We start from the raw sequence: 113063 nt of genomic DNA, 5'->3' as shown, positions 1-113063 counted from the left end.
CAGCCCATTATCTGCAAGAACAGCTGCCTTTAGCAGGAAATTGGTTTAACTAATAATAGACTGCTTATTGCAAATAAGCAACCTATGAGAAGTCATCAAGGTAGATTGTATAAAGAAATTTTTGTAATTTACATGTGAAGTATTCATTCTAGATGGTATAAGGCAACAGATCCAGAAGAACATGGTCATCCAATTAAAAATCACATTAAAGTGAGAATGGTAACATGTGAAAAGCACGAAAAGTTTTTAGTAATTATTAGCTCTGACATAATATTTAAAAATTGAAAGGCAACGGTTTACAGAAAGTGTAACACAAAATTGCACCTTGATCATAAATGTGGATAAAAAATGTAACAAGGTGTAGGTGAACAATGGCATACAAACAACTTGGTGGAAAAACAAAACTTCTTATAAACTGTACTTTTTTTTGTGGTTCCTTGAGTAAAAAATATCACAGTCACTAGGATTCCATTGTAGTGACTGTGATATTTTTTACTCAAGGAACCACAAAAAAAAAAGTACAGTTTATAAGAAGTTTTGTTTTTCCACCAAGTTGTTTGTATGCCATTGTTCACCTACACCTTGTTACATTTTTTATCCACATTTATGATCAAGGTGCAATTTTTTGTTACACTTTCTGTAAACCGTTGCCTTTCAATTTTTAAATATTATGTCAGAGCTAATAATTACTAAAAACTTTTCGTGCTTTTCACATGTTACCATTCTCACTTTAATGTGATTTTTAATTGGATGACCATGTTCTTCTGGATCTGTTGCCTTATACCAGCTAGAATGAATACTTCACATGTAAGTTACAAAAATTTCTTCATACAATCTACCTTGATGACTTCTCATAGGTTGCTTATTTGCAATAAGCAGTCTATTATTAGTTAAACCAATTTCCTTCTAAAGGCAGCTGTTCTTGCAGATAATGGACTGATGATGTTTTGTGAACACAAAACGAAACGTTCCTAAAATATATGGATTAGTAGAACAACGAGCTTTTCTTTCTCCTCTTCTTTGACTGACATCTTCAAGTTACACAGTGTAAAGGTTACCTTATCCTTTTCACTGTCCACTTCATTCTTATTCAGATTGACAGTCGTTTGCTCCTTATGGTATCTGGGAATATATATATATATATATATATATATATATATATATATATATATATATATATATAACCAGTTACGGAGATGTTGAAGAGGAAGTACGACAACAAAGCTTAAAAGCAAGTAAAGCGGCGGGATCTCTTAATGACACAATCTGGAAGAACAAACACCTAGACAAGACACAAAAGCAAGAATCTATAAAGCAGCAATTAGACCTATATTGACATACACGGCGGAGACAAGACCTGACAAATCTAAAACGAGACGACTACTAGAAACAACAGACATGAAAATACTCCGACGAATATCAGGGAAAAGTCTGTTAGATAGGGAGAGAAGCGAAAACATAAGAAGATCATGCAATGTAGAAGACATAAATGGATGGGTGACAAAACGGAAACAGGAGTGGAACGAACACATTAGTAGAATGGCAGAGGATAGGATAGTACGAATAGCACGAGATAAGTCACCAAATGGACGAAGAAGTATTGGCAGGCCAAGAAAAAGATGGTGCGATAACTTAAACAATTTAGGAGGCTAATATTGAAGAAGAAACAGTCTTTAAAGCCTACATACAAGAAGTCAGAAGAAGAAGAAGAAGAAGAAGAGTAAGGTATGAGACAAACGGCAGTACAAACCTACATTGGGTTTTAAAGCCAGAATGATATGGATGACAAATCGGAATAGTAAATCTATTTTTCATATGAACAAATTCTAGTTTTCTTTATTTGCACCAAGTTGTACAGCCATGTATACACACGCACATGTAATCGTTATTCGGATAAATCACTAACTAGTTGTTACATAATAGATTTAAATAAATCCAAAGAGCAACATTCTGTATTAAATGCAGAAACCTGCTGGTAAGCTCGGTAAGGTGTCATTTAACCTACTTATCAATTATCTGAGTTATAGTACAGTTTTTGAGTACAGACTGAAAATGTCAAATAAATATGACAAAATAAAACTCTTTAAAAATTTTTTTCTACAACCGTGTTAAAAATAAAATTTTTAGCAACTCCATACGAGCGTTAAAAATGCTACTTTAAGGCACTAGTGCTTTAAAATTTTTTTCTACGAGCGTGCAAAAATGTCTACTTTCGCGCACGCATTTTAGTTTAGAAAGTTTCACTTTTCCGCAAGCGTGTTACTTTTCCGCACGCGGTTTTTAGTGTTAATTTAGATATGTTAATGTGGCCTAAAGTAATTATAATACATGCAATAAACTAATATTTAGATATTATTTACTAATTTATTTCAAAGATATCTTATTGTGTTGCTGTTTTAATGAAATTAACGCGACAATTCGATGAAATAAAATTATTTTGACATAATATTCGAAAGTCAAATCGGTAGACAATAACAGTCGTTTTGAATCATCGTCATGGAAACCAAGATCGTCGTCATGCTAACTAATTATATTGAAAGTGTGGTTTTGACAACCTTGTCAAAGAATTAATTTGTGTATGTATTTTCATATTAATTAAATTAATTGGTTAAGATTTGGTAATTTTTTAAAGATTCTTAGAAAAAATATTGTTCCTAACTCTTGCAGAAAGTCTCTTTTCCGCACTCGACTGCTTGACGAACTCCCGCTTCGCGTCGTTCGGCAAACTGCAGTCGCGTGCGGAAAAGAATGACTTTCTGCACTTGTTAGGAAAATAACTATTATGGCACTGCAGTTCGTATCGACCGTATAGGAAATTTTGATGTAATGTCAAAAAAATATAATAATGGAATGTCAGTCAAGTTCAAGTAAAAGTTTTTGTAGATATTGTCCTGTAATTACGTTTGTAGAAAAAATATTGTATGATATGCGTGTTAAAAAGTACATTTTTAAGGCACTTACGTGAATTGCAGAACTCGCTTCGCTCATTCTGCAAACTTTCACATGCGTGCCTTGAACGTGTACTTTTAACACTTATATCATAAATAACTATTAAGATTAAGAACGATGTATTTTTTTTTGTAGACAGTGTGTAAAAAAGGTATCGTAACTTCTATCTATAGCCTATTTCGCCCATTGTTGAACGTATGCCTCCCCTTTTTCTCTCCAGGATTCTCTGTCCTGGACTATACACATCAGAATAGGCCATCCATTATGTGCTTAGGTATACGTACATCCGAGATGTTGAATCGGGTTTTAGTCTTACCGTAATGAAAAAAAAAAAGAAAAAAACCGAAACAAAAAAAAATAATAACAAAAAAGATACAAGAAAGGAAAAAAAATTGAATATACAAAATTTATAATATAATAATGAAAAATAGAAGTAAAATGTTAATGTATAATAATAATAATAATATGATAGTGTAATGTATTAATAGGGAAGGAAAATAAACATATAAATATGTGTAGTAATGAAACAAAGTTTCATTTCCGAAGTTAGCTTTCTATTAACATTTGTGCAACCAGACAATGTTCTAACTCTGGTGTTCTTTAATTGTAGCATTTAACTACTTGTAACGCCGACCTTAAGATGATCTGAATAATGTAGAAATCGAAACCGGTCGTCAAAGTATAATTAAATGATTGTGAGTAAGTCTTTGTTTCATTACTACATTTAATATGGACTCACATATGCAACCCATTCAATATTTCAATATATAAACATATATGTTTAAATAGAGTAGTTGAAATTTATGTAAAAATGAGCAAAATCGGTTAGATGGGCGAATGGACCCTAAAGTCCGCAGTCATATAAACCCAAGAAAAAAAAGGTATACGTATTTCGGGTTTAACCTTACTTCGGCTTCGGCAACCTACCATTTTGGGTTCATACATGCTGTTGGTACAAGAGAGGCTTTGTTTTCAATATAAGTCTTATTCCAGAGATGCCGATACGTCAATTGCGTCGTATAACTACACATGTCTGGTTGATTACGAGAAACTGTTTGATCGAGTACAGCACGCCAAGATGATGCAAATACTAAAAGAGGCAGGAATTAACAACCAAGATCTGAAAATAAATAGCAACCTTTATTAGCATCAGACTGCAAACCTCAGAATTGAAGGTGAACACACCGAATATGTGAAAATCATGCGTGGAGTGAGGCAAGGATGCAATTTGTCCCCTCTAATTTTCAATCTCTACTCTAAAATAATATTTATCTAAGCTTTGCACAAAACTGGAAAAGGTATCCTACTAAACGCGCACCGGCTAAATAACATCATGTATGCAGATGACACCATAGTATTTGCGGACAACCTAGAACACCTATAGCTACACATAGAAGTCCTCATGAACAAAATCACGTATTGCAGTCAACAATATGGACTCCATATAAACGTAAAGAAGACAAAGCTTATGATCATTAGCAAGAAAAAGATAACATAAGGTCAACTCTACATCAACCAAACCCCTGCAGAAAGAATAAGACACTAAAACTACCTCGGCATTATAATAAATGAAGAATGGACCAACAACCAAGAGACAAACGCACGCATCGGAAAAGCTAGACCCACCTTCAACCGTGTGGGGGATTTTTCCAAGAGCCACAACTTCCTCTTGGTATAAAAGTAAGAATTCTGCGATGCTACGTCTTCTCTGTCCATTTTTATGATGTTGAATCATGGACCATGAACGAAGATATGTGCCGAAAATTCTATTCATTTGAGATGTGGCTATATCGAAGAATCCCGTGGACTGACCAGGTCACAAATGAAGAAATCCTTAGAAGAATGGGGAAGGAACGAGAGGTACTAACCACTATCAAATCTCGAAAGTTGGAATACTTTGGACACATTATGCGAAATGAATAGTTCGAAATTGGACACATTTATTAGAAAAAGTTTGAATATTTATGAAATGATAAAAAAGGTAGTATGGATCTAGAAATAAAGAAGATAAAGGCAAAAAAGAAAACCTACTATTTTCCTAGAAATTTTGGTAGCAAAAAATTATATAAGTATAACAAAGTAAGCTTTTTGTCTTCACACCTACTGGAGCTCATGAGGCGACGATATGTAGAAGTTACAAAAATATATATATGATATAAATATGTTTATTGTATAAAAATATATGGAATATACAGTTTCATAACAATAATATATGATACGATACACTCTTTTAATATTTTTATTGTATTTCATTTTTTTACAAATTCATGGGTATAAAAGTTATAATATCTCGTCCGTTTGTAGCTGTACTAATTTTTCTGCCTTATCCCAAATACTCTGACACACCTTTTCATCAAACATCACTTTAGGCTTATGCAGAGGTTTTAAATCTGCAAAAAATTGTCCAGTAACTCCTTCAGCTTCTTTCGCACAAGCTAAATAGATTGCAGTTTGACATCCATCTTCAGCACTCTGAAAAATTAGTAAACATATTAGATCTAATTTTAATTCTAATTAGGTCTAATTTAAAATAACCAAATAACATAGTTCAAGTAAAAATAACTAAAGAACTCAAAGAGACGATGTCACTGGAAATTATTGGAAAATATGGTCATAATTAGAGAGCGGAATATATGCAAAGTGCATATAGATGCATATATTGCATATTTTCAGACAACAAACACAACATTGCATATTTAAGCTAAACACGATTTATTTTGCATATTTTAAAAATAAATTATATAAAAGTTTAAAATTTTCCTCTCTTAGTTGGAATTTTATAACTCCGATATGAACGAGCTCGTTATTTATCTATCTATCGCTCATCTGGACTTTCCCATTACTACCTGAATTTAACAATTATGGGTGTTCACACAAAAATAATATTTTATTAGCGTAGCAAGCGTACCTACCTGCTTTTAAGGGTCTAATAATTATTTTGTCAGTTTCCGGCCAACATTTGTTTAAAGTAAACGTTGTATCGTATTTAGTGTTTATGAAGTGATTGGTATATATTAAATTTAAATATGTCTACCATTCAAAAAAGTGCTTGGATAAAGTGTTTTCCCGAGTTAAAGCTAAGTGGAGACAAAGTATTTTGCAAGGCCTGTTCCAAAATCGTAAGTTACATTCATTTTCACATTACATTTTTTAATGAGGAACTGACAAACAAAAGCATCATGTCCCACGAAAGAAATTTTTCTGGAAAAAATGTTTTTATTCGCCAAATTCGCTTTTACTTCTATAAAGGCGGACATAGAGAGAAGCATCAAAATACAAAAATCCATCAAATTGTAGACAATTCCGCTTTTGTTCTTCAGCTTAAGTAACGTACTTTGTTCTTTAAGTAACGTACAAATTGCTAAAGAACTTATCTTCATAAAAGTTAATTTTAGTTTTTTACCAGATCTAATAAAGTCATTAGAACAAAGGAATTTACAATTAAGTGATTCGGTTAATCTTGTTAACACTTTTTCTGCTCATTGTCAAAAAATTCCCGGAAATACAGGGATTACAATTAGAAATAAATTAAAAAATGTTTTAGAAAAAAATGAGGGCTTCGATTGTTTGAGGACAGTTGCACGTATTTTTGAAGGCAACTTTTCTGAAGATCTTACGACTTAATATATTGTTTTATTTTTGAGTATTTTTAATATGCATTTGCATATTTAGACAAATTTAGAAAAAATACCTGCATATTTGTAGTAAAAGTAATGCATATATATGCGCATATTTTGGTAATGTTGTGTTGCATATATTCCGCTCTCTAGTCATACTATATTTTCCATACATGATATTATTCATTTGCTATCATTGGAGTGATAAAATAAATAGGGCGGCAAACGAAAATCAATAAATGTGTCATAAATGAATTCACATAAAAAAATATAATATGGTATAAATTCAAGAAAAAAATTGTTGAAACTAAATTCATTGAAAGTGAACAGCCCAGTTAATAGTTCGGATAATACTTTCCTAAGTAGAAGTCGAAACGTCAAATAAATTTAATTTAAAATTTAAATTGTGGCTTATTCTCAAATAAAATAGTAAATACTATATAACTTTGAACGGGAAGTAATAACTCCCTTGTGTAGTTGGTATAAAATTTAATTAGGAATTAAAAATTCTATAAAATCCAAAATAATTACATGGATTGTTCAGAACTAACGTTTTCGGACTTATCAGTCCATCTTCAGTGAACTACGTGTCCTTGCAAAATAGCCACAAAACCAAACACTGGTTGGATTAAATGTTCAATCTACATTATAGAAAAGTGAAAATAATACGACTTTAAGTCGATGACAATGGATTGCCTCCAGAAATGTGTGAGTACTCTACTTTCACATAATTATACGTTCACTTTGGACCACGTTCGTTTCCCACGGTAGGCTGGGGTTTAGTTATAAACCCCAAAACCCCCCGTGTACGCCACTGCTAAGGAGAAATTTCTGAACAGGAATCGACAAAGAGACCTAATTAGAAAAGTTTTCACACGGGAGCGGCCTCACAACATGGCAGTGGCGTAGCTAGCCCCACAAGGCCCCCTATCAAAGTTTGAAGCGGGGCTCTTTTCCACGACTAATATGAGTTAGTGCTAAAAAATGTTCAATAAAACAAGCAAAAACGCTTGTATAGAATAGACTAGGAATATGCTTCATCGTCACTGACAATTTTACAATTTTATGGATAAAGCTTACAAAGAGTCAAAAAAAAAATCAATAACAAATACAGTTTACTGAAATTATATAAATCGTCAATATTATTACTAAATAAAAGATAACCAAATAAAACAAAACAATCTATTGCAAAATTTAAATAAATTGCAAATTACATAATACAACCTTAGGAACTAATAAGTGCTGTGTATAACACCCAAGTATAGATAATAATGATAAATCTAGTACACTGTAATAAACCAAAGTCGAAAAATAGATTTTAATTTTTGAGACTTATTGTTTGACAACAGATTAAGTTTTTTCAATAAAAGGGTGAATGGACATTGAAAATGAGCTTATACAGAGAAGCTCTGTTCTTATGGTATAACGGCGAGCGGCCGGCAAATATATATACATAAAAACAATTAAAAGATAAAGAACATATTATACGAAAATATACCCAAACAATACACATTGTTTCAAAAAATCAAGGGTAAAGCGATTACAAAAATTGCAATTTGGCATTATACATTATACAATGTCTCACACACAGCCAACGGTGAATGGACAATGAAAGGTAGCTTGAAAACAAAAAAACTTATGTTGATAACCAAACAATATACATTGTTTCAAAGCGTTTTAATATTGAAATTATTGTAGAATATAATATTGTGTAAATGATGGATTCGACCGTTACTTGATGGAAGTTCATTTTATCTCACAATAAAACACTGAAAAACGTTTGTTTTTCTATACTTCCACAAAATTTATTACAACTATGTTATTACTACAGCTGTTTCGGCAAAGTGCCTTTCTCAAGTGATATATTTTACAATGTGTTTGCCTTTTTAAGTCTTTAACTGAAGAGGTTGAGGAGTGGGGAGCTGTTTATCTCGAGTTGGTCATTCAGAATAATATCTGTATTTTTCAATTTATTAATTTCCATTGATTCTAAAAGTGATAGCTGAAGGCCTTTATTTTGAATATGTAGAATTTGAAACTCTTCATTGAAAGAATGATTATGATCTAGAATCGCACTTCACCTTCTAGATCATAATCATTCTTTCAATGAAGAGTTTCAAATTCTACATATTCAAAATAAAGGCCTTAAGCTATCACTTTTAGAACCAATGGAAATTAATATATTGAAAAATACAGATATAATTCTGAATGACCAACTCGAGACAAACAGCTCCCCACCCCTCAACCTCTTCAGTTAAAGACTTAAAAAGGCAAACACATTGTAAAATATATCACTTGAGAAAGTCACTTTGCCGAAACAGCTGTAGTAATAACATAGTTGTAATAAATTTTGTGGAAGTATAGAAAAACAAACGTTTTTCAGTGTTTTATTGTGAGATAATATTGTGTAATTGTGTTCTGAATATGTGTTAATTTTTTTTAAATGGAATTTTGTTACATGCAAAGTTGAGGTCCCTGAATGTCGGGGGCTCCGTATAATTGATACAGCTGATACGGCGGTACCGACTACGCATCTGCAACATGGACTAAAAGAAAAAGTTGAAAAAATTGTGTTTATAAAAACTATTTAAATGAATATGTCTATCAGCTTAATAGGTCTGGATCCCGCGTATGAAAAAAAATTTGATTAATAGCAAGCTGAAAATTTGTTAATAGCTTAAGGGTGTCTAGTCGGACAAACATTGATATATGGGAACACTGGAACAGGGGAAGTTTTAATTGTGGAACAGGTTAAAAATTCCTAACGGTCAGACCACGAAAACGGCACATGTATTTTGTCCCACAGAACAGACTTAAACTCTCCGAACAGAGATTAAACTCTCATGCAAAAATCAGACCGCTATTTATCACCAAATGGGCGTTTTAATGAATGGAACATGTAGAATATGTCAAATGACAAGAATTATGACAGGTGATAGATATCAGTCTAATTTTTGCATTAGAGTTTAATCTCTGTTCGGGAGCGTTCAAGTATTACGTAACGCAGTTTGGGGGGAGGGGGTCTTGTAAAAAGTTACGGCGCAGTTACATGGGGAGATGGGGGTTCGAACAGAGCGTTACGTAACATTCTTTTTTAACTTAAATGAAAAAAAAACTACGGAATTTCTTTTATCGTTTACATAGACCCCTGAATTGTATTATGTTGCACCCTCACGCTCCGCTCATGTTCCGACAACAGGACAATAGTACCTATTCAAGTGAAAAAATCTTAAAATTTGTATCACAGATCAAGCACAGTAGCATGTGTTTGTAATAATTAAAGATGGACCTCTCTCCACAACAAAAGATTAAAAGATACATATGTTATTTAGAGGATGTACAGGGAACTACGTGTTCATAAATCATGTATGTTTTCTGAAATCGTTTTCTGCAGTAGGTATTCATTAATTTTTTAAATACGCAAATTTTCAAATTAATTAAAAATGTCTTTAAATAAAAAGCATAAAATACAAAACCCACTATATTGATACTTAGTTTAAAATTGATAGATATTAAAAAAAAATAATACCCTTATTTAAAGTGTGATTCCTGAATTATTAATTTCAAAGTTTTAAAATATGTTATTAATATCTTGACGAAAATTATACATAATTTCAAAATTTCACCTTGCATTATTCATAATAGACCCTACATAATACAAATTTTTTGAGATGAGGTTGTTAAGCAGCTTCTAAAAACAAAAATATACAGGGTGTTTAATTAAAATTAAAGATAATGGACTATGCTAGACTTGAGTGAATCACCCTGTATATTCAAATTTATGTTTAAATAGTCCATAGTTGAATTTAAAAGTTGACGTATCCTAGCGTTTTTATAATTTTCTAAAATAATGACACATGACAACAATTTTATTCCATAAGTGGTTTCCATACATTATAATTTTAAATGATCACCCTGTATTATTCATAAAGATCATGAAATCATATTGTTAAGCAGCTTTTAAAAATATAAAAATATACAGGGTGTTAAAAAATAAAGCTTATGGACTACGGTAGGCTTGCATGAATCACCCTGTACATTTAAATTTATGTTTAAAAAGCACACATTTTTATATATGAAAATCTACGGGTCTCAGCGTTTTTTAAAATTGATTAAAACAAGGACAGAAATAATTTTATTCCATAAGTGCCTTCATATATACAGGGTGTTACAGAAAAGGATAACACAATCTCTAGGATAGGTGAAAAATTGAAAAATAATTGGGGTTTGCTTACTAAATAATTTTTATAATGGCATGCGTTTTCTCGATACAGGGCGTTGAAGAACAAAAAGTTTTACACATTTTTTTCACTATTTTTCCGAAACTACTGGCAGCATCGTATATTATTTGTTATACAAAAATTTTTACTAAGCAAAATAAAATATTGAAATAATAAATATGTTATTTTATTTTAAGTTTTTATTAAAAAAGATAAAATAGAAGAATGCATGAGAAGAACAATAAAGGATGAAGTCAAAAATGTATGTAAGGATGGCGCCAAGAAGGGAAAATGTAAGGTAAATGTAAAATTAGTAATAAAGATTATTATTCTAAGTTTTGGACATATTTCATGTCATGGGACATGAAATTACGATTGGCAGGGATAACCAGACACTTGAACTAAAAAGAAAAATCGTTCTTGGGTGGGCAGCATTTGGAAAACTGAGAGAAACTTTTAAAAGTGAGTTGCCCACATGCCTAAAGACAAAGGTATTTGATCAGTGCGTCCTCCCAGTCTTGACGTACGGATCAGAAACACTTACCTTACCTAAAGCCTCGGCTACCAAACTAAGAGTAACGCAGAGAAGAATGGTGCGGTCAATGTTACGAATAACTCTGCGAGACAAAATCAAAAACGAAGAAATCAGGAGAAGAACAAAGGTGACTGACGTCATCAAAAGGATAGCCAGGTTGAAGTGGAGATGGGCAGGACACATAGCCAGAATGACAGATGGGCGATGGACAGAAAGGTTATGGAGGCCAAGAGAAGACAAGAGAAGCGTCGGTTGACCGCCTACAAGATGGACAGACGACGTAAGAAAGCTAAATAAAAACTGGATGAGAGCGGCGCAGGATAGGCGTGGTTGGAAACGAGGGGAGGAGGCCTATGTTCAGCAGTGGATTTTTGAGGTTGGATGATGATTGTAAGTTTTTATTATTACCTCAAATGCGATTAAAATAATAAAAAAAGTTCTTTTACCGGGTTTCCGGTACTTTTCGTAACCTACTTTCCCATTTACGTTCAAATGGTCACTTGGGTGTTACGTAACGTTTAGGTAGGGGGAGGGGGGTACATAAAAACGTTACGGTGCGTTACATGGGGGGGAGGGGGTGTCAAAAATCTTCAAAAATTGCGTTACGTAATATTTGAACGCTCCTTTCGGAGAGTTTAAGTCTGTTCTGTCGGACAAAATAAATGTGCCGTTTTCGTAGTCTGACCGTTCCAAATTTTTAACCTGTTCCACAATTAAATCTGCCCCTGTTCCGGTGTTCCAGTATATCAAAGTTTATCCGACTAGACACCCTTAAGCTATTAACAAATTTTCAGCTTGCTATTAATCAACTTTTTTTCATACGCGGGATCCAGACCTATAAAAAATTTAAATTAAATAAAACGGAACATACTAAAATAATAATTGCAAACAAGTTTATACAATACTTATAATTTATAAATTACATATTAAAATTACATACAAATTAATATTGGACATTGATGTCAATCAACCAGTGATATGGGAGAGAGTGATTATGTCCCTCCCACATCACTGATGTCAACAAACCTAATGGTACTTAAAGAGACATCTATCAGTGAAATATTGAAGGAATCTGTTGAAGAAATGACAATCTATTTTAGTGGCGCAGCAACTTCAAGATTTTTAAACTAGGTGACGCGACAGTCTATGAGAATAAAATCCACCAAATTTTAAATTTGAATAATATTCAAATGAATAATATCATGTACATAATATCATGTACCGGGTGTCCCAATAAGAATGGCGCTCGGCCATATCTCAGGAACCGTTTATACTGCAGCTTTGGGAAAAAAAATTTATAACAAAAGTTACCCCGAGAAAAGCCTGGAAATGATTTTCATAATTTTAAGTCCACCGCTAGAGGGCGTAATTGAATATAAAAAATTAAAAAATCGAAATTTTACAAAATTTGCCTAATGAAAGGGCACTGAAAATCCAATCATCGTATTCTTCATACAATTCTGTGCATATTTTATTTCACAAGTTTAAGCCTACCTGTGCAAATAAGAGGTGGGGGTGAGTGTGAACCTGGTTATGTAAAAATCGCTGTAAGTCCGGTTCTGCTTAATCGATTTTTACAAACTTGGTACTGTTGAAAACAGCTCTTTTTCGTCAATGTAATAGTTATACTTTGGAAACAGCCTAGTACGTAATATGCCGGCTAAAAGACGCTATTTATTTATTTTTTAGAAATCTAGTTTTCTTTGGAAAATATTAAATACAAGTATGTATTTTTTCCCTGTATTACAAAATTGGACCAAATTAGCAACAATATGCCGAAAACCGCATGTCGATACCTTTTTTCTATCTCGAGATATCTTAAGAAACGTGTAAATTTTAAACATAACTGTTGCTGTCATATAAGTGGAAATATATAGAAGCACGTAGTGTGCTATGGAAAAAAACCAAGGAACATTGTCCAAATGTCACCGTATATAATGAATCAAAACAACAATAAGACAAATAACACTAGAAAATATAACAAAAAAAGAGTGTGTGTACTTTGTACGCGAGTAAGAAATTATACTTCAATTATTATGATTTTACCGAAATAAATATATTTTAAACAGTTTAATTTTATTTTTATTTAAATATTACACTAATTTTAATACTTAAAATAATACCAAAAAATAGCGTTAATATGTAAATTTTTATGAATTTTTAATTTTTATTTCATTATATTTTAATATCAATTATCCTATTCCCAACTAAGATAAATACATAACTGTTATTGTCACCGGTAAACTAAGTTAAGGAAGTCCAAGTGGAAACAAGTAGTGTGCTATGGAAAAAATAGAACTATTAGAAGTATTAACTTCAAAAAGTCATCATTTGTCAAATTATGTGTCAAAATCAGTAAAATATAAAAAATTGTTCATTGATGGTTTGTTGCGGTTTGTTTTTATTAAATTTTATATAAAATTTATACATAGTGAAATTCAAGATGATTCTTACAAACTAAGAAGCATTTGACATGATAGCCACATTCTTTAAATGCATAAGAAATGCAACTGTTGCGGCTAGAATATATGCAATGAAATATCCCCAAAGACGTCACCCCAGTAGTAGAGTTTTCATATTTTGTTTTGAATTATTATATACGGTGACATCTGGAAAATGTTTCTTTGTTTTTTTCCATAGCACACTACTTGTTTCTATATATTTCCACTTATATGACAGCAACAGTTATGTTTAAAATTTACACGTTTCTTAAGATATCTCGAGATAGAAAAAAGGTATAGACATGCGGTTTTCGGTATTCTGTTGCTAATTTGGTCTAATTTTGTAATACAGGAAAAACATACATACTTATATTTCATATTTTCCAAAGAAAACTAGATTTCTAAAAAGAAAATAAATAGCGCCTCCTAGCCGGCATATTACGTTATAGGTTGTTTCTAAATCATAACTATTACATTCAAGAAAAAGAGCTGTTTTTAACAAGACCAAGTTTGCAAAAATCGATTAAGCAGAACCGGACTTACAGCGATTTTTTCATAACAAGGTTCCCACTCACCCCCACCTCTTATTTGCACAGGTAGACTTAATCTTGTGAAATAAAATATGCGCAGAATTTTATGATGAATACGATAATCGGATTTCCAGTGCCCTTTCATTGGGCAAATTTTGTAAAATTTCGATTTTTTAATTTTTGATATTCAATTTCGCCTTCTAGCGGTGGACTTACAATTATGAAAATAATTTCCAGGCTTTTCTCGAGGCAACTTTTGTTATAAAATTTTTGTTCCCAAAGCTGTACTATAAACGGTTCCTGAGATATGGCCGAGCGCCATTCTTATTGGGACACCCGGTACATAATATTTATATCCAGATTTAGCCATACGGCTTACACTACCTCTGAGGGGAAAATTCACTCATCCCAGACACTTTGGGTATCAAAACGATTGAGCTCTAGGACCTAGGTGACTTGATACGCCGCGCCTGAGTATCTCCCAAAATTTTTTGCACACATCTGGACGTCGAGAATAGCACAGCTTTCTGCATAGTCTTATAAATATGTTCATTTAGACTTTAGACCCAGCTTTTTGAAGTTTTCTATGAGGTTCTTAGGAATAACTCCAGTAAGTAGTAGAAAGAACTATAGGTGTTGTCTAGGTACTTTCGATTCTTCATTGTCTTCGTATTTGCTTTTCGAGATCTCTATACTTATCGATCTTTTCGTTGTGCTTCACAGGCAGATTATTATTCTTAGGTATCGCTACATCTATTAGTGTTGTTTGCATAGTAAGTTTATTATAGTTATTAAGCAGTGGCGACGCGTGATTTTTTCTAAAGTGTTGCCAAACCAGATGTAAAAAAATCTTATTTAAAAAAAAATTATTTTGAACCTCCCAAATATAAGTTTTTGTTTTCAATCCTGTGGGATAAAATTAAACAAATCACTATTCCCAAATTATATGTATGTAGTTATGTATGTGTAACAGGTATAACAATAAATAATAAACAAACTAAACATATTATTCTACCATAAAATTAACATAAAAAATGAACAAGTAGAAAAAAGAATAGATTTTGAAAACTATTTTTTATTCATATTTTAATTCTTCCACTTTCAATAATATCATTTTTTTCTTCAAAATTATATATAAAAAAAATATACAAGGAGAATAACTTTTCAAGTAGTTGATCAATTACGCAATATGTAGCAACACCTGGCAACACTCTTGCATGTTTAAATGCACGCACACTGTAATCTGTAATAGGTACTAAACTAATGTTACCAATCCTCAAAATGGTGACAATACTGATATACACAGCGTGCCCGCGCGCCGTCTCTCGTCGCTCGAACAGAGCCGTCGCTCCTTCAAAATTTTCAGAAACGAGCTAGTCCCGAGCGATAGCGAGGTTTCTCCTGCGTTACCACTGCCAGTATTGGTAACGGCATATAATAACGTGCAATGGATTCACATATCTCGCCAATATTTTCGTGCGTCTAGTTGGCTATTTACTGAATTAGGTACTATTTTGACAAATATTTCTGTTGGTAAAAAATGTAAATGGAATTATTTCATAACAGTAATAGTCCAGGGCGCATCTGTTTTGAGATGGACGTTGAGAGGTGACTCAAATTTTTTTGCAGAAATTGCTTGAAAATAACTCAAATAATAATATTTGAGTTATCCTCCCACTCAAAATGGTCCGGAACATTGTTTTAATAATCAAAATGTCAAAAGAATAAGGAATAATTCGATTTTTTTATTCTCTCTCTCTCTCCTGTCGTTTCCCCATTACTGAGGATCGTGATTTCTTCCAATATTCCTAACAATGTTTCTCCATTGGTCTCTATCTTCAGCTGCTCTAAGAACTTCGCAGAATGAGTTTCCAGCTGAATGCTTTATTTGGTCAGACCATCTAGTTGGTGATCATCGTCTTGATCTTCTACCCGGAACGTTTCCAGAAACAATTAATCTCTCCAAACTGTCGTCAATTAGTCAACAAATGTGTCAACAATTAGTTGCAGACATATTTTTTTATTGGTTTTTTGATTATAACTTTAAAACTATTCATTTTTGAGAAAAGTTGTACTGACATAAAAGTTGCGTAATTAAATTTCCTAAAATACAGAGTTGGTTAGATATTTAAAAATTAGTCACCCTTGTTGCAAAATAGCAATAATTGCGAGAAAAACCATACAAAAACAAGTATTCGCATTTTACATTTTTCAACCATTTACGTTACAGTTAGGACCTTCATATTTTACCCAGAAAAACTTTATGATATAGTAAAACAACACTGTAAATTTCATTAAGATCAGTTTAATAGATTTTGCAAAATAAATTTTGCAATCCAGCTTTCGCAAAAGAAATTCATTTTTTTTTAATATTGCAAAACTGAAAATAAAGCAGATTGCAAGTTGAATTTTTTTGCTTATAGAAGTGTAATGTACCTTTAATTTGCAATTTGCAAAATTAAAATCGATTAATAACCACGGCGTCAGGAAATTTTTTAAATAAACATTAATTTTTGGTGCTACGCGCAGGACAGCGGTGTTCGATTCACACAAGTTGATTTCCACCAAAATTTCTTCCAATCTTTATCTAATATATTATTTTCTTACTCTATATTTTGTTGTATTTTAATATTTTAATTCCACAAAAATCAAACTAATTTTATTATTGTTTGTGAAATATTGTTTAAACTATTTTTTTTTATTTACATAAAGTACCTCGACAACTATGGCCATTGGTACAAGAACACTAACATTAAATACATAATTAAATAACGAAAACATATAATAATTATATAACTTTAACTAATGACTATGGTATTAAATCTTCTTGTATAGCTGAGTAGTTTTTAAAAACGATATAGTTTTCATGATCTCTGTAGGGCTGTTGAGCATTTCTTTAACAGTAGGTTTCATATCAAGTGATGTATACAGGTTGGTGAAAGAGTTACATTCGGTGAAGATGTGTTTCACAGTCAGGAAAACATTGCAATCGAGGCAAGTTGGACGAGTTTCTGAGGACATCAAGAAACCATGGGTAAGTTTGGTGTGGTTAATTCGGAGTCTTCTAATAATCGATGCTTCTCTTCTAGTTAGAAAGTCCAAGGAGAAATGACCAATATATGGTTGGAGTTCTTGTAGAGTTGTTTTACTTTGTTGCCATAAGTTTTGCCAGGCATCATTTACTGACTTTTTGAAAACGAGTTTGAGATCGCTAGCTAGTTGAATTGTAGTTATTCCGGTATTGAGGTTGGTAGCTTCTTTGGCAAAATGATCTGCTGTTTCATTACCAGTAATTCCAGTATGAGAAGGTAGCCATATGAGAGAGACTGTTACATCTTGAGCAGAGAGATTTTGAAAGATGTCATGAATGTTTTGAACCAATGGATGGTCAGTAAAAATTGTATTGACTGAATGGATAGATGAAAGGGAATCCGTACAAATGGCAACATGTCTGTTTTGATGGGAGATGCATTGAAATGCCAACAGAATACTATATAGTTCACCTGTGTAAACGCTACATGTTGAAGGTAGCCGAGAAGATCTTACAAGTTCATGTTTAGTGGTGACAGCACAGCCAACACCAGTGGTAGTTTTAGAAGCATCGGTAAACAGAATTAAATCATATGATTTTTTTTGTATGATTTCTAAAAATGCTTTCCTTACAAGACTTTTGGGTGATTCATGTTTGTTAAAGATGGTGAGGGAGATGTCTATTGAAGGAAGATGTTAAGTCCAGGGGGGAAGAGAAGGAATAGGAAATGAACTAGTAAACCGGAGGTCAATATTTTTAAGTAGTGGAGTAATTAATTGAGGTATAGGTTTTATGGTAACATGTTGAATATTGTTAGTAGAAGAAGAGGTATTGGATGTGGTAAATAGAGAATGGACGGGATTAAAGGGCTTTGCGGATGTTGATGCAGTATATGAAAGAAGAAGAGATTGCCGTCTTAGGGTGAGAGGAGGTTCATTGGATTCACGGTATATACTGTCGATAGGACTGGAGCGAAAGGCACCAAGGCATAAATGAAGTGCGGTATTATGAACAGAGTTTAATAAATCTATGTCAGATTTAGAGGCTGAGCAGTAGATAAAGCTTCCGTAGTCGAGCTTAGATCGGATGAGAGCTTTATAGACTCTTAATAAAGTAGTTTCATCGGCACCCCAATGAAGATGACTAAGGGTTTTTAGAACGTTCAATCTTTTAAAACAATTAGTTTTAAGTTCATGGATGTGATTTTTCCAATTATTTAACCTGGAGTCAAATATCATACCTAGAATTTTACACTCATTAACAACAGATAGAGGGGAATCGTTGAATAAAATTTGGGGCACGGAAGTGGAGGTCCTTCTGGAAAATTTTATTAATTTGGATTTACTTTGAGAGAGTGATAATCCTAGTTTATTAGATCTATCTTGAAGAAGATTTACAGCACCTTGTAAAAGTTTACATGTGATGGGAACAGATTTACCATGACAGTAAATTATTAGGTCATCAGCGTATTGAACATATTTTATGGGAGCAGGAAATGACTTGCATAACTCGTTGACTGCAAGAATGAATAGAGTTGAACTTAATACAGATCCTTGAGGGACACCTTGATTCTGAGAAAGAGATTGAGAAAGCTTACCGTTGACAAGGACTTTAAAGATTCTTCCAGTTAGAAAGTTTTTTATAAATGAGAGAATGTTACCATCCAAATTATAGTAGGATATTTTGTCAATTATTGAATTTCTAGAGATTGAATCAAAAGCTCCTTCAATGTCAAATATAGTTGCTACGACATCTTGATGATTATTGATTGCTTGAGATATGTGTGGTTGAAGAAGAACAAGGTTATCAAGAGTAGATCGGTGACGGCGGAAACCGGATTGAGCTTCAGGAAGAATATTATGTTTTTCAAGAAACCAAGTGAGTCTTTTATTTATCATTTTTTCAAGAAGTTTGCAAGTGGTAAAAGTGAGAGATATTGGACGAAATGATTTAGGAGTTACGGAGGATTGATCAGGCTTTTTAATTGGAATAATTATAGAATTGCGCCAAATATCTGGGAATTTATGTGTGTTCCAGATATGATTATAAATTTCGAGGAGTTTGGAGAGAGATGTATTGGAGAGATTTTTTAAAAAGATATAAGGGATGTCATCGGGTCCAGCAGCAGATTTTCTACATGTAGATAAAGCAAATTTTAGTTCATGAAGGGTAAAGGGGGCGTTGATAAACATAACATCATTTGTAGTTGATAAGGATGTGGAGAAAAATTTAGAGTGCAAATAACTGGGAGCAGAAACCGTATTACTTTTATTGAATTTATCTTCGAAATAATTTGCGAGTGTGTCGGAAATTACTTGGCTATCAGAGATAACCGAATTGTTGACAGTTACGTGAGGAATCTTAAAGTTAGTTTTATTGCCTTGGATTTGTGAAATTTTCTTCCATATTTGAGTGGGGTTTGTATCGTGTCTTAGAGAGGAAGTGTAATTTTGCCATGAAGATCGTTTGCTTTGTTTGATAATGAATTGGGCTTTGGCTTTAAGTTGTTCGTGTAAAAGAAGATTTTGAGGGGTTTTATTTCGTCGATATCTATTTAAAGCATTTTTGGATAAACGAATGGCATTACTACAATCTGCGTTCCACCAGGGAACCATTTTGTGCGTAGACGAGATGGTTTTTTTACCGATATGAGATTCGGCAGCAGTGAGTAAGCATTCGTTAAAAATATTTAGAGTTATGTTAATATCCTCAGAAATAGTTAAGGAAGATAATAATATATCGGTTGTTAAAGTAAATTCTGACCAATTAGCGTTTTTAATGTTCCAGAAATTTCTAGTAGTGGTTTCCTTGTAGGAGGAGCTAGATATAATGATGGGAAAGTGGTTGCTACCATGAAGATCATCAAAAACTTCCCAGGAGAGAGAAGGTGCAATTTTGGGATCACAAAGGCTAAGATCAATGGCTGAGAATGAATCTGATGAAATATTAAAGTGGGTTTTGGATCCAGTATTTAACAGAAAGGTATCAGAACAATTTAGAACGTTTTCTATAACTTTGCCTTTACCAAAAGTATGGGGTGAGCCCCAAATTCTGTTATGGGCATTAAAGTCACCAACAAGAAGGTACGGATGGGGAAGTTGAAATATTAAGTCGACTAACTCTTCTTCGTTGAGGGGATGGTCAGGAGGAATGTAAATGCTGCAAATAGTAATTTTGTTTGGACACCAAGCAGTAACCGCCACTGCTTCTAAATTTGTAGTTAAAGGCAGGATGGAGGACTTTAAATCACTAGATACAAATATTGATGTACCACCGCTAGCTCTTGTACAGTTTGTGCGAATATGATGATATCCTTCAAAGTTTTTAAGTTTGCCTTGATGGTCGGTTTTAAAATTTGTTTCCTGGAGAGAAAATATGTCGGGGTTATGAGAGGAAATAATCTTTTGAATTCTTTCTAGGCGAGGATAAAATCCATCGCAATTCCATTGTATCACACTGAATGTAACTAATTTTGAGAAGGAATGGAGGAGTCAGTTGTGTTACCATCGTCATTGAGCAGTTCAGTGAAATCAAGTTCATCGGAATAGAGTTGTTGCTTTATTTTCTTCACAAGGCGAGTTATACGATTTTTTAAAGATCTTTCTTTGACATTGGTATGGATTAGGACGAGGTCTTTCATTAACGACGGTACATCAGTGGTAAATTTAATGGCTTCAGATAGAGGGTCGTTGGTGCCAAAGGAGTTTTCAAGAAATGCACTAAGTTGGGTTACATTAAGTGAAAAGGATTCTGAGTTATCTTCATATAGTTTAATAATAATAGAGAGAGATTCTTGATTAATTTTGTAACAGTCATGATCAGTTGATTTGGATTTTTTTGCTTTCTTTTTGGCAGGTTTTTGTATAGAAGTTGATGAGGTCTCAGGTGGAAGTATTGAGTTGGGAATTGGAGGTGAAGTAGAAGTAGGTGATAGGAGTTGAGCTGAAACAAAGTTACTGTCAGTAGAACGTGGTCTTTTTTCGCCAATTTTTTGATTACTTAGCTCAAGATAGGAGGAAGGTGAAGGTATTTGTTTGGAAGATAAGTTAGAAACATTTGGAAGGGTGTTACAAGTAGTTAAAATGGCATGTGATGGTTGTTCAATATCTGATGAGTTAATTGGTATCGGAGGGGGCTCAAGGGAAGCAGAACTGTCTTGAATATTGGGACATGACTCTGCATTATGTCCAACTTTTTTGCAAAGAAAGCATTCTAGTTTATCGGTTGATATAAATATTCTGTGAATTAAGTTATCAAAAATAACGGTAGTCGATGTTTGCAGAGAAAAATCATCACTGCTAGGTAAGATATAAGTTATGCGTCGGAAACTTAAAACATGGGCGTATTCATCATCAGGTGATCCACATTTAACGTAAGAAATAGGAGAGGTAAGTGTTAATCCTAGATCCTGAAGCGCTTTTTCAATTAAGGCGTGAGGAATGGACGGACTTACATTAGAAATTAATAACCTTTTGGTAGGTGAAACCAGTCTGCGTATTGGAATAACTGTTGAATTAACTGAAATATTTTGATGAGTACTAAGAAGACTATCAACTTGCAATGAAGAAGACAGGTAAATACATATACGACCATGGGAGATTCTAGATGCGAAGTGTACGTTTTTGGGTTTAACAATACTACCGACAGCTTTAATATAATCAAATAGTACAGTATTGGGCAGAGAAGGCATGAGGATCGCTTGGTCTCGAGAAGGCACAGACAATGGAGGCAAGGGAAGCGGTTTTGTGGAGGTAGCAGCTGCATAAGATTTGGGAACAGAAGTATTATTTGAATTATCGATATTGGATTGTATAACAGAAGTTGATGGGTCGGAAATTTGTGTGTGAGGTGAGTTTGAAGTTGGGTTTGACATGTTGCTGTGATCCTGGTTACCAAAACCACAAACAACTAGTTATATTTAAAAAAAAAGGTAAATTTAAGCTCAGATTACAGTCTGTAACTCAGTGATAGGCTTAATAATTTCTCAAATAATTGGTAAATCAAATAATATTCACCTAACTTCCAGTCAGCAGTCAAATCATGGTACTTTCCACTATAACATTTCAAATATGTTAAAAACTCGTGTTAATCCGCTATTATCTAACGATCTGCACTCTGTGAATACCAAAAAGTTAATGGAAATACTTTATTTCCTATCGAAAATCGATAAAAAATAATAATTTTTCGGAGCAACTCTTAAAACTTGACTAGTAGGTTTGACGTTTATTTGACAATTGAGTTTAAACAATTGCATCTGTTTAAAAGTAATAAACTTTTATTATCTAAGTTAAAATATATGAACAAAGAAAGTTTTTGCTAAAAAAAGTGTTATTTCAAAAGATAGAGTATGTGTTTTTATTTTGCAATAAACAAATTTATTTATTTATATCGAAATGTAATAAAAATTAAAATAAATCAATCATTATCAAAGGTCATTGGAATGCCCAATCAGAGCAAACTATCCGCTGTCCTGCGCGTAGCACCAATAATTAATGTTTATTTAAAAACATTCCTGACGCCGTCGTAGTTAATCGATTTTAATTTTGTAAATTGCAAATGAAAGGTACAGTACACTTCTATAACCAAAAAATTTCAACTTGCTATCTGCTTTATTTTCAGTCCTGTAACATTTTGAAAGAATGAATTTTTTTTGCGAAAGCTGGATTGCAAAATTTAATTTGCAAAATCTATTAAACCGATCTTAATGAAATTTACAGTGTTGTTTTACTATATCATAAAGTTTTTCTGGGTAAAATATGAAGGTCCTAAGTGTAGCATAAATGGTTGAAAAACGTAAAATGAGAATACTTGTTTTTGTATGTTTTTTTCGCAAATATTGCTATTTTGCAACAAGGGTGACTATTTTTTAAATTTTTAACCAATTCTATATTGTAGGGAAATTTAATTACGCAACTTTTATGTTAGTACAACTTTTCTCGGAAATGAACACTTTTAAAGTTATAATCAAAAAACGAAGAAAAAAATCGAATTTTCCTTTCAATTTTTGACATTTTGATTATTTAAACAATATTCCGGACCTTTTTGAGAGGGGGGATAACTCAAATATTATTATTTGAGTTATTTTCAAGCAATTTCTGCAAAAAAATTTGAGTCACCTCTCAACGTCCAAATGTACTAATATTTTTACAGATGCGCCCATATCGCAAATATATATGCATATACCGCATATATACATATATCGCACATCGCATATAATATTCCAGCTACAAAAGATCTGATATGACTATTACGGGGCGAAAAATAAAAGTGTATTTTCATTTTGATGAAAAATACAATTACAGTTTTATTTTGAACGATTTTTTCATAGTATTTGGTAAATTAAAAGTAAAATGCGCCACAAAGGACCTCAAACTCAAAACTTTTTTTAAAGGTACTCTTTTGTGGCGCGTTTCACTTCAAATTTATCAAATACTACGGAAAACTCGTTCAAAATAAAACTATAATTGTATTTTCCATTAAAACGAAGATACATTATTGCGCCACGCAATATTCATATCAGCCCTTTTGTAGCTGGAATATTGTGGATGCCACTCATTTTTGTGGCGTTTAGCGGTTTTTTATTCTTGTATTTATATACCAGTCATTTGATAACTTAAGCGCAGTGACGGTTTAAGGCATCATGGGGCCCTAGGCGGCCATAAGAAGTAGGTCGCTTTATATCGACCATTTACTTAAAACAAATTTACAGATGTTTATGTTGTTTTGGGAAGTAGTTACTCAAAAAATAAATTACGACAATGTAAAAAAGATCATTTTTCTTTTTTTTTTACATTTCGCAACAACTTCTCATTAATATTCCATAGCTAATATGCCAAAGAAAAAAAAAGGGATATTGTGTCGATATGTGATTTTGCCCTGGGTATGAGTGCCACCCCTTCGGGGTGAAAAAACATACATTCAAAATAATGGATAACTGATTAATTCTAAAGTAACTTTTATTCTATCGAGTTTTTTCACTAAATCAATACTTTTTGAGTTATTTGCCAGTGAATATGTTCATTTTTCAACAAAAAGAAAAACACCTTTTTAGACGGTTTTTCGCAAATAACTCCAAAATTAAGTATTTTATCGAAAAAATATTCTTAGAAAAAATATAGCGTATACAAAATTTAAAAAAATGGTGTATGTATGAAGTATATAGACCCAGTATAAGCAGAAATTCCAGACAAATTCCAAATCGAATATTTCAACGTAAATTACCAAAAAATGAAGCACTTTTTGGTGAAAAATCATCACAACTTTTTTAAAGTGTTAAAAAAGTTTTATTTTTGTTTTTTTTTTAACAACTTTCAAGTATCAAAATTGGGCAAGTAAAGCTTAAAATAATGTGATTTTTGGCACAAAAATATTGAAAATTTATGAAAACCATGCAAAAACTTATAAGTTTATTATTTATATGATGAAACTTATAAGTTTCACTGGTTCACAGTGCTTATATTTCAAAACATTGTGCTTTAAAGTAAAACAAATTTTTTGAAATTTTGAAAAAAAATGTCTCTTTTTTTCAAAATAACTTAAAAATTATTAGTGGTACCAAAAATCTTAAAGAGTAAAAAATATAGGTTTTGATTTTCTGAATATTTCAGGTTTTTGCTTTTTTGGAAGATAAAAATTGGTTAAGATATGATTGTTCAAAAGTTGCATATCCTGGGTAGAGAATTTTACATTTATTAAAAATAAATAAATGAAGATAGTTTCTATCCTTGTGGGATCAGTACTCACCGGAGGGACCGTAGACGTTCGGATACAATTAGCATCTGTTTGCAAAAACAATGACGACTTTGCTAAGTAACAAGACATTTACTCACTACCCACTACACTACGTACCTGATTGGAAAAATCCACTTTACCATGCCAATGGCCATTAATTGTCGAGGCATTAAGCAAAATAAAAAAATTGCATATACTCGTGATTAGTGACTTGTTCAAGCCCTTTCTACTACAGCCCTTTTATAAATAAGCACTTTATACCAATAAAACTTACAGTGCATATAAACAATACATAAGTAAAGTAGCTTGTGAAGCGGTAAGGATTAATTTCATTTGGGATGTTAATTAGCGGGTTATTTTTAGCTTTATTTGCCCAAAAAATTGGATCAAAGTTATTCTGAGCGTATCTTGCTTACTTTTTATGAGAGAAATTAAAAAAAAAAAACAAGAATAATGCTTTTATAAAACATTTAAACAAGTTATGATGAGTTTTCCATGAAAAGTGCTTCATTTTTTGATTATTTCACGTTGAAATATTCGATTTGGAATTTGACGAATAAGAACCTACTTTTCATTAACTCTGCTTTAACTCGGTCTGCAGACTGCACACATACACCATTTTTTCAATTTATTAAAAGCTATATTTTTGCTAAGAATAATATTTTTTCGATAAAATACTTACTTTTTGAATTATTTGCAAAAAACCATCTAAAAACGTGCTATTTTTTGTTGAAAAATGAAGATATTAACTTGCAAATAACTTGAAATGTATTGACTTGATGAAAAAACTCTATTGAACAAAAGTTGCTTAGAATTAGTCAGTTTATCCACTTCCGGACGTATTTTGACGGTATATTTTTTCACCCCCGGGAAGGGGTGGACTCAACCGTAGAGTAAAAACCCACATTGGCACAATATCACTTTTTTATTTTTCATATTAGCTATGCTTATACCAAATTTCATGTTAATCCAAGCTTTTGTTTCAAATCCAAAGGTTCTTTAAAATCCGGAGGTTTTGCATTTTACCGTGAATGAATGGACTATAAGGCCCATCGGTGGGTAGAAATTGAAAAAAAAAAACGTATCATACCAAAATAATTACCAGCTTTTATCAAAATTTGCTTGCAAAATTGATTACAAAATTGAGGGAATGATTAGCACATGGAATATAAAAATACCTTTGAAGATAACTGCTTAATTTGTCTTGAAGTCGGTTGTATTTTCTGATATTTGACAAAAGACAAAAAAAAAACTAAGTTTGATTGGAAATAATAAATTAACCATTTTCTTTTTTTTTTTTGTCTCAGTTAGCCCTATTTGATTTTTTAACCTTTTAAATTATTTTTTTTAAATAATAAATTAAATATTAATTAATGGATTTGTGTGGGATGCGGGCCCCTTGAAGTGCCACGGCCCTAGGCGGCCGCCTAGTCCGCCTACTGGTTAATCCGGCACTGCTTAAGCGATAGGACGTGAAAAAATTAAAACGAAAAATTCTGGCCTTTAACGTATCAAACACTTTATGAAAACGAATGGAATGCCCAACTTTTGGATCGCATTTTCAGAAATGTTTTAGGAAGTCGACGTGAAAATTTTCCAGCGGCAAATGAGACAAGTTTTAACCAAACGCGTTCCATTGGGAAAACGTGGGTTGTTAATAATTTCGTAGGTTACTTCCCATGTTATTATAAAGTATGAAATTTTTTCACGTTTATTAAAATTTTAATATAATCCGTTATTATTCAACCCCTGAAATTAGCAGTGATATTTTGCATATGTATAAAATTTAAATGGGAATCCCTCTAAACGACGCAATATTGTACACATTGAGTTTTGCAGATGACCAGATATTGATGATGATGACCCAAGACTACGAAGACCTCGAATATCTTCTTCTTGTAGTGCCTATCCGTTTCGGATGTTGGCGACCATCATGGCAATCTGTACTTTGCACACTGCTGCTCTGAAAATATTTGTAGTGGTTGTGTTGAACTACGTACGTAGATTTTTCAGCCACGAAATCCTTCGCCTTCCTGGTCCTCGCTTTCCCTCTACTTTTCCCTGTAAGACCAGTTGCAGCAGTCCATATCTTTCACTGTTCCTCATGATGTGACCGAGGTATTCGATTTTGGCTGTTTTTATTTTGATTAACAGCTCTTTTTCTTTTTGCATTCTCAGCAAAACACCCTCATTAGTAATGTGGTCGGTATAAGATATCTTCAGGATTCGACGATAAAGCCACATCTCAAAAGCCTCAATTTTCTTGCAGGTGGCGTCTGTGAGAGTCCACGACTCAACTCCGTACAACAGTATAGAGAAGATATAACATCGTAGTAATCTGACTTTTATGGGTATCGACAAATCATGACATTTGAACAACTTTGCCATTTTTTGAAATGCAGATCTTGTTTTTTCTATCCTACATTTGATTTCTATAGAATGGTCCCAATTTTCATTGACGTTCGTACCAAGGTAGGTATATATCTTTACTCTTTCTATTTGTTGACCATTTACACTGATTCGCCCAAATTGCTGTTTGTTCTTAGAGATAATCATACATTTTGTTTTCTTAGTGTTTAGTGAAAGTCCGTATCTCTGACTGACCTCCGCGATTCTGTTCATTAACTCCTGTAGGGCTTCAGAACTGTCAGCGAATACCACAGTGTCGTCTGCGTATCTTATGTTATTGATACATTCTCCGTTAATTCGAATTCCGGCTTCAACATCATCCACTGATAGAGGATGTTTGATTCGAGTACAGATTGCTGATAATCCTTAAATCACAGGTGTTAATTCCAATATTGGTTAATATCTCCATCAGCTTGTCGTGCTTTACTGTATCGAACGCTTTATGGTTATGAAACATGCATAAATATCGCAATTTACGTCTCTACATCGTTGAAATAGCATTTGTATACTAAATAGAGCCTCTCTTGTACCCACTGCATTTCGAAAACCAAACTGTGTTCGGCTGATTTTTTCTTCGCACAGTCTATATATCCTTTGGTGTATAATTTTTAGAAATAGTTTTAAAATATGGCTCATTAAGCTGATGGTTCGGAAATTACTGCAGGATACGGACTTTGTTTTCTTTGGTAAAGCAACAAACGTCGACTTCAACAATGTTTTTGCTATTACTCCGCTTAAATATATGTCGTTAAATATTTTGGTTAGGTGTTGAGTACCGTCGGTGTTAAATAGTTTAATGAGTTCAGCATATGCATTGTCAGGTCCAGGAGCTTTGCCATCTTTTAGTTGTGATATTGCTCTTTCCACTTCATCTGATGTGATTGGTAAGTGGTCATCACATATGTAGGATGGAGGTTGTTCGGATCTAGTATCATCAAAGAGTTCCTGTATGTATTTTGTCCATATGCAGATTTCTTGATTTCTGTCTGTGATGATATTCCCCTGTTGGTCTCGCTTTTTGCTAGCTGTGTTGGATTTCTGAAGACCAGCTGCTTGTTTTACCTTTTTATGCATGTTAAACGTATCATGTTTTTGCTCTAACGATTCTATCTCTCCACATTGTGATTTTAACCAATTTTCTTTGGCCTTTCTTAATTTAGTTCTTATTTGTCTCTGAATCGTGTTGTACATTATTTTGTTGTTTTTTGATTTTCTTCTTTCTTCCATAAGTTGTAGTATATTGTAGTTCATCCAACTTTTTCTCATCTCTTTTTTTTTCTATTAGATGTTCTTCTCTGATGCAGTTAAAGGTTTCACATATATTTTGGAGTGATTCTTCGGCATTATATGTTTGGTCCATATTAATTAGTTTCTCTGAAAGAATCTATGCGACTGTCTCTTTTGTTTTCTTATCTTTTAGTATTCTCATATCGCACTTTTTGTTGCTGTTCTTTTTTGCAACCTTCTTGAATCTAAACCTAAATTTACCAACAACAGGAACATGATCTGATGTAAACTGATCGAAGAATAGGAACTCTGGGAGCTAGAAGTAAATATCAAGAAAACTGAATACATGTGTATTGGGGAAATTCAACAAAATCTAATCTTGGAAGAAATATAGCTAGAAATAAACCACTGCAAAAATACAAATATTTAGGCATGCAAATAACCAACAATGGTAAACTAGACGAAAAAATTAAACATAAGAAATAAACAGGGAAGACAAGCCATTACACAATTAAACAGTGTACAGTGGAACAAAACAATCTACAAAGAAAACAAACACAAAATCTATACCAGCGTTATAAAAAGCATCTTTACATAATATAAAAGTGAGGTATGGCGACTAAAAGGAAAAAACTTAAAGCATTAGAAACAACAGAAATGGATTTCTCGAAAATCAAGATTAGACAGAGTTAGAAACGAAAGAATACGCGAAATTATGGGTGTTAAACACAAAGTTGTGTTCCAAAGAACACATCATACCAAAGAGAGTATTGAGCTGGACACCGCATGGAAGAAGAAAGCAAGGTAGACCGAGAATAAGTTGAAGAGAAGGAACCAATAAAGACTTAAGGGGAGAGGGGAGTTGAAGAAAACTTTTGGAACGACCTAGATAAATGGAGACTGAAAACAAGAAGACGGCGTAGAACGTTATAAACCGAAAACCGATTTAAACGATAGGTCCACCAGAATGGTAGAGACATACATGATGTGTAAGACCAACAATGACATAATAGAATGGAGATCAGCTACAGCAGAAATGGAAAGAATATTTACAACTTCAGAAATAAGAGTCTTGGGATCAATTGCAAGGAAAAAATCAAAATAAGGAATAACGACTAACCAAAGAAGAGAACTCTGTATAATAGAAAATATTAAATGAAGAAAAAAATCGAAAAGACCATAAAGAAAAAAGAATGTTACACGAATAGATAGTGAGACACTTTTGGTACGTCCCTTATCAAATATACTATGTGTTCGATGAAAATCCATGGCTGTTTCGACGATAATTTCCACTCAGTTCAAGAAATATTCCGAAGAGTGAGTCAACAAACAACAAACAACAACTAACAAGACGTACAAAGATACAGGGTGAGTCATGAGGAACTGTACATACTCCTACCTCGTATAGAGGCCCCTATGGGGAATGACAAATGACCATTAAAAAGTGTCTGCTTCCATTGTTTAATAATATACAGGGCGAGTTTCGCATTTTGACAGAAACTTGTATTCGTCATAATTTTTGAAGGGTCAGATCGATGTGTCTCTTATTTTGGTCAATCGTTACACTATTACCACCTAATCAAATGATTTAGTCAAACTAGAAAAAATCAGATCCGGCTTTAAAAAATTAGTTCGTTTTAGTCTTAGAAAAAATTTCACCCTGTATACGCTTTTTGAAAACTCTAGTATGAATTTTACAAATTAGACAAATAGGCAATTACAATGGCATATTTATTTTTTTCCCACACGATTACTTAATTTTTTATAAAAAAATCAAATTTGACTATGAAATAAAAGTTTGGTAAAGTGAACCACATATTTAAAAAAATTAACTTTTATTACAAAAATTAATTTTTTTAAATAAATATTTAATTTATGTTACCACTCAATCAACTGATTTATTAAAACTAGAAAATAATCAGGTCCGGCTTTAAAAAATTAGTTCGTTTGGGTCTTAGAAAAAATTTCACCCTGTATACGCTTTTTGAAAACTCTAATATGAATTTTTTAAATTAGACAAATAGGCAATTAAAATGGCATATTTATCTTTTTCCCCACACGATTACTTAATTTTTTATTAAAAAAATCAAATTTGTCAAAATCGCAATTTTACCATAAAAATAAAAAAAATTAAACAACGTTTTTCATAAAATTAAAAGTTTCACCATTTTTTTTTCTATAACACGTCTAGATCTAAGACTCCCCATACACTTTACTTTGGACTCTATAGTTTAACACAGACGTGATCAAATAGATACATTTTAAATTTTGTCACTTAATTTTTGCGATTTAACTTTGCAATTCACGAATCTGCACCTTTTATTTTTACGAGAGGAAGACTGAAAGTCTACAACAATTTTCATAGTCTTCACAATGGAGATATGTGCTGTAAAAATTTCAGAAAACAAATATTAAAATGGAACAGAGTTGTAGCGAGTTACCGTGATTTCATTTTTTTTCATTTTTAGGTTAAAATTCCGATTTTGACAAATGTGATTTTTTAATAAAAAAATAAGTTATCGTGCGGGAAAAAAAATAAATATGCCATTTTAATTGCATATTTGTCTAATTTCTAAAATTCATATTAGAGTTTTCAAAAAGCGTATACAGGGTGAAATTTTTTCTAAGACCAAAACGAACTAATTTTTTAAATCCGGGCCTGATTTTTTTCTAGTTTCAATAAATCAGTTGATTGGGTGGTAACATAAATTAAATATTTGTTAAAAAAGATTAATTTTTGTAATAAAAGTTAATTTTTTTAATCTATGGTTCACTTTACCAAACTTTTAATAATTATTCATAGTCAAATTTGATTTTTTTATAAAAAATTAAGTAATCGTGTGGGGAAAAATAAATATGCCATTTTAATTGCCTATTTGTCTAATTTGTAAAATTCATATTAGAGGTTTCAAAAAGCTTATACAGGGTGAAATTTTTTGTAAGACCCAAACGAACTAATTTTTTAAAGCCGTACCTGATTTTTTTCTAGTTTAAATAAATCAGTTGATTGGGTGGTAACACAAATGAAATATTTGTTTAAAAAAAATTAATTTTTGTAATAAAAGTTATTTTTTTAAAATCTATGGTTCACTTTACCAAACTTTTATGTCTTAGTCAAATTTGATTTTTTATAAAAAATTAAGTAATCGTGTGGGGAAGAAAATAAATATGTCATTTTAATTGTCTATTTGTCTAATTTGTAAAATTCATATTAGAGTTTTCAAAAAGCATATACAGGGTGAAATTTTTCCTAAGACTCTAACGAACTACTTTGTTAAAGCCGGACCTGATTTTTTTCTAGTTTGACTAAATCAGTTGATTGGGTGATAATAGTGTATCGATTGACCAGAATAAGAGACACATCGATATGACCGTTCAAAAATTATGACGAATACAAATTTCTGTCAAAATGCGAAACTCGCCCTGTATATTATTAAAAATGGGAGCAGACACTTTTTAATGGTCATTTGTTATTCCCCATAGGAGCCTCTATATGAGGTAGGAGTATGTACAGTTCCTCATGACTCACCCTGTATAAGTAGGTATATAAAACAATCATATTTTCGATAGCGAATAAATCGAAAACTATTAATTTTATAAAAAAAATGTGTAGAACATTTTTTGCTTAGAATGCATATTTTTATCAACTTTTGCGGTCAAAATATAATAAAAAATTTCCACCCCCCAGATGGGGTGGCAACCACCCTCATGGTAAAAGCGCCTTTCGTTATCATAAATATAGATTTTGATCCCTGGACTATCCACTACTTATTCTTAAATTTTCAAGCAAATCTATCCATTCTGAATGCTTACTTAGATGAGATTCAATTTGAAAGATTATATTGGCCACCATATAGTCCTGATTTAAATCCCATTGAGTATTTAGAGAACTGAGAAGTGTTCATATTTTTTTCGAATCCTGAGAAAACTAATAAGTATTTTTGAAAAATTTAAACGCAGAATGAAAGACTACTTTGTTGCCAAGGGCTGAAAGTCCCTTAGAATAAATAAAAAGTTTCTTTTGAATGAAATATTTGCAATTAAAAATCACACTAAATTTTCTCTTTTATTTTCACCCCTGTAACTTATTAAAATAAACATTATAGAAGTTTTCAGGGACTTTCAGCCCTTGGTAATAATGTAATCTTTCATTCTGCGTTTAAATTTTTCAAAAATATTTATTAGTTTTCGAAAGGATGTATTAGGATTCGAAAAAAATGAACATTTAAAGCACATTGCCAATTTTGACATGCGTCAAAATTTTGCATTTTGCTCCATTCCCCTTAAAGCAGTCATCTTATTAAACCAGTGGCGTTGCGCTCTATCTTTCTCTCACTCTATCTCTGATATATTTTTAACAGCTGTCAACTCTAATTTGCGGCAATTTTTTCACAGACAACCTTACATGTATTATAAAGAAAGCTTTAATTCGATATAAAAAACATGCACCTACGTCATGAACGAAATTTTGTTTCAGCAATGGATTACTATTATGGTAGGGGAGCCCAAGCGGGGATTTTTGCAGTTATTCGAGCGCTTCAGATGTCACCCGGAGAAACCTTGTACCCTGTAAATGTAGCCCTATCTTAATATATTGGATCTTAATACAGGGGACTTCGTTAAGGTGGGTCCGAAAAAAAAATCTATCATTAGAAAAACTCGAACCCGTCAGATTAAGACAAGGTAAGTTAAGTACATGCAGAACAGTGTGTACAGTAAAACCTCAATAGAACGGTATTTAACGGACTTCGGATATAACGGACAAAAAATCTGATCAAATGTAACAAAAAATTTCAATGCAAAAAATATGAAAAGTCGAATTCTGGAAGAAAAATCAGCAAGGACAGGATCTCGGCACTGCTTTATGCTAATGCCATAGCCACCTTTACTTAACATTAAGTAAAGGTGGCTATGCTAATGCCGATGGATCACATGGATTGACTGCTATATTGTTGGCAAATCTCGTAAACCTAGAGTTGTCAAAGATATAATGCATCATCTGCTCGTTTCATATTATATATCATGGTTCACCACAGATATTGATATTTTCAAAAATTGGTTTTTTAAAGAATTTGTACCTGCAGTAAGAAAATTTCAAGAGGAGAACCTAGAAATAGCGGCGAAGAGGTGAAATTTATTGATTTTAGACAGCGCTTCTGCTTGTTCCCCTGAAAATATTTGACATTCAGAAGATGGCAACTTTAATAATTGTATGTTTTTGTCAAAAAATACATCGCTTATTCAACCCATGGATCAGTGAATAATTTTGACAACCAAACGAATATATTGCAGAAAGTTTTTAGATGAAGTAGAAAAGTAAAAAAGTAGCAAACAAAACTTGATTCCTTTTTTAACTTACAGATTTGTACACTGTAGGTATCTAAATACAGTACACATTTTCAAAAAAGATATATTTACTTTAAACCTATTTTTATATAACGGACTTTCGGATTTAACGGACATCCCGTCCCCCCAATTAGTCCGTTATATCGAGGTTTTACTGTATTTCAAAAATCTCACGGTTTGAGCGGGGCGTAAGGAAATGGGTGAGTCACAAAATTTCACAAGGAAAAAGCGAATATTTCGCGAAATGAATGACAGGTCGAAAAACTAAAAAATACATTTTTCATATTTTTTAAAAATCTATCGAATGATACCAAACACGACTCACCACGGAGAGGGGTGGGGAGTAAATTTAAAATTTTTAATAAGAATCCCTCGATATTTTCCGAAATAAACATCAGATCGAAAAACTGCAAAATATACGTATTCAGTATTTTTGAAAAGTATATCCAATGACACCAAACACGACCCCCACGAAGATGGAATGGGGGGTAACTTTAAAATATTAAATAGGAGCCTCCACTTTTTATTGCAGAATTAGATTGCTTACGTAAAAATAAGTAACTTCAATTCGAGACATTTTTTCGAATTATGGACAGATGGCGCTATAATCGGAAAAAACGATTGTTGGAAATTGAAAATTAAATTTAAAAAATGGAAAGTTCCCACTTAAATGGAAAACTTTACTTAACTTTTTGTGGTTTTAGGACCTAATATTCACAACCCAATAGGTCCACATATCGCTCGAGTAACTGCAAATTTAGCATATTTTCCTCCTCTACTATTACCTGAGATTGAAAAATACAAAACTATCGAGTGACTTACATAAAAAATAATTAGTACATACTTGTAATATGTCGCAGCTTTGGGAAATAGTAACACGACAAGTGAAAAGGTCCCTATAACGCTCGAGTTACTGCAAATTTAGCATACTTTCCTCGCCTACTATTAATTCAATTAAAACCCGTGTTGAGCTGGCCCCCCCACTAGCAAAAATTAAAAAACAAATAGCCCTGATTTATGAGCTATTTATGAGCTCTCATATTCCGCAAACTAAAATTTTTGAGCTCGTTCCACTGAGCAGGAATTTGATACTTTGGTGGGGGGGGGGGCTGAGTCAGACCCCCCACTACTTAAAAATAGGAATATTGAATCGGTTTTTGAGGCAGAATTACGAGCTATTTATGAGCTCTTGAAATTATATAGTTTCGATTTTTGAGCTCATCCCCTTCACCCCCCAAACAACCCTTTAATTGATTTAACTTAAGGGAAAAATGCTGAGAAAACTTAAAATATATCGTATTGCGGATATAATTCCTATACCTTATATACTCTAAGAATAAACTATTAAATCACGTGCATTTCGATTATTGAGCTACAACCCCTTCGCAAGAAAACCACCCTATCTTCCCGGCTTAAGAGAAAGTTGTACTTAAAATGCATTAAAATAATTATTTGGCGACTACATATCATTGAATAATTTATAAGCTTTCAAATTACGCGCATTTAGATCAGTAAATTGCAATTTATTTTGTATAGTGCAGTCACTGAAGGTAAAAATCAACGATTACCTTCAATTTCGGTGAACCTTCATCGATTTTCACGAAAATTGATCAGTGGTTAGAGGATACGTCAAGAAACAAAGGTGACATGGTACCACCTTGCGCCTTTACCCTGAGGGTGGATACCGCCCCTTCTCGGGGGTGAAAATTATTTTATTAAATATAACTGCACAAATCAATAAAAGAACAAATTAAAAGCAAAATTTATTATATAAAGTTAATAAAATAAGTCAATATTTTTTAAGTTATTAAAGATCAAAGATTTTAATTATTCGTGAAAAAAATGCATGTTATGAAGTGGTTTTTCGTAAATCACTGAAAAAGTGTAAGTTTTTACAAAAAAGTTAATAGTAGTTTAATTCGTATAGTTTATATTCTAAGAATAAACTCTTAAATCACGCGCCTTTCGATTATAGAGCTACAACCCCTTCGCAAGAAAACCATCCCATATTCCCGACTTAAGAGAGTTGTACTTAAAATAATTTAAATTAATTATTTGGCGACTACATATCCTTTAATAATTTATGAGCTTGCAAAATATACGCATCTCAATTATTGAATTGCCATTTTCTTTCTATAGTGCAGTCACTGAAGGTAAAAATCAACTATGACCTTCGATTTCGGTAAATCTCCATTCATTTTCACGAAAATTGGTGAGCGGATTTTGATGCTATCAACTTTTTCTGGAGCTCATTTTTGATAGGTATTTCTAAGTACTTTGACAAGTATTTAGTACCTAAGTGTTATAAAATGCATCTCTTTCCCGTTATTTAAGCTTGAATCCTTAGATTTGAATAGTCGCAGAAACAATATACATTTAACTACCAATAACTTACTTTAAATTAACATTAAAGGGTTTTTCAAGTAAGCAATTCATTATATTTTTTATTAGCTTGAATTTTAGTGATGAACACTTTTTTGTAAAAACTTACAGTTTTTGAGTTATTTATGAAAAATCGCTTTAAAGGCCTGGCTGAAAGACTTCGGTCGATGGCCTTTTGGTACATTGTATCAACAAAGTATGCCTCTCTCTCTCTCGCTTTAAAGCATGCATTTTTTTTCACAAAAATTAAAATATTTGATCTTTAATAACTCAAAAAGTATTGATTTATTTTAATAACATTATATAACAAATTTTGCTTACAATTTGTCCCTCTCTCGATTTGTGGGGTTATTTTTAATAAAGTAATTTTTACCCCCGAGAAGGGGTGACATATACCCCAGGTTAAAACCCCAAGTTGTTATTGTTAATTCGTGAAAATGAATGGAGATTTACCGAAATCGAAGGTCATAGTTGATTTTTACCTTCAGTGACTGCACTAGAGAAAGAAAATGGCAATTCAATAATTGAGATGCGTATATTTTGCAAGCTCATAAATTATTAAAGGATATGTAGTCGCCAAATAATTAATTTAAATTATTTTAAGTACAACTCTCTTAAGCCGGGAATATGGGATGGTTTTCTTACGAAGGGGTTGTAGCTCTATAATCGAAAGGCGCGTGATATAAGAGTTTATTCTTAGAATATAAGCTATACGAATCATAGGCATAACCAGGGGGGGTTTTGGGGGTTGTAACCCCCCATTAGGATGTGATTTGAGCTCTATACGCCAGAGCTTAACACCATAGTCCTCAAAGACCTTCCAGTAGTTGTAACCCCTTCTTTCAGGTAGTTGTAACGCCCCCTTAGGATCATCCTGGTTACGCCTATGATAAGAATTAAACTACTATTAACTTTTTTGTAAAAACTTACACTTTTTCAGTGATTTACGAAAAACCGCTTCATAACATGCATTTTTTTCACGAATAATTAAAATCTTTGATCTTTAATAACTTAAAAAGTATTGACTTATTTTATTAACTTTATATAATAAATTTTGCTTTTAATTTGTTCCTTTATTGATTTGTGCAGTTATTTTTAATAAAATAATTTTCACCCCCGAGAAGGGGCGGTATCCACCCTCAGGGTAAAGGCGCAAGGTGGTACCATGTCACCTTTGTTTCTTGACGTATCCTCTAACCACTGATCAATTTTCGTGAAAATCGATGAAGGTTCACCGAAATTGAAGGTAATCGTTGATTTTTACCTTCAGTGACTGCACTATACAAAATAAATTGCATTTTACTGATCTAAATGCGCGTAATTTGGAAGCTTATAAATTATTCAATGATATGTAGTCGCCAAATAATTAGTTTAATGCATTTTAAGTACAACTTTCTCTTAAGCCGGGAAGATAGGGTGGTTTTCTTGCGAAGGGGTTATAGCTCAATAATCGAAATGCACGTGATTTAATAGTTTATTCTTAGAGTATATAAGCTATAGGAATTATATCCGCAATACGATATATTTTAAGTTTTCTCAGCATTTTCTCTTAAGTTAAATCAATTAAAGGGTTGTTTGGGGGTGAAGGGGATAAGCTCAAAAATCGAAACTATATAATTTCAAGAGCTCATAAATAGCTCGTAATTTTGCCGCAAAAACCGATTCAATATTCCTATTTTTAAGTAGCGGGGGGGGGGGCTGACTTAGCCCCCCCCATAAAGTATCAAATTCCTGCTCAGTGGAACGAGCTCAAAAATTTTAGTTTGCGGAATATGAGAGCTCATAAATAGCTCATAAATCAGGGCTATTTGTTTTTTGATTTTTGCAAGCAAACACGGGTTCAATTAAAACTAGGTGCAGCCACTTTTTGACTGGCAAACTTATAAAAGTCTTAAATTTATATAAAAATGTGATTTTAATTAACTAATTTTAGTCCGTTCTTTAACGGTAAAATATTGCAAAATCTCTAAATTTTAAAGAACCGCTTGGATTGACATGAAATTTGGCATACACATAGCTAACAAGTCAAAGAAAAAAGTAATATTGTGCCGATATGTGCTTTTGCCCTGGGGGTGGTTTTCACCCCCTCTTGGGGGTGAAAAAATATTCGTCCAAACAAAGTCAGGAAATGGATAAACTGGCTAATTTTAAGTAACTTTTGTTCTATAGAGTTTTTTCACTAAGTCAATACTTTTCGAGTTATTTGGCAGTGAATATGTTCATTTTTTCAACAAAATAACCACGCTTTTAGACGGTTTTTCGCAAATAACTCAAATAGTAAGTATTTTGTTGAAAAAACATTCGTAGCAAAAATATAGCCTGTAAAATTGTTTAAAAAATGGTGTATATATCACGTCTCTTCACCTAGTAGAAGCAGAGTTATAGCTAATAAAAAATAGGTTCATATTCGTCAAATTCCAAATGGAATAATTTAACGTGAAATAATCAAAAATGAAGCACATTTCGGGGAAAACTCATTACAACTTATTTAAAGTGTTTAAAAAAAAATTTATTTTTGTTTTATAAAAAAAATTTGTAGCATCAAAATTAAACAAGTTACGCTCAAAATAAAGTTAGTCCCTTTTGGTTTTGGTAAAAAAATCGAGAAAATCACTCCCTAATTAGTATCTTAAATGAACTTAATCGTTACGACTTCACAAGTTTCTTGACTCGTGTATATATTGTTTATATTATGATCTGTAAGTTTCATCGGTTCAAAGTCCTTATTATTGAAAGGGCTGTAGTTAAAAGGGGTTGAACGAGTCACTGATCACGAATGCATGCAAATTTTGGAAACACCAAATCTTAATCAATTTCTGTCTAACAGAAAAACAAAAAATACATGATATTCAGAAAAGCAAATCTGACTTTTTTTTGTTTTTCCAGATTTTTGGTATCTCTAACAATTTTTAAGTTATTTTGAAAAAAAAAGCATATTTTTCAAAATTTAAATTTTTAAAAATTTTATTTTGAAACCAAATTTTTTCAAAAATAAGCACTTTGAGTCGATGAAACTTACAGATAATATAAACACAACATAAGTAAAATAATTTGTGGAGCGGTAACGATTAATTTCATTTAAGTTGCTAATTAGAGGGTGGTCTTCCCGATTTTTTTTTTGAACAAACAAAAGGGACCAACTTTATTTTAAGCGTAACTTGCTTAACTTTAATGCTAGAAACTTTTTGTAAAAACAAAAATAAAGATATTTTTAAACTCTATAAAAAAGTTATTATGGGTTTTCCCCAAAAAGTGCTTAATTTTTTTGATATCTCACGTCGAAATATTCGATATGAAATTTGGTGAATATGAATCTATTTTTCATTGGCTATACCGGTTCTACGAGATCCAGAGACCTAACGCGTACACCATTTTTTTTTTACTTTTTTATAAGCTATATTTTTGCTAAGAACGCTTTTTTCGACAAAATACTTACTTTTTGAGTTATTTGCGAAAAACCGTCTAAAAATGTGGATATTTTGTTGAAAAATGAACATATTCACTCGCAAATAACTCGAAAAGTGTTGACTTGGGTAGTATTAGTGTGTCTTCCGAACAGTAAGGTTGGTTTTGTTACACGCGCTTAATTACTTTTTGCTCGAATTTAGGCAGGTAGATATTTTATTTTGGTTTGTTATTTCATAAACCCATAGTAAGGTAAGTACAAGTTTTTTAATATTATAATGAGTAACTCTTCCGACGGGGGTACTCCCCCGTCTGGAAAAGACCCACCAGATGAGAAAGATATACAAGGCGAAATGGAAATTGATAATAAAATATATAATTTAGACAACAAATATATTTCGACAGACATCGGACCGTACTATGTTATCGTTGAACCGGTTGATCAAAAAAGTCATTTATCGGCTGTTAAAGTTGGGCACTACTTATTTAAAAATACTACTTCTAACACACATGTTATTGACATAAAATTAGTCGGGAGAAATAAAGTAAAAATTATTTTTAAATCTTATAATATTGCTAATGCCATTATAGGACATAAATTAATAAAAGATAACAATTTGATCGCGTATATACCTATTTTTTTTAACCATAAAAAGGCAATTATCAGACAAATTGACACATTTTTGTCAGAAAAGTATATAATGGAGAATATCGAAAGTGAACATAAAGTTGTAGATGTAAAAAGAATGAAACGTAGGATAGTTGATTCTGATAATGAGACACAGTTTGTCCCTAGACAAATGATCGTCTTGACGTTTTTAGGAAATAGTTTGCCAAAATTTGTTAAAATTGATTTGGTGAGATTTGCTGTAGAGCCCTACATATATCCTGTAGTTCAGTGTTTCAGGTGCCTTCGATATGGCCACACAGCCAAATACTGTAAAAGCACTACAACTAAATGTAAAAAATGTGGTCAAACCCACGATGAAAATGATGATACCGATTGCACTTCTGACACTTACTGCATATACTGTGAAAAGCATGACCATCAGTCCGTATCAAAAATTTGCCCGAAATACCAGGAACAATTAAAAATTAAAAAGATCATGTCTGAAAAAAATGTATCATTTAAAGAAGCTGAAGTTATTGTAAGAAATCCGTCTTACGCTAAAATAGTAACACATAATAATTTCGATATTTTAAATAATTTAAACAATTTCCCTGAGCTGAATGGTAATATTGACACGAACAATTCCCCCTCCACGAGTAATAAAAATTGGGTACCACGTCCACATTACCAACAGCCAAAAAAGCGCAGAGTAAGTTCGCCCCTTTCAGTTAATAAACCCCCTTCATTTAAACCTAAAAATACCGCTTCAAATCCTATCATTCCTAATCCACATAGAGAAGCTTTCCATTCATACAAAGAAAAATTAGAATCACAGATACTGCAGAAACTTCCTTCTATTTTTGAAAATATGCTTAAAAAATTTAATTTGGTAAACCCAGATCCACTAGTTATCCAGGAAACACAAACAGAACTCAGAACAATCTTAGATACGATACAATACAATGATAGTGATAGTGACGAAAATTATTATTAAGTAGATGATAAATATATTGCAATGGAACTGTAACTCCATTACTAAAAACAAAGCTAATCTTATTAATTTTCTAAACGATCACGCTGTTAAATTTGATTTAATTATGCTTAACGAAACTTGGTTATCTAAAAAGAAAATATTTCATTTACCAACTTACAATATATTACATGTAGATCGAACTGATGGATTCGGAGGCACTGCCATACTTATTAAAGATTCCCTATGCTATCATGAAATTTCAATTCGTAAAAACTTTAATTCCAAAATAGAAGTATGTGCAGCATATATCGATGACCTTAAGATATCCTTAGCCTCCATTTATAAAGCTCCCAACATAAAAGCAACTAAGACTGACTGGAATAATCTTTTTTCACAACTACAGGGTGATGTCATTATATGCGGTGATTTTAACTGTCATCACAGTCTTTGGGGCTCTACAATAGATAACTCACAAGGAAATCGACTTGTAGAAGCTATAGAAGAAACTAACCTAATTATTTTAAACGACGGACGACCTACTAAGATAGTCAGACCTAACGAAAGACCTTCTGCCACAGATCTTACCTTTGTCTCACCTAGCCTTTTAAGTTTATCTGAATGGAATCCTCTGAATGATACACTTGGCTCAGATCATCTCCCTATCCATATTACTATATCTCGGGAATATATCCCCACTAACAAAACACCTTCTAGAAAATGGATTGAGTCTTCAGCTGACTGGAAGCTTTTTCAAAACCTAATCGAAACACAAATCTATAACAATAACAGTAATAATAACTCCTTTGATTTTTTTATGAAAGTAATAAATGATGCAGCTTCTAAGTCAATGAAATCTCGTTCAGGTAACAGTAAAAAACCTCCAAATCCTATTTGGTGGGATAATGAATGCACTTTAATTGTTAATGATAGAAAAGACGCATACCATGAATATAAAATGACCACGAATTATGAAAATTACCTCAAGTTTAAGCATATTCAGGCCAAAGCTAAATTACTTTTTAAACAAAAGCAACAACTATGCTGGAAAAATTTTATCAACAAATTAAATAAAAATACCCCAATATCAAAAATTTGGAGTTTTATAAAAAAAATATCGAACAAAAACTCAACTTTTAAAAAACATCCTCTATCTGAAGAACTAATAAACCAAATTTTTGATATTGTAGCACCTAGTTTTTTGCCAAATATGCTTGAAGGTCCGAACGAGAAAATTGGCAGCCACTACATGGATGCACCTTTTGATATAACAGAACTTGAAGCTTCAATTAAGACCTCTAGATGTACTGCTCCGGGTAATGATTATGTTACATATGACATTATTAAAAATCTTCCCCAAGTTGCTAAAAAATTTATACTAAATATATACAATGATTGGTGGGTGAATTCAAACTATGTTGAGCATCTCAAACAAATTACCATTTGTTTAATTTTGAAACCTACTAAAGATAGAAATATGCCTTCCTCTTATCGCCCTATATCTTTAATGTCATGTATAACTAAAACGTTCGAAAGAATGATAAAAACAAGACTGGAGTGGTACATCGAGTATAACAATATCTTACCTAATACTCAATACGGTTTTAGAAGGGGATATGGTACTTTGGATGCAGTAACTCATTTAGTAAATGACATCCAGATTGCCTTTTCTGGCAACAAGTATCTAGCTTGTTTATTCCTAGATATAAAAGGGGCTTACGACTCTGTAAATATAAATATACTTAAACAGAAAATGATTAAGATTGGTCTTAGCGAAACGACTGCTCTAAATATATTGCAACTATATTTTTCTAGACATGTCTATATTAGAGACCATAGAAATGTGTTACATGGTCCAAGGGTTGTTTATCATGGGTTGCCACAGGGATCCGTACTTAGTCCTATACTCTTTAATATATATTCTGCCAATATTAATTCACTATTTCATAATTCCGTAAATTGCATACAATATGCAGATGATATCTGTATATACACCATCCAAAATAGTTATGAAGCATGCACTGAGGCTCTTGATAATATTATGCATAAGGTAAGTACATGGACAGAAGAAACTGGTATGACCCTTTCAACAGAAAAATGCTCTATTATGTTTTTTACCAGGCATAGACTACGTGCACCAGAGAGATTAACTCTGTGTGGGCATACCTTGTCGGTAGTTAAAGAGTTTAAGTATTTAGGTATCATTGTTGACACCAAGTTACTATGGTCGAGTCACATACGTCACTTAATAAACAAATGTGAGAAAGGCTATAATTTGCTTAGGTGTGTAACAAATCGAAGTTGGGGTGCAGCTACTGGTATAGCTTTATTGTTTTATAGAGCCTATGTGCGGTCTATCATTGACTATGGATGTTGTTTATACGGATCTGCTTGTAACACCAATCTAAACAAAATAACAGAGTTCAATATAAATGTCTTAGAACTTGCATAGGTGGAATGATATCATCACCGGTGAAAGCAATACTGGCAGAATGTAATGAATTGCCTTTGGATTTGCGTCGGCAGCTATTATCACAAAAATATCTTTTAAAACTAAAATCCTTAGAGTCAAACATGATCAATAAATTAAGTGATATTGCAAAAGAAGATTTAACAAACCGCTTTTGGAAAATAAAGAATTCTCCTCCACTGGCAGAAGCTTTCGTTGAGACCAATGCTGATCACATTTCTTTTGGTAAAAATAAAACATTGTTTATGAATACCATACCCTATAGATCACTAATAAAACCACACAGAGTCATAATACCCAATTATACAGAATACCATCATATAAATCACACCCTTCTAAAATCCATATTAGGTGGATTAGTCAATAAGCCATTTATATATACAGATGGATCAAAAACAAAACACGGAGTTGGTTGTGGAGTTTTTATCCAAAATACAAAACAATAATTTATGTTTAAATTACCATCAATATGTAGCATATATACTGCTGAACTTATAGCAATTTGGAAGGGCATTACTTGGTTAACATCAAATAATTTACGAGATGGAGTAATACTAACTGATTCTAAGTCTGCATTGGAGTCAATAAAAAGCATAAAATTTGAAAGAATGAAATGTCCTATATTATGCAATTTAAAAAATTTGATAGCAGATTTAAATATAACATTTGTATGGGTCAAAGGTCATACAGGTATACTAGGTAATGAAAAAGCTGATAGTTTGGCTGAGGAAGCAGTACTTAACGGAGTTCTTTGTAATATTTATACATTACCAGACGTCTTTCATTTGATAAAAAATAAAATAAGATTAAAATGGGAACGACAGTGGGAAAATACTGTAGAAAACTCACAAAATACCTACTTTAAAATACATCCTACCCTACCATCCCCACCTCTATATATTTTCAACTACTCTACTTCAAAATTCTTTTCGGCAAGTGTTTTTCGACTTAAAACAAATCATGGGCGATTTCCATCGCACCTTGCTAAGCTGGGCATTATACAGTCCTCGGCCTGTAGTTGTGATCAGAACTCTTACGGAGATCTAAATCATATATTTTTCGGTTGCAAAAAGCATTTAAAAAAATCCAATGATTTAATTTGTACACTTATTGAAATGAAATATTTTCTTCCACTAAATCTCACACACATTTTGTTAGCTGCCAATAAAAACACCTTGGAACTTTTAGTAAATTTTATTAAAGAAAATAAAATACAAATTTAAAACGGCATAACCCACATCTCTGTAGTTATACTATAAGAAAATTCCTTTTACAACTTTCTGTGGCAAATGGACTTGATTCCATGCCATTATCTTTCCACACACACACAGTGTTGACTTGGCGAAAAAGCTCTGTAGAACAAAAGTTTCTTAAAATTAGTCAGTTTACCCATTTCCGGACTTATTTTGGACGTATATTTTTTCACTCCAATAGGGGGTGAAAGTCACCCCCAGGGCAAAAGCACACATCGGCACAATATCACTTTTTTTCTTTGACATGTAAGCTATACGTATGCCAAATTTCATGTCAATCCAAGCGGTTCTTTAAAATTTGGATCAAAAACCGTGAAATAATGGACTATTTATGATCGTAATGATTCTGCAGTGGGGTCTCGTACTATTTATACAAACTTTTAAAAATATTTTGTTTACTTAACTTAGAAGTAAGTTTATGCAGAATCCATACACATTTCAAGAAGGTATGCATTTACATTCAGTTCACCGAATTACTTCACAGGAGAATAAATCTTTGTCTTAACTTATTCGGCGACAACGCAAAACTTCAGGAAACTTTATAAGCTATTGGTACTATAAATTTACTTCATATACACCGAATGGCTTTTAATAACATTTCTGGAATGGTTCGTCATTTTTTTTCGTTTGGGATTAAGATGACGGATGAGAGATTAAAAACTATTTCGATATCAGGATATTTCATATTTGTGGAATACTTGTATTCCGGTGGGTGAGTTGCCGGAATTTAATTAAAAATGAATATGTATAATAAAACAAACGGTAATTTTATTGTTGTAACGAAAATGTGTTTCGTTTAGGTCTCTCGGACGAAAGGGTGGATGTTAGCGACGACCAGACCCGATGCGTTTGCCTGCCGAGTTGTTACTGAAGAAAAAAACCACAAACGATAAATATGTTTGTCTTTCTTTTACTTTGACCAGCTGTCAATAAATCACTAGGTCTGGCGTACACTTTAGCAGTTTTAAGAAAACAATTTCGATGCATTAAGTGAGTTGTTGACATAATGGTCTGATATGATAACTAATTTATGTGGGTGAGAAAACATATGTTGACAGAGTAAAGCCATGTCACTCTTAACATTTTCGTATTTAATTTACTGTGAATTTCGAATGACTAAGTTGTTTCGCTTTTGAGAAAAAATATTAAAGTTAAAATTAGCGAAAATAGTAATTAAAGCGTATCGCTATACTTGGACATAATAGAAATAAAAAAGCAGAAGCATTTTTTACTGGTACCGATAATATAGTTCATTTGGGTGGATAATTTTCATTTGCTCTTAAAACATGTATAAGCCTATCTATTTTTATAATATATATAGATATAACATATCCACCATTTACTGCTTATTATATTTTTCGTACGAATAGAAATTATATCGCCTTCTCCATTCTCCTAGTGTCTATATGGTTTTTGGTTTAATGTTATCTTTTTAGCTGCTTGTTTAGCCCAAAATAACATTTGTTTGCTAGCAGTATCCCTCGTTTTACTTCTTTAGATGTGTCATTATCTCTTGTTATGAGGGAACCCAGATATGTAAACTTATTTACCCCTGAAAATATAGTGGTTTATTCTGAAGTTTGGTTCGGCGTTTCTAGTTTTATCTTTGATATTTGGAATCGATGCCAATATTTTAATACGCCAGTCAATGGGAGCAAGAATAGGATATTACCTCCAAATTTTATCCTACTGCATAGATTTTAATGAAATTTTGTGAAGAGCCTCTATTTATCTCCTAATTCAAAGTCTACCCTATGCCGATGTGTGCTTTTCTCTTGGAGGTGGTTCTTGCCCCTTCTAAGGGGTGTAAAATTTTTTGGTTAAAATTACCACTCAATTCGCTAGATAACCTGATTCTAAGCAAAAACTGTTCATTCTTCTTGAGTTATTCGTGGTTGAAACCATTTTCAATGAAACATAATACCTTTTCGAACGGTTTTTTTACGAATACCTTAAAAACCATGCATCTAACTAAAAAAATATTTTAAACATTTTTGTAGGTTATAAAAAAAGAAAGAGACACTTGCCTTCATAAATCTTCTAGTTATAATACAAAAAGAGATATGGTAGGTGAAAATAGTTTGTTTTTTGGTACATTCTCAAAATGGTGTATTCAACTTGAAATAACAGAGAAACGGTCGATTTTAGGTGTACAATGCTATTAATACATTTTGTAGTGCTTGAAAAGACCTTTAAAAGGAGCGATCTTAAAGGTTAATTACATTAAAACTAAGCAAGATATGCTGCAAAACAAAATTGATAACTAATTTATTTTAAGAAAAAATGAGAAGTAATTTTAACCCCCATCCACCAAAATGTAAATGCATCGTTTTCCTTCTACAATACCATTTATTATAGTGTTATTTCTGTGTTCAAAAAGGTGGACGGGTTTAAAATGAATGGTTTTTGAAAAAAAAAAGATCAAATTGTATAGCGCATTTTTAAATTTTCTTAAAAATCTACCTTTTTCTCCTTTAACTTGAAAATGATAAAAGTTACAGTAATGAAAAATAAAATGAAAATTTTTATCTCAAAAAACCCTACATTTTTGTGTGGTATATTTTTTCAAATCTCTTATCATTTTCGAGTTACATGGAGAAAAAGGAAGATTTTTAAGAAAATTTAAAAATGCGCTCTATAATTTCAACTTATTTTTTTCAAAAACCATTCATTTAAAACCAGTCCAACTTTCTAAACATAGAAATAACGCTATAATAAAAAGTATTGTAGAAGGAAAACGATGTATTTCATTTCTGATGGAAGAGGGGTTACATATACTTCTCATTTCTTCTTAAAATACATTAATCTTCAACTTTTTTGCAGATTATCTCGCTTAGTTTGAATGTAATCGACATTTAGTATTGCTCATTTTAAAGGATTTTTTAAGCACTACAAAAGTTGTTAGTGTCATTATACACCTAAAATTGACCGTTTCTCTGTTATTTCAAGTTGAATGTACCGATTTAAGCATGCAGCAACAAAACAAACTCTTCTTGCCTACCATATCCCTCTTTGTATTTTAACTAGAAGATTTATGAAGGAACGAATCTCTTTGTTTTTTATAACTTACAGAAATATTTTATATATTTTTTTTGTTAGATGCATAGTTTCTAAGGTATTCGCAAAAATCCGTCCGAGAAGGTGTCATTTTTTAATGAAAATGGCCAATTTTCAACCACGAATAACTCAAAAAGTATTGAGTTTTCAAAAAATAATTATAGAACAGTTTTTGCTTAAAATTAGGTTCTCTAGCCTCGTCCGTGGCTATTTTGACCAAAACATTTTTCACCCCTGAGAAGGGGTGGGAACCACTCCCAAGATAAAAGTGCACATCGGCATAGGGTAGACTTAGTTTCTTGAGCTATTCCCTACTTACTGTGAAAATATCAAGTAAATCTATGTAGTAGGATGGCATTCGGAGCCAAATACCCTCATTGACTGCCCTATATGGCCCATCTTTTTTGACGACCGTAAAACTTATATGTTGTTTTGTAAAGATTGTTCCCGTATTGTGTAACTTGGCATCTTGTAACTAGCGTAGATAGATCACTATTTGGTTAAGTCACGGTTTCAATCCATAGACATATAATACCTAGACTGCGCTGCCATCTAAAGCTGAGTGACGATTGCGACAGAGAAAACTGAGGCTATACGGTGGGAAGTCTCTTTCTAATCAACGAGGTTTATCCAATGACGTTGGGTTTACCGATCACGTGACTTTTCCACTGTTGCCGGTTTGATGAACTCCTCCGATTAAAAAGAGACTTCCCACCTAATAGCCTCCGTTTTCTCTGTCGCAATAGTCACTTAGTATTACATGGCAGCGCACAGTCTGGGTATTATATGTCTATGAGTTCAACAAAGAATATACAACTGTTCCGTCTCCTTATGGTTTAGTTAATTTTTGTTTCGATTTATTTTACATGTAGATGCATATCAAAACATTCCTAAAGCTTGGGTAAATTATTTTCCAGAAATATCTTAATAGATTAAAATACATTCATTCTTACCCATAGTTCTGGGTAATATTTGTCAATTGTATTCCTGATTCTCTTTATAAAGTTAGGTATTTGGAAAGTTTGTGCGAGGCAAGCTATGTTGCTGCTTCTTAGAAGGACAGTGATGACGATTTGTTAATTACGTTTTTTTTCCAAAGTGAAATTTTGTAGAAGAGACAAAGGCATTTTTGCTTTCCCCACCACACGGGATTTCTGGTCGAGCGCTTTTTGTAATTTTAGTAGGTAGTAGCGAACAAAACTTTGATCTGTAAACACCTCTAGCAATCAGTAAAGAGTTCTATCGAAAAGTTTCGCCGAATATTATTTTAATTGATAAAGTAATATTTAATTGCATCGTATATTCACGGTAAACTAATCGTGAAACACATAACAACCAAAAAAAAACGAGATTCGAAAAGGGAAAGAAAAAATAAATATTCACAAACTAAAAGTTGCGGACAATAAATGGCATCAAAGGATAGAAAACGCATAAGAAGAAGGTATTAACTAGTTATGAATAAAAATACGGAATATTATATTCCAGAACTCGGTTGAAATATTGAGTAAATTCAGGGCAGAAAACAGGAATCATAAAGATAGATATAGATTAACTGCTATTCTAATAGATGGACACAACATCTCACAAACAAGAGAAGACGTGTCAAATGCCATCCAACAACTTTAGTTTAATAAAGTCCCAGGAGTCTAGGAAATCTGTTTTTAAATGTATAAGGAAGGTGGTGTATAAGAAATGTGGTGTACAAGGAAGGGATAATAAACAAATGATACCAGAGGAGTGACTATGGGGAATAATAAATGTGTTCGCTGCATCTCTGGAATAAGAATTGTATTGAAAACAAAGCCTCTCTCAATTTATATGATCCTATTGAACATATTTACGATAATTTCAACATTTTCCCTATTTTTGTCCATGAGTTTATATATCTACAAACTTTTAGAAATATTTTGTTTACTTAAAAGTAAGTTTATGCAGAATCCATACACATTTCAAAAAGGTATGCATTTACATTCAGTTCACCGAATTACTTCACAGCAGAATAAATCTTTGTCTTAACTTATTCCGCGACAACGCAAAACTTCAGGAAACTTTATAAGCTATTGGTACTATAAATTTACTTCATATACACCGAATGGCTTTTAATAACATTTCTGGAATAGTTCGTCATTTTTTTCGTTTGGGATTAAGATGACGGATGAGAGATTAAAAAAAACTATTTCGATATCAAGATATTTCATATTTCTGGAATACTTGAACATGATAGAAATAAAAAAGCAGGACTCGCTAAAAAATTAAAGTTGAAAGCATGTAAGATGATTTAAAGAAGTGGATATCTATTTTAAAAAAGAACAACGGAAAAAGACAAACTTACATACACATTATCACCTCATACAGGGCTTATTCTGGTACCAAAATAGCGTCAAAGTGTTAAAACGCAATCCAAAAAGGGACACTCCGAGCGAAAAGGCAGAGCCATGTATCGATGGCATTCTGGCCAGGTGCAAAGATAAGGGGCGTTTTCTCATACCTGCGATAATCTATGGTTCAGTTGATCGAAGTTCACCGGTGAACTTCGGTTTTGTTTGGAATGCATTTCTCATTGCACGTTCATGTCAGTGCACGTTCTACAGCTTTCGAGAAATGCCAATAGATGGCAAAAGGTAAAAAACTACCGCCATTTTGTACGACCATTTTTATGCTGTTTTTGAATGAAGTTAAATTTAAGTATCTCTAGTCAAATAGTCATTTTAATAATTATAAATAAATGTTATAAAAACAAAAATAATGTTATCGTGTATCGTCAGGCTTAATATAATAAAATAGGATATATTTATATTATGACAGCGTTTCGTGTTAACAGTGCCGGTTTAACACAGTCTGCCGCCCGGTGCTAATACAGATGCTACGCCCAGGCTCAAAAATATTTCTTAACTTTATTTCAATTCAACGAAACATATTTTGAATACAAGTTTATTAAAATAAGGAAAACAATCACAACTTTTTTTGCTTTCTAACTTAAATGAATACTAACAAAATACAAGAAAAAAATTAAGGGCGAACTTCAAAAAGTAAAATAAAAATAATGTACCTATTAACATTCAAACATGTAACATGAGATAGGTAATCAAATACCTTTACTATTTGAAATGCTTATTTTCTTGCTTTTACTGAAGCAAAGTTTTCGATGATATCATTTATTTAATTCATTTAGCAGGTCCTCGTTAATGGATAAAACTGCTAAGGAGTTCAAATTTTCTTGGGAAATTGCATCTCTTAAGTAGGTCTTTACCCTTTTTTGAGATATTAATTTATTTGCGTATAAAACCTGTACCAACTCTAAAGAAGTGTCCATTTTTAATTGGGGAAGAGACGTTAACAAATGAACACAGTCTTGGAGAAAATACTCGCCCAAGTCCTCCTTGTATTTTTGTTGTAATTCGGTTGCCGATTTGAAAATATCTTCATCTTCCATAGTTTTTAGTTTAAACAAAAATTCAAATGCCCTTGAACAATATTTATAACATCAAATTGTATTCGCACTTTTTTTGGCTTAAAATTGCCTCCGAATTATTTTCTCCTAATTGCAATTTTCTTTGATAATCCTCGTCTCAGCATAATTTTCGTTCCCTGTTAACAACATTCCTAAGGCCTCGGTGTGATCAAAACGATCACGTAAGAAATCAAAGTAATCTGCTTAAGATGATACCAGATAAGCGGTTATGCTTAAATCCATATTTTCCTTATATACTGCCTTACTCACCTCATTAACCCTTTGTAAAACGTCAATCCAGAATGATAAAATTATTCTGTTTTTCAACAAATCAAGTTTTTTCGATAGAGAAGCAGCTTCAACTCTTACTACATTTTTCTCATTTATATCCGTTAACATTTCAATCAAACCGTAATTTCTTTTTAACGCTTTTACGGCATCAAAACGAGAAGACCAACGTGTTGTATTCACTCTTTTAGGTAATAATGTCTGCCCCGACTCAGGCGAATCCTTTATTGCACAAGACAATAACTCCCACATGTGTGTAGACAAGGAGAAAACATTGTAGATAGCTTGTACCAACATAAAAAAGATGTTGCTTCCAAACAACAATCTGTTTCATTTTGAACAACCAAATTTAAAGAGTGAGCAGCACACAGCACAAAGAGAGCTAAATCATTGTAATTTTTAATACGTACTTGCAAACCAGAATACTTGCCACTCATATTACTGGCATTGTCGCAAGACTGGTCTCTACAGTTCTTAATATCTAATTTCAAAGACTATAACATTCCAATAACTGTTTCCTTAAGTTCTTGTGAGCTATGCCCAGTGTTTTTACAAAATCCCACGAATCTTTCCATGGGATTCCCTGTATTGTTACAATATCTCAAAATCACTGTAAGTTGGTCGTGGTGTGTTATGTCAGGTGTTGAATCTACACTTATAAAATAGTGTTTGTTTGCCTTAATTTGCCTAACAATTTCATCAATGACTCGATTGGACAAAATATTCAGTAATTCCATATATCTTTTGATAGATATGACGTTTTGCCCTTACCTAAATTTGCTCGTTTATTAATATGATCATTTAAAAATGGATCATATTCTGACAGTAGTTCCAGTAGTGGAACAATCATGTGGATTTGTATGCAAATTTTATTTTACCATAACCATATTATAATTTCGGAACAGCACGCGCTTCGCGCGTACCGCCCAGGAACCTTCAACCGCCCGGTGCTACAGCCCCGAAAAGACCCCTGGTTAAACCGGCGCTGCGTGTTAATACAACGCATGCATAATCCATGAAATCATCTGAACTGGGTTCTGAAAACGTTGAACGGCCCAATTTCAGCGTTCAAGCATCGTTCAAGTTTAAACTGTCATCGGTTGAACGTGAATTGAGACGATTTTGACTTTAAACTGACGTTCACTAAAAGTACGGGTTAAACTGGAGTTGAACTCGATATGAGAAATTGGCCCGTAAGAGACTGAGGCCGAAAAATGTACCCTTTTTAGATGTTTTCCTATGTAAGAGACTAGGTCACATATTAATGAACGATCAAGGATACATTTTTTAAAAATGAATAACCATTTTCAATGTCGTTGCAACACGAAACCACAGCCGCGCGATATTCTAGTCCAATCAGAGAGTGCCGCAAGCACCAATACCGGTTTCGAAAATTATTAGTCTCTCATCAGGAGGCACATATGCTGCTCTCCCTGATCCAACCAAAACAAACCCCGGCGTGCAGTCACGGATCGCAACGAACGAAATGGCATAGATGCCCTAGCGGCAACTGCTATCCAAAGTCTAAGTTTTCAGTCTAATGGCATATAAAGCAACATAATGCTACTCTACATCCCACCAGAATGAAAACAATGGGAACCTTCTCTGGTTACACCTCCGAGGCTTCTACAATTTGCAAGCCATACGGATGCCGAGACTAAGGAAGATGAGGGAATTTTACAATATATAATTCACGTCCCATCTGCTCAGCGCGGTAAAGTTCCAACGAGAATAGTTCCCTTTGTACTCCAAACAGATTAAAGTAAATCAAAAATGAATAACCATTTTCAATGTCGTTGCAACACGAAACCACAGCCGCGCGATATCCTAGTCCAATCAGAGAGTGCCGCGAGCACCCCTACCGGTTTCGAAACTTATTAGTCTCTCATCAGGAGGCACATATGCTGCTCTCCCTGATCCAACCAAAACAAACCCCGGCGTGCAGTCACGGATCGCAACGAACGAAATGGCATAGATGCCCTAGCGGCAACTGCTATCAAAAGTCTAAGTTTTCAGTCTAATGGCATACAAAGCAACAATTCGTCTAATACAATCAGTCTAATGCCATTAGACTGAAAACTTAGACTTTAGACTTTTGATAGCAGTTGCCGCTAGGGCATCTATGCCATTTTGTTCGTTGCGATCCGTGACTGCACGCCGGGGTTTGTTTTGGTTGGATCAGGGAGAGCAGCATATGTGCCTCCTGATGAGAGACTAGTAAGTTTCGAAATCGGTAGGGGTGCTTGCGGCACTCTCTGATTGGACTAGAATATCGCGCGGCTGTGGTTTCGTGTTGCAACGACATTGAAAATGGTTATTCATTTTTGATTTACTTTACTCTGTTTGGAGTACAAAGGGAACTATTCTCGTTGGAACTTTACCGCGCTAAGCAGATGGGACGTGAATTATATATTGTAAAATTCCCTCATCTTCCTTAGTCTCGTCATCCGTATGGCTTGCAAATTGTAGAAGCCTCGGAGGTGTAACCAGAGAAGGTTCCCATTGTTTTCATTCTGGTGGGATGTAGAGTAGCATTATGTTGCTTTGTATGCCATTACTCTGAAAACTTAGACTGACGATACATTTTTTATTCGTCAGTTGTGCCACAGGAGGAGGAGCTTGCGTATCCTGAATGCGTGTAGGACAATCCCATTATCATTTAGGCCCAATATCATAGAACGTTATTATCATCATCATCAGTGGTGCTACAGTCCCAGCACAGCAGACCCCCACATAGCAATGCAACAGGGATATTCAAGGTCAACGCACGTTTGCTAGTTTGCGCCCTTGCGCGGGATGGCACCACTAGTCTCATTTCTGCAGGTTTCTGCACGTCGTTCGTTTGGTTCGTTCTGTATTCTGTCACTTTCTTTGTCAGTTTTCATTTCCTTGATTCCTTGAGAAAAATACGACGCCATATTTATTTGTTTTATTTTTTCATAAATAGCGTTTAAATAGTGCAAAATAGTGCATCCAGCAACAAAAAGTGTAAAGTGAATTACAGCAGTTAGCAGTTGTGTTTTATTCCAAATGTATACAATTTTGGTGTGGTTTAAACTGATGAATAAATAATAATATTGTGTAAATATATGTGTAATAAGGTAGTTGTGTTTAAGTTTTTACATTGATAATTGATAACAAACATATTTTATAAACATATATCTAAACATTTTTATAAATAAAGATTGTATTTTATGTTTTATTCTTTTATTTTTTACCACTTTGGCATTTTAATGTAATGGAAAATAAATATAACCTCAAAATAACACAAGAAAATCCAAATAGTATACGAATTATTATAAACGTTGATTGATAAATACATACAGATATACTTTTATTAATCAAAGATATAATAAGTATTATCGTGTAGGATAAGGATTTTGTTTTCTTTTGTTAGTTTAAGGTTGTATTGATTTTCCTTTACATTAAAATGAGTTCTCAATCCAAGTTAATTTTACAGCCCTTTTGAATTTACCGCCATATGGCGTATAGTTACGCGCCCTACCACTGGCTTATGCGACAATCGTCGTTTCACTCGTTAACACGGAACTTGCATTGCTATGTGGGGGTGTGCTGTGACTGCTGTGAGTCCCAGTTGAGCCCCGACCTTCCCCAGTCTATTTCGCCAGTCGTTTTTTTGTTCATCGCCAATCGCTGCCAGTTTGCTACGCGCTTATTTTCCTCGCTTCCTCGTCCACGCTATCCCAGTCTTGGTTTACTTGTACTTCTATTTTTTACTGGTACCAATAATATAGTTCATTTGGGTGAAACCTGTCCAGCTTATGTATAAGCCTAGCTATTTTTATAATAGATCAGGGGTGGCGAAGCTGATTGATAGTCAGAGCCATTCTTCAAAATTTGAAATTTTTCGCGAGCCGCAATTAAACAATAATTGTTTAAAAAGTGTAAAAAAGGTATTTAATTTATCCTTTCACGGAACCGAATATTGGGAAGTTAAAGAGAAAGAGAAACAACGAATGGAGCTGGCGGAAATGAGAATGGTTATATAATTAATATGACAAAAAAGGTTAAATTAAGAATAATTATATCAGAGGAAGTCTAGGAATGACCCCACGAATTGATGCTAAAATAAGAGAGCGTAGATTAAAATGGTTTGGTCATATTAAACGCCAAGACGTTAAACACCCAATAGGAAGAATTGCTGATCTGCAGGTTCCAGGGAGAGCTAGGATGGAAAGACCCAAGAAGACCTGTGGGGGACGCTTAGACAGGATATCTCGATGAAGGGGGTTGATGTTTGTATGACTCAAGATAGAAAATTATGCAGAAATGTATTTAGTGAAGGGGACCCCGCATAGGGCTAAAGGCAAAGATAATGACGATGATGAATATTATTCCTAGCACAGTTGTTTTGCCAGAGGTCATTTGCATTTTATGTTTTATTTGAAGTTTTTTGGAGTGGTCATATTATTTTTATAAATTTTTGTACAAAACTGGCCCAACCCAATTTTTTTGCTTTTAAGAGTCCTGTATTAAGACCATTTCCAAATCGACAATAGTAAAGAAGACCTTCAAATATTAAATTACCCTCATCCAATTAAATGGAACATACATTGTTCATTTAGTATAACATGTTATTAAACAATGTAAATTTATTTAAACGTGTACAATAATGCATCGAATTAATAGACTAATTTTGCAAAGTACAGGAAACCACACGAAACAAATATTCAACTGCAAATACAAAATTGTTTATAGTTTACAACTGTAATCTAATTAATTGGGTAATTATTGGTTAGTGTGAATTGCGTATGTTTTCAAAATCATTATTTTAATCTGTTAGACTGTATTTGATTTCACATTTAGTCAGGAGAGTGTAGCCCATTTTCTCAAAATTATGTAAACCACTGCTTTAGAATACACTCACTGGCACAAAATTCCGCCTCTAAAAATGTTTGATTAAGTTTGACAATTAATAACTTTATTATTATTATTTGTACTCCGATTTTCAAGATTCTTGCACCAGTTTGCACATCTATTGATATCGCTTGTTATTATTCGGGTAATAAAACATTTTTGTCTAGATGGCAGTATACGGTGGTGAATGGAAGCGTTGTATTTTCTCATAAAAAATTCTGTGGAAAAATTGGAGGGCTGATTTTGTTATATAATCATTTTATATTATCAAAATGCAATTTCAAATAAATATCAAACGCAATAGAATTAACAACACAAAACAAAATTAACAACAAAACAAACCAGAACCTATTTTACTTAAAATCAGGCCCGAGACACTACATAATTTTCGGGCCCCTAAATATAATTTAATAATAATATTAATTAAGTTAATTAGTTAATATTGATATCAAATTTTTTAATTGTTCTAAGACCTTCTTCTTCTTAACGTGCCCTATCAAGTCCTCTTGACGTTGGCGATTAACATGGCGAAACTGTCTCTGTCTCGAGCTATTCTAAATAACTGTTCTGCTTTCTTTATTCCTGTCCACTCCCGGATATTCTTCAACCAAGAGGCCTGCTTTCTACCAATTCCTCTGCGTCCTTCGATTTTACCCATCATAATAAGTTGAAGAATATTATACCGGTCTCGCCTTGACATATGGATGGACGAGTCCTTTCCTAAACTTTAAGATGGGATTTTGGGCCTAATTTTCAATTCAGTCACATTTAGAAAATCGAAAATTTCGTGTATATACAGTGTCGCATGTAGGGGTATTGTGCGCCACTGGCGAGAACTACCGTTCTCTGGTAAAAGTTATAAGTTGTCAAATTTAGTTAATCATTTCTAGTGGCCGACTGAGCGTACAATTCGTTTGAAATTATCTAAAAAGAATTTGTGTAAAAATACATTTTGGAACAGTTTTAGAACTATATAATCAATTGATGGGTTTTCGTTTCATAATGGGGGGGGGGGGGGGGTATGGTTTGAAAATTATGACATTTCGTTCATTTTTTTCAAAACTACCGGAAATAAAGCATATTGATTATAAAGTAGCTTTGCATAAACCTTTTAATTGTTTTATGCAGATATCGCCACGGCATCCATATAATGTTATTTTGTTGTAATTCGGTACCAGCAGTCGCATTTGTTTTAGTTTTCGTTCAGAGCTAGTCTTATATATACTCTTTAATGAAGACTAATGAGCTTGAAACCATCAAGAATGTTTATGGCACTCTCTGGACGAACTGAAATATAAAACATTTCTGAGTTCTACTCCTAACTGAGATTAGTTCTACTCCTAACTGAGTACGCGGGACCAAATTGTCGTTGGAATTTTGCCACACTGGATAGACAGGAAGTTAGATGCAATTTATAGACCTCCCCTGGCCTCCTTTGTTTCCAGCATTCATTTGGCTTGTAAATTGTAGAAACTACGAAGGCTCTACCAGAAAATAGGTCTCAATAAATGTTTTATTTTTAACCAGATTTAGCCATACGGCTCACACTCAAAAGGATTGAGCTCTGGTGGGACTTTTTCCATGTTATCGAGCCCTAGGTGACTTGGTATGCAGGTGTATATGCACTTATGGCTATCGCGAGTAGTACAGCTTTCTGCATGGTCTTATAAAGATGTTCATTCAGACCCAGCTTTTTGATGCTTTCGAGGAGGGTCTTCGGAATGACTCCAGTAGTAGACATAATAATCAGTATTTTTTGGGTACTTTGCATTCTCCATTGTCTCCGTATTTGAATTTCCAGATCTCTGTACTTGGCGATCTTTTCAGTAAATTTGTCTTGTTAATTTATCTGTATTAGTGTCTTGTATTAGTCTTGTTAATTTATTAACTAGTACGAGATCTGGTCTATTATGTGCCACTGTTTGGTCTGTGAGCACAGTGCGGTCCCAGTATAGCTTGTAGTTGCCATCCTCAAGCATACTCTCGGAACGTATTGATAATATGGGAGATGATCCGTTTGGAGAAGTCCCAGTTTGACAGCTATCTCTTGATGAAGGATCTTTCCAACTGAGTCATGTCGTTTCTTGTATTCAGTTGCAGCAAATGCCTGGCAGCCCCCGGTAATATATTGGATGGTTTCTTGGGCTTGACATCCATATCGGCATCTGTCGTTTTGAACCTGAGGGTCTTTGATGATATATTTCAGGTAATTTCTGGTTGGTATAACCTGATCCTGAATGGCCAGTAATGATCCCTCCGTTTCAGGGAACATCCTTCCTGATGTCAACCAATAGTTCGACGCTGTATTGTCGACATAGTCTTGGCTGACTTCATTGGGATGTCGCCCGTGTAGAGGTTTACCCATTCAAGTGCGCATTTTTTCGCCTTTAGTAAGGTGGTTTATGCGCATTTCTGGTTCCCTCAGTTTGATCAGTGTTGTGTCATCTACTGAGCAGATAGCGCGATGTAGAATAGATGTCTCAGCTTGCATCTGAAAATAAGTTCTTAAGTTAGCAATTTGTTTGTCTAATTGCTCACCTATATCCATAAGTCCTCTTCCTCCTAAATTCCGTGATAATGTCGTTCTTTCTACTGCACTTTTGGGATGGTGTTTTTGTGCCTTTGTGAGGTGCGTTCTTACTTTTCGCTGCAGATTTTCTATGTCCGTTTTTGTCCACTTAACAATGTCAAATGAGTTGTTAAGCGCGGAACATGCGTAGGTGTTTAGTGCCTTAAACAAGTTTCTACTGTTAAGGTGTGAGCGAAGCAGCTGTTTTACCCTTCGTAAAAACTCAGTGGTTATCTCTGTTTTCATTTGTTTATGGTCAATATTCCGCGCTTGCTTTACTCCAAGATATTTATACTAATCGTTTTCACCCATGGCCTCGATGTTCAGGCCATTTTGCATATCGAATCCTCCGGGCTGTACTTTTACTAAGTACATACTAATATCATTTGAAAAGGAGTCTACAGTTCTTAGCATCTCGTCTAGTTGGTTTCGAGTGGAAGCCATTAATTTCAAATCATCCATATACAACAGATGATTAAGCTTCGCCACCACATTGTTGTTATTTTTGATGCTAAAACCTGCGTCAGTGGAGTTCAATAGCTGAGATAGTGGGTTCATAGCTAGACAGAACCACAGTGGACTTAACGAATCTCCTTGGAACAGGCCCCGGCTGATTGCGATATTTTCAGTTTCGATGTTATTTTCACCAGGTATTTGAAGGTGAATTCTAGTCTTCTAATTCTAGAATTCTATAATATTATTTTAAATATTATTAAAATAAAACTTTCAAACAATTATTGTTCTAGTTAATTAATTCAGCGTCACTGAAATTGGACTCGAATTTTTGTGCAACAACGACGTAAGAATATTTTATACCATTGTTCGACCAATTTTCTGTATCATTTAACGTCTTAACTTAATTTACACTGTTGTTGAACTATTAATTTTTGTTCTTTACCAACCATGACTATTTTTAACGGTATTAACCCAAAGATTATGAGTTCAGTTTAATATTGTGTTTGGTTTCTCCATGGAAATAAACGTAAATATAAACAATGACTCATCTGTAGATTGGGTTGAAAATAGGAAAGTAAATTAAGATAATGAAATTCAAACCAATAGGAATGAAAATAAAAGCCAGTGTTGTAAGGATAAATGCCATACCAATGGCATATTTATAGATGCTCCTATACTACGGCACCAGAGTGCTGAAATCGGTTAGCATTTTTTGATATACACTATTTTACGCTACAAACCCTCATTGATTTCGGCACCTATTAAATTATAATAGACCAGGGCGCATCTGTAAAAATATTAGTACATTTGGACGTTGAGAGGTGACTCAAATTTTTTTGCAGAAATTGCTTGAAAATAAATCAAATAATAATATTTGAGTTATCCTCCCTTTCAAAAAGGTCCGGAACATTGTTTAAATAATCAAAATGTCAAAAAATTAAGGAAGAATTCGATTTTTTCTTGGTTTTTTGGTTATAACTTTAAAAGTCTTCTTTTCCGAGAAAAGCTGTACTAACATAAAAGTTGCGTAATTAAATTTTCTACAATATAGAATTGGTTAAAAATTTTAAAAAATGGTCACCCTTGTTGCAAAACAGCAATAATTGTGAAAAAAACATACAAAAACAAGTATTCGCATTTTACGTTTTTCAACCATTTATGCTACACTTAAAACCTTCGTATTTCACCCTGAAAAACTTTTTGATACAGTAAAACAATACTGTAAATTTCATTAAGACCGGTTCAATAGATTTTGCAAAATAAATTTTGCAATCCAGCTTTCGTAAAAAAAATTCATTTTTTCAAAATGTTACAGGACTGAAAATAAAGCAGATAGCAAGTTGAAAATTTTTTTGCGTATAGAATTGTACTTTACATTTCATTTCCAATTTTGCAAAATTAAAACACCACGGCGTCAGAAATTTTCTTAAATAAACATTAATTATTTGTGCTACGCGCAGGAGAGCGGATAGTTTGCTCTGATTGGGCATTCCAATGACTTTTGATAATGATTGATACATTTTAATTGTTATGACATTTCGATATAAATAAATAAATTTGTTTATTGCAAAATAAAAACACATACTCTATCCTTTGAAATAACACTTTTATTAGCAAAACTTTGTTTGTTCATATATTTTTACTTAAATAATAAAAGTTTATTATTTTTAAACATATGCAATTGTTTAAACAATATTTCACAAATAATAATAAAATTAGTTTGATTTTTGTGGAATTAAAATATTAAAATACAACAAAATATAGAGTAAGAAAATAATATATTAGATAAAGATTGGAAGAAATTTTGGTGGAAATCAACCTGTGTGAATCGAACACCGCTGTCCTGCGCGTAGCACCAAAAATTATTGTTTATTTCAAAAATTTTCTGACGCCGTGGTAATTAATCGATTTTAATTTTGAAAATTGCAAATGAAAGGTACAGTACACTTCTATAAGCAAAAAAAATTTCAACTTGCTATCTGCTTTATTTTCAGTCCTGTAACAATTTCAAAAAATTATTTTTTTTTGCGAAAGCTGTATTGCAGAATTTATTTTGCAAAATCTGTTAAACCGATCTTAATGAAATTTACAGTATTGTTTTACTGTATCATAAAGTTTTTGTGGGTGAAGTATGAAGGTCCTATGTGTAGCATAAAAGGTTGAAAAACGTAAAATGCGAATACTTGTTTTTGTATGGTTTTTTCGCAATTATTGCTATTTTGCAACTAGGGTGACTATTTTTTAAATTTTTAACCAATTCTATATTGTAGTAAATTAAATTACACAACTTTGATGTTAGTACAACTTTTCTCGGAAATGAATACTTTTAAAGTTATAATAAAAAAACTAAGAAAAAAATCGAATTTTTCCTTCAATTTTTGACATTTTGATTATTTAAACAATGTTCCGGACCTTTTTGAGAGGGAGGATAACTCAAATATTATTACTTGATTTATTTTCAAGCAATTTCTGCAAAAAAATTTGAGTCACCTCTCAACGTCCATCTGAAAACAGATGCGCCCTAGACTATAAGACATCTATTCAATTTTGGTGTCTAACTTTTTATTGCAATTATAATTATTGTAAGTATTGTATATTTATATTTCAATTATTGCTTAAAAAACAGGAATAGAAATGTCTTTTCTTTTCTGAAAAATGTCTTTGGCAGAGCCAATTAGCCAGACTCGTTTGTGATTGATTGCAGCTTCATAGTCATAAATTTCTTAGTTCATAACATAAGTACTACAATATTATTTTTATAGATACATAGGTACATGCTTTACTTTTTTGTTTATAGAAAATTCGAAATTTTTAATAGAAATGTCTAAACTGCAGTAAACCTAGCATATTTAAGAATGTGTTTTTAACCCTAACCCTAGAAACAAATAAAACAAAAATTATAAAAAAAACGCCATTGAATAAAAAAGAAATAAATATTTTTAATTTTTATTTATTTATAGGTACAGATATAATTAGTCGTATACAGTGTGTCCATAAAATATCGCATAAATTCATTATTAGCTAAATAAACAACGTTATTAAAAATTACCGAAACAGGTCGACTTTGATTTTAATTTATGATATTTGGCATATATATCATACCAGTGACGTCATCCGTCTGGACGCGATGACGTAATCGATGATTTTTTAAAGGAGAATAGGGGTCGTTTGCTAGCTCATTTGAAATGAAATTCAATTCTCTATTCAAAAGATTAAGTTTTCAATCTAATGGCATATAAAACAACATAATGTTACTCTACACCCCACCAGACTGAAAACAATGGGAACCTTCTCTGGTTACACCTCCGAGGCTTCTACAATTTGCAAGCCATAACGGTGGGATGTAGAGTAGGGGAAGGACGGGGAAGATGACGCAGCGTCTAAGATGACGCACCTCTGTATTTTATCAAGTACTTCACTAAATTCAGTTTTTATACCCGTGGCGCCCTCCTTTAGAAACTACTATTACTTTAAAACTTCATCGGTCAGCTTTCGTACTGTTTAGTATCTGTGAGGCAGAGTAACGCGATACACGTTGATTTCTTGTTATTTTTGACACTGCGAATATTAATGATAAGTTGTTTAAAAATGGTTCCATTGGATTTTCTTCATATTCATGGGAGTAGGTGATATTTATTTTCAGTTAGCGAGGATTTATCTGTTAAATATTTGATGATGGATAATTTTGATAACCATTTTTTGTAGGTTATGCTGAACAGGCTAAGTTGACGCAGACTGCGTCATCTTTGCTGTTATAGTGCGTCATCTTTGCCTTTTCAGTTCATTACCTTAAATAACAATGGAGTATAGAATATTTATTATTTAGTGTCTATTTTGCATCTTGAGGCATCTTTTTCTTTTTTAGAAATGGGAAAATATATACGAAAAACACAGAGAGGATCATTTTCTGCAGCAGCTCTTAATGCAGCATTGAATGCAATTTGTAGAGATGGTCGTAAAATTCGGGAAGTGGCAAGGGCATTTTCAATACCAGAAGCTACATTGAGGAGAAAACTTAAGGTTAAAAATTTATTAAAGGAAGTCAAATCAGAGTCTCTTGGTAGAGCCCCATTGTTTTCGGCACATCATGAAAAGGAGATACTAGATCATGTTCTCAAGCTGGCCAATTTATTTTTTGGTATCACTTGCATAGAGCTGAGAACCATGGCATTTGCTTATGCAGAACGCAATGAAATTAAACACAATTTTAATAAGAATAAACAAATGGCTGGAAAAGACTGGTATCTAGGATTTATAAAACGAAATCCTCAAATTTCCTTGAGAAAGCCAGAAGCTACAAGCATTAATAGAATAACAGCCTTCAATAAAATAGAAGTAGACCGCTTTTTTAAAAATTTGGAAACAGTGCAAGAAAAATATGAATTTCTGCCAGATCGCATTTACAATGTTGATGAAACCGGTATATCTACGGTTCCTAAAGAATCATGTAAAAGACTTGAACCCAAAGGAGTAAAGCAGTTTGGAATCATTTCTTCGTGGGAACGAGGGAAGAATATCACGGTAATAATGGCGTTTAGTGCCTCCGGTAACTACATACCTCCATTATTTATATTTCCCAGGAAGAGGATGAGCCCACAGCTTCAGAAAAATGGACAAAGCGGTGCGATTTACAACTGCACGGATAATGGATGGAGTAATATGTCTATGTTTTTATTATGGCTGAAGCATTTCCAAAAAAAAGTCCTTAGTCCTGTCGCCAGGGGGGGTACAACGGCCTCGTTAATTCAGATGGACTTACCCAAGTTTTTTTTATGTATTTTGACCCGTAGAACACGAATTTTTTGGGTAACAGTTGATCCGGATGTCGATAAGATTGTTATAGACCAAGAACTTGAGGAATCAAATAACAGCGATTTTTGGCAAAACAAAACAATATTTTGTATTTTTTGGGTCATTTTAAGCAAAAAATATTTCTACAAGTTTTTTAGTAGGATGCACAGTTTTCGAGATAAACGCGGTTGAACTTTCAAAAAATCGAAAAACTGCAATTTTTAAACCCGAATAACTTTTGATTAAAAAATAAAATAGCAATTCTGCTTAGCGCCTTTGAAAGTTCAAGTCAAATTATGTCGGTTTTGATTATTTGCATTGCTAAAAATTTATTGTGTTATTGTTAAACAAAGCTACAAACAACTAGTGCGTGAGTGATGTTTCTATGATTTCTCATTTAAAATCGAACGAGTAGGTAGAATAGGTACTAGTGCAATCAAGACTATTTCTACGTTACATGCGGTAAAACGCATGTAAAAGCACGGGAAACCCTACGTGTTTATAGCTTTGTTAAACAATAAAAAAATAAATTTTTACCAATGCAAATAATCAAAACCGATATAATTTGACTTAAACTTTCAAATGCGGTAAGCAGACTTGCTATTTTATTTTTTAATCAAAAGTTATTCGGGTTCAGAAATTGCAATTTTTCGATTTTTTTAAAGTTCAACCGCGTTTATCTCGAAAACTGTGCATCCTACGAAAAAACTTGTAGAAATATTTTTTACTTAAAATGGCCCAAAAAATACAAAATATTGTTTTGTTTTGCCAAAAATCGCTGTTATTTGATTCCTCAAGTTCTTGGTCTATAACAATCTTATCGACATCCGGATCAACTGTTACCCAAAAAATTCGTGTTCTACGGGTCAAAATACATAAAAAAAACTTGAGTAAGTCCATCTGAATTAACGAGGCCGTTGTACCCCCCCTGGCGACAGGACTACCTGTCTAGTCCAAATAATCCCGTGCTGTTAGTATTAGATAATCACTCGAGCCATATTTCACTGGATATTTATAATTACTGCAAAGAGAATGGGATTATAATGGTTAGTATTCCACCCCACACATCCCACAAATTACAACCTCTTGATGTGTCATTTTTTTCTGCATTAAAATATGCGTATGGTCGCCATTGCAATTCCTTTCTAAAATCTAAGATCAGCAACTCAGAGTTTGAAGATAAAATTACTCCATATGATGTCGCCGAGATTTTTAAGTTAGCATATGATCAGGTGGCAAATATTGATAAGGCCGTTTCTGGTTTCGGAACGTGCGGAATTTTTCCGTTAAACTCTGATAAGTTCACAGAAGATGACTTTTTTCCTGCTGATAATTTAAACAATGATAGCTTGGATAGAGATGTTTCTCCTGAACCTGCACCTCAGGGAACACCTCCACTAATAACAACACCATCTATAAGAGAACCAGAATTACCACGTCCATCAACCAGCCGACAGTCTCCTGAAAGTCGTCACACAACCCCCACAAAACAAAATGAAATAACCAAACGTCCACATATTTCTCTTTCACTTATTTCTCCAGTTCCTTTGCCCAATAAAAAAATTAAAAGAAAATATGGACGACAAAAGCAACATTCTGAAATTCTAACAAGCACCCCTTTAAAAGAATTCTTAGAAGAAAAAGAGAATAAAAAAAAAGAAAAACTGGCGAAGTCGGAAGAAGGAAAGAAAAAAGTAACCAGACAAGTATTGGTTAATGATGCAGGATTAAAACTAAATAAAAATAAAGGGAAAGCCAAAGTACAAAAAATAATCAAACAAAAAATAAACAAAAAAATCTTGGAGGATAGCGATACTGAAGAAAGCGATTTTGATGAAGAAGGTCTTTGCAATGACGATGAGTTGGATGACATAATCAACGAGGGAGGTGAAACTGATATCTGCATATTATGTGGAGACTTCGGCAAACAGACGGAAACATGGTTCAGATGCATAAGTTGTGGACAATGGGTGCATAAAGAATGCAGTGGAGCCAAAAGTCCCGAAAACTACATTTGTGACTTTTGTTAATATGTTAAAAAAGCTTTGTTTACATTTTCTTACTTTCAGTATTAAAAAATAAATTTTCTTTTCATATCACTTGCGCTTTTAATATAGATACCTACATGCGCCATCTTCACCATCACTGTGCGTCATCTTTCCCTCGGTGGAAGGTAAGATGGCGCAAAAGCGTTTTTTTTAAAGCCGCATAAAAAATACTTCCTTTTATTGAATTTAAAAATAATCCTAGAAATTGGTTATAGAAATGTCCAAATTACAGGCTCGTAGCATTCAAAGTTAGCTTAAATATTTTTTACCCTTAAATAAAATGTATTTTGCTTAGGTGCGTCATCTTCGACGTCCTTCCCCTAACATTATGTTGTTTTATATGCCATTAGATTGAAAACTTAGTCTTTTGATAGCAGTTGTCGCCAGGGCATCTATGCCATTTCGTTCGTTGCAATCCGTGACTGCACGCCGGGGTTTGTTTTGTTGGATCAGAGAGAGAGAGAGTAGCATATGTGCCTTCTGATGAGAAACTAATAAGTTTCGAAGGCGGTAGAGGTGCTTGCTGCCCTCTCTGATTGGACTAGAGTATGGCGCGGCTGCATTTTCGTTTTGCAACGAAATTGAAAATGGTTATTCATTTTTGATTTACACGTTTACTCTGATTGGAGTACCAAGGGAACCATTCCCGTTGAAATTTTACCGCGCTGAGCAGATGGGACGTGCTTTATAAATTGTAAAATTCCGTCATCTTTCTTAGTCTCAGGGTCCGTAATGGCTTGCAAATAGGGAACTTGCATAAATTTTTAAATATTAAAATAATATTAAAAAACATAAGGTAACATGATCTTAAAACGCTTGCATGCGAAGAAAACAAATATTTTTAACCCGTACGCTAATTACGGCGCTTTGAAAATGCTATAAAATTCAAATATCTTAGGAGGCTCTTGAACGTCCTTCTATTGGTCTGACGTCAGAGGCCACAGTCATCTACGTCTACGATTAGGTATTACGGGTGTATTACATTTTAATCGTATTTAAATTGATATTACCAGCTATTATTTGTATTCTTGCATAGTTCTACAATCAGTTTATTTACTTTAAAGTCAAATTTATAAATCTTTAGAAATTACTAATGTGTTTATAACGTATAAGTATTATTACTCACGAGGGGTTTTCAAAAGAAAGCGATCAAGTACAACAGTTCATTTTAATCGTCTTTAATTGAAAATTCCTACGTATTATTTATGTTCATCTTATATATTGTAAGTAGTTCCCCAATCAGCTTAGTTTAAAACTGAAATTGGTACCATTATATGTATTATAGTAAACGGTTTTCCCCGTGGGTTTCATCTACCTAACTCTAATCGAAGGATTTCTTATATCCTGGAAAAGAATACGGTGTAATTTGCATAATAATAAACTAAATTTTTATGAAGTTTATTATATTTGATTGTAATGTTTATTAGTACCTACTGGAGCCTTTCATTATTGTGTTCAAGGCCTTCTGAGAAAAGATTATGGTGATTAGCAGACGTACCGATAGCCAACAAAACCCTTCTTTACAAAGTTAATAATACGCATAAATAAGAAGAATCATTATTGTAATTTTACAAGTTAATATCTTTATCATCTCAGCTTATATGGGCCATTCCAAGAACATACGCCTGCTTTGGATTACTTCGACAACGAATATTTTACTGTACAACATAAGAAGTACGAAAGTAAATGGCGCTAATAATTATTTCAATAAACAACAATGTAATTTGCAATTTACTTTCGTTATTCTTATTTTGCACAGTAAAATATTCGTTGTCGAAGTAATCCAAAACAGGCGTATGTTCGTGGAATAGGGTATACTCACACAGCATCCCTCGGTAGACCGCAAGCTATAGTAGAAACATGACTGTAGACCGCATACTATAGTAGCACCAATACTTTTTAGTTACTCTTACTTTTATTACTAAGTTTTGTTTATTTTTAAGTTACTTGTTTCTTTTTTCAACACAAGAAACGACAAAAGTAATTTCATAAAAAAGAACTTTTTGATGCATCCAGGTGCATCCAGGCACTATACAGTACTTATATTGCGCAGATTTGTTTTCCATTTTGATAAAGTATATTACACACTAAATACACTAAACTAAACTAAATACAATAACATAAAAACCGAGCAAACGTCACAGTTATTCGACACGCACAACTGGCAATGGCAAACTGCATTCAAAGCAAACGGGCGAAAACGATAAATGTGGCCTGTGACGTCTGACCCAAGCTCGCGCTTTTGAAGTTGTTTGAAACGGAAATTTTAGGCGCGGAACTTTGATCAGATGTTGTACGTACACTATTCATTGTTAAGACGTAATATTTTAAATATAACATTTTTAAACCTAAATTACCAATTTTATGCAAAAAAATTTTTTAGTGCAAGTTCCCTATTGTAGAAGCCTCGGAGGTGTAACCAGAGAAGGTTCCCATTGTTTTCAGTCTGGTGGGATGTAGCGTAACATTATGTTGTTTTATATACCATTAGATTGAAAACTTAGTCTTTTGATAGCAGTTGTCGCCAGGGCATCTATGCCATTCCGTTCGTTGCAATCCGTGACTGCACGCCGGGTTTGTTTTGTTGGATCAGAGAGAGAGAGAGAGAGAGAGAGAGCAGCATATGTGCCTTCTGATGAGAGACTAATAAGTTTCGAAACCAGTAGAGGTGCTTGCTGCACTCTCTGATTGGACTATAATATGGTGCGGCTGTATTTTCATTTTGCAACGAAATTGAAAATGGTTATTCATTTTTGAATTCTCTATCCAATAATATAAACATTAACATAATTATACAGGGTGTCCAATTTTTTTCATATTAAATTAATTGACACAAAAAGACGAATGTGCGTAATTAATTTAATTCAAAAAACATTTTACTGCTGACATAAAACAGAAATAAAGTTTCGAAGGCGGTAGAGGTGCTTGCTGCCCTCTCTGCTTGGACTAGATTATGGTGCGGCTGTATTTTCGTTTTGCAACAAAATTGAAAATGGTTATTCATTTTTGATTTACACGTTTACTTTGATTTGAGTACGAAGGGAACCATTCCCGTTGGAACTTTACCGCGCTGAGCAGATGGGACGTGCATTATAAATTGTAAAATTCCGTCATCTTTCTTAGTCTCAGGGTCCGTAATGGCTTGCAAATTGTAGAAGCCTCGGAGGTGTAACCAGAGAAGGTTCCCATTGTTTTCAGTCTGGTGGGATGTAGAGTAACATTATGTTGTTTTATATACCATTAGATTGAAAACTTAGTCTTTTGATAGCAGTTGTCGCCAGGGCATCTATGCCATTCCGTTCGTTGCAATCCGTGACTGCACGCCGGGTTTGTTTTGTTGGATCAGAGAGAGAGCAGCATATGTGCCTTCTGATGAGAGACTAATAAGTTTCGAAACCAGTAGAGGTGCTTGCTGCGCTCTCTGATTGGACTATAATATGGTGCGGCTGTATTTTCATTTTGCAACGAAATTGAAAATGGTTATTCATTTTTGAATTCTCTATTCAATAATATAAACATTAACATAATTATACAGGGTGTCCAATTTTTTTTCATATTAAATTAATTGACACAAAAAGACGAATGTGCGTAATTAATTTAATTCAAAAAACATTTTACTGCTGATATAAAACAGAAATAAAATTTTTATTTGGCAAACAAACATTGCCTTTCGCTTAAATTAAATGTTCAAACTGTCAAGAGGCAGGTGGGTGGCAGCTTAAACATTGAATTTAAGCAACAAGTAATGTTTATATTTGAAATTAACATTTTATTTTTGTTTTCTAACAGCAGTAAAATGTATTTTTAATTAAATAATCTACGCAAAGTCTTCTTTTTGTGTCAATCAATTTAATTAAAATATTGTTTTTGGACACCCTGTATAAATAATTATGTCAATGTTTATATTACTGAATAGATAATTGAATTTCCTTTCAAATGAGCTATAACACGATCCCTATTCTTGTTGAAAAAATAATCGATTACGTCATCACGTCCAGACGGATGACGTCACTGGTATGACATATATGCCAAAAAATCAAAAATAAAAATCAAAAATCGACCTGTTACGGTAAATTCTATTACTGTTGTTTATTTAGTTAATAATGAATTTATGCGTTATTTTATGGACGCACTGTATACGAGTAATTATATCTGTACTTATAAATAAATAAAAATAAAAAATATTTATTTCGTCGGTATACTGGGAAAACCAGGTAAATGCCGAAATACCGAAACCGAGAAAAAACGTTTTTAAAGTTTAGTGTTTTATTTTGAATTAAGAGGACAACTTGTGTTTGATATTCGGTATTCTAGTGAAAGATGCATATATCAGAAATGACATTCTATCAGTAGTTTGAAAAAGTTAAGACACCTAGCTGATTAGGCCTAAATTTAAGATGGAGGTGGAGTCACTTACCTGGTTTTACCTGTAAACCTAAATTAATCAGTTACCCTTAAAATAACACATTTATAACAAATATAATAAACCAAATATAATATTTTGTAGTTTTGTGATCGGAATATGAGACTTTAACTAGTTAATAGCAATGTTTTTAAGGGATTAGTCGATAATTATAACATTTAACTGGTTTTCCCTGAACATTTTATTCAGTGCTGTTTGTAGTTGTATATGGATATTATTTACATAAATGATAGGCAGTTTTATAGAAAAAACCAATTTATTTTGAACGTGTTATAGACATAAACGTAACCAGGGGGGTTTTGGGGGTTATAACCCCCCATTGGGATGTACTTTGAGCTCTATACGCTTAACACCATACCCCTCGGAGACCTTCCAGTAGTTGTAACCCCCCTTTCCAGTAGTTGTAACCCCCCCTTACGAGTATCCTGGTTACGCTTATGGTTATAGATACAAGAAAATAGTATCACTATGCGTATTACTCGTCAGATTAGTCACTGAAAACAGGATCTGACACGATGCCATTGGCATCGTAAAATACTATACCACCTGTTATATTCCTACGGTGTCACTCCCTTATCAAATAGCAGTAACAAATCTCTGTTTTTTGCTATGCTAATTAACGAAGTTCTATCATAAAGTTGCTTAAGTTTTTATCGACTAACATAAGCATGCTTATGTTAGTTGATAACTCAGCTTGCTTTTTTCTTGTTGACTGCCGTGCAGTATCAATAAGGAAATGAAGCTTGGCGATACGTCATAAATTGAAATGGATTCTGTTAATACTTTTTTATCACTGACCTTGACATTTTTAGTTTCTCTTGCATTTTGAAAAAACAGACAAGTAATCTGGCATACCATAGAGAGACCTGATTTCTAGCGGTTTAGATGCTGCTATGTATAGAGTCAACTTCCATACAAGAATGTGCCGACTCTAAAAATTTAATGTTACGATACTGTCCTCCGCAGGTATAAGAAAATACACTTCTTATTTCACTTGCTTACATGTTCTGGAACACATTTTGATAAGTAGTTGAGTATAATGCTTTCTATTTCAGAACTTCCTCGTCTACCGTTAATTTCTGACCAGGCAAAACGGTAAGCTACATTTGGTAATGCGGCTTTATTTACGCACAAATTGTAGACACATAATTTTCGGGAAGAATATATATGAATTGTCCAGTTAATTTGGAATCTGTAGTATAGCCTGTAGATCGACAGTGATTGAAACAAAATTCCGTTGTTGATTTATCTTATCATTTCGTTTTTCGAGATTTCATACTTCTATTTTTTTTATGTTGCCTGTAACTGTTTTTTTAAATATGGTTTCTTAGTTGGATTAGCCATAATATGATAGGGCTAATAAATATTATTTATTACAAACTAAACATTGATCTTATTTAGGACAAAAAAGCTTAAATTATAGTCGTTAGAAAATATTCTTCGGTATGTAATTTCGCTAATATCTTCCGGTTTTTTCAGCTGACAATCATTTATATAAAGTTGATATATTTTCCTTATACTCAAATTTTTGTCCAAATATCTACGCTTCGAACTTTGGCGAATATAATGTGGGACCACGGTTGGAAAAGACTCAATATGAGCCTTTACAATTTTTCGGTTTTCATTGCTTGTTTTATTTGGCACTATAATATGCTTGACTCTTTTGCCCGTATCTGCATAACAACATACAATATCAATTTTTCTTACATCTTGCATTAACGACGCTGATATACAAAGTGGGTCTATTGAATAAAAAGAAGTATTTGCTTTTACTTAAAAGTATTTAAGTATTTACTTAATAGTAATTGAATAAAGTCATTTCTTTAAAGCAGATACTTCTTTTTATTCAATAGACCCAGTGTCTTACAAAAAAACTTCTCACATACCTGTACCTCTTGACCATTCAAAGAAACATAGTCGATACCATCGATTTTACCAGTCGATATGAATGAGAAATTTTAATAAAATATACATGTAAAATGTATTAAAGACATTTATCACCTTTTTACTGAATATGGTGTACAACAGTAGAAATATATTGTTGTCTGGCAAAATAATATATGTGCGCATACTTGGTTTTACATGCAACAGAACTTTAATTTTGTGGAAGTAAGTATCGATATATTGTTTTACTAAAAAATGAAAAGTTGGTTAAGTGTAACTTATTTGTTTATCACACAAATTATCTGCTGAATGGTAAGTCGTATCAGTTACTGGATTTTACCTGTATATAGAGCGTAAAAAGCTGAGAATTTTGGTATACTTAACTCAATATTTTAAAATTTGTCATTTACCTGGTTTTCGCTGTATACCGACGATTTGTTTTTTATTCATTGGCTTTTTTTTTAATTCTTGTTTTATTTGTTTCTCGGGTTAGGGTCAAAAAACATATTTTTAAGTATGCTAGTCTTATTGCAGTTTCGACATTTCTAATTGAAATATATGTACAATACTTACAATAATATTAATTGCAATAAAAACTTAGGCACCATAATTTAATAGATGTCTTATAATTTAATAAGTGCCTAACTCAATGAGGGTTTGTAGCGTAATAGTGTGTATTTCAAAGGCTAACCGATTTCAGCACTCTGGTGCCGTAGTATAGGAGCATTTGTACATAATATGCATACCGATGTTCTTGAACGATTATTCTTCATTTAATCACTATTTTAAATATTTTAAAATCGTTTTTTGCTCCCCTGAACAATTTTACTTTTTGCAGTTACGTCAATGTTCTTCCGGGACGGCGATTTTATAATTTGGGCTGTAAAATAAATAAATATTTCTGTTATAATGTGTAGGTACATGACCTCTAAAAAAGTTGATACGGAACAGGTTCTTTTCGTGGTACCGGTAGTAACGTCACAACAACGGGGAACAACCCGCAGTTAAATAAATAAATTAGGGTCTTATATGATGCAAATCCATGATTCCATCTAGAAGAATTAGTATTGTACAAGCCAAAAAGAATATTGACCTGGCTGGAATATTTCGTAGAACTAAAAAGTTACCGGTCTGTACTGACGTCACAACAACAGGGAAGAACCCGCAGATATATTAATTAGGGTCTTATATGATGCACATTCATGATTAGATCTCGAAGGATTGTACAAGCCAAAAAGAATGTTGACCTGGCTGAAATATTCGGTAGAACTAAAACATATTTTATATGCTCTGGGTTAATTAGCAAAATACAAGGAAAAGTTATTTACCAGCAATTTTATTGTTTTTTTTTTCAATTTTTTCTCTATAACTCCAAAGATTTTAACTTTACTCCGAAAACACCCAAATAAAAATTCACCGTAATTAAATTTTGCATAGAGATATGTTTTCGCAATTTTTTCGTCCAGCATCGATTTGTACAAAAATTTGGGATTAGGCTCATTACACCCTCTAGTTCATTTTCTATATTGAGCCGTTGTACGCTTTTGGTTTTGTAAGGGTGAAAACTACCCCTAATTGTAAAAAATTATAAAATAACATTTTAAACTTTAATATTGTCAACATTTGGTTCTTATTAGTTACATAATTAATGTTTTATGCATTAAGATACAGTCATAATATTTCAACCCTTAAAACCACCCTTGTTGGAGCTATATATAAAAAATTTAGTTATCCTAAAAGAATAATTTCGGCTTGCATCGATTTACATAAAAATTTGGGATTAGGATCATCTCATCTTGTGCTTCATATTCTATATCATGCTTAAGGGCGTTGATTATTTTTAGGGGTTTAAACTACCCCTTACTGCCAAAAATTATATAAAAACATTGTAAACTTTAATATGGGTAAAATTTGGTTTTGATTGGTTTAATAATGATTGTTTTATACTTTAGGATATAATATCATAATATTTCAACCCTTAAAAACCACCCTTAATAAAATTACAGTTTTTATAAGTAGATAATAGATCTATATAGAATTTATTTTTTATATATTTTATTAGATCTATACAGAAAAAAAGTAGAATTAAAGAATTACAAAAACATTTATTTACACAAAAATACGAATTTACAAATATGTACAAATACAAATACAAATAGTTTTTTAGTCATCTTCCAGTATACGAACCGGTTCTGTGGTATTATACATATGTATGTACATTGAAAATTATCCATAGGCGGACTATCCGAATTTTTTGAAAAAAAAAAAATTCGTTTTATAAACATAGCTCAGCTCCTTCATTTTTGGCGGTGAAAAGTTTTTTTCAAAAATGACTTTGTAGTATTTTTGAAGAGTTATAAGACTGTGTAAACTAAATTCCGTAAGATCCCTCAGTTTTTAATTAGGATGGGTATAAAGGGCTCGAATAAAGGGGTGTTTGCTCGTAAATAGAGGTTTTAAACAGCTATATCTCGCTAACTCTTCACTGTAATGAAAAATATATGCACAAGGGAGATTTAGTTATTAAAGAAGCTACAATTTAGTAGTATATAATTTTTTCGCATCTCCAGTATTTTTGGAGCTATTTTGAAGTAAAAGGTGAAAAATGGGAAATTTCAAAAAATTAATTTTTCTTTAAACTTCAATCTCTCTAAAATTAGGCCTTTTAAATAAGTCAAACTTCTTGGGTGTATTAATAATACAAATATAAAAGGAATTACAGTAAGGTGAAGACCAATTTTTAATCAGGAGGGTAGTTAGGGGGTTGTTTGCACTGATTTTTTCATAGAGAAAAGCAGGTACCGACCTTTTTTTGATCATAAGTCGCTTAATTTTCAGACCAGAAACTTTTCATTATTTTTTTTTGAAAGGCCTAACTGTATACTTGAAAAAAGATTATTTTCCTCGAAAGTCCGAATTTCCGAAGATTTCCTCGAAAAATGCAAAATTTTTCCGTTATTTTACTTTGAATATTTCAAATTATGCATTTGACGAAAAAAGCTAACTTTTAACATGTCGTATCTCGGTTTGTATTGGTCTTAGCGATATTACAGGAAAATAATTTGGTTTGTGTTACTAAAAGATACAATTTAAAAAAGTCGACTTTTTCATCGAAAAACTATTACTTTCAAGCGCAAATAACTCGAAAAATATTAGTTTTACGAAGAAAATGTATCACATTTTTTTCTTATAATTACTTTTTACATCGATTTACATAGTTAAAATGTAATAAAAAAATTCCCGCACCCGAGATGGGGTGGCAACCACCCCCAAGGTTTTAGCGTACAGCGGCATGATATAGAAAATGATCCTTGGACTATTCCTTACCTTCTGTGAAAATTTCAAGTAAATCCATGCTGGACGAAAAAATTGCGATCCAAAATGCTTCATTTCCTCGACTATTTTAGGCTAATTAGCAAATACAAGGACCAGTTATTTACCAGCAATTTTATTGCTGGAATCAAATCTTATGATTCTATATATATTAATAATATAGGTATGCAAAGTCCGCAGATAGTGTGCTACTTTTTTATAAAAAAAATGGCCTCCGAAAATCGTGTTTTTTTCTATTTTTGCTCTATAACTCCAAAGATTTCAACTTTACACCAAAAACACTCAAATAAAATTTCACCGTAATTAAATTCTGCATAGAGACGTGTTTTTTCCTATTTACTTCGACGTAAATTTTCCCTGGGAAATGCGGGATTTTCCAACAAAATCTTTAATTTTCAACTAAAATTTTAGATAAGTAATTGTTTATCAATAATTAAATAACTTGCCAATATAAAAGATCTTTTCGTACAGATTATAATTACAGAAGCCGATGAAAATTGAATGAACAGTTTAGCAGAAAATTGAATTGATAATTAAAAATTTACGTTTGCTATAATAACCACAATAATTATGATACATAAGAATAGCTATGATTTTTGTATAAAATGACACTGTACCTATCTAATGTACCTTTCGATAAACTTTATTTTTAGATAAAACACAAATATTATCATTTTAAAGCTGTATAGGTATTTAAACAATCTTTATTTAAACAAATTAAAAACTTTTGTTATTATTATTAAATTAATTTATTATAACAAAACAAAAGCAACTTTGACATTTAATAATGCGTTAGTTAGATGGCTCTACTCGAGTTACTTGTGAACAAAAAAAGAATGAAGAAAATTGCTCCATGGGAAGCCGAGAGAATGCATTTTTTTAACGCATACCCATTTTGAACTTTGAGATTAAGGGCCGGTTGTTCGAACGCTAATCAAAAATGATCATTATCAAACCTTTAATTATTGTCACAACTGTCAATGTCAACTTTGATTGGGTTGCTGAAAACATAATTATTGATTACAATTATGAAACTAGTTAATCAATTATGTTAATAATTGTTATGTAAATTGATTAACTAATCTCATAATTATAATCAATTAGGTTTTCAGCAACCCAACCAAAGTTGACATTGACAGTTGGTGACAGTAATTAAATATTTAATAGTGATCATTGTTGATTAGCGTTCGAGCAACCGGCCCTAAATTTTTTTCAACCTTATTTTCGATTGGAATTTGGCTATTCTTGTCAATTTTGGCTCGTAATATCGATAGTTTTTATTATAATAATATATGTTATGAGCATTTTAAAGATATCAAAATTGATGTGGAGAAAGAGGACCGAAATAAAAAGGTGACGGTTCGAAAATGATGATCCTGTTGTTTATTATCTTTGCCGTAAATGCCGGTCAACTTTAACCGGTTGTATCTTCGGAACCACTCATCACAATTAAACGTTTTTTCTTTTAGGAGAAGCGTCCTGCCGCTTTTTTTCCAATACCGTTTTCATGATTTAAGTTAATTTATTATTTCCGGAATTTCTATTTGTTTATAAGCCAAAAAATTGTTTACAATTTTAAAATATTCCTGAGGCCGCTTAAATAGTCCAATTTCAATTCTGTAAAGTACATTAGATAGGTACAGTGTCTTTTTATAAAAAAAACCTTATTAATTTTTATGTATCATAAGTGTGGTTATTATAGCGACCGTAAATTTTTAACTAACAATTCAATTGTTGCTAAACTGTTCATTAATTTCTATGCCTATTCATATTTTCAATGGCCTATTCTCCGATAATCTGCTCAGACTATGATACAAGATCCTGCAGTGACTCTAGTAAAATTAAAAAATAGACTCCCACGGATTGTGTATATTATGATTATGCTTTTTGACAGATCCTGCCTGGATTATCTTTGCATTAAAAACAAACGATAATAAGCTACAAAAACAATAACAATGATAAGACTTACCTTAAACATCCATCGGGCAATTGTAACCCATAAAGAATAGAAAAATTTGCTTGTAATAAACTGGGCATGTATATTTGTATTTACTACTCCTGGATCATAACAGTTTGACGAAATGTTGAATCTGCTTAATTTTTTGGCAAAAATATCAGCTACCGCTGCTAGACAATATTTAGAGTACTTGTATTTATCTGGGTTGCTTATAACAAATTTTTCAAACAAAATCATGCTATGTAACTGTTTTATTATAGAAGAACTACAAAATACTAATCGGGCTGATTCCGAATTTTTGAGTAAATCTAAAAATAAAAAGAGGCTTATTTAAATTAATAACTTATTGTGGCCGCTAAATACTTAAGTTTAAATATGCATGGAGACATAATCTAAATTAAAACGTTATTAAAAATATAAGAACAAATACATTAATGCCTGGTTGCACCAACAAATCTTAAGCTCCAGCTTAGCCCAGCTCGGCTTATAGATAGGGTCACTATAAGGCACTTAAGTTACACCATAATTTTAGATTCTTATCTAAGCAATTCACGTTGTAATCCATTGTTGCAAGCTGAAAATTGATCTGACTCAATGGTGTAACGCGATGTTTCGTATGCTGAGCTTAAGGCACGTCTTAAGCTTAAAGTCTGTGGTGCAACCAGGCATTAGAAATTAACCCTCATGTGTACCACACTGCGCACAATTTAGAACTTAGACCTCTCAAGGCAGGTCCATTATATCACCCCCCCCCCCATCCATATAGACCTGGTCTTGGGCGTTTCTGGGCCCAAGATTGATTCTAGCTCTCATATCCGCTGGAATCAGTAACGGTTTTAAATGTGAGATCTTCCTGATATTCCGAAAGTATAATCCTTAGTAACCTGGTCGCCTCACAAAAAACAACAGGTCTTGTTAGCGGTAGCTTCCTTATTTGAATCGGTTGAATATAGGCCGAATCCAGGGTCTGATACCTCTTCTTAGCCAGTGCCGGGCACTTCCAGAGGTCATGTGAGAAGGTTTTCTCTACATCGTAATATAGACTAAATCGTGGGCCATCCGCCAATCCAAGCAGATCAAGGTACCGTCTGAGACTACAGTGCCGGTAAGCATACTGAGCTCCAAAGTGCGTCTTCTACAGTTAAAAAGGAGAAGCTTGGCTGTAAGACCTTTGGATGGTCCCACTTTGCCTAGTCTATCTCATACTGCCAAAACTGACACAGGAGTCTGATAACCACCGTAAAAGAAGCTCCTTGAGACTGCATCAACCAGTAATGAACGGCGCTTCAATCACAGGTTCGGATCTCACAGGCAGACTTGATCAGACGCGTCTGGCCGTTCGTTTTTTTACACCTATGTGTCCCGGTAGCTACACCAAGTTAACCTTATTGGCCAGCGCAACGTCAGCCAGTGCTCAATTGTACATAAGGACCACGTTGGAGCTGAATTTGGGCGCTTCCAAAGTTCTTAGCGCTGCTTTACTGTCAAAGTAAATATGTATGGTCTTGCCTTAGCAACATCTATCTATTACGTCCTAAGCACATAAAGCTGCATTAGAATTTTTCACCCTAGAATGCAGATGCTCCTTTCATGACAGCTTAGAATCTAGGATAATTCCTAGCTAATTCACTGAGTTGGAAGCCGATCTACGTTAACAATTCATCTCCATTGCTTTTATATGGATGCGTTTTTAAATTAGTATGCAAACCTCTGAACCATGTTTATGTAGCAATTCTTTGCATAACACTTTTGTACATCTCAAGTTTACTTAGTATATTCTTCATCTATTTTTTTCAGCACGTAGTATATAATACAGGGTGTAACAAAAATACAGGTCATAAATTTAATCACATATTCTGGGATCAAAAATAGTTCGATTGAACCTAACATACCTTAGTACAAATGTGTACATAAAAAAAGTTACAGCCCTTTGAAGTTACAAAATGAAAATCGATTTTTTCCAATATATTGAAAACTATTAGAGATCTTTTATTGAAAATAGACATGTGGCATTATTATGTTAGAAGTCTCTTAAAAAAAAAATTATAATGAAATTTGGACACACCATAAAAAATTTATGAGGGTTTTGTTCCTTTAAACCCCCCCAAACTTTTGTGCACGTTCCAATTTAATTATTATTGTAGTACCATTAGTTAAATACAATATTTTAAAAACTTTTTTGCCTCTTAATACTTTTTCGAAAAGTCAGTTTTTATCGAGATATTTTGAATATTTTTCAAATCCACCACATATTTGTATATGGCTGTAAGTACGATTTATGGAGACTTGGTAATTATGGAGACTTGGTAATAATATGAAAATTTATTTAAGATTTACATTTTTAGGTATATTTTGAACGATATTAAAAAAGAAGTAATATCTCGATAAAAGTGCCTTCTCGAAAAAATACAAAGAGACAAAAAAGTTTTAAAAACACTATGTTTAACTAATGGTACCGCAGTAAAAGTTCAATTGGAACATAGACAAACATTTGGGGGGTTTAAAGGAACAAAACCCCCATAAATTTTTTATGTAAACATATTAAAAAAGAAGCCGCAACTCGATAAAAACTGCCTTATCCAAAAAATACTAAGAGGCGAAAAAGTTTTAAAAACACTGTGTTTAACTAATGGTACCACAATAATAATTTAATTGGAACGTACCCAAAAGTTTGGGGGGTTTAACGGAACCAAACCCCCATAAAATTTTTACGGGGTGCACAAATTTCACTATAATTATTTCATAAGATGTTCCTGCCATAAGAATGTCACGTGTCCATTTTTAATAAAAAATCTCTAATAGTTTTCGATATATTCGAAAAAATCGATTTTCATTTTGTAACTTCAAAGGGCTGTAACTTTTTTTATGTGCATATTTGTACTAAGGTAAATTAGGTTCATTCGAACTATTTTTGGTCTCAGAATATGTGATTTAATTTATGACCTGTATTTTCGTTACATGTATCGTATATAATATATCATCTTGATCTTCTGCAAATATTTGCAAAATTCAAAATCTACATCATACGTATATATTCGGATTTTATTTTTCAGATATCCAACGAAAGCTTAAAGATCACAGGCGTTACGCAGCAACCTTGGCGGAGTCCTTTGGTCAACTTTTTCTTTGTCACTTGTTATTCAATCTCTATGATTGTAACTTACTATGACAATGTAAGTCATTAGAATATGTATCGGCAGGTTGAGATAATGGCGAGATCTGAATATTATGTGTGGGTTGTGGTGATTGTTAGATATTTGGGTTAATATTACCGGAAGGGCATTGTCATGCACCATGTTCAGACAGTTTGCATGTGAAGCAGTGTTGACTGTCTATGGTTAAAAAGATTTGCTATGATAGATTCTAATGAGTTATTTTCAGTGATATTCCAGATGGTATGATAGTGTCTGGGGAAGAAGCGATATACACCTGTCTGCTGAAGCTAAGTATAAGTTGTTATTCCGGATTTGATGATCCTATTCTAAGAAAGTTTATTGGAGAAATTAATTTTAATCCAATATTTTCTAGTAAGATTACAAGAGATCCATATGGGATCGTTGGGCTTACATTTGATATTACTAGTCTATCTAGTCTATCTAGTGAATGTAGACTCCTTCCTTTGATGATTTCATTATTTGCAACGATTTGACCATGTTTAGTTAATAACTCATGAACTAGTGATTTATTTGTTAGATAAATACATATTCTGTTGTGTGCAATTCTGCTGCAGGAAATTATATTTGTTGGTTTTACCACAGGTGCCAATTAGAGAAAATAATCTTGAAGTTTTGCCCCCTGAATGGAGCTGAACATAATTGCTTGATCCTTGTTTGGATACTTTGATTATTATTAAAATTGGAGTTCAGTATTCTCTAGTAGGTGAATATTGGTGGACGAAGATTGGTTTTTAGATGTTGGTTATGATATTATATTTGTAATAAAAAATGTGTTAAATTATTTTGTTCCATAAAGATAGTGTACAAAACATATTTGTAAGTCCGACCCTGCCTTTTTGCTAAATTTCACTAATCACCAATCAAGTTTTTATGATATAACAGTGGATTTGGTTTTTAACCTCAAACTTTAATTAAGAAAGGTCACATAGATGTAGTAAACATTAAAAATTTTACTCATAGTACTATTTTTGGTGTTGTGTATCATTGAACTTTCAAAACTTAACTATTAAAAATCTTTAATTTAGCGCTAATTTTGCTTTATTTAGCGATAAATTATATAATCTTGTGTTTACAAACATGTCTCACAAACAAGTCTAATAATTTATTATTAGAAGTTAATAATACCCGCTTTTTAATTCAAAAATTCTTAAAAATTTGAATATTATATCAAAATTAAAGTCATTAATTTCTTGTGATTAGTAGTTAGGTGTTTTGGGTTTTAAATGAGACATATAATGTTATTCTCTACTTTATCTCTTTATTTAGATTGATTAGCAAATTTTTAATTTAATTAATTATTTAATTACTTTAATCACTGACTATGTAAAACAAAACTAAATTCGATTTAAGTATTCCAATAAATTTTATTCTCAGGGCTAATTTTGTATTTGATACAATACTTATGATTTGTGGCTTCTAGTATTTCTAGTTGCTTACTTCTTTCAGGATGGAACAGGGAAATTAAAAACATTCAATATCCTATAATAATTGTAATATATTATTCATTTACCAAATAAGCCGTGTACATATGATTTAAAAAATACTAAATTTAACTTTGTTGCAAAAATTTCTTACTTAATAAATCAAACTTTAATTCTGATATCTCTTTGTTTTAACAAAAAAAAATTATTTAAATAAATTATTATTTTCTCATACTAAATTTAATAAAATTTACTTTTATTCATTTGAATTGAATTCTTAAATTTGTAATGACTAACTGCGTTATAGTAATGTTCAATAAACAAATAAGTAAATATGGTTTTGATATAAACAAATTCTCTCCATTCCGACAAATGATTTGACTAACCTTTTCGTTTCTTCACTTCCTCTTTTTCTGGATTGCGTGGTTCTCGATTCTCCCAACGTACTCTCTGGATGTTGCGAAAAGGTCCCTCTCGTCCAAACTGCTTCCAAAACAACACACAGGAACTTGCTCGAATTCTCTTACTCAATTTTCTCCTTGCTCGATATCTTGCGGTTACGTGGAAGAGCGCTTCTTAGCTGGTGTTTCTAGGAACATCATCTAAGAGCGAACGTCGCCTTTTGCTGTATTATAATTATTACTGTTTGTCTAGTTTGTATTTTTTTTGAAAAAAAGCAATAAAGTCATTATTATTATTATTATTATTATCTTGTGCAAATAGATATCAATCAGCTACTCGTTCTAGACAAAACAAAGGAATCTCCCTCGGACCAGGAAAATTAACTTTTCAACCGGTCGACAATTTGGTTTCAACTTGATTCTGCTCACAAAGGCCGATCACACCACTTTACACTGATTTCTCACTTTTGAAAACTCGACTGCTCTCCTCAGATATCCATTCTACAGTGACCCTCTTTTCTCTCGCAAATTCAGAGTCCAACTTTCTTATCCCTTCTACCGATCTTTTCCACCCAATCAAAAACAAGCCTCTCTCTCTCTCTCTTTCATACCCATTTCTTAAGAACCAAATATTTTCCTCTATAACTTTCCAATTTGTCAAATTTGAAGAAATATCATAATTAGTGTTTTCCTACATCCTACTTTTACATCTAAAAACTAAAACAATGTGTTTACCATCATCAAACCTTCCCGGAAACATTTTAAAAGCATTATTGTTCTCGCCAAACGATATGTCCACTTTCTAATCCCGAATTGTTTGTGAGTGTACCAATTCATTTCGTCGAATCATTATCACTAATCGTTTTCACTTTCCCGAAACACTGTTTAATAACTAAATCAGATTGGGATGAGAATCTATGATCTTATGGTCTTTGATATAAATTAAATTTTTTTTGTTAAATGATGAACTATTATTTTTTTTAATTCCTTTAAAAAAACAATTCTACAACAATATATACCAGATATAAAAAAATATACAAGGCGGTCCTAAAGTTATGGGTCCACAAAAATGGAGAAAAATCGATAAAACTGTAACTCGGTTATAAAAATTGGCGAGGCAATAAATGTAGTATTATCTAGAACCGCTTCAGTGACCCCTATTCACCATTTAAGTATTTCCGTTTCCCAATGAAACACCCTGTATAAATGTTAAGAGGAATAAAATTGAAGGTTAAAATGTTTACTTACCCACAAGCAAATGTGTCAATAAAAATGGACTGTAAAAGTTAACTTGCATAACTAGATTTATACCATCTGCGCTAAGTCCACTGGAAAGTGGACCTATCCCAGCATTATGAATCAAAATATCAATTTTCTTCTCTCGATTAGTTAGTTTCTCTGCCAATGCCCTAACCGATTGAAAGCTTCCCAAGTCTACATAATCAACTAAAATATCAAAATTGTTAGTTTCTTTGATAAACTTATTTCTAAGGTTTTTAGAAACTATCTTATCGGCTACAATCACTCTACATCCCCTTTGAGCAAGATCTAGTACAATTTCATAACCCATTCCTGAAAAAAAGACAAGGCACATATAATATTTTTCTGTAACGTAAAAAAGTAATGGTATAGGATGGTAGTGGAAATGGAACAAAGAAGGGTAAGGATCTAAAACACTATCACGAAATATAAAGAAAACTCTCTCAGCGGAACTTGTCAAAACCGGTTTGGCATAATACAGCATACTGCATGAAGCATAGAGCTAAATTTGGTTGTGAATCTGGTTGTCGAAATGTCTAGGAATGAATATGAGTTCTATAATAAAAATGTGTTACAGGTTAGTTAGAAATAGTTATTTATGAAACTGTTCGTGAAGTATGCTTTTTACGAATGCACGCGATGTTTAGAGCACGAGCGACAGCGGAGCGAGTGCTATACATTGCGTAAGTTCGCAAAAAGTACTTCACGCACAGTTTCATACAATATTTTATCTACGATAAACAAATAAAAAAACTGTAACTCTTCGTCACTGAAATTCATTTCTATTCTAAAATTTTTAGAACTTTGACATTTAAAAATTCTAAATTCTTTCAAACCACAAAATTGTGAAAACTTTTGTTGTAATTTATTGCTCATTATGGCATCACCATGACAACGCGAAAGTTAAGGTTATTTGATTATAATATAATGAAATGAAATTTCATATTATGAAAGTGTGCCAAAAAACAGTGCGAAAAAGTAAATATCTCATTTAAAATACATTGTTACTTCACTCACACTTTAAACCCTTCACGCACTGCTATCTATAATGACAGTTTTCACAAACTAAAAACTTATACATAATATGACATCGATTAGATAATAGTTATTTATGAAACAGTTCGTGAAGTATGCTTTTTGCGAACGCACGCGATGTTTAGAGCACGAGCGAAGCGGAGCGAGTGCTATACATCGCGTAAGTTCGCAAAAAGTACTTCACGCACAGTTTCATACAATATTTTATCTACGATAAACAAATAAAAAAAACTGTAACTGACATTTAAAAATTCTGACAAAAAACTTGACATTTAAAAATTCTAACTTCTTTCAAAACACAAAACTGTCAAAACTTTTGTTATAATTTATTGCTCATTATGTCATCACCATCACCATGACAACGCGAAAGTTAAGGATATTTAATTATATGAAAGTGTGCCAAAATACAGTGCGAAAAAGTAAATTCCATTTAAAATACATTGTTACTTCACGCACACTTTAAACCCTTCACGCACTGCTATCTATAAAGACAGTTTTTACAAACTAAAAACTTATACATAATATGACATAAGAGTAGATAAAATAGTTTTGTAGTTTAATTATATTATCAATTATTAATAGGTATGGATCCCGCGTATGGAAAAAAGTTGATTAATAGCAAGCTGAAAATTTGTTAATAGCTTAAGGGTGTCTAGTCGGACAAACTTTGATATATAGGAACACTGGAACAGGGGAAGTTTTAATTGTGGAATAGGTTAAAAATTTGGAACGGTCAGATCACGAAAACGTCACATGTATTTTGTCCGACAGAACTTCCAATCGATTTGTTACCATTTCATTAAACTCTCATGCAAAAATCAGGCTGCTATTTATTACTAAATGGGAATTATAATGAGTGAAACACGTAGAATATGTCAAATGACAGGAATTATGACAGGTGATAAAGAGCAGTCTGATTTTTGCATGAGAGTTTAATAAGAGGGTAACAAATCAATTGGAAGTTCTGTCGGACAAAATACGTGTGACGTTTTCGTGGTCTGACCGTTCCAAATTTTTAACTTGTTCCACAATTAAAACTTCCCCTGTTTCAGTGTTCACATATTATATTAAAGTTTGTCCGACTAGATACCCTTAAGCTATTAACAAATTTTCAGCTTGCTATTAATCAACTTTTTTTTCATACGCGGGATCCAGACCTATAAGACCAAATATTTTGAATTATGTGTTTAGAAAATTATTTTTTCTACGAGCGTGCAAAAATGTCTACTTTCGCGCACGCGTTTTAGTTTAGAAAATTTTACTTTTCCGCACGCGTGTTACTTTTCCGCACGCGTTTTACTTTTTCACGCGTTTTACTTTTCCGCACGCGTGTTAATTTAGATATGTTAATATGGCCTTAAAGTAATTATAATACATGAAATAAACTAATATTTAGATATTATTTACTAATTTATTTCAAATATATTTTATTGTGTTCATATTTTAATGAAATTAACGCGATTATTTCATTCATAGGAGATTCTGACCAATAAAAAGCTACAGAAATCAAAATTAAATCGATAATTTTTGATAATTTCCCGTCGTCAAGTATATTACGTCAGATGCCCTTCGTTGCTATGAAAAAATATATTCAGTGACATTAATGACAATTAATGTTTTAAAAATTATAAAAGTGATGACTTTCTTCCGTCCAATATTTATAACAACTGTGTGTTTAATTGTACTAATTTGTACTTACATAAATAAATTACAATAAAATTTTGGTTTTGAACAGTTTTATTCATGAAATAATCGCAACAAATTGCACTCGATCTCTAAAATTAATATAGAATTTTTGCCCTCGTGACACTTTGACTCGCCTTCGGCTCGTGAAATTAAAACTGTCAAAGTGACACTCGGCAAAAATTTAATAATTTTAGAGCTCTTGTGCAATTACTACTGAGAATTCGATGAAATAAAATAATTTTGATATAATATTCGAAAGTCAAATCAGTAGACAATAACAGTGGTTTTGAATAACGTCATGGAAACCAAGATCGTCGTCATGCTAACCAATTATGCTGAAGGTTTGGTTTTGAGAACCTTGTCAAAGAATTAATTTGTGTATGTATTTTCATATTAATTAAATTAATTGATTTAGGGCCGGTTGTTCGAACGCTAATCAAAAATGATCATTATCAAATATTTAATTACTGTCACAACTGTCAATGTCAACTTTGATTAGGTTGCTGAAAACATAAAATTATTGATTGCAATTATGAAACTAGTTAATCAATTATGTTGATAATTACTATGTTAATTGATTAACTAATCTCATAATTATAATCAATTATATTTTCAGCAACCCAACCAAAGTTGACATTGACAGTTGGTGACAGTAATTAAATATTTGATAGTGATCATTGTTGATTAGCGTTCGAGCAACCGGCCCTAAGATTTGGACATTTTTTAAAGACTCGTAGAAAAAATATTGTTCCTAACGCTTGCAGAAAGTGTCTTTTCCGCACTCGACTGCTTGCCGAACTCCCGCTTCGCGTCGTTCGGTAAACTGCAGTCGCGTGCGGAAAAGTATGACTTTCTGCACTTGTTAGGAAAATAACTGTTTACGTATTTTGAATATATATTTTTCGGATTTCTACAATTAAGCGAGAGAAATAAAAATACTGATTTAATTATTCTTGTGTATTTAATAGTGATCAGGCAGTCTTTGGACGTCATGCGATATTTACTTTTCTTTGTTTTCTCATAAAAATTATTGCGTATTTGACACCTATGTGTTCAGTTTATGTTAAGGGAAAGCATGTGTGATCTTCCAAGGTTAAAGACTATCTATTTATTGTTCATTACCCATTTTGATTAGTAGTACCATTAAATAAAAGTGAATTTGTTGAAAATCCATGCAAGTTCAAACTATATATAACGACTCGGTCAAATATCTTCTCTACGCATGATCAATATTGATCAATAGTTTAATATTAATTAAAAAAAAAAATGAAAAATTAGAATTGCGACAAATACATAAAATGTAAAATACAAGAACATTGGTACGGTCAAATTTTATACGAGAGTAAAGAAAAAAGCAGCAGAAAAATTGTTATAGTCGATTCGCCAATCTGAGACACAATTATCTACACTATAATCGCAATAAAGATGCACTAGAAATAAACAAGTACGAGGCAGTGGCGGCTTGTGGCCTTGGAGACAGGGTCAGCAAGGTTTTTTTGTCTCCTCATATAGGTATACCATCAAACTAAAAGGCTTAAATCATGATAGGAGATTTTGTTGTTTTTTATTTTTTTATTTGATATACTTGACATTCTCTCTTGTTTCATCGTGTTTCGACAATACGTGTTGATTCTTTTGAGACAAGATAAATCCCTTTTATTTGAGGCCGAAATTGGTGGTAGTGGTGATAAGAAAATTGATGAAGAGTTTGTTGTAATGAATTGCAGTACTTACTACATAGAATTATACATACATATTTTGTAACTTATCCCATTTTCTGAAAATATTTCGTATTCTATTTTTTGAATAAATAATGTCAGTTGACTGATTTTGAACAATAATGAATATTTTGGGCAAACTCTGTCTTAAAAATATTTAAAAGAATATTAAAAGAGTAATTATTTAATAAAGTTCTCACACCGATTGTTTCACGGATCGAGGTATCGCCAATTTCAAAATCGTCGCCTTCGATAATAAAATCAAAAACTTCCAAAAGCTGTTCACGAAAATCTGCCACAGATACTAAAACTACCCGAGATAATCTGCTTAGATAAAACTAATCGAGATTTAAAATTTCATCGCGTCTGACAAACTGTTCGCTTTTTTTTTCAAAACAAATTTGTTCTAAAGCAGTAATCCGTTTAGGTGAGCTCAACTGGCAAGAAAAGACGATATTATTTATTTTTTTACACGTATCATGCAAAACTAAATTCATTATATGCGCATAATAGTGAGTAAATAAAGCTTGTGATGAAATATGTAGTTTTAACTTTTGACTGGAGACCATTCAATTCACCACACATCACAGCAACGCTGTCATAAGATTGTCCCAGTTTGCACTACCAATTTATTTTTGATATCAAAAAATTTTAATCTGTTCTTTAAAACACCAAAAATATATTCTGCCTTATTGCTTTTACTCACGTCTCTAAAACCTAAAAACCTCTCATAAATATTACCACGTAACGCGTATCGAACAACAATAATTGATAATTGTGAATGACATGATAATCAGAAGTTTCATGTACTTCCAGCGAAAAGCAAATGGTTTTCTAAATCTCAGATTCAATAACGTTATTCAAAATGTAACTATTTGATTAGGTATATGTATTAGTTCATTCTGTATTACGAATACACTTCGAATCAGAAAGTAAATATTTCTAAAACAATTTCATTATTTTCTCTATAATTACTTTGATTTTTAACAAATGCTTCGATCCATTATGTCCACTAAATGATAATTCCTGACAACTTAAAAAAATTACAATATCAATTAAACGACGTAAAACGGCGTGATTATTTTTGATAATTTCTGCCGATGCGATCTGGCGATGCCAAATGAAACAACGACCGGCAAATTTCAAATATGCCGTACCTGCCTACGGAGAGAATGTATGTTCGCTTGCTCATCGACTTCTTATTTCGTTGAGTTTTACGCGTAAATCGTCAAGCTACGGGGAGCTACGGATGAGTTAGGTACGGCTAGCCGAAAAGTCAGATGATTGGCTCGGATCATTCATTTTTTGAGAAGTCTGTTATGCGCAGAGATCACTTAACGCTCGGATTGATCAAATCCTTTTAAAAACCATGAATAAAATTTAGTCTGTATTATCTGACAGATTTTTTTTTACTTCGCAGATACAAATATTAAAAAAATTTTTCTATATAAATGTGTGGGTTGGCACTGCCGACCCTGCCGACCCTGACCGGCCGCCACTGGTACGAGGAGCACTAAAAAATCATGATTTGGAAGTGCTCCTCGAACATTCAACGTGTCTTGGTTTGTTTATTTCTATATAGTGCATTTGTATTATGATTGCATTGAAAACTCAGATGTGTCTCAGATTAGCGAATCGACTATATAAAGGTTTCTGAAGGTTCTAAAGGGTATACTGATTATTATGAGCGATAGCTGATGACAAATCCTTTAAGACGTACAACAGCTAATTTTGATTCGATTTTTTAAATATTCATAAAAGGTGAAAAAATCATTTTTTGACAATAAAATGTCTCTTATACATTTTAAAGAATAATATTTCATTATATAGAGTTCTTAATTTCTATAAATTCCTAAATTAAAATATATAAACAATTAACCAAGAGTAGTGAAAAATTCTTATTTCTGAAATAATTTATAAAAAATGCGAATAACTTTATAAATTTTTAAATTATGGAAATTAATGAGTTCTTGAAGTGTGCCAGTGTGCAGTCATTTGAATCGACCAACTAATTTGTAAGGATTTGTTTATCACTAAACATTTTATTAAAATTGTTTTTAGAAAAACTATATTTTACCTGAATTTTACCATATAAATATTTATAATGACTTTGATTTTTTTGTCAAGTGTTTGTTAGTAGGCCCACTGAAAAGTTGATAAAAAACCGCAATATTTTAAAGAAACTACCTTCTATGACCAATAGGAACCAAGATGCCAAGTTTTTTCTTAAAATCATGTTTTCATTGTTTATTAACATCTTTGGAATAACTGACATTTTGAGCATAAGAGTAGAAATTGAACCACTAAGGAGCTTGAAGCTGGTACCACAGTGCAAAAGATGCGAGGCCTATGGTTATACCTGGAAATATTGTAATAAGGAACCAAGATGTGATAAATGCATCGGTAATCATCTTACCAAATATTGTCAGAAACCACTAAAAGAGGAACCAAAGTGTATCCATTGTGGTGAAAATCATCCTGCAAGCTACCGAGGATGTAATGTAGCCAAAAAAATACAGAAGCCGAAATATCAGAGAACAAATAAGGCTAGTCTACCAAAACCTCCACAAAGGGTCAATGAGAAGGAAAAGCCAAAAGCACAAAACGTCACTGCAAATAGAAAATACAGTGATGTAGTTTTAATGTAGTATAGTTAATAATGTGAAACAAACGGACCAAGAATTGGAAACCGAGAATACATTAAAAATAATATTAGAAAAACTCATCAAGACGATAAAATAACACAAATAGATATACGAGTTACTAGATTGAAACATAGCGCTAAAGGAGCTATACCGAAAACTAGAAATGGCTAAGCACCTACGAATCATAGAATGGAATGTCAATGGGCTTCTACAACATAAAATGAACAGCAATCCATCCTAGATACAGAAGAAGCTGATTTATGTCCCATATGTAAAACACATTTACACAAGTTAATTTATAAGCTCAATAAGCTCAAGCTTTATAAGCTCAATTTATAGCCCCCCTACGCATTCCATTATAAAAGAACAGTATGTAAAATATTTGAAAAGTTTGCGAAAAAGATATATAATTGGAGGTGACTTTGATGCAAAGCGCACCCAATGGGGATCAAGATTAACAACAACTAAAGAAAAAGAGTTACTGGCAGCCATAAAAGAACAGAAATGTCAAGTAATATCAACAGGTAGACCGACTTATTGACCAACAGATACAAACAGAATACCGGACTTAATTGATTTCTTTGTTATTAAAAATATTTCATCCAACTATGTAGATATTAATGAAGGTTGGGATATAAATTCAGATCATTCACCCATAATACTCACTGTGAGAGACACGATTATCAGAAAGGATTGTAACCCAATACTAACAAATAAACTAACAGACTGGGAAAGTTTTAGATAAATCCTTGAAGATAGAATTGAATTAGCAGTAACATTAAAAAAACCTGAACAACTAGATGAGGAAGTTGCGTTGCATGTACAAAATATACAAAAATCAGCATGGGAAAGTAATCCTACTATAAGATCAAACGTCAAAGGAAACAACTATCCGAAAGAAGTTAAAAAGTTAATTAAAGAGAAAAGAAAACTTAGAAGGAAGTGGCAACAAACCAGAGCACCCTAAGATAAAACAAATGTAAACAATGCTAGTCAAAAACTTGAAAAAATAGAGATTCAAAATATAAAAAATTAGTCAATCAGTTATTACCTGAGAGAGTTGACGGATAATAGCAGCACGGAGTACTCTCTGGAAAGCATCAAAAAGGCTAAAAAGACCAGTAACCCATTCTCCACCCATTAAACTAGAAGACGGTAGCTGGGCTAGAAGTAATGAGCAAAACGCAGAGATATTTACCAAATACTTAGAAAATACATTTAAACCGCATGATGACCAAAATAATAATCAAATATCGATAGAGCCTAATCAGACAGAGGAGAGAATTAGACCAACATCCCCGAAGGAAGTAGCTGATGAAATAAAAGACAATATAAATCCTAAGAAGGCACCACGATATGATCTAATTACTGGAGAATTATTAAAAAACCTGCCTCGTAAAGCCAGAGTCAAATTTACCAACATCATCAATGCCGCATTCAGATTGAGATATGTTCCAAATTTATGGAAAATATCTGAGGTTATAATGATTCCAAATCCAGGAAAATCACCAAATGGAGTGTCTTCATATAGACCATTATCACTTTTACCAGTGATGTCAAAGCTTTTTGAGAAACTTCTGCTAAAAAGAATGAAACCAATAATAGAAGAGAAAAAAATGATTCCAAACCACCAATTTGGCTTCAGAAATAAACATTCTGCGATTGATCAGGTACACAGAATTACTAACATAATTGAGAAATCATCAGAAGAAAAGAAAGCCTGTTCTACAATCTTTTTAGACGTAGCTCAGGCCTTCGACAAAGTATGGCATGAAGGTTTAGTCTACAAACTCAAAATTCTTATGCCTAAACAATATTCAGAGATAAACTCTGCATTGTCCACATATAAAGCCTCAAAAATTCAATTGCGATCTGAAAAATATCTTTAGACTCACTGGGACAATTACAATGTTTCAATAATATAATGATCCGGTATAAACAAACTAAATAACCTAAGTATAAACTATTTTGTTGCTCTCGTTGAAATCTAGCACACTTCATTAACTCATTAATTACCACAATCTCAAATAGTTATATTAATGTCATTATGTAGAAGATCAAAGTTTTTAACATTCAAAAATTACTACAAAAATTAGGGTTTCTTTCAATAGTATCGGTCAATTGTTTATGTATTTTAATTACAAGGTATATGTATTTAAATTAAAATAAAAAAATTTAATAAAAAGTTCTTTAATTTCCAAATTAAAGAACTTTTTAAGGCCATCGGTACATAATTCGCAAATATTTTAAGGCCATCCCTAATTTTTCTGTCTTTACATGGCAAATTATGTGTAGCAAAATTCTCACAGCTATGGATATGTAAACTTTACTTGACAATGTCATCATTTACTTTAAAGATGGCTTTTGAATGTTCTTGGATAATTGTTGCTTGTAAAATTGATTGCCTTAATTATTAGTTAATTAATATGATAATTTTTTCACTAACTATATATTCAGTGATTGTAATAATTTATCTACTGTACAACAAAAACTAATAATCAATCGAGAAAGAGAAAAAGTGATAGAGTGATTTTTTAATAATATATTGTTACTATGAAACGCTTAAAATTTTGAACATCTTTAACAACAAAATACTTGGATTACTGAATATATCCTGGTGTATTCTCTGCTTGGATGTTCCATAAATAATAAACAATAAATAACTTTTTATTAAGGTGAAACAGTAGCAATCAACAGGTAGCGAAAACGCGTTCCAAGATTGCGGCTGTAATTTTGAATATTTTTTCGAGATATTTGTCACACGTATTCTTAATATACTAAAGAATGGCGGCATAGAGCCCAATTTGAAGAATATATTAATATGTGGAAATTACTCTGTAATTAAATACAATAATAAAAAAACGAGCCTGTACCGCCATTAAGAAGAACAAAAAAATACACTTTCTTCAAATAAAATTTTTTATCCGATGCCTAGATTTTGTGTCATTTTGGAACTACTAATGAAATAAAAAATTTTACTAGTTCCAAAATGACACAAAATCTAGGCATCGGATAAAAAAGTTTATTTGAAGAAAGTGTATTTTTTTGTTCTTCTTATTGGCGGTACAGGCTCGTTTTTTTAATATTGTATTTAATTACAGAGTAATTTCCACATATTAATATATTTTCAAATTGGGCTCTGTACCGCCATTCTTTATTATATTACGAATACGTGTGCCAAATATCTCGAAAAAATATTTAAAATTACAGCCGCAATCTTGGAACGAGTTTTTGCTACCTGTTGATCGCTACTGTTTCCTCTTGTTCACGTCTTAAATCAATTATTTATCAAATACACTATGAATATACAGCAACTGGGATCAATATACAGCCAGCAACTCGGATTTTCCCATTGATTTTATTTTACTCCCGATGCCATGTCAAATATATAAAATTGTCACTTTTTGCCTGACAATATTATACTCGGTCAAAACGGCAAACAGGTGTATGTTCTCAAAAAACTTTTGATATTGTGTAAAAATTTTTTATTATCAGCTAAGTACTTTCAACATATACGTGCCATCATCAGAGCTTCGTCCTGTTATAAAACTTCATAGAAGAGCAATTGCTAAACGACACAATAAAAAACATGGATACTGGGCAAAAGCCACAGATATCGGGTATAACAACCCCTTAAAATGAATAAATCACATCTAAATTCTTTTTTAAATTAAAAAGACAACATGGCTGAGTCAAACCATTTTGAGCCCACGTGAACAGCTCACGTGGGCTCAAAATGGTTTGACTCAGCCATGTTGTCTTTTTAATTGAATAAAAAATATGAATTTTTCTTAAGAGTTCAGTGCCGTTATTATCCACAATATTTTAATTAGAAGGATGTAATTGAACACTAAAACAATTTTTTTAATTCCAAACAACTTTGTGAAGGTAATTTACTCTTGAGTGAAATTCATATTTTTTGACATACCTCGTATAACATTAATTAAATTGGATATTTGATGATTGGATCTTAGATTATATACGATGCAGAGTGTTTTATAAAGAATACATTTTTTTCGTAAAACTGATAATAAAAAAGTTATCAATAGGTTCCAAGTTACGCAGACATACTGTATAAGAGCTAAAAAATTTTTTTTTTGCTGAACATTTATTATTGTTGAAGCATATTATTAAATGTATTTGAGGTAAGTTTTACAGAAAAAAGTTTTGATCACCTTGTATAAACATTTTTTTAGCTGGTAATTTTCGGTTTTTGTATTACATTTTTGTTATCTTTCCTAATTTTCTTAAAAAGAAATAGTTTATTTCAATTCTAAAGTAAAATAATTCAGTTCATTTTAAAGATTACATCATAAGCTTTAAAAAAAGCACTTATAAAACTATAATAGATCTATTCAAACTTGAGTAATACCGTCTTAAAATGATGGTAATTCTATAAAACTACGAAGATTCCAAAATTACATTTTTTGAGAAGTCATATCATTTGAATTAAATTTTGGAGATTTTTTTGAATGAAACATCATTTAGTAAGAGGTGTGAAAGGTAAGTTGTGCAAAATTGAGAGTTTTATAAGAAAAATTGTATTAGTTACACATTTTTAAATCATTTTTAAACAAAATTCATGTAAGGCTCATTTTCCTCCCACACCGTACTTATGCCCATATATTTTATTTCTTTCTATTATAACTATAAGATAGCTTAATTATTCTTCTTTCATGTTCAATTTGTAAAATTTCATTTTCTCCATTAGTTAAAGAATTACATTAAAATAACTCAAACGTGCACTTCGCGGTACGTTAGTTTACAGTGCGCCAATGTTTGTCAGAAGGGTGACTTTAGCGTTATAAATAAAAAAATTATAGAATATACAGATTTAGTTTTAGAAAATTCTTTATATAAGGGTTTTTTGTAAAATTTTCTGAATTTTTCAATGGTCAAGTCATCAAAAAACATTTAATTTCGCAATTCATTTGTTTAATAAAAAATGAAGCACCCATTTTTCGAGTAGAACTTTTTGATATGTTGTTTATTAAACATTTCTTAACGAAATTACAAAAAGTTCTATCTTGTTTGATTTTTTCCGAAGTAAAAATCTATATGCACTCCCCTATTTGAAAAATTTAAATGCAGAATGAATGACTTAATTATTACCGAGGGTCGAAAGTCCCTTAGAATAAATAAAAAGTTTATTTTGAATGAGATATTTGAAGTTAAAAATTGCACTTAATTTTCTTAGTTTTTCACCCCTGTAACTATTAAAATAAATATTATAGAAGTTCTTAGGGACTTTCGGCCCTCGCTAATAATCTAGTCTTTCATTCCGCGTTTAAATTTTTCAAAAATACTATCAGTTTTCTCTGGATTCGAAAAAAAAAATGCCATTTGAATAGCATTGGAGAAGAAACTACGTACCCATCCTTAAGATCTACACCATTTATTTGAACAATTTTTTATATAGGTTTATGAACCGGTCGCCTTCATTAACACCTTTTAATAAAGATTATATTGACCATTTTTATATATCTACACATCATGGACTCACACCTACAACCTATTCATCACTTGAACAATTTTTCTTTCAATGTTTCTTGTTAAAAAAAAAACAAAATCAGCTTTGAGTGAGTCATCACCATCACAGACTTATCACCACCTACTAGGGCAGTCAATGAGGGTATTTGGCTCCGAATTCCATCCTACTACATAGATTTACTTGATAGTTTCACAGTAAGTAGGGAATAGCTCAAGAAACAAAGTCTAACCTATGCCGATGTGCGCTTCTATCTTGAAGGTGGTTACCACCCCTTCTCGGGGGTGAAAAATGTTTTGGTTAAGATAGCAGCGGAAGAGGGCAGAGAACCTAATTTTAAGCAAAAACTATTCTATAATTATTATTTGAAAACTCAATACTTTTTAAGATATTCGTGGTTGAAAATTGGCCATTTTCATTGAAAAATGACACATTTTCGGACGGATTTTTGCGAATAACATAAAAACTATGCATCTAACAAAAAAACTATATAAAATATTTCTGTAGCTTATAAAAAAACAAAGAGATTCGTTCCTTCATAAATCTTCTAGTTAAAATACCTACAAAGAGGGATATGGTAGGTAAGAATTATTAGTTTTTTTGCTGCATGCTCAAATCGGTGTATTCACCTTGAAATAACAGAGAAACTGTCGATTTTAGGTGTTTAATGATACTAATAACTTTTGTAGTGCTTGAAAAGACCTTTAAAATGAGCAATACTAAATGTCGATTACATTCAAATTAAGCGAGATATTCTGCAAAAAATTTGATGACTAATGTATTTTAAGAAGAAATGAGAAGAATATTTAACCCCTCATCCATCAGTATTTAAATACATCGTTTTTCTGCTGCAATACTTTTTACTATAGTGTTATTTCTATGTTTAAAAAGTTGGACTGGATTAAAATAAATGGTTTTTGAAAAAAAATAAGATCAAATTACAGAGCGCATTTTTAAATTTTCTTAAAAATATTCCTTTTCCTCCATGTAACTCGAAAAAGATAAGAGATATGAAAAAAAGATACCACACAAAAATGTAGGGCTCTTTCAGATAAAAATTCCCTTTTATTTTTTAATAGTGTATCTCTTATCATTTTTTCAAATTACATGGAGAAAAAGGAAGATTTTTAAGACAATTTAAAAATGCTCTCTATAATTTGATTTTTTTTTTCAAAAACCATTCATGTTAAACCCGTCCAAATTTTTGAACATAGAAATAACACTATAATAAAAGGTATTGTGGAAGGAAAATGATGCATTTACATTTTGGTGGATGGGGGTTAAAATTATTTCTCATTTTTTCTTAAAATATATTAGTTATCAATTTTGTTTGCAGCATATCTCGCTTAGTTTTAATGTAATGGGCCTTTAATATAGCTCGTTTTAAAGGTTTTTTCAAGTACTACAAAAGGTATTAGTAGCATTATACACCTAAAATCGACTGTTTCTCTGTTATTTCAAATTGAATAGACCAATTTGAGAATGTACCAAAAAACAAACTATTTTCACCTACCATATCTCTTTTTGTATTATAACTAGAAGATTTATGAATGAAGGCAAGTGTATCTTTGTTTTTTTATAGACTACAAAAATGTTTAATGCAGTTTTTTTTAGTTAGATGCATAGTTTTTAAGGTGTTCGCAAGAAACCGTTTGAAAAGGTATTATGTTTCAATGAAAATGGCCAATTTTCAACCACGAATATCTCAAAAAGTATTGAGTTTTCAAAAAGAAGTTATAGAACAGTTTTTGCTTCGAATCAGGTTCTCCATCGAATTCCGTGGTAATTTTAACCAAAAAAGTTTCCAATCCTAAGAAGGGGCACACATCGGCATAGGGTAGACTTTGAATTAGGAGATAAGTAGAGGCTAGGCCCAAAATTTCATTAAAATCCATGCAGTAGGATAGAATTCGGAGGTAATATCCTATTTTTGCTCCCATTGACTGGCGTATAGCCGGAGTACACAATTTTTATGCGAAATCGATGATTTTTCACAGATAGACTAAACTATGGTTTGTTTTTAAACCAAGAGGAGTAAACTAAAAAGACAGATTCACACCCAAGAAAGTCACTAGAAAAATCACCAAATAAACCTTCTTTTTTGGTTGATCACATCGGCCTTCGACGGTAATCCATACATATTATATTATGCTAATATGTCGCTAAATAATTCTAAAAACAACTGCTTTTTATATAAAAGCAGACTAAAAATCTAAAGATTAAAGGAATAATGCAGAAAACACAAAAAATCGCTAATATAACTTAATTAACCTATTAAATTCCAATAGTGTCAAAATTTTATAAATGTCATTAGTGTTAAAATTTCGTAACAGTGGAGTAAACTTGCCTGTGGTTGGACCAAGTACAAACAAGCATTACGGCTCGGTTTTGAATTACTCTTCCTGGTTTAAAAACAAACCATAGTATATCAATAGGATAATTGAAGGGTCGTATAATCTGTCTAGATTAGAAAAGGGCCTCTTACCAGAACTTCCTCCTGTCACTAAAGCAGTCTTCCCAACAAGACATACTTTGCTTCTACACCTTTTATTGCAAACATTAGGAACTACTATTACTTCTACTAACACTAATATAATTATAATAATTATAATTGATAAACAAACCCCAGCGAAAGAAAACATTTTATGTATATAAAAAATAAGCTCGTTTGTAATCCGTAGTTTGGTTGACACTGGTGTAAAAACTCAAAAAAATTTACAAATCTTTAATTTATCTCGAATACCTGCTACCTGATGTATGCGAAACCTGTTAAGTGGAAATTCAGGATGTTTGATTAGTCCAGGTTGTGAAACCGCTCCTTTATGATGAACCACGTTTCTAATTCTTTACGGATTATTGTTCAAAAATTGTCCCCTTTAAACAAATCAGAATATTTTTGGGTAAATTTTGTTTAAACAATTTGTTTAAATAAATTCCAAAACTCTCCTTTTTTGCCCCAGAAAATATTTTCTTTACGATTTTTGGGTGATTCTAAACAAAAAAAGTCTCAAAAAAAGATCATTCTTTTCAGAAGTTAATTAGTCCAGAGAAATAAGATTTTTCTCGTGACACATCCTTCTCCAGGCCGAAACCAAACTTTTTGAGTAGTATGGACATCTATATTAATAACCTATATGTTTCCTGTAGCGGATTTTGATGATATACATAGTTATAAACAAATGAAAATCAAAAAACGGTAAATTTTCGCTTTTTTCGTCTATTACTAAAAAGTGAGGCATTCTAAACAAATTTGAGAATAAAAAGCTCATAAATTATATAAAAAACTTCAATATGGCCTTCACTGGATATGTCTATCCTTATTTGTTGCTTAGAAAATTGCAAAATAAGTCATAAATTTTGAGATTTTATAAATGTTCATAACTTATATGCTCATAAGTTAGAACCTTCTTATTATATGGAATGCTGAGACTTCTTGTGCTTAAATTATATTTTAAATTTAAAAGCAACTGGTCAAATAGTTTAAAAGTTATTTAATTTGTTTATACCAAATTCATTTTATTTGCAACACTATAAGTCAGAAAACAGTAATACATTGGACAGTTTATGAAAGAAGAACATTTATACTATTAACTTAATTCATAAAAAATGATAAAAAGTAATTTTAAACAGTGTAAAATTATTTGCAAAAGCGTGTCGATTTTTTGCTTACTTATAAACAGTTAGAATAACTTTTTAACCGTTACATGTAGAAAAATTATTTTTTCATATTTAGAAAGACTGAATTTTATACACATTTAGAAAGAAAAACAATTGCCTTACGAAAATTAGGGATGAAGTTAGCCCCCCATTTTTAATTCACATGTTCTTGCAAAATAATTTTGCAATATTTAGAATTATTTTTGGTCACTTTTTTTTAATTAAATTAATAGTATAAATAAATCTTCTTTTTTCATAAACTATCCAAAGTATTACTGTAACTTCATCATTTTCTGACTTACAGTGTTGCAAAAAAATGAATTTGGGATAAACAAATTAAATAACTTTTAAACTATTTGACCAATTGATTTGAAATTTAGAGTATAATTTAAGCACCAGAATTCTGAGCATTTTGTGTAATAAGGAGGTTTTAAGTTAATTTTTACATAAGTTATGAATATTTATATAAACTCAAAATTTATAATTTATTTTGCAATTTTCTAAGCAACCAATAAGGATAGACATATTCAGCGAACGCTATATTGAAGTTTTTTATACGATATCTTACTCTCAAATTTGTTTAAAATGCTTATCTTTATGGTAATAGACGAAAAAAGTGAAAATTTACCGTTTCTTGATCTTCATTTGTTTATAACTATGTATACCATCAAAATCGGCTGCAGGAAACATATAGGTTATTATTATAGATGTCCATAATATTCAAAAAATTTGGTTTCGGCCTGGAGGGAGTTGTGTCACTAACAGGATATTTTTTCCCTTATTTCTCTGAACTAAATAGTTTTTTAGTTATAAGCGATTTAAAATATGAGAAATGCAATAATTTTCGAGGTGTGAAAACTCATCTGCAAATTATTATTTTTGAAGTTGCCAAGTACCCAAATTGAGGCCCGTAGAATACAAGAGGTGCAAATGACAATTTTTAGGATATTTTATTAAAAAAAAATCATCGATTATGTCAACATGCCCAAATGGACGACGTCACTAGTATGATATATTATGCTAAAAAATCATAATTTAAAAAGAAAAATCGACCTGTTTCGGGATTTTTCCTTAAAGTTTCTGGTTTACGAAATAACGAATTTACTCGTTTTCATCAATTGTAACTAAAACAAATATAGCTTACAATTTGCTAAATATTAATATTAGTAAAATGAATTTTAAATTTTGCGGTCACTTGAGAGACCGCATACGTTCGGATACAATTAGCGTCTCTTTGTAAGGACAATGAAGTCGACTTTACTAAGTAATAAGACATTTAATCAACACACACACTACACATTACAGTATAATCTGATTGCAAAATCAACCGTACCATGACCTTAGCTATCGAGGCATTTATGCTAAATAAAAACCATTCGCGGTGTTTAAGAATAATATAAAATTGCAAAAATGCTAGTATATGCGAATAAATATATATCCAACACATAAGTATTTTGTATCGTTACATTTAACAACAAGAAAATAAGAATACGCTTATGGTATTGTGATGATTGCCCTATTTAATTAGCACATTGACAATAATTAATTTAATAAATATTTACATCATTAAAACCACTATGTTAATTTAAAATTACAAAATTTTTGTAAATGCCAAGTATTTGTTGAGTGCGGGGCGGAGGCTGAAATATCTAGGGGACACACCTAAAACAATTAAAAAATAAGCGGTCTAAATTGAGATAAGTCCCGGTTACGCTTTAGAATCTTGAAAACAATTGTTTAAACTTAATTTTAGACACTTCAAACTTAGGCAACCTCAAAAATGAGGTCTTCAAGTGCCCACAAAACAGTATGAGTTTTCAAGTCTTGAAAATTATTATTTTCTCATCTTTCAGATTTTAAATCGGATATAACTCGAAAGCTGATAACCTAACAAAATGTATTAGTACCTACGTTCTTTAACGGTAAAATATGGCAAAACCTCTAAATTTTAAAGAACCGCTTGGATTGACATGAAATTTGGCATACACATAGCTAACAAGTCAAAGAAAAAAGTGATATTGTGCCGAAGTGTGCTTTTGCCCTGGGGGTGATTTTCACCCCCTCTAGGGGGGTGAAAAAATATACGACCAAAGTAAGTCCGGAAATAGATAAACTGACCAATTTTGAGTAACTTTTGTTCTATAGAGTTTTTTCATTAAGTCAATATTTTTCGAGTTATTTGCCGGTGAATATGTTCATTTTTTCAACAAAATTACCACGCTTTTAGACAGTAAATTAGTAGACAGCTATTAGTATCGTAAATAACTCAAAAAGTAAGTATTTTGTAGAAAAAAACATTATTAGCAAAAATATAGCCTGTAAAAATTTAATAAAATTGTGTATATATCACGTCTCTATACCTAGTAGAAGCAGAGTTATAGCTAATAAAAAATAGGTTCATGTTCGTCAAATTCCAAATGGAATATTTTAACGTGAAGTAACCAAAAATGAAGCACATTTCGGGGAAAACTCATTACAACTTATTTAAAGTGTTTAAAAAAAGCTTCATTCTTGTTTTATAAAATAAAAATTAGCATTCAAAGTAAACAAGTTACGCTCAAAATAAAGTTAGTCCCTTTTTTTGGTAAAAAAGTCGGGAAAATCACCTCTTAATTAGTATCTCAAATGAACTTAATCGTTACGACTTCACAAGTTTCTTAACTCGTGTATGTATTGTTTATATTATCTGTAAGTTTCATCGGTTCAAAGTCCTTATTTTTGATGGGGCTGTAGTTAAAATGGTTTGAACGAGTCACTGATCACGAATGTATGCAAATTTAGACACACCAAATCTTAATAAATTTTTGTCCTACAGAACAACAAAGGAATATAGGATGTTCAAAAAAGCAATGCTGACTTTTTTTATTTATTGAGATTTTCGGTATCTCTAACAATTTTTAAGATATTTTGAAAAAAAGCATATTTTTCAAAATTTAAATTTTTGAAAATTTTATTTTGAAATCAAATTTTTTCAAAAATAAGCAGTTTGAATCGATGAAACTTACAGATCATATAAACACAACATAAGTAAAATAATTTGTGCAGCAGAGGTAACGAATAATTTCATTTAAGTAGCTAATTAGGGGCTGGTTTTCCAGACTTTTTTTTGCCAAAACAAAAGACACCAACTTTATTTTGAGCGTAACTTGCATAAATTTGATGCTAGAGACTTTTTATAAAAACAGAAATAAAGCTTTTTATGTGTTTTTCCCAAAAAGTGCTTAATTTTTTGGATATTTCACGTCGAAATATTCTATTTGAAATTTGGCGAGTATGAACCTATTTTTCATTGGCTATAACTCTGGTTCTGCGAGGTCCACAGACCTCACGCGTACACCATTTTTTTTACTTTTTTTTATAGGCTATATTTTTGCTAAGAACCTTTTTTTTCGGCAAAATACTTACTTTTTGAGTTATTTGCGAAACACCGTCTAAAAATCTGGTTCTTTTGTTAAAAAATGAACGTATTCACTTGAAAATAACTCGAAAATAACACGAAAAGTGTTGACTTGGCGGAAAAGCTCTATAGAACAAAATTTACTTAAAATTAGCCAGTTTATCCATTTCCGGACTTATTTTGGACATCTATTTTTTCAACCACAAGAGGGGGTGAAAGTCACCCCCAGGCAAAAGCACACATCGTCACAATATCAATTTTTTTCTTTGACATGTAAGCTATGCGTATGCCAAATTTCACGTTAATTCAAGCGGTTCTTTAAAATGTAGAGCAAAATCCGTAAAAGAATGTACTATATTTCGGAGCGTAAAAGGTTTGTTGGAATTTGTTTAAAAAAAATGTTTAAACAATTTTTAACCAAAAATTTCTCAAGGCACCCTTCAGATTTGTTAGGGGAATTTGTACCTTTTTGAAGAGGAATCCTCATAAAACCTAATCGGAAAAATTTATCAAACGGGCGCGGTTTCACAACCTGGACTAAATATAAATCAATAACCTCTTAATGGTCTGTTTTTTTAATGTTTGTACTACTACTATTATTTATATTTATAGGTGATAATATATTAATAAAAATATATTTCTATGTTTGTAGAACATGTGTACCTATAATGGTAGGGGAGCCCAAGCGGGGCTTTTTAGAATTACTCGAGCGTGTCAGAAAATCACATGGGGAGAAACCTTGTACCCTTTTACTAGTGGCGTAGCTGAAGATTGGATGGCCTTTCCGCTACAATTTTTGTGGGCCCCCGTATTATAAACATAACGACAACTAATAACAGTATAATCACTAAAATACATATGTATAAATGACAATATTTGACATTTCTTTAATAAGTCTTCATCAGTTAGTGTTCATAGATTTTTTGGGAATAGAGATAAAAACCTATTATACATGTATTTTAATCCGACAAATCTATTATTAGTAAGTTGTTGCAATATTATATCTAAATTTACATTGAAAACATTAACTTAAAAACTTTTTTGTTTCAAGTTATTTTTTCGTCGCAGTTAAGCTCATCGTAACATTTTTTATACGTTTTATCCGTTTATTTTTAAATTCCGGTATAATACCCCACTATTCTGCTATTTCTACTGCTTTTGCTTAAGTTTCGGAAAACGAATTTCTCATTTCTCGAAGATTATCACTAGTTTTTCCAAAATGTTGAAGGGCGACCTTTAACTCTGACATTTCAGATTGCAAAATAGGTCTGGATCCCGCGAACCAAAAAAGTTGATTAATAGCAAGGTAAAAATTTGTTAATAGCTTAAGGGTGTCTAGTCGGACAAACTATGATATTATATTGGAACACTGGAACAGGGGAAGTTTTAATTGTGGAACAGGTTAAAAATTTGGAACGTCAGACTACGAAAACGTCAGATGTATTTTGTCCGACAGAACTTCCAATTGATTTGTTACCCTTTTATTAAACTATCATGCAAAAATCAGACTGCTATTACTAACTAACATGATTCCGGTCATTTGACATGTTCTTCGTGTTCCACTCATTAAAATGCCCAGTTGGTGACAAACACCAGTCTGATTTTTGCATGAGAGTTTAATGAAAGGGCAACAAATCAATTGGAAGTTCTGTCCGACAAAATACATCTGATGTTTTCGTAGTCTGACGTTCCAAATTTTTAACTTGTTCCACCATTAAAACTTCCCCTGTTCCAGTATTCCCATATATCAAAGTTTGTCCGAGTAGACACTTACTGTCCGAAACTTTGGCAACAGTGGTAATCTTTGACATTAGAGAGTTATCAAGTAACCCTAGGAGAATACGGTAACGCTATTTTACTGTATACTTTACATGTTATTTATAACGTTACCGTATTCTCATAGAGTTACTTGATAACTCTCGATTACCTAAGATCAATATTTTGACAATTATAATCATAGGCGCGCTAAATGGAAGTAATAGAAAATAATTTTGTTATTAGTAAAGAAATATTTATAAAAATAAACTAAAATACAACGGCTATTATACTTAGAAATGTGACGCAGGTTTGTCAAAATGGCAGTGACAATTTCTCTATGTTGCCTATTTAGTTATTAGTTATAATATGTTCGATTTCTTGTTAGAAATAAAAAGTTTTAGTTAGTAGGTCCAAAATGACACAAAATCTAGGCATGGGATAAAAAAGTTTATTTGAAGAAAGTGTATTGTTTTGTTATTCTTAATGCGGTATAGGCTCGTTTTCTTAATACTGTATTTAATTACATAGTAATTTTCCACATACTAATATATTTCTCAAATTGGGCTCTGTACCGCCATTCTTCATTATATTACGAATATGTGTGCCAAATATCTCGGTAAAATCTTTAAAATAACAGCCGCAATCTTGAACCGCGTTTGTTGCTACCTGTTGATCGCTACTGTTGCCCCTTAACGACATATTTAAACTTTAAAATTCAAATTAACTTTAAAATTTTAAAAAGAAACTCGGCCATATTTCGCGAAATGAACACCAGATTAAAAAACTGCAAAATACGTATTCAATATTCCTAAAAATCTATCGAATGACACCAAAGACGAACACCCACAGAAATGGGGTGGAGCTTACTTTAAAATCTTAAATGGGAGTCCCATTTTTTATTGCAGATTTGGATTCCTTACGTAAAAATAAGTAACTTATTGATAGAATTATGGATAGATGGCGCTATAATCTTCTTCAAGTGCCGTGCCCGATTATCGAACGTTGGCTATCAAATTGGCTATAGGAATTTTGTTAACGGCAGCTCGGAAAAGGGATGCAGAGGATCTGTTATACCATTCTATCAGGTTTTAAGCCATGACGTTCTTCTTCGACCTGACCCGCTTCTTCCGTCTACCTTGCCTTGTATTATTAAACGGAGTATATTATCTCTCTCTGGGTGTCGCATATAACATGGCCAAAATATTCAAGTTTTCGATTTTTAACTGTTCTGACGACTTCCGTGACTTTTCCTATCCGGTGCAAAACAACTTCGTTACGAACTCTATCCACCCAACTTATTCGTAGGATTCTTCGGTATATTCAAATTTCAGAGGCTTCCAATTTTTTCAGAAGAGTATCTGTTAAAGTCCAACCTGCGACACCGTACAAAAGAGTAGAGAACACATAACATCTCAGTAATCTAATTTTAAGATTCAAAGTAATGTTGTTTCCACATAAAAGTTTTTTTTATCTTAAAGACTGCAGCTCTGGCCTTCTCTATACGTATTCTAATTTCTTTGCTCATGTCCCAGTTCTCATTTAGATTACAACCAAGGTAGGTGATACTGTTAGTTCTCTCTAATTGTTCACCATAAGCTGTTACTATTTCCGGTTGTATTGGCGTCTTACTGAACCAACCCCTTGGTCTTTGCGGTGTTTAGCTTGAGCCCATATTCATCACATGTTGTGGTAATCCTATTAATCAGATGTTGAAGTTCTTCATAATTGCTCGCAATTAACACCGTGTCATCCGCATATGTCAAATTATTAATATTGACGCCATTCATTTTGATACCACATTGAGCATTATGTACTGCTCTATTGAAAACAAACTCAGAATAGATGTTAAATATTAGTGGGGACAAAATGCAGCCCTGCCTTACTCCTCTTCGTATTTGAAGTTCTTCAGACGTGTCCCGGCCAATCCTGATGTTTTCACGTTGATGCCAGTAAATATTTTTGATAGTGCTTAGGTCTTTATCATCAATACCCACTTTATGAAGAATAGCAATCTTTTTAGTATGTTTTACCCGATCAAAGGCCTTCTCAAAGTCAATGAAACACATATAAACCGGATGTCCGACATCTCTGCATCTCTGTACCATAAACTGAATACTAAACAGTGTTTCTCTGGTCCCAAGGTTATTGCGGAATCCAAACTGTGTATCACCAAGCTGTTCTTCTATTTTTTGGTACATCCTAGAGTGCAAAATTCGTAGAAATATCTTTAAAACATGACTCATCAAACTAATGGCTAGGCATTCACTACATCTTTTCGCGTTTGCCTTTTTAGGTATCGTCAGAAAAGTCGACAGCAGCCAATCCGTTGGTATATAGCTAGTTTGATAAACTTTATTAAAAAGATGAAGGAGAGATCTTTTACCTGAACTTTCGAAGAGCTTTATTATTTCATTCGGTATTTCGTCTGGTCATGTCGCTTTCCTGGTCTTTGCTAATCTTATTGCTTGTTCAATTTCGTCCATAGTTATGTCAGGTCCTGTTACTACTTCGTTAATTTCAAGCTCGGGCCTTTCATCATTAAACAGTTCCTCAATGTAGTATTTCCATCTGTCTATTTTATCCAAATCAGTGATAATCAGTTTTCCGTCTATATCAACGATGTTATTTGCATGTTTTTTGTTCTGACCGGTGAGTTTTTTTTTTATTTTTTTATACATATTAAATGAATCATGTTTTCTCTGCACTATAATCGGAAAAACAATTGTCGGCAATGGAAAATTAAATTAAAAATGCAAAGTTCCCACTAAAATGGAAAACTGAACTTTTTTTGGTTTTAGGACCTAATCTTCACAACCAAATAGGTCCCCATAACCCTTTAGTAAATGCAAATTTATCATGTCTCCCTACTTGCCTCCCCTACTATAACTTTAAAATATTTTAATTCTATACAAATAAATGTCTATTTCCATTTTTAATATATCATAAATATAATATTCAAAAATCAATTACCTTGAACGCATGTTTGTGCGAGCAATTCTTTTTGCAAAATTTTATTGCAATAATACGCAATGTCAAAAATATCAAGGTAAATATCTCAGCTATCAGCAAGTCAACTGGACAATGATTTACATTTATATAGAATTTACATACAGTGCGGTGGAATAAGTGTTGCCCCCCCCCTGTTAACTTGTTTATTTTAAGAATATAAGCAAAACGCTCGGACAGGTCGATTTTTAAACCGACCATAGTATATTATAGCATCAGCGTTTCGAACTTTACGCGATCCCTCTTCAGGTGACAGGCATAACTTTGATTTTTTTAAATGGTAAAGTACATCATGTGACACCTCATTTAACAGATTTTAAAATACTGATTACAAAAATGTATAATACTTTAATCCTTTTTGAGATCGCAGGCCCAAAATTTCGGTCGAACTCTTTTTAAACGCATTTATTTTTTTGGAATTCTGAGAAAACTAACAAGTATTTTTGAAAAATTTAAACACAGAATGAAAGATTAGATTATTACCGAGGGCTGACAGTCCCTTGGAATAAACAAAAACTTTCTTTTGAATGATATATTTGAAATTAAATATCACACTAAATTTTCTCTTTTTTCCACCACTGTGACTTATTAAAATAAACATTATAGGAGTTCTCAGGGACTTTGGACCATCGAGAATACTGTAATATTTCATTCTGCGTTTAAATTTTTCAAAAATATTTATTGGTTTTTTCAGGATTCAAAAAAAATTATTGCATTTAGAAAGAATTCGACCGAAATTTTTCGCCTACGCTCTCAAACAGGATTAAAATATTATACATTTTTGAACTCAGTATTTTAAGAGCTTTTAAATGAGGTGTCACATGATGTACTTTCCCATTTAAAAAAATCAAAGTTATGGCTGTCACCTGAAGAGGGATCGCGTAAAGTTCGAAACGTTGATGCTATAATATACTATAGTTAGTTTAAAAATCGACCTTTCCGAGCGTTTTACTTATATTCTTAAAATAAACAAGTTAACAGGGGGGGCAACACTTATTCCACCGCACTGTATATTTAACACAATCTTTTGGTTAAAAAGATTAAATAAATAAATAGGGAAATCGCTCTTTAGAAGTCATTAACTTCTTCTTCTATTAGTTCCATGACCGTTGGTAACCATATTGGCTACCATATTGGCTCTAGTGAGTTTAACAGTGGCTATTATACTTTTGCATCTAATCATTCTAGGAAAAATCTAAGGTAAACGTGGTCCTGGTAGACGAAGGACATCATTGGTGAAAAAATCTGAGTCACTGGTACAGAAAATCGACTAGGTACATCATTATTTAGAGCTCACTACAATAGTGCTACCTACTATAATAGTGAGCTCTAAATAATGATGTACCTAGTCGATTTTCTGTACCATTGACTCAGATTTTTTCACCAATGATGTGCTTCTTCTACCAGGACCACGTTTACCTTGGATTTTTCCTAGAATGATTAGATGCAAAAGTTTATATTTTTCATAATGTGATCGAAGTAGGGATGGCGGTTTTTGACAAAACACCGGTTTTCGGTTATACCGGTTTTGTTTGCTTACGGTTTAACCTGGCGGTTATAACCGGCCAAAACCAGTTTTTCCAAAAACCGGTTTTCGTTTTTTTTAATCCGATAGGTTACAATGTTACATTTACAATGCACTTTAGTTTGCGATATTCCACTCGACTCGATACTCGATATCAATATAATCAAAATTACGAAAGAACATCAATATCAATATAAATAAAACACAATTTTTAATAAAACCGTTTTATTCTATTAATTATTATATTTATTTATTATTTTATTATTATTATTATATATTTATTGATTATTATTAAATATAATGTAGCGTAAGATTAATATCCCAGATAACCCCTCTGTGGCGCAGTGGTAAGAGCGCCTACCTTTGAAACGAAAGGTCGGGAGTTCGAATCCTACCAGGGTCAGAAATTTTTTATTTATTATAAATTAATAAATGGAAACTAGTTTCTGTCCTTGTGGGATCGGTACTCACCGGAGGGACCGCAGACGTTCGGAAACAATTAGCGTCTCTTTGCAAAGACAATGACGTCGACTTTGCAAAGTAACAAGACACTTACTCAACACACACACTACACATTACTCCCCTGACTTAGCGATAAGTTATACAATTACGTGGCTAAAGGTTCTAGTTCTAAACCAAAGCCAGAATCAGAGAAAAAAAAATATCCCAGATTAATTAAGATCCCAGAAATAGAAAATGAGCTAAAGGATATAAAATGGGATATCCTGGGTATATGCGAAACCAGAAGAAAAACTGATGAGTATGTAATACTAAAAAATGGCACACATTTTATGCATAAAGGTGGCGAATACACTGGAGTGGGATTCTTGGTAAAACAAAGCCTCACACAGTGTATCGAAGACTTCAAGCCCATATAAGACAGAGTAGCATACCTTATCATCAGAATTAATAAAAGAACCACTCTGAAAGTGATCCAAGTATACGCCCCAACCAAAAGCCACGATGAAGAAGAAGTAGAAATATTTTATGATGAAATAAGAACAGCTATAGAAACAAATAAAGTAAACTACGAAATACTATTAGGAGATTTTAATGCTAAATTGGGCAAAAAAGAAGAAGATTATGAACATTTAATTGGCAATTATGGCTACGGGCAAAGAAACGATAGAGGAGAAATGCTTCTCAATTTCATGAATGAACATAACATGTACTCAATGAACTCCTTTTTCAATAAAAAACCAAGCAGGAAATGGACATGGATGAGCTCCGATAAAAAGACAAAGAATGAAATAGATTATATCTTAACGAAAAATAGAAACCTAGTAAAAGACGTATCGGTATTAAATCAGTTTGACCTAGGAAGCGACCATAGACTAATAAGAACAAAACTAGTAATAAACAAAAAACTAGAAAGAAAAAGAATACATGAAAAAAGATACAAATGGACATCTGAAGAAATAAAAAATAGTGAATTTAATAAAAAGATAATGCATGCATTAAATCAAGTTAACATGCAGCAGATAAACTCCAATGATATTGATGATTTGAATAAGCTTATAACCGAAACAGTGAACAAAAGCATTCTGCAACTGAAAAAAACAAAAACAACACACAATGAATTAGATAAAGAAATATTACAACAAATAGAAAAAAGGAAGATCTTAAATAAATCTAACAAAAAGGGAATCGCAGAATATAGAGAACTTAATAGGCAGATTAGAAAAGGAATCAGAAAACAAAAAAGAAAAGAAGAAGAAAAATTAATAACAACAACTATTGAAAAAAATAAGAGTATGAAATGCCTCAGACCGCCTCAGACCGACACTAGGACGACGTCAGATAATATCAATAATGGGAAAAGACGAAAATGAAATTACAACTAGAGAAAACATACTGAAACGAATAGAAGAATTTTACACGGAACTCTACAGAACACATCAACAAGACGATGAAATGAGACCAGCACGGAAATTAATAAAAAATGTTGGATCGGAAATAATGCCAAAAGTAACAATTTCAGAGGTAACTACAGCATTGGGAAACATGAAGAGAAATAAAGCTGCAGGAGAAGATAGTATTACTACAGATATTATATTAGAAGGAGGTAAGGAACTCATTGCAATTGTAACTAAGCTTATAGACAGTTGTTTACACCAGGGCAAAGTCCCTAAGAGCTGGAACAACTCTAAAGTAAACTTATTACACAAGAAAGGTGATAATCGAAAGTTGGAAAACTATAGGCCCATCAGTCTATTGTCACACCTATTTAAAATAATCACCAAAGTCACAACTACCCGACTAACAAGAAAATTAGATGAATACCAACCATATGAACAGGCAGGTTTTAGAAAAGGCTATTTAACTTCCGATCACCTGTTAACCACAAAAATATTAATAGAAAAATGTAACGAATACAAGTTTTCAGTTTCTATAGCATTTGCAGACTACGAAAAAGCTTTCGACACTATAGAACACACGGCCGTAATAAACGCAATGCAAAATTGTAGAATAGACAGCAGATATATTAACTTAATAAAAGAGACTATGAACCAAGCTACAGCTACATACTACCTAAATGAAAATGAATACTCGAACCCTGTACCATTAAACAGGGGAGTCAAACAGGGAGACACTCTATCACCCAAACTGTTCACCTTAGTTTTGGAGG

General features: G+C 32.4%; 1 protein-coding gene across 1 annotated transcript; it reads right to left on the bottom strand.

The window, feature by feature from the left end:
* Positions 1 to 5096: 5096 nt before the first annotated feature.
* On the bottom strand, positions 5097 to 99776 carry LOC114339041 (retinol dehydrogenase 14-like). The gene is made up of 4 exons (XM_028289667.2): positions 99577 to 99776; positions 84508 to 84831; positions 78274 to 78569; positions 5097 to 5421 (listed from the first exon to the last, which is right to left on the bottom strand). Exons 1-4 carry the CDS (start codon positions 99731 to 99733, stop codon positions 5230 to 5232), a joined length of 969 nt encoding a protein of 322 aa, XP_028145468.2. The 5' UTR covers positions 99734 to 99776; the 3' UTR covers positions 5097 to 5229.
* Positions 99777 to 113063: the final 13287 nt, after the last annotated feature.

The sequence above is a fragment of the Diabrotica virgifera genome, chromosome 5 (genome assembly GCF_917563875.1).
Source record: "Diabrotica virgifera virgifera chromosome 5, PGI_DIABVI_V3a".
Classification (NCBI taxonomy): Eukaryota; Metazoa; Arthropoda; class Insecta; order Coleoptera; family Chrysomelidae; genus Diabrotica; species Diabrotica virgifera.
The sequence above is the reverse complement of the archived record's forward strand: the minus strand, read 5'-3'. Positions and strand labels throughout refer to the sequence as shown.

What these genes read in the sequence shown, in the direction of transcription:
- LOC114339041 (XM_028289667.2), bottom strand. Translation starts at nt 99,733, where the DNA reads ATGTTTTCTTTCGCTGGGGTTTGTTTATCAATTATAATTATTATAATT. An exon ending in AGTGACAGGAGGAAGTTCTG is followed by an intron (nt 84,832 to 99,576) that starts GTAAGAGGCCCT and finishes TCTTTTTTTCAG; the next exon opens with GAATGGGTTATGAAATTGTA. An exon ending in TTGCCCGATGGATGTTTAAG is followed by an intron (nt 5,422 to 78,273) that starts GTAAGTCTTATC and finishes CTAATTTTTCAG; the next exon opens with AGTGCTGAAGATGGATGTCA.